At 39.1% G+C, this 111,231-nt stretch overlaps 2 protein-coding genes and 1 long non-coding RNA gene across 5 annotated transcripts; 2 read left to right on the forward strand and 1 right to left on the reverse strand.

The window, feature by feature from the left end:
- The first annotated feature begins 10,820 nt into the window (after window positions 1-10,820).
- ATP13A3 (ATPase 13A3) lies at window positions 10,821-88,721 on the forward strand. 3 transcript variants are annotated; one of them, XM_065943056.1, is made up of 33 exons: window positions 10,821-11,311; window positions 32,644-32,742; window positions 33,198-33,371; window positions 34,243-34,419; window positions 34,709-34,779; window positions 36,545-36,625; window positions 37,789-37,858; window positions 40,530-40,664; window positions 41,342-41,414; window positions 44,490-44,621; window positions 45,773-45,952; window positions 46,102-46,259; window positions 46,947-47,135; window positions 48,672-48,733; window positions 52,474-52,624; window positions 54,396-54,512; window positions 55,121-55,138; window positions 55,280-55,433; window positions 55,523-55,643; window positions 59,052-59,176; window positions 60,821-60,996; window positions 61,568-61,690; window positions 61,770-61,849; window positions 62,778-62,820; window positions 62,910-63,019; window positions 63,324-63,420; window positions 64,341-64,413; window positions 66,055-66,232; window positions 67,162-67,364; window positions 72,189-72,277; window positions 77,310-77,390; window positions 79,206-79,295; window positions 85,285-88,721. In XM_065943056.1, the coding sequence occupies exons 2-33, from the start codon at window positions 32,692-32,694 to the stop codon at window positions 85,480-85,482; spliced, it is 3,780 nt and encodes a 1,259-aa protein (XP_065799128.1). In that variant the 5' UTR covers window positions 10,821-11,311; window positions 32,644-32,691; the 3' UTR covers window positions 85,483-88,721. The 3 variants fall into 3 exon arrangements, with proteins under 3 accessions (XP_065799128.1, XP_065799130.1, XP_065799129.1); XM_065943058.1 differs by lacking the exon at window positions 79,206-79,295; XM_065943057.1 differs by lacking the exon at window positions 36,545-36,625.
- LOC136173431 (uncharacterized) lies at window positions 67,373-85,277 on the reverse strand. The gene is made up of 3 exons (XR_010664224.1): window positions 80,768-85,277; window positions 68,945-69,009; window positions 67,373-67,842 (listed from the first exon to the last, which is right to left on the reverse strand). It is a non-coding gene; the product is annotated as an uncharacterized lncRNA (long non-coding RNA).
- A 4,575-nt stretch (window positions 88,722-93,296) lies between the features above and the next one.
- GP5 (glycoprotein V platelet) lies at window positions 93,297-95,567 on the forward strand. Its single transcript, XM_065943060.1, has one exon. The coding sequence runs from the start codon at window positions 93,525-93,527 to the stop codon at window positions 95,247-95,249; it is 1,725 nt and encodes a 574-aa protein (XP_065799132.1). The 5' UTR covers window positions 93,297-93,524; the 3' UTR covers window positions 95,250-95,567.
- The last annotated feature ends 15,664 nt before the right edge of the window (window positions 95,568-111,231 follow it).

Genomic DNA, 111,231 nt, shown 5'->3' on the forward strand with positions numbered 1-111,231 from the left:
ACGTCCTTTGTTGACTTTCAGTAGGGAGGTTATCGAAGATGATCAATTTGTTGAATCAGTTGGAAGGTCTTAAGAGCAGGGCTGACTCCTGTCTGGAGAAGAAGAAATCCACCTGAGTGTTCCAGTCTACCTTTACTGATGGTCTGCCCTATGGATTTCAGCCTTGTCTAGTCAATCCCCATGATCGTGTAGGCCAATTCTTTGCACTAAATCTCTTAACAGATATCTTCTACTGATTCTACTTTTCTGGTTGATCACTGAGTTTTACAAGGAGGGCCAGATTTAATAAAATTTTTAAAAAGTTAAAAATTCTAAAACTTCTTCTACTACATTTATTAAGGCTGTAGGCTAATCTGCTCAAACTCTATTGAGAGTCTACCACCTAATGTTTACTCTTCTAGTTGCTTGGGTTATAGGAATGAACAAAATAGAGAAAGTTTCTGTCTTCGTGGAGGTTACATAGCAACAATAACAATATTGACCACCTGCTACTATAGTCACATGTGGGGGATAAAAAGGTGAATATGACTGTACCTTCTCTTTTGGAGCTTGCAATAAGTCTGTGAATATTTGAATTGGTATGAAGGAGAGTGAGACTGAGCAGGAATTTTAATTGTAGGAACACATAATTTCTAATGGAGAGATAAAATCAAGTGTTTCAGACACCCGAAGGAATATTCCCTTGAAGGAATATTTGAGATCTTTAAGATCCTGAGACTTCAACTTCATTTATATTTTAAAAATGAAATTAAGTTTATAAATGTATTTAAAGGTATCCTAAAGAAATCATACAAGGTTAAAAAATTATAAACGGAATTGTTAGTAAAACTCCAAGTGTTTTCACTTTGGTGTTCTTTGTGGGCAATGTAAACAATTTATATTTAAAGAATCCAGTGTCAAAAAGCAGTAAGGAAATAGTGAGATGTTTCTTGTGTTCTCCACCTTGATGCCTTGTTTTATTTCATTTTGTGCCTGCAGCTGCTGTGGAATTTGCAAAACCTTGAGCTGTTTGGACTCTGCTTTCTAGCCTGGATTAGGTTCCAGGTAAGCTCATGGTGGAGTTGTCTTTTGGATCAACTTACTTTTGAAATGCTCCTGAAAGAAATTCTTTGGTAATGGGACTTCCATACAGTAGCTCAATCAGTACAGCATTGTCTTAACTTGTCAATTTGGTACAGGTATTTTTTTCTTTTGAGAAAAGAAGAAAAAGAAGAAGAGCAAATGGGTTCTTTTTCTTTATAACTATAAAGAAGCAACTGTCTTCAGCACACAGACGATAATAAACAGCCTTCTAGTGATCTTGAGTTATGAACCCATAGTTTATAGCAGGATGAAAAGCTATCGACCTGAATGAGGCAATCATTCCCACCCAGCAGACTTATGCTGGTCCTTTCACCTTCACTGAACAATTTTTTTCTGCTGCCTGGAGTATAAAGGAAACAATCACCTGTAGCTGGACTTGTTCCTCGTTCGTTTTGGAAGCCAGAACTACCAGCTCTGAAAATAGGTCATGAGTGTAGTAGTCCCTGAGAGGCTCATAGGAAGTAGTTGCAAAGGCCGGGGAAGTTTTTAACGACTGTCCAAGGGGTCAGTGAATGACAGGTGTTCAGGAGTTTCTCTGCTTGGCATCTGAAACAGCCACATGGAGGAGCTGCCTTGGGGACAGAATGACAGGTGTGAGCCTGGCATCTGAGCCCCATAAACGTGGTGACTTTGCTCTGTTGTACAAGAAGCCATGACTACACATATTGGGAATCATCATGTAGGGCTCAAAGGATGATCATGGAGGATTTACAGCATTAACTTCAGAACCCAATACAATAGTTCCAGTAGAGAGTCAAGGTTGTGATGAACAATTTCTGAATTAATTCCAGTTCTGTGAGGTTGGGATCCCATGACATCAGGCATATGTTTCTACTAATAATTGTTATCACGGATCATTTGTTACTGAAGTTTACACCTTATTGTTATAGTACAAATGCCAGGGGACAGTGGCAAAATTGTTATGATACAAATGACAGGGTACAATTACAAACTTGACATTATTTTTCACTTGTCTTACTGACTCAGAAAACAATTTCAGAACCAGTTTGACCTTAGGAGTTACTAGGTTCTTAATGAAAATCATTGTCTCTCCCATACAAATAGGCAGGATACCATAGAGCAGGGATCAGTCAACCTTTTCAGTAAAGGGCCAGATACTATAAATATTTTGGGCTTTGTGGTCATATGGTCTCCATCACAACTACTCAATTCTGCTGTTGTAACACAAAAGCAGATTTATGTTTATTTATGTAAGTGTTTACATAAACAAAAATGTTTATTTATGTAAATAAACAGACGTGGTTGTATTCCAATAAAACTCTATTTATAAAATCAGGCAGCTGCTTTGACTTGGGGCCCTAAAGTGTAAGAGCACAGACTTTGGAGCCAGGTTCAAATCCTGGCACTATTGCTAGTTGTGTGACCTTTGAGACCTTAGTTAACTTCTCTGTGCTTTGGCCTTTCACATCTCTCAGTTGATACTAGTTGTTTTTGTTCAGTCGCTAAGTTGTGTCCACCTCTTTGTGACCCCATGGACTGCAGCAGGCCGGTCTGTCCTGTCCTTCACTGTCTCCCAGAGTTTGCTCAAATTCATGCCCACTGAATTGGTGGTGCTATCTAATCATCTTATCTTCTGTTGCCCTCTTCTCCTTTTGTCTTCTATCTTTCCCAGCTTCATGGTCTTTTCCAATGAGTCAGTTCTTTGCAACAAGTGGCCAAAGTATTGGAGCTTCAGCTTCAATATCAGTCCTTTCAACGAATATTCAGGGTTGATTTCCTTCAGGATTGATTGATCTCCCTGCTGTCCAAGGGACTCTCAAGAGTCTTTCTCCAGCACCACAATGTGAAAGCATCAGTTCTTTGGTGCTCAGCCTTCTTTATGGTCCAATTCTCACATCCATACATGACTACTGGAAAGACCATGCTGCTGCTGCTGCTAAATCGCTTCAGTCATGTCCGACTCCGTGTGACCCCATAGACCGCAGCCCACCAGGCTCCCGTCCCTGGGATTCTCCAGGCAAGAACACTGGAGTGGGCTGCCATTTCCTTCTCCAGTGCATGACAGTGAAAAGTGAAAGTGAAGTCGCTCAGTCGTGTCTGACTCTTCATGACCCCATGGACTGTAGCCCACCAGGCTCCTCCATCCATGGGGTTTTCCAGGCAAGAGCACTGGAGTGGGGTGCCATTGCCTTCTCCGGGAAAGACCATAGCTTTGATTATAAACTGTTGTTATGAAGATTAAATAAGTAAATGTGTAAGGTATTTAAATAGTGCTTAGCTGATAGTAAGTGCTTTATAAGTCTTCATTAGATAACCAAGTCCTATATAAGTGTTTGTTAGATAACCAACCATCCTGTGAAGTAGGTAATAATATTCCTATTAAAATTGAAATTTTAAGAAATAAATATGTTACTTCTAAGAAGGTTAAGATTAGAACCTAGTTTTCCCATCTCCAGTACAATTCTCTTTTTTTTTTTCATCAGAAGTGAAACCATTATATCTAAACACAGGGAAATTCATAGGAACAGTTAGCTTGTATTTCTTTTCTCCCCATCCATGCAAGGGGGGTACTATAAGCAGTATTGTGCTGGCACTGATTTGTGTTGGCTCATTAGAGCAGATTGCTACATTTTCAGGAATTTTCTGAACTGTGTCTACTGTTGGTAGCTGGAATATGGCTGTGGTGGGAATATTGACACCACGAAATTGGCAGGTGCTACAAATCAGGGCTTTTTTCCTCCAGGAGTACTGGTTTACCAGCACGTGATGGGCTACATGGCAGCAGTGAGCAGTCCTCCAAGCATGGGTCCTATGGTCTGAACAGTGAGTTTGTAAACCACATTCAGTGGCATGTGACCCACCAAATCCTAGGGCACCGTGGCCTGAGAAGAATGCATATCCCTGGCTTTCTGTCTTGTGGCAGAGACAGAGAAGATTACATGCTTTGCTTAGCAACAGAAACAAGTCTGTGGTGGCCTCTGGACCCTGATTTCTAGACATCTGACTCAAAGTTCTCCTTCTCTTCTTGTTCCAACACACAGACACACACACACACAGACACACACACACACACACAAACACAGAGGCATGTGTGGTTCAAGCTAAACAGGGACAAAACGACTTAGGAGGAACTAAAGGAAGTAGAAAGCTTGTTAGGCGAACACCATAAAGTACTTTAATGGTCACTTTTTATAGGAAAGGCAGTGAGTGCTATGGCATTTTTGCAATTTTTTTTTTTTTTTTTTTAGTTTTTCCTAAGGTGTAGTCCTTCCTCAAAACTGTCCTCTAGCCTTTTGTGGAAGCAGCAGAAGAAATAGCAAAGAGGTTGGAGTCAGTCAGTAGGACAGTAAGTCAAATTGCTTCCTCTTATGAAGTTGTGAACCTCATTTTTCTTCTTTATAAAATGGGAAACTTAGTCATTTCATTGTTAGTTTTGCATTGTGATTGTGAAAATCATTGAAAATTTGTTATTCATTTATTTAGCATATTTATTACTGAGTACCATCATGAACTGGGTCCTACATAGGTGCTAAGGATGGATGAGTCAGGTACCTGTTCATGAAAAGTCAGGGTCTGGGTGCCTAAACAGATAATCCAGAGGGTTTGGATCCGAGGCTAGATCCCTACAGCTTCATTTGGTTGTGCTGATCAAGAGTTTGACCCTGAAGCCAAGCTTCCTGTGTTGAATCCAGGCTGTGTGTTGTTTATTAGCTCTGTGACTTTAAGAGAGTTATTTATTAACAGTATATTTTCCTGCTCTGTAAAATGAAATTTTAAGCTTTCCTCAGTTTCATCTGTAAACACTGAGATGACGATAGTACCTACTTCCTGAATTATTCCAATGATTAAATGAAATAATACATGTAAAGCTTCCTCTGTTTCTTCATCTATAAAAAATGTAGATAATAGTAGCTACAGCTTTTAGTGTTGGTATTGCTGTAATGATCAAATAACATATGACAGTAGTTAGAATTATAAAAGCAAAAACATGAATACAACATAGAATAATGGAAGACAGACACTAAACAAGGTACTTATTCAAGATTGTAAGTGCAGTGGAAAAGATGAACAGAATAGGAATCCTTAGCCTGAGAGTCAGGAAAGGCATTTAACAGAGATGGTGTTTGAGACTGTAAATTCATTCATTCACATTTGACAACAAACATTTGACGGTCTACCATATGTCAGGCTTCATGAGAGTGTGCTCAGTTGCTTCAGTCATGTCCAACTCTCTGCAACCCTATGGACCATAGCCCGCCAGGCGCCTCTGTCCATGGATTCTCCAGGCAAGAACACTGGAGTGGGTTACCATGGCCTCCTCCAGCGGATCTTCCCAACTCAGGGATTGAACCTGTCTCTTATGTCTCTGTCATTGGCAGGCAGGTTCTTTACCACTAGGGGCAGGTGGTAATCGATCCCTGGGTTGGGAAGATCCCCTGGAGGAGGGCATGGAAACCCACTCCAGTATTCTTGCCTGGAGAGTCCCATGGACAGAGGAGCCAGACGGGCTACGGTCCTGAGGGTCACCAAAGTCAGACACCACTGAAGCGACTTAGCAGCAGCATGAGTGCCACCTGGGAAGCCCATGCAAGGCTTCATCCAGTGCTAGATGTGTAGTGATAAGCCAAACCAACTCAGCAGCACGAGGAGACGGCTTCTTGGGAGGGCAGGGGAAATGCTTTCTGTGTCCTTTCCCCTTAATTCCAAAACTCCTTTGCCCTTTACAAACATGGAAAACTGATACTTTTTCAGTCTTACATAAAGTGCCATGCAAACCTAGCCTCAAGACAAACCATCTCCTCTCTCAAAAAGACTACCACTTTTAAGCTCCTTCTAGAAAAATTCTGGCACCGTAATAAGTCCTCATCTTTACAGAGTTGAAATCTGGTGGGGGAGATAGTGTTAAATGCATACATAAACTCACAGGTAACTAAAATTGGGATGATGGTTATAAAGAAAATAAATGCAGGGCATCAGAAAATAAAGGAAAGAATGAATAGCTAGGGAAGCCCTTTATCAAGAACCAATGTACACATATTTAAGCCAAGAGCTGAATTGGCGAGGGTTAGCCAAGCAAGGAAACAAGGGAAAGAGAGAAATGGTTGTGCAAAGTCCCTGAGGGCAGGAAAGTGCAATGTATTTGAGGAACTGAAAAAAGGCTTGTGATTGGAATGAGGTGAAGTAGGGAAAAATCTAGGATGGGAAGAAGGTGAAAGACAGGAGTTCCAGTAAAGGTGCAATGTGGGGCAGGCCACATCCAACACTGGACTATGTAGGTCAAAGAAGTTCACATTTTATTTTCAGTGAAATAAGGAGCAATTCAAGATGTTTATCAGAAGCTAGGCTCCAAGTCACACATAGTAATTCACTTTGCTGTTGTGTAAGAATGGGATTGGAAATGGGTAAGGATGAAATGGTTTCTGGGAGGGCAGGCATTCCTGATGTGAAGAGCCAACTCATTGGAAAAGACCCTGACACTGGGAAAGACTGAAGGCAAGAGGAGAAGAGGATGGCAAAAGATGAGATGGTTAGATAGCATCATGGACCTCATGGACATAAATCTGAGCAAACTGTGGGAGATAGTGGAAGACAGGGAAGCTTGGCATGCTGCAGTCCATGGAGTCACAAAGAGTCAGACACAACTTGGTGACTGAACAACAACAAGGATGAAATTCGAAAAATCAGTAGGAGGGTAAGGCAGTAGTTCCAGGTAAGAGATGGAAGTGGCTTGAATTATTCTAGTGGAAGTAGAGATGGTGAGATATGAAAGGATTTGTAGTGAATTTGATAATGAATTGGAAAGAATGACCCCTAGGTTTCTGGTTTGTGGAGCTGAGTAGGTAACAGTGCCACCAGACCAGAAAGCCTGGGTGAATGTCTGGTTTGGAGAAGAAGGGCAAGAGTTGAGTTTTGGATGAGTGAATTCATGAGGTACTAGTGAGACATTATGTGATATATGGCTCATAGACATATGGCCCAGAGATTCTAAAGTGAGACCTGGGCTACAGATATATATATATAAAATTATGTTATAAATGTACATACAGATGATAGCTATCACCATGGTGTTTGATATCATTTGAGGGAGTAAATATGGATAAGTGCTCTTATCCTTTTGAGGGGTTCCAGAAGACTTTGAAAAGCTGATAGAAGCTATACTTCTTCCGTTAAAAGTATTTGTTTTCATTCAAGTTTAAGGAATTTACAGACCTCCCGAAGCCCATCCACAAGCTTTGTAAGGTCCATGGATGACAAAACCAAAGCAAACCAAAACAAAGACCAAAATCCAACAACAAACCCAAACAGACTGTACAAAAAGAAAAACGGGCCCTGGATTGAGCCTTGGGGAGCAGCACCATTTAGAGGTGAGACAGAGGCAGTAGCCACAAGTGTCTGAAATGATACACACAAAGAGGGAGGAGGAAATCCCAAAGAGACATCGAAACAGAGAAAAGTGTTTCAAGAATGGGAGATAAAAGTTGTTGAGAGGGCTGAGAGATAAAGACTGAAAAGTATCCACTGGAGTTGGCAATAGCAGTGACCTTTGGGAGGCCCAGGACTATACTTACAAAGGTTAGAGCTCTTAGAAGGAGGCACTGTCTGCCCCTCTGCAAAAAGGTGAGTGAGGGAGATACTCCATGCACGTGTGGGTTAATGCATAGATTTGTGGGTGTTCCCTCTTGATGGTCTACTTTTTTTTTTTTCAATGAACTAGAAAGGTAAGATGATGGTAAGAGGGGAAGACAATCGAGAATAAGGGTGGAAAGTGAGGTGAGAGCTTACCAAATGACTGAGTGACTAATCACATGCACACATGTAGGACTGTTACCTATTTGGAGTTGTGATTGAAGGTTGAGTCTCAAGGAATGAGGAGGATTAGAGGGAAGGGCTGGGCTCAGCATGAACAGAGGTCCAGGCCCAGAATTATCCTGGGCCAAGAACCAGTCAGCCTTCCAGAACATTTCAAGGCTCGCTCCACTCCCTTTCTCTTCATCTTTGGCTTCTCCTTTCCTGGCTTGTCTTTCCCCTTGACCTGTAAACATGCTCAAGCTTTTCCCAGTGACTCAGCGGCTCCTCCCATCAGTGTCCAAATTCTCTTCTTTCCATACCCAGAACATCTGTAACAGAAAACTGTTTGAAATATTCAATTGCCCTTTTTCTTCCTATAACTTTTTCTTGTTTGGTTGTGTGTTGCCTTACTTTGGGGACGTTGGCTGCTTCTTGAAGTCTGGACCTCTCTGTGGTCTTTTAAAGGCATGAGTGCATCGACAAGTTCCTTTTGGGTTCCTCTGAGATACATGCAACAGCAAGACACCAGGGGGAACTCCTGCAGGATTTTAGATACGTTTGTGTTTTAGATAGTTCACTCTGGAGGCTGAGTGGAGGATGAATTTGTCTGAAGAGAATATTAGCAGGTTACTGTAATAGTTCAGGCTGGAAAGGATGACTGGAATGTTTGCTAGTGGAAATGTGGGTAGAGATTTGAGGTTTATTAAGGAGGTGAAATAGAAATGACTAGATGATTGGATAAGACAAGGGGCTGAATCAATAATGACTTACACTTGAACTTTTCTAATGGTTCAGTGGGTAAGACTTTGCCTTCCACCGCAGGGGGAAGAAGTGGGATGGGTGGGCAGATTCCATCCCTGGTCAGGGAACTAAGATCCTGCATGCCCTGCTGCAAGGCCAAAATAAAATAAAAACACTCACATTCATTCTCAACTGTCTAATTCTGATGGCTGTGGATGCTGGTGCCAACAGCTGAGGGAGGGGCTGCTTTGAACGCAGAGGGCAAGTTTAGTTTTAGACAAGCTGAGTTTGAGGTGCCCCTATGATACCTAGATAGAACTTCCTGGCAGGCAGTTGGATATTTGGGTCTAACTCTTGTGGAAGAGGTCTGGGCTGCAACTGCTGATTGGGTAATTGCAACCGTGAGGTTGGAGGTCATCTCCTAAGAGTGGAATGTGAAGAGCTGTGGGTTCGGAGTCTTGCATATAAGGTGGAGATTCACAACTAGTGGCACATAAGGATGCCACCCAAGGAGGCAGAGGCCTTATTTACTGGGAAGTGAGAACTGGAAGAGTATACTCTTCTGCAAACCAAGAGAATATTGAGATTCCAGAAGGTGGGGGTCATCTGAATTGTCATATGTAGCAGAGGGACCCGGAAAGAGAATGCTTGCAGGGTGCCTACTAAGATTTGGGAGAATGAAAGGCAGGGATTCTCTTGCCCAGGCAGGGTGAGGAAGGGTGTGTGTTGGGGAGAAGAGGGGAAGCTAGAATGCCCAGTGCTGAGAAATGAGGAAGCGGAGACAGCAGAGAGACCACTGTTTAAGAGGTCACGAGAGGGAGAGAAGCCCTTGGAAGCTAACTGGAGAGGGCACTTAGAGCGGAGGTTGAGCACCATAGTTTTGATTTTAGGAGCTAAGCTTGTTTAAAGGCCAAGGGAAAACAGTGAGGATCCAAGCAGCTGCAAGAGATGAGGAAGGAAGGTTTACGGGCTCAACCCCACCAAGACAGCTTCTTATAGTATGCCCAGCAACTACCACACTCCTTATCTCATTTACTCATTTGAGGGAGGAAACAGACGGTGAGACTGATCCTATGGGCTGGAGAGAGGGCTGTAGATCCATCTGGGTACCGTGTGCGCCCACACCACGCGGTACGAGAAAGTGCGCGTAAACTGTCCCACTCCACGTCACGTAGGGGCCCAGGAGCAGCGTTTTCCTGGCTCCCCGTGAGGCGACATCGATGCTATGGGTGTGTGCTGTCTCAGAAGAGGTGTCACCACGTGCCGCGGATCAAGGGTAGCAACCCCCGACTTGTAGTATCATGTGCCAGGAACCAGAGCCTGAAAGCTCCCGAGGGCGGTGCACCAGAGGTCGGTAGTCTCTTCCTTACTTCCGCCCCTGCAGATGGGAGTTCTGTTGGCCGCGAGGTGAATGACACTAACAGTGATGGAGGGGCCTAAAAGGCGCGGGAGAGAGTCTCAGGGCGGAAAGATGGCCGGAGCCCGAGGCAGCAGGTGACTGAGCGCGCTCCTCGTGTGGGTTGCCCAAGGGACGTCGCGAAACCGAACTCGCCATTTGTTCACCCGGCCGGAAGATGGAAGATTAGTTCATCTCTGTGCCCCGAGATAAATCTTCTACTAGGGGAAGTATTTAATTTGCATCCAGCGCTGTCGGAAGAAAATCCCTACCCCTGGAGGAGGTGTAATGGGAGCGTGGGAGCTTTCTCTTGGGTACGCCTTCCAGTCATCTTCCCAAGGCTGGGCACCATTAAGCCGGTTGTTAAATGCGATCTATAGTTTTTGGTTTCTGCAAGGGCGAGTGTAATGTTAAGGAACTGCGAGCCGAGTCAGGATCTGACCTCCTTTCCATCATTGTTGTACAAGCTACCTCTGTGACCTTGACTCTGGGCAAGTCAGGCTAGGCCCCTCACTACAACTCGGTTTCCCTGTTCATAAAATGAGGATTTGGACTGTAATCTGGTCTTTGCACGGCGGCCAGGATGGCAAATACTACCCCCTCCCACCAAAAAAAAAAAAAAAAAAAAAGCCGTCCTGCGTTAGTAACACCTCCCCAACAGACAGCTCCTCTGCAGCGCTATTCCTCCCTCTTTCTTTTCGGCTCCAGACTGGGGAAGAGGGGCTCAAGGAGAAGATGTGGGCGGGGCCAGGCCATCGCCCCCGCCCACTCCGGCCCCGCCCCTCTCGACGTACCCTCTGCGCCCCTCCGCCCTCGGCGCTGGATGAGGCAAGCACGTGACCTCACATCCGGCGCGGGAGTCCCGAGCTAGCAGCGCGCGCTCCCCTGTCCGCCCGCTGGCTCTCCCCGCAGCGTGATCCAGGCGCCACCGCTGAGGGGAGGGGGGTTCGCTCCGTCGCTGGAGGCTAGAGGCAGTTTCGGAGTGCAGAACGCCCCCCTCCCCTGCCTACCTCCCCCTGTCGTCTGCCCTTGTTCTCGCCCTGCTCCGGCTGCACGCAGCCGCCGCGGACGCAGAGGAGGAGAGCGCGGACGCCCTAGCGCCCGGCTCGGCCCGGGCCCCGCCGCGGCGCCTCTCTCCCCTCACCCGGAGCCGCAGCGCGCGGCGGCGGCGGCTCCTCGAGCTCGAGAGATCCGCTGCCGCCGGCGCCGGCCGAGGGCGATGGGGCTGGGCTGAGGTGAAGCGGCGGCGGCGGCTACAGCGGCGAGCCCGGCCCCGGCCCCACACGGCCTTTTGGCAGCTCCGGACGGGAGGCCGCCCGGGAGACGGCGCGGGGGCGCCAGGTGAGTGGCCCTAGCTTCGCCGAGACGGCGGAGGGCAGGGTGAACGGGGCGTGGAGCGGGTGGTGGTGGTGGTGCTGTGGGAGGTTGGAAGAGGGGAGTGGTATTGTTGGGGGTGGCGGACACCAGGTGAGCTCGGGGTCGGCCTCCCCGGGCCGGAATTGGGCATCTTTTTTCGGGGAAGGTGTGTGTAGGGTGAGGAGGGGAGCGCTAAGACTGCTGATTGTCTGGGACAGGTGAGGCGAGAAGAAGGGCTCCACGTTGTGGGTGTGAAGGCCTGGTTGGGACACGCCGCTAGTTGGGGAGGCAAGTGTGTTGGGGTTTGGGAGTGAGATGGTGAGGTGGTCCAACGCTTGTAGAAAGTCCTGGAGATGGTGAGATCGAAGGTAGCAGTATTGGCAGGGAGCTTGATGGGTTTGCTCGTGTGCTCACTGAGGAATCTTGAGTTCGTTCTAAGCCACGGAGTAGTAGCCTTGCCAGTCACCGCATTAAGCCGAGTGAGGCCCAGAGAGGAAAAGTGACATAACAACTTGCCCAAGGCCTTTTCACTTCGATTCTAGAAACACCTAGGGCACTTTCCTCCAGTACTTCCGTGACCTCTATCTTTATAGCTTTTCCTTCTCCCCATGTCTTCCGAAAAGTTAGGTTCTGGTGGATGTGTGACCTGGTTTTTTCTTTTTCTTCTGCGGGCGTGGGCGAACCGAGGGAATCTGATTTTGTTGTGGTTGTTCAGTCACCAATTCGTGTCCGAGACTTTGCGACCCCATAGATTGCGGCACTCCGGGCCTCCGTGTCCTTCACCGTCTCGGAGTTTGCCCAAATTCATGTCCATTGTATGGGTGATGCCATCCAACCATCTCATCCTCTGTCGCCCTCTTCTTCTGCCTTCTATCCCAGCGTCAGGATCTTTCCCAATGAGTCGGCTCTTCACATCAGGTGACCAAACTATTGGAGCTTCTTCAGCATCGGTCCTTCTAATGAGTATTCAGGGTTGATTTCTTTTAGGATTGACTGGTTTGATCTCCTTGTTGTCCAAGGGACTTTCAAGAGTTTTCCGGCACCACCAGTGATTGGGGATTGACAATAATTCAGAGCTTCCGAATTTGGAAAGCTTTTGTAACAGGTGTTTATCGTTCCTTTTCTCATAGATCTGACACAAACATCCTTGGATCTTAGTGTCTGGACACAGATCTTGGTGTCTGGACACCATTAGATCAGGTGAGGGTGAGACAGCTAAGTGAGATTTTTGAACATTAGAACAACAAAGCCTGTTTTTGATCAGAGAATTGGGTAAGAAAAATGTTGATCCTGGTTGCTTTGAGTCGTAAGTAGTGCAGTTATAATAAAGATATTAAGTAGCAATTTTTTTTGAAAATATAGTTGACAGTGTTTGACTCTGTGTTCAATTATGTAGTAAGAGGGGTGAGTTCTTTGTCCAGGAAGTTTTATTTGGGGTAGCTCTGGTTATTAAAATTATCATACTGTTACTTTGCTTAACTTCCCTGTTCTTCTTTTTCCTTCTTTTTTTATTAACAAAGGAGAATACTAGTACTTACATCACAGTTTTGAGGACTAGCTGAGAGCGTATGTAAAGGAAATAGTAAATAGTTTTTCCCCCCCCCTTCCATTCCATATACTGCGTCTGGCTGTGCTTGTTTAGTATGGTGGTTTTGTAACCACTGTGAGTATAAAGTTTCAAGATGTGAATATACTTTATTGCTAAAATTGATGGCAATCCTAGGAAGTGGGCAGTAATGAGTGATATGGGGCATCCTGTGGAATTTTGTTTTTCTTTTGTAGCTTTTGCTACTGGTCTAGGTGATGGTGGAAATGGGAACTTCATGCCTGTGAATGACAGTGAGGGTTGTAATTTCTAAAATCTTAGGAGACAGAAATAGAATTTCGTAATGATATTGATTACTTGGTTCATTTAAAGCTGGTTTCTGTTCACTGGTATACTGAGTAACCTAAGTGGGAGACCTTGTGAATGCATCTTAAATTGAATAGGAGTTAGCAGCTTATCACTGACTGAAAACAACATTCTTAAAACAACTGTCAGTGGTATGCTAAAGGAACATAGTCTAATGTCTGAGATCTACTTGACACATATTCAGAAGGTTTGTTCCAGTGATGGAATGTGTTCTGAATGTGCTAGATAGCTCATCTGGTTCAGTCTGGATCTAAGAGTTAGCTGATGAGATTTAGTCTTTGGTTTTGGAACATAGTTTTTCTGTGTGAAATGAAGACCACTGGTTTCTTGGAGAGAGTAAATCTGTAGTTATCAAAACTGTATTCTGATTGACCTAGTTAACTAGTCCAGGTAATGTGCAAGGAAATGATAGCGTCTTTAATCTTCATTTGTTGAGAGTAGAGGAATAAGAGAGGATCAGAATTGGGCCACATGTTTTAACATTCAGGTTAAAAAATAAAAGGTTCTAGGCTTTTTAATCTGGGGAAAAGTCAGTATCATTTATAAGGTAGAATATGTTGAATTAATGGTGACCTGAAAGTCGTTCAGTTGTGTCCGACTCTTTGCGACCCCATGGACTGAATTCTCCAGGCCAGAATACTGCAGTGGTAGCCTTTCCCTTCTCCAGGGGGTCTTCCCAACCCAGGGATCGAATCCAGGTCTCTCACATCGCAGGCAGATTCTTTACCAGCTGAGCCACAAGGGAAATTAATGGTAACTAGTAATTATAAAATTGAGATAAAAACATTGTCTTAATAAGATTAAACATAGAGACAATGTGAAATGTCATGAATAAATGGTAATTGGAAGAAACGATCACTGTTACAATGGTGAGTTGAAATGATTTTTTGATCTTCAGTAAGAAAGGAAAAAAGTGGAATGAAGGAAAGGGAGAGTTGGCCAGGTGTCAAATGTCTGAGAGTGAGGAAAGTTGAGGATGAGGAATGCTGAAGAGTTTGCACAGACCAACTGTCCTGTTTCCTAACACCAGACCTCATGATACCTAAACTCAAAGGCTTGTATTGGGGCCTTTGCTAGATGAGATGGTAAGTCATTAACTCAAATAACAAACTTAGAGACTGTCCAAATTTAAAAAGGACTTATGTACCATAAGGTATCTCCACAAGGGAAGAGTTCTTACAGATTTATGAAAATTTAGCTGCGCAGAGGCACATGTCTTTGAAGTTACAGGTGACATGCATCTTTCACCCCTTCTGTCACCAAAGGCCACTAAAACTAGTATGAACTGAGAATGCAGGAAGGAGTAGTACTGTTTGAAGTCTTTTTTTTGCATGTGACCTGAGATGAGTGAGGTAAGTTGTAATCAATCTCTTAATCAAAATTTCTGTCTAGTTAACCCTTTCACTTACTTGCTATGGATCTTGCTTTTAAGCAGTCTGTTGAGGGAATTCCCTGGCAGTCCAGTGGTTAGGACTCTGTACTTCCACTGCCAGGGGCCTGGGTTCAGTCCCACAAGCCACGCCCCCCCGCAAACCCCCACCTCCCCCAGAAAAAAAAGCCATTGACAGTCAGATACTAGTTAGGTTAGAAATAAAATTTCCAAGAACAGTGAGTTAGAGTAGAATTTCATGATTACATGATGTGAAACTTGCTGATGTCTATATAATCTTTCTCAAAAATTTTAAATAAAAATATTTCTCACTGTTACTGGTAGCGAAGTGAAGAACTGTTCTACCTTAGCACACTTGATTAATTGATTCTTACTTAGTTTTTATTTTTTTCACAAAAGATTTATGAGTTGGACATTGAAATAAGGAGGTATGAGATTGGAAAATAATAATGTTGAACAGTCAAAGGTTATTTAAATTAGTCCCTTCTTTTTATAGAAAAGGAAACTGATGTCTGGAGAGGTAAGTGACCGCGTGTTGGTAAAGGAGAAGCTTTCTTTGGTTGGGTATTCTTTTCACCCTGTCTTTAGTTTGTACTGTGTAGTAATGGCACATCTCAAAGCTTGGTGAATGTTGGGGGTTTGTTTTTTCCCTCTGTTGAGAACCAGCTTTAAAGGATTGCCTTTGATCATTTGACAGACTTCTATTATCTTTTGTTTTTTTTAAAGTAAGTCATGGAACAGCTCTCACATGTGTTTAGTATGGCTTCTTTACAGCATCCTATTGCTCTCTTTTTCCCACTTGTGAAGTAGGACGAAAAATATGTTAGTAGCTTACTCTGCTATATAAAAGACAAGTGTTTTGGATCCTAATTCTTTCTGCTCTAAAGACCTGAGTAAAATGAAATCCAGTTTTATGTAGGAGCTTTGGACTTAAATTCTCATCTAAGGTAAAATCCTGTATAGTCAAAATTACTTTAGGAAGGCACCAGTTTGAAAACTGGTTAACCGATGTACTGTTTTTCAGTTCTCACAAGCTAGTGTTTTCCCCAGCTGTTAGTACAGGTGACTTTTTTTCTGGAGTCGTAATCTCGACGAGTGACTGGACTTTGGATCGACTGAGGAACAGCAGAGTCAGTCTCCATTGCCTGCTCACTCTGGGACGAGGGTGTGAGGGCAAGCATCCTACCACCGTTATTTAGAGTATTTTTCTCTCTTGTTTTTCTTTTTTTCTTGCAGCACAGATAATTGGATTGATGTAATTAAACCCATGTGTGATGTGATTCTACATTGTGAATAATACAGAAAGAAATAAGGTGTTTTAGAAAATCTATTTCCCTCGGGTTATACTGCGTGTTTTATACCACACACTAGCATAATTAAGGGCTAAGGAATAAAGTTGGGATTATTGGGGCACTGTTGGCACTTTTTGTAGTTTTAGGTGGATATTCAGCTGCTTTCAGTGTTTTTAAGAGTGAATGTCACCTTACTAGAAGCAAGATTTGCATTGTATTAAAACAACTATAAGTTGTTAATGTTTTCCATGAAACTTAAAAGTATTTGAACTTAATGTCACTCTGGGGGTAGCACAGTAAGAAGACCCCATTCTTTAAAGAAATGTCATGGTGTCTGAAGATTTAACAGTCATATGCCCCAGTAGAGGGCATGGTATATTGGTTAAAATGTGACCTCAGAACCTTACACACATAAGAGATTTTGAATTCCAGCCTCATCACTTAACTACCTCTGTAGTTAAGTAGTTTTTAGTTTCTTCATTTGCTGAATGGAGGTATTAAAACCTAGAGAGTTCTGAGGGTAAGAGGCCCAGTAATTGGTAAATTACTATTGTTAGTTTATTGACTTCCCTGGTGGCTTAGACGGTAAAGTGTCTGCCTACAATGTGAGAGACCCGGGTTCGATCCCTGGGTCAGGAAGATCCTCTGGAGAAGGAAATGGCAACCCACTCCAGTACTCTTGCCTGGAAAATCCCGTGGACGGAGGAGCCTGGTAGTCTACAATGCATAGGGTTGCAAAGAGTCTGACACTACTGAGTGATTAAACTTGCAACTTTCACTATTGTTAGTTTAATAATGTTTAACATAATCAAAACAAGTTGTACCGTGTGTGTCTCTGTGTGTGTCTGTGATGAGAGAGTGCGTGGATTGTGATTGAGGATTGCTTGTTTCCACTAGTGTAGCAGGCCATAATGACATACTGTTCAATTCAGGCTGTTAATAGGAAAAATACCATGATTTGGCATCTTTGGTAGCAACATCCTAAAAAGTGTTAATTTCATGTGTCTCTAGTATACATTTGATGTATATTGTTACTGGGTGTGTCTTCAGACTCATCCCTGCCCTGCCGCCCGCTCCACCCCCCCCCCCCCCATTCTCTGTATTACTGTTAACCTGTTGTTTCTCTCTCAGGCTACATTTGTAAAATTTATTTTATTCTATTTTTTTTTCTGGCTATGTTTATAAAATTTAAAAATATATTTAATTATGTTTTCTTAATAGGATTTTATGTTCCCTTATTTAGAAATTCTGATTAGTGAAATATGTCTTCATCTTTTCTTTAAAAAGAGGGCTTGACATTTGTTTCACTTCTGTGGCCTTTGGATTGATTTCTTTAAAATGTGAGTCACTGGTTCTTCTTGGACCAAATGTTTTTTCCTTACTATTTTTATTATATCCCCAAGCACCAGAGGTTGTTCTTACTTGTCTGCTAATTATCATAATATAATTCAGTTTACTAAGTAAAATGTAAAGTACTACCGGCAGGTGGCCTAAGTAGCACTTAATTACTTGAAAGACTAACCTAGCAAATTCTTAGTTAAAATAGATTTTTATCTATTTGTTATTTACTTATTTTTATTTATTTAATCTATTTTTATCTGACTTCTTTTGATGTGAAAATATACTTGTTATAATCCATAGGTGTTTTCAGTTCAGTTTTTAGTGAGAAGAATAGAAAAACTGCTTAGTTTTGTCAGGTTCAAAAGCATCTTAATGTGTTTTCCCCCAAATCCTTTTTCTGCCTCCCATAGTGAATGACCTTTCTGCGTGTTCTTTTAAAAGTTGTGGCAGTTATCAGTTACTGTAATGCACAAGAGTTGTGATTTTATAGGCAGTAAGGAAGGAGGCTGGGTTAGGGCTTCTTAGTTGAGCCCTGAGATTGTGTTAGCATATCTAATCGTTGGATACTTTGTTAGATCCTGTGGGTGCCCAGCACAGAACTGAAGGCTGGATATACACTGAGAAGTGAGTCTGCCTTCTTGGAGGTACACAGCCTAGCAAGGGAACTCAGAATGGGGTGCTGCGCCGCACCCCAGTCACATGGTACTCTTTTGGGAATGTGGGCCCCTCCTCGTGGCCTTGGGTCTCTTTCAGTTGAGAAAAGTTCAGAGGCTTCATTACATACAAGTTAATCCATAACTTTATCAAACAGGGTCTTTCATCATAATTTGATTCCGTGCCATCTTTTTCTTTTTTTTTTTAAATATTATTTTATTAGTTGGAGGCCAATCACTTCACAACATTTCAGTGGGTTTTGTCATACATTGACATGAATCAGCCATATAGTTACACGTATTCCCCATCCCGATCCCCCCTCCGACCTCCCTCTCCACCCGACTCCTCAGTGTCCTCCCAGTGCACCAGGCCCGAGCACCTGACTCATGCATCCCACCTGGGCTGGTGGTCTGTTTCACCATAGATAATATACATGCTGTTCTTTCGAAACATCCCACCCTCACGTTCTCCCCCAGAGTTCAAAAGTCTGTTCTGTACTCCTGTGTCTCTTTTTCTGTTTTGCATATAGGGTTATCGCTACCATCTATCTAAATTCCGTGCCATCTTTTAAAGCTCCGTTTCCAGCCGTTCCTCAGAGGCCGTCCTGAGCTCCAGCTAGTTCAGGCAACGTGTATTCCCTGACATTTTCTCAGATTTCGTACCTTAGCACTTCTGCATGTGGTAATTCCTCTACTTGGATTCCATCCCTCTCTGGTTTCCCGTCTTTGTACTGCTTGTTTGCCTGTTGAACTTCACCGTCAGGTCGTCAGATCTTGGATCGAGGGAGAGTTGGCCCTTTTCTGCAGACTCCTCTGTCCCCGCACACCTCTCCTCCCTCCCCGGGCCCCGCCTGCTCTCAGCGCGCCCGTGGTGCATACTTCACTGCAGTGTGCAGCCACTTTGTGTGACATGTTTGTTTGCTCACTTACTTGTCTAACCTAGATTTGGCTTCTTGAGGTAGAAATGTAATCTTTGTAATCTCCAGAATGTAGCACGTACTTGGCATGTGTGGACATAACATTCCAACAAATGCTTTTTTATGAAATAGAAAGTAGTGATCAACCATAATGATTCTTGCTGGAATGCTAATATAATATTATTAGATTTATTTTGAAATATTAGAGTACTTTGGCAAAATCTTGGTTTCCTCAATTTGCCTTTCCCTAAATCAAACAATTGGTCTGGGGTTAGGTTTCAAGATACTAATACTTGGTTAGGATAAAACGCCCTGTTTTAAGTTCATTGATGAACATGTTGGGAGACTCCCTGTCCATAATAATGAAAAATTGACCATCAGTGGTCTCTAGAACAGAAACAAAGCTTTTCAGTCCAAGAAGAATGGGTGATCCTTGGGCTTGCCACAGCACCAGCTCCATCTGCAGCTGCCGGCAGCACCCCTGCTGCTCCTGGGCAGGGGTGGATGAAATGACTGGGGAAACCCTGCAGGGAAACTCAGTCAGAAGTACTCTTAACTCTGACATGAGCCAGCCTCTCTGCTTACTAGGCTGCCCTGCCCGCTCCATACTTAAAAAAGAAAAATTTCATTACTTAGAGAGTCATCAAAGCTTCCTAGAGAAGGTTGTTGACCATGGTCTGGAAGGACTAGCAGGAGCTCTTCAGCCAGACTAAGGTAGGTAGGGGAGGGCATTCTTTGCAGAAGGAGCAACATGTATAAAGGAATGGAGTGAGGAATCAGTAGGGCTCTTAGAGGAACTGCAAGCTGTGTTCTGTGTAGATGGGATTAAGGTTTGTAGGAGGTGAATAATAACCATTGTTGACTGGAGGATGATGTTGACAGCTGGGCAGGGCCAGGTTCCGAAGGATTTTGTCTTCCAGTTAGTTGTGACTTTGTCCTGGAGCCCTGTCAGGCCTCTCTTCTGCTCCAGTTTCCCATGGAGGGCAAACACATGGTAGTATTGTGTGTTGTAAACTTTCCAAAATCTTGCTAGTAAAAAGGCTGCTTCACTTTAATTCAGCACTTTTCTTCAATTTATATGAGCAGGCAATGCCTTTACAATTTTGAAGGGACTTTTATCAATTGGGAAATGCTGCTGCAGACAGTAGGAAGCTCTGGAAATTTTAAACAAAGAGAAGTGATCCCATCTTGTTTTTCTATTGATTTGAATGAGGGAGACTGGCGAGGGCTCTGGACCCGAGCTGAGGCATGCGGGTGCAGATAGGGGAGGTGGGCATGAGAAAAGCAGAGATGAGAAGACAGAGCCCCGGTGGATATAGGTGTGGGATAGGTAGGAGTCTAGGATGGCTTTCAAATTCGTGGCATGGTTTTTGAGGCAAGGGCTATCTGTTAAAGAAGTAGAGGGAGCTGGTAGTAGTGGCAGCAAGTAGGAGAGCCAGTTTTTGGAAGATGAAACAAGCGTTTTGGGTGTTAGCAAAATGTGGTCAGTATATGTTTGAATCTGTGGGTCTGGGAGAGAGCAGTGCTGACAATACTGATTGGTGGTCGCCATGGTCGATGGGACAGTGGTATCACCCTTTACCCCTGACAGAAGCATAGAGGATATTAATGGCTAAGAAGTGGGCAGAAGAAGTGGAGGCTTGGGGAGTATTAATAGTTAAGAAGTGGGCAGAGGAAGTAGAGGCTTGGTCACCTGGCTACCTGCCCCATGACCCAGGCTAGTGTGATAGGAAGTAGAATTCAGCTGCATTGTGGTAGGTAAAAAGGTCATTTGTGCTCTGTCTTGGGAACTTAGTCACTGTTTTCTGTATAAAAGTATGTATTTCAAGTATGTGTTGCTTTCAGATGAATTTTTGGAAAATGGATGGTGTTATCTACATGACATCCCTTAATTTGTTGGTAAGGCTTTTCGATATAAAGTCATTCCATGCTTGGCTTTCTAGGGAAAGTGCAAAATGCTAATCTTAATTAAGTGAAGATTATTTTCCTTCAGTCTTTAAAAGACAATATTGATTGAAAGCTGGTAAATAAAGTAGATAATGCCAGTTAAAATATTTTGGACACTAAAAATCCTTCTACAAATGTTAGTCAATATTATTATAGTTGACGTAGTACCCAAACACATTGATTTTTTTTTCTTCAATCCTGAATAGTGGATTACAGAATGACCATAGGAAATGAGGAAGTTTAGATTTCTGTGATAGTTGTACCTTGAGTAAGGCTGTTATCCTCTCCAGCAGAAATTTAAAGTTCCATATTATTGAAGTGTTTGTTGAATGCAAATGTAAGGTCCTTCCCATGCTGAGTCAACGTGGGTAGGTTTCAAATTGGAGAAAAAAGAGTAAGGTGGGTTTTCCCACATTGACTTAATTGAAAAAAGCTGATCCAAGTGCCTATCAACTGTAATTGTGAATCTGCAGGATTGGGTTTTTTGTACAGAATGGTTTCCTGGTGATTTTGTGTTCTTTGGGGTTGAGTCTTTATAATGTTTGGAAGAATGAAATGTGAGCCATACTGAACTACTGAGTTAATGAAGAAAAAATTATTTGGAGTTTGTTGTTATAGGAAAAATGAACAAATCTGTAGTCCATTTGTGACTCCTTAACATACCGAAGATTTAGAAGTATAGTTCTCTGGAAAGTTTTCCTGTTCGCCCCTCTCTTTTTTTCCCCTCTACTCTTCCCTGTCCCCCTGCCCCCCACTATTTCTAATCCTGGTCCTTCCTTTCGCTCTGCTGCTGTATTTTGATACTTTTCTGTGCAAATGATCACTTTATGCTTTAATATTCAACTACATTGTAGTCTTTTGGAATACTTTTAATCATCAACTTACACTGAGCCTTGTAGTGCCGGTAACACACTTTACTCAGCTGAGATGACAGTGCTATAAACGCTGTCCTAGGAGCAGGCACTGATGGTTGCATCACTGGGGTTACTGTCAGCTGCAACAGTGACCTTTATTTAAGCTATAGCCCAGTAGTACCTATGCTAAAATGTGAAATATGGGTCTTAGAATTAATGTGTCTAGATTTCAAAGACCACCTTTTAAATTGCTGGTTGAAATGTCAAACAAGCTATTATGGATTTGGATTAATAGCATTACAGTTTAGAAGAAATAGTAATTTGCATTAAAACAGAAGAAACATTCATGAGATATTGCTTAACGAAAACCTTTACCGCACCTCTATAAAGTAACTTTTTAAAATTGACGTATAGTTGATGTACAATATAATGTAAGTTACATGTGTAAAATAATGGTGATTCACATTTTTAAAGATTAGGCTTCATTTATAGTTATTATAAAATATTGTATTCCCTATTTTGTACAATATATCCTTGTAAGTCACTCTATATGTAATAGTTTGTACCATTTAATCCCTTAACCCTAAAAGTCTAACTTTTAGTTTGGGGAATTCGGCTCAAACAATTTGATTTATTTCTATAGTTATTAGAACTCTTGATTTGTCAGTTCCTATTGTATTAAATGCCCATGCTATACAGTTTCTTCTGAGTTTAAAATACTATCATTTGTTTCAACTAGATTTTTTGTAAGTACCCATTCTCACTCCCAAAGGAAAAAAAAAATCCAAAACTTTTATATTCTGTTTCAGAAATCTAACAATGCAGAGAGGAATTTGAAGAAAGGGTTAGTGGTAACATACATGTATAGGTACATGTGTGATTTTTAATTGGGATTGTTGGATCAGAGTATGTAGGAGGTTTAAGTTTTCGTCTATAGTCAGTTGATTTGCCAAAAAGCAAGTATAGATTCACTCTTAGCAGTGTATAAAGGTGCTTTTTTTTGTTGCCAGTTTAATAGATAAGTAATGTTTTATCACATCATTTCATACTTTAACTTATCTTCTTCTCCAGTAGGATCATGTGCTCTTTAACTGTTACTGTTTTCCCTCCTCCCTGGTTCTACAACATTGTACCCTAAATTCTAGTTTTAGACGAGTGTGAATTTGGGAATGATCTGTATGAAGGGAATAATAATACATCTGCCTTCCCCTCCCCATTATCTTGTGTTTTATGTTTATTGCGATGTCTTGTTTTCCATTGAGATACATGAAACAGAAGTTTTATTATGAGCAGCTCCTACTTTGTCATATTAATATTTGCATTGGTACTAAAAAAATTTTGTATAAAATTTCTTACCTTTAATCATACTTAATCAGTGGTTGCCTTGTCCAAGTTGTGAAAACTGTCGGCCTTTCTTACCTGTGTTGGAGCACCACCTAACGGTGAAAGCGCGCAACAGCGGGCTGGATACACAGGCAACACTTCAGGGGGTCAAGAACTTTCATGGTTGGAATGAATCGTGATTTATTACAACTGTCTCATTTTAGTGAGAAATTGAAACCAAGCTGGGTGAAGGGACTTGCGAAATAGTTCATGGGGAATTAGTCGACATTTAAGAACAAGTTAGAGTTCTGTACTCTTCTTTCTGTTTTTGGTTTTTTTTTTTTTTTTTTGTATTTTGGGATAATGGTGTATATCTCTTACTGTTCCTAATATAGTAACGAACATGGCATATATGCTCACTTAAGATTTATATATTAATTAGTTTGATAAAATAATTTAGAATTTGCTGTTGCTTATGCTGTATCTCTGGTTAGTACTTTTCCTCAGTGGAGCCAAAATAGAGGAGGAAATAGAAAAATAAAATAATAAAAAAAATAAAAAGAACCAACTGTAGCTTTCTTGAAATAGATTTGTTAAGGGAACCTTCAAAATGGCTACTTTACCGTGTTTGGGGTAAAATAACAGTGTGAGAGAGTGCTATTCAGGCAGAGAGTGGAATGCTTTAATGAGACCATTTGGAGGTTCCCACAGGTTCAGACCCACAGGTGGCCATGTGTGGTAGAATTAGAATTCTGTACATATGCTCAGTCTTTCTTCTTTCTTTCCTTATCTACTTAAAAGCATTATTGCACATAGACGGTAGGAGCATTCAAAGAGTACTGAAGTCTCCTCCCTTCCCATCGTGACACCCTGTTGCCCCAGTAGCTATGTCACCAGTTTACAGGTCTGTTCAGCCTTTTGTTTTAGGGGTGGGTGCCAGTCTTCTTTTGAGGCCTTTTTGGTTCTGCCAGTTTTGAATATTCACTGTTTAGGACTGGTCTTAACCACAGTGAGTCTTTCTACTAGTAAGATTTTGAAATCAGTCTAGCAGTTATAGTACTTTCAAAACTTTCCTTGAGTAGGGAGTTTTAGAAGGTTGAATATATGAGGAAGATTTAAGGGGAAGTATAAAAGTTTTAAGATCAGAGTAACTTGAATAAATGAAAAAAACTCAAGTAGACAAACTTAATTATTTAATTATGTGAACTTAGTTATGTATGTAAATGATTAATTTTACTTATTTCCTTTGTAAATTAAAATGATAAAAATGAAGCATAGATGCCATTTGTCAGTTCAAAGGTGCCTTCTCCCAGTTTTTACTGATTAAGTGCTATACAGTTGATTGTAATATTCAAAGCCATTATGTTATGTAATGATAGTCTTACCATGTGGAGTTTCTCTTAATTAAAGGGTTTGTTTCTTTCTTTAAATAGTGTATATAATGAAAATGATTAAAATGTATGCATATATGCTATAGTGCAGGTTAAGTTAGAACTCTTAATGTTCTTAAATTGACCCTAAGACAGAAAATTGCATTACCTTTCCTAATTATAACTTATTTTGTTAAGCTATCACATTGTTTGTAACTTACAAAAAATAAATTATACAAAGACTGCACTTTGCAAATGTAAATACAGTTTTGGTTTGGTGTATATTGGATACAATGGTCTTCCTTAAGCCTAAACACAGAAACAAAAGCATGTATTATAAGAGAAAGTTCAAGATGGGAAGTGATAAAATGGGTATTGAGTAGAGCTTTGTTAAAATTTAGCTGGTATCCTTGTAAAATTTCCATGTATTCACTAAGTTATATTATGTCATTCTTATTGTTAGGAGCTGACTTGAGTGTTAAGTTTTACCCTTGTCATAATTTTGTTACTGCAGTTGGGAAATTGAGATTTTTTAATTCTTTTTACACAAATATTTGTACAGATATTAAAATTAAGGTTGTACAGTGAGTAAAGATTTCATGTTTGTTAGGGCACATTTTATTTCAGTTGACTGCTGCACATTTTATTTCAGTAGAACTGCTTTTGAATTGCAGAAGGTCATCTTAATTGCTGAGGATGCTACACATTTGACAATGAAATAATACTCAGAATGCTGGCTGTGCTGTTTATTCTTTAGGATTTTTATGACACCTTTTGCTTTGTGATCTTGAAAGATGTATTTATCAAATCTTTATTTAACATGAGTAGATTTGTTTAATTCTAAGGAAAAAAATCTAGAACTACAGAATAAAGTAGGATGATTCATTTTGTTTTTCAACAATACAAGGTAGCCCCAAAGTTGGGTGCAGTTTTAACTTTTAAGACTTCAAAAGTACATGTTTACAGACTTATGAAGCGTATCATTTGAGAATTTTTAACTCTTAATTTTGTGATCATTAAATAGTATGTTTTTATTTCTTTTAACTCCAGTCTCCCTGAAGTTGGCAAATACCAACTGAAGTAAACAATTAAAAATATTTTTTCAGAATATACTTTGCTTGAGGTTTTACTTGAGTGGCAGATCATTAATGAAATCACCTTGTAAAATTATCTACTTTAGAATTTTAGGCATGTACATATCCTCAAAGAAAACCTGCCACATATACTGTTATAATATTGTTACATACATATCCTATAGGCACATACATATCCTCAAAGAAAGCCCTCTACACATAGTCTTATAATATTGTTACAGCTCATGTGAAACTCAGGTTTGAAGCGAAGGTACCTGAAGTTTGGGGATTTCTGTTCTTGTTGAGGCCAACTCATTCTGTTTTAGGAAATAAGATCGGACTCTTATTCTAGATTTAATACTATACTTTATGTAATGTAGAAAAAAGTTAACTTTCACAAAAATTAGATTTAGTGAGATTTATTCCTGATAGCTTCCTTTTGTCCTGTGCTGCTGTTTTTACTCAACACAAAAAAAAATCAGGTTCATTGTAAATGCAAGGAAGGGTTTGGTTAAGCACAATAGCCTATAAGCTGCTTGCTGTTTAGATAACATCAAGGCTTGTCATGCACTGTGGAATTGGGACTTCAATACACTAGCTAGATGCGATTTATTCAAATATTAGGAGCTCTTCAGTGGCAGTCAGATGGCAGGAAGGTGTATCTTTTGAAAATCCACTTAAAATTGGTGCATTAAAAAATTCTGAATTTTAGTGTCTTAGTCATTTTGAAAACAGTTCAAAAAGAACTCAAACAAGTACGAGGCAGAAAATTCTCTTTTGAATGAATTTTTATGCTTAGTTTTATTTTGTTTTTTGTTAAGAGTTGGCTTTTGAAAGTTCTGCTAATATCACAGTTGGAAGGAATGATGATATATTGCTATTGGTAAGAAAATTTTCTTTGTTTTTTTTATGATCTAGAAATTGATTAAAAAACACATGCACTCAAACCACCAGAAGTTATACTTCTGTAAGTCAGTGGATTTTAGAAGTTTGATATTAAAGCTTTAAATATTTAATTGGATAATTAGTAGACTAGGTTTACCATGTATTTTCACCTTTATACGTAATTTATTTTGAAATGTTTATGTAGATTTTTATCTTCATAGATATGTCATAGAAAATGTTAAGGGATTTCTATTTATGTACATATTTTTAAAATTTAACTATACATTTTCAGCATGTTTATGTTCATTTGTAAGCTCTTGCAGTTGTCTCACTGGGTTTTACTAAAAGTTTATGTGAAAAGTGAAATCTTGGTAATTTCCTTTGAAGTATAATATGTCTAGGGAGGATAGTTATTGGTGACTTTTAGAGAAACTTTTTATTTGAATTACTTAAATTATTTTTACTGTTTCAACTTTGGTAAAACTTGGTAACACATAAGAACTTTGCCTTAAAAAGTAAGTTAAATTTCAGAGAAATAACACTTGTAAGATGAGTAAGGAGGTAATATGGTTAAGAATTATGTTTAAAAAAGTGTGAATTCAGATTGTTCTAGGCAGTGCATCATGTAATAGCTCATTTAAGTATTTTTACTGTGGTCGTATGAAATGAAAATGTAGTTATCTTGGACTAATGTGTACTCTCTCAAGAGATATTTTAAATAGTTATGAGTATAGGAAATTAATGAAAACATTGATTTTTTAATGGTAATTTATTTTTCTAAAATTATAAAAGCATGTTATTTATCTGCAAATATATTCTATGCTGAAAAATTAGAACTTACGCAAGTGAGGAAGTGCATCTATATTTGTAGGCAATGGATAAAAGATGAGAGTGAAGAAGGATTAGATTCAAAACCCAGGAGTAAGAGTTTATGGATAATACCTGATACATAATACGTTGAGTCAGTAGATTTGGGATTCAGAGGCAGAGTCCTCAAGATCTTATTCCTTGGTGCCGGGAATGACTGTTCTCTGAAAATTTTCTTCTGTTTTCTTCTCAGATGCGTGGCTTTTTAAAAAAAATTATTTTATTCAAGCATGATTGATTTACAATGTTGTGTTAATTTCTGCTGTATAGCAAAGTGATTCAGTTATTCACACACACACACACACACACACACACACACACACACACACATTCTTTTTCACATTCTTTTCCGTTATAATTTATCACAAGATACTGAATATAGTTCCCTGTGTTATACAGTAGGTCTTTGTTGTTTATCTGTTGTATATATAATAGTTTGTATCTTCTAATCCCAAACTCCCAATCCATCTTTTATACATATTAAAAAGTAGAAAGAATAGTATCATCTTTAAAGAGTAGAATAATTAGTATAATGAACTCTAATGGACCATCACTCAGCTTTTAAGTCAGTTTTAGCAGTTATCAACTCATGGCTATTCCCTGGTCCATAATGATTTTAAAAAAAAAATTTTTTTTTTTTTTTTTTTTTTTTGGAAGTAAGTTCAGACCTGCTGAAAAGTTGGTATGTTTGTATCAAGTTGCTTGTTGGTTCCTTGATTCTCCTTCTGATATCTGCATAATCTAAAGCAATGTCTTCTGCCGTAGTCCTAATATTGATAATTTGTACCCTCACCCCCACCCCCCAACTTCCTCGTGCAACTAGAAATGATAATTTTATTGATGTCAAAAAAACAGCTCTTTTTCTTTAATTTCATTTATTTCTTCTCTAAATTTTAGTCTTTCTCTTAATTGCTTATACTGGGTATTACTTGCCATTCATTTTCTGCTTTCTTTTTATTTATTTATTTATTTTAAAATTTTTTATTTTTCAGTGGGTTTTGTCATACATTGATATGAATCAGCCATAGAGTTACGCGTATTCCCCATCCCGGTCCCCCCCCCCAGCTTTCTTAAGAACCTTATAAGAGTGTGCTTTCATTTCTCAATGTTCTTTGTGCTGTTGTTGTGTATAATTACCCACATAGTTACAGTTTCTGGTATTCTTCAGACCTTTGTAGATATCTGTATTACCATCAGTTATCTTTTTTACCCCCTGTGTCTGAGGACTTCCTTTAACTTTTTATAGTGTAGGTTTGCTTTTTTTTTCTTTTCTTTTTAACCAACTTTTATATCTGTAAAAGACTTAGTTCACCTTTGCTTTTGGAAGATATTTTTTTGCTGGGTATAGAATTCTCATCATAGTTTCTTTTTCTTAATACTTCAAAGATCTTCCTCTGTTTTTACCTGCATTGTTTTTAGCAAGAAATTTAATGTCATTTTAAATTTATTTTCATCACAATTTTGAGCAGTTTGATGGTGATATGCCTTGATGTAATTTCTTAATGTTTTTGCTTAGTGTTGGTTGAACTTCTTGGATCTGTGGGTTTATAGTTTTTCATATAATCTGGAAATTTTGGGGCCATTATAGAGTTACATATTTTTTGTTCCTTTCTACCTTACATGTATATCAGAGTATTTGAGGTCGTTTCACAGCTTACTGATGCTGTTATGTTAGCTTTCTCCCCTCTCTTTAGTCTGTTTTTTCCTCTCAATTTTTAATTTTGGATATTTCTGTTACTTTGTCTTCAACTTCTTTGATTTTTTCCTGTAATATCCAATTTACTGTTAATTCCATCTAGTATATTTTTCATCTCACACATTATACTTTTTGTGTTCAGTTTGGTTATTTTTTTGTATCTTTCATGTGTCTGCTTCACATGATCAGTCTTTCCTCTTGTTTTTTGAGCATGTAGACTACAGTTACAGCAGTTATTTTAATGACCTTGTCTATCAATTCTGTTATCTCTGTCAGTTCTAGGTCCTCTTTTGTCCATTGATTTTTCTCATTATGGGATGTCTCCTTTTGGTTCTTTGTAAGACTTAAGTTTTAATTGGATAGCAGACATGGTAACTAGATAGTTTACATTCCTGTAAATCTCCTTGGATTGTATTCTGTGAAGCATTTACTTGGAAACAATTTTATTCTTTCAAGTCCTAGAAGTTTTGTTTGGCAGGACCAGAGTAGCTTTTGGTTTGGGGCTAGTTTGAACCTACTACTACTGAAGCAAAGTGGAAGTCGCTCAGTCATGTCTGACTCTTTGTGACCCCATGGAATTCTTCAGTCCAGAACACTGAAATGGGTAGCCTTTCCATTCTCCAGGGGATCTTCCCAGCCAAGGTCTCCCGCGTTGCAGCCAGGTTCTTTACAGCTGAGCCCACAAAGGAAGCCCAAGAATACTGGAGTGAGTAGCCTATCCTCCAGCAGATCTTCCCGATCGAGGAATTGAACCTGCATCTCCTGCATTGCAGGTGGATTCTTTACCAACTGAGCTACCAGGGAAGCCCACTGAAGCAAAACCCTCTGGGTCCTCCTGATTCCATGCAACTAATGAGGTTTCCCACTGTGGTTGATGGGAACAGGTACTCTCCCCCAAGTGAACCTGCTGCATTCTTCCCCTAAAAACTTTTGAATGGCTTTCCCTGGTCTTGGTAGTTTTCTCACACAGAAATGCCAATCAGTATTCAGTTGAAGACTTGAGAAGAGTCCCCGCTTTGGAAATTTTTAGTGTTCATTCTCTGTACACACCTCTTCTCTGGTAATCTGCCTTGCAAACCCAGTCACTTTGGTACTTCCTTAGACTCCCAGCTTCATCTCTTCAACTCAGGAAGATTGTTGGGCTCCCCCTGGGTTCCCTGTCCTACTTTTTTATTTATATTTTGGCATCCTGTAATTAGTTTGTAAACTGGGACAATTATAGTGCTCACCTAGGTACTTCCCATTTTTATATCAGTTTCTTCTGTTGAGTGAGACAGTTGTCAACAGTTGAAAGAAACAGTGACACAGTTGAAACAGTGACAGTGTTTTTTTCTTGGCTCCAAAATCACTGCAGACAGTGACTGCAGCCATGAAATAAAAGACGTTTGCTCCTTGGAAGAAAAGCTATGACAAACCTAGACAGCGTATTAAAAAGCAGAGACATTATTTTGCTGACAAAGGTCCATCTAGTCAAAGCTATGGTTTTCCCAGTAGTCATGTATGAATGTGAGAGTTGGACCATAAAGAAAGCTGAACTCTGAGGAATTGATGCTTTTTAACTGTGGTGTTGGAGAAGACTCTCGAGAGTCCCTTGGAGTGCAAGGAGATCCAACCATCCTAAAGAAAATCAACCCTGAATATTCATTGGAAGAACTGATGGCTGAAACTGAAGCTCCAGTACTTTGGCCACCTGATGAAAAGAGCTGACTCATTGGGAAAGACCCTGATGCTGGGAAAGATTGAAGGCGGGAGGAGAAGGGGACGACAGAGGATGAGACGGTTGGATGGCATCACCGACTCAATGGACGTGAGTTTGAGCAAGGTCCAGGAGATAGTGAGGAATAGGGAAGCCTGGTGTGCTGCAGTTCATGGGGTCGCAAAGAGTTGGACATGACTGAATGACTGGACAGCAATTTTGGTTGACGTCCAGTTCCTTGAAAACTATATAGTTTCAGATATTTTATTAATTTTGTTATTTTTTTGGGTTGGCGAAAGGTTCGTTTGGGTTTTCCCAAATGAACTTTCTGGCTAACCCAGTAGTTAGGATGGCTAGTCTGGTCTATGTTTGTATATCTTGGTTGGAAGCAGAACTCGCTTCCATTTAAGCATTTGAAGAAGTTCTTCTCAAGAAGCATATTTTAGGTGGTAGTGAGAAATGGGGGTCAGAATTATACATTTTGGTTGTTAAAAATGAGTGGGAAATCCTGAGCGAGATGACCCTGAGATTCAGGCCAGAATTTAAGGAAGGACCACAGATTAAAGGTTAAGAACCCCAGATTGGATTCTTTAGTGGGGACAGTGTCAGAGCAGAGTTCCTTTGCCTTACCCTTTGAAGACAGGCATATGCACATTTGAAACCTTGCAGGATTGGACTAAACCTTACAGGCTCAGGCAACAACAGCTGACCTTTTCTACACGGAAAGAGGTTGGATTTGCTCATTCTGCATGTAATCTATGGCATCAGGTGTATAGCCCTTGAGAACAACTGCTACCTCAGGTCATATTGATTTGATGGAACAGGCTTATATTGGTGGGATGACTCTAGTACTGTACTTTTTTATGGCTGCAACACACCCTAGTGTGTTGAAATTGTGAGAAGATTTTGTGAGAAGAAATTGTCACTAAATTACCTAAAAGATTTTTTATGATAATGTAACTTATTTTCCTCTGAAAAACAGGATAACTCTGAGGCTTCTTTTCCATGATGGCACCAAGTCAGAAGGTAGAGAAACTTTGAGTGCCCATTCAGGGACACATCAGTGTTTTTTATAGGTCATTTTCTTGATGATATAAATCAGGAAATTTCAGTAGTCTGATGTGGGGGATTAAGTTGAAATTCTGCAGTTGTTTTACTTTCCTATTAATTCATATCAGGTAGACATTATATAGCTAAATTCTTTATCAGGTCACTCAGGAAGTATTTTTTGAGTACCAGCCACGTGTCAGGATTGTGCTATCCACCAGGTAGATGAGTGGAGGCGTGGCATCTGAAATGAGGGAGGTAACATTCGCACTGTGTTCCGCAGAGGTCAGCCACGTCTAAAGCAGTGGCTCTCAAACACTCATCCATCTCAGTGCTCAGACCTTTTTACATTCTTGAAAATTATTGTGAACTCTAAGAAGATTTTGTTTATGTGGGTTATATCTATTATTGCCACATAGATCTTTAAGAATATTAACTTACTAAAGCAGTAGTAGATAAGTACATTTTCCCAAATATATATTTTCCAGAAACCAGAAAAAAAAAAAAAAGAAAGCAAGAAAATCTGCACTGTTTTCCATTTTGCAGCTCTCTTTAATGTTTGAATTTAATCTTTTTTAATACAGGAGAAATTTTTTTGTCAGTGAGTTCAATAAAGTTTCTGCTAGAAATGAGCATCATGGGTAGTCAGAAACAATATTACTCAGTGAACTTGAAATCATGGTGGTCTACAGTAGGGGTCCACCTGGATTAAAGATTCACCCTTGGCCAGGGATTGCCATACATGTGGTAGGTGCTCAGTGGATGAGTCTGGAGATTGAAAAAGGAAGATTCTGTAATTTCTCTTAGAATTTAAATGACTTTGCAGCAGGGCTAGTGCTAGTATAAATTAATTAGTGAAATATATCAAGTTTTATAATAGTAAATAATAATTCAGTTTCAAGAATTGGCACACCATTGAAAATGTCATGAGAATCAGTTACACTTTAGTGATTGCTTAAATATCAGTTAAACTTTAATCCAAACAAGAAGTCTGATAGTATGCAGTTGCTATACAGTATGCATCTTCTAAGATGTTTGTTCCTCTTTCCCTCAGTTATCCTCAACTGTTGTGAAGCACACTACCTTTCCAACCACTGTAGATATGGACAAAGAAGAAAGAAAGACTATCAACCAGGGTCAGGAAGATGAAATGGTAACCAGCTTTTACAATTTACTTGTGAAGTGTGAGTTTATTTTTCTAGGGAAGTAGAAAAGTACATTTAAAAAAACACTAAAATGAAACACAAAAAACAACAGCTAGGTCACTGTGGTCTTTTCCCTTCTGGCGGTGTTTTTGAATTGGGCTTATGTAATACCTCTGGTGTTAGTGTGGTTCTCCGACGGCTCCAGTGTGCTTCCTGTTTCACTTGTGAACTGTTAAAACTCAGAGGAAAGAGATGTTTTTTCATTTGATATAACTTATGTTAGCCAATGCTTATATATAGTCCTAAATGCAAAATTTCTAATTTTTCCTTTATAAGAAAGTTTAAAATCAACTTAATAAAACTCAGCTCTTTCTTCGTGGTGTGTATAGGGGAAAGATAGGGTTGTTACGTTGGAACTCTCATAACATCTGATATGTGGTTATTAATCACTGTGTCCTTGCAGGAGATTTATGGCTACAATTTGTGTCGCTGGAAGCTTGCCATCGTTTCTCTTGGAGTGGTGTGTACCGGCGGCTTTCTTCTCCTGCTCCTCTATTGGATGCCCGAGTGGCGGGTGAAGGTGACCTGTGTGAGAGCTGCAATCAAAGACTGTGAAGTGGTGCTGCTGAGGACTACTGTAAGTCCACATGATTACTTGTAGTGGATTATTTGTGGGGTAAAATGATATATTTATGTGTGTTTTGTTCAAAATAAAATATGATGAGAACATCATTGCTAGGATACAATGAGAAATACTAATCCTGGTATTTCTAAAGTATCTGTGTTCCAAGTGACTAATATCCCAGTGATTTGAGTTTAAAGGAATCTTGAAAGGGAAAAAAAAAGCAAAAATGTTAGTCACTCAGTCATGTCTGACCCCTTGTGAACCCGTGAACTGTAGCCCACTAGGCTCTCCTCTGTCCATGGAATTCTTCAGGCAAGAATACTGGGTGGGTAGCCATTCCCTTCTCCAGGAGATCTTCCCAACCCAGGAATGGAACCTTGCTCTCCTGCATTGCAGGCAGATTCTTTACTGTCTGAGCCACTCAAATCTACCCTCTCTTATAGCTCTTGATGCGCTGAGAGATTAGATAAATGGCTGGTCTGTCAAGGTTACCTGAAAGGACTGTATCCCAGATCTCTTCTATGCAATGTTGCAGCCCCCCAGGTTTTGTTTTGTAATCCTAATTGGAAGTATTTTATAAGAGGCTTTAATACCTAGCCTCAGTATGTAGATGGATTAAATCAAGAAATTACTCAATAATCTTTTATGACATCCTCTATCAGTAAAGAATGACGTATATAAAATGGTAAGTGATCAAGAACACTTTATGTTTGAATTTATGCATCTTCATGAAATGGTTTAACATTTAGTGAGTAGAAAGTGACACTTTCTCATTTAGAGGTTAGTATTAATAAATAGCATATCATGTAAAGAATGGAAACTGTATATATGGTTATATAATATGCATAATTGACTCTTTACCCTTACTCCTTTCTCTTTGAAGGATGAATTCAGAACATGGTTTTGTGCAAAAATTCGCTTCCTTTCTCTAGAAACTCCCCCATTTTCAAGTTCAAAATCTCTGGTTAATAAAAATGGCCATGCAGTTCACTTAACTGGAAATCTGGCTGAAGAGAATAGGCTTGAGATGAATAAATACTCACAGCCTCAGTCACAACAGGTATTGTTACCTTAGTCTCAGTGTTTCTTTAAAAACTGGAATTGTTACATTTTATGCTACTGTAGATAGCCTATAATTTTGTACTTATTTTTAAGATAAAACTATATGCATATAAAATACCTGTTTATCACTATATGTAAAGTTTAAATATTTACTAGAAGAAATGGATTATGTCACATGTGATTGCTTTAATTTTAATAGTTTTTATATGCTAAATTTGTGTTAGTAAACTTAATTATTAGCAAGTGATGATAATGCTTTTGATGTAACCTTTTTATATGTTCTACAGATTCGCTACTTCACCCACCATAGTGTGAAATATTTCTGGAATGATAGCCTTCACAATTTTGATTTCTTAAAGTAAGTATTCTTTTGTTTGGATTGTATGAGTGTATTGATTATGTTTTAGATAGAAAATAATTCATTTTAGTGTTATATAAGATGGAAGATTTCCCTTCACTTAATTTTAATAACTCCTTGGTGGTATTTGAATACTCAGCAATACTCAGTAACCAGTTTAGAATAAACCCCATCTGCAAGTTGTACCCTGGCAAAATTGACACAGAAGTTAGAAGCACCAAAAATCTGGTCTAAATCCTTTTCTTTTTGAGGATTCATCTCAGAGTAAATTTTGAGTATACCTCTTAGCCTTCCTGAGTATTTGAATTATCATCTCTCAATTTACTGATGGTTTCATCCATTTGTATTCAATACTTGAGGGATGGAGTGATAGACAAACATTAAATTTAACTTTCATATGTAGATAAAGATGAGACATGGTCAAATGTGTTAAGCCTTGGGTAGGACAAATTGGAATAATTCCTTAAAATTTGATTTTTATGGAGGCTTCAAGTTACTTCAGCACTGAATTTACTAGGATTTTATTTATTTATTTATTTTTGCCTGCGCCACATAACTTGTGAGGTCTCACTTCCCTCACCAAGGATTGAACCTGGGCCACAGCAGTGAAAGCCCAAAACCCTAACCACTAGGCCACCAGGGAACTCCTTTAGGATTCTGTTTTTATTGCTGTTAAAGTGATTATCATAAATACCCATTAAGTATCCTTGCTTGAGAGTGGCAAAGGAATTCTTAATATTAGCAGTAAGAAGAGAATCACCTTATGAACATTTAAAATATTCATGCTTGGACTTTTTTCCTCAGATGTTTCCTAAAGAATCATGTAATTCCTAAAGAATATTATTATATTCCTAAAGAATTGGAATATTATGGAATGGAGCAGGGCAGTTCCACCTGCCTAGTTCCGAAGACCATTCCTAGTTAAGAACCATTGCTTTTTTTTTTTAGAGAATACTGCCAGTAAACTGTCATTTTGTTCTTTAAAAAATTTTGACTTGGAGTTGATCCCTGCTACCCTGGGGGAAAATCGCAAACATGTTTGCTGTGGAGCCTTTGCCAACCATAGCAACTTGTAGGATTTAAACTTATTCCAATGATTGCAGTTAATTATGGAGCTTAGTTTTTTCTTTTGAAAAAAGTAGAAAAAGATTTGGAGTTAATTCTCTATAGAGTTTTTGTGAATAGTATCTCGGTTTAAATAAGCATAATTAAGACATTTGAGAGGAAAGTAGGTATGTTAGTCGAATCTCAGTTTTAATCATTACAGGTTTTAGACATTGTCTGTGACTTAGACGAATTCTGCACTTCTCCTTAGATGACAGGATTCAGATTGATGCTTTTGTAGAAAGAAAAACAAGTGAGTAGGACTTACTAGTGTGAAGCTTCAAAATTTAAGAAAGGAAACTCGATAAAAAGTAAAGTTTGAAACACTCGAGTTAGTCATACTTTACCTTTAATTTTTTTGGTTATTAAATGTTACAGCTTTGGCACAGACTTAAAGGATAATAATATTGTTATATAATCTTAACCTGTGATAGATACATTGGGTAGCTTAGAAGTTGCCACATTTGAGATTTAGGCCTTTTATTACTGTTTATCTTAGGAAGTGGATATTTAAAAATTCTCATCCATTGTCTCAATTTTTGTTAGGGTTTTCTGTTTGTAAGGAAATCACACTTTAAAATCAGGAATATAGAAAAATGAGGCATTAAGAAATTTGAATATTTTAAACTTTGTTTAAAGTAAAAACTTTGGATTTATTTAGGGGACTGGATGAAGGTGTTTCTTGTACGTCAATTTATGAAAAGCATAGTGCAGGACTGACAAAGGGGATGCATGCCTACAGGTAATCTTTATCCAACTAAAGTTAGATCTATTATCAAAATTCTGAAATAATGTAGTATATATAGTTTACCCTTTTACCATATAGTTGTAATATTAACAAGTATTTAAATATTATAACATAGTAATTGACAGCTTATTGATATTTTATTTGGGTGAGACTCTCTCAGTTTAAGAATTATAAGTGTTGAAGCTGATTTTGAAGTGAATATCCCTGAAAATATACTGTATTTCGTCATTTCTAAGGTGCACACTTTCCTACATTTTAACATCTCTAAAAGGAGGGTGTGTCATACAGTGGGTGGAGTGTCACCCTTTACTTGACAGCATTTTAATCTTTCTTGATAGTACATAAAATCATGGAATGTCTTACGATTGATAGCATCTTCGATTTACTGAAATATTGGGAATTGTAAGCATGAGCTCAGATTTACTAAAATGAAAATTTGTAAATTGGGAGACAATATCTTTTTTATAGTGTTATTCTTTGCTAAGGTATAAAAGTATACCAGTGTATTATGTATTGTAAATGCCGTTTTCAGATTAAATTAGGAATTTTCTTGTACTCCTCTAGCATGTTCTTTTAAAGGGTTGCAATATAAATTCATTCATTCAGACTTCTGCTTCGTAAAACATGAGAATTAATTTATCATCTAGAGAGTACTATTATAAAGAATTTAAGTGGAAGGTTTTAAGCAACTTTTCATAAGCATTAAAAAAAGGCACCAAATGTATACTGTTTTGAAATAAACATTTTTAGTGCAGTATTCTTATTGGAAAAATAGTACAGGACACCTCAAATTACTTATGTAGTCTCTTGAAAAAATTAATTGCAGTTCAGAATTATTGAGCTGTATTGTGTATATGGGTGGAAAAGAAAATCTTTTGCTGACATGGTTTATTGTAGATTAGTGGGAGAGGTACTTGTCACACAAAAGATAAAATAATAACAGTGTAGTTATCCAGTATTGACTATGTTGACTTAAATACTGTAGATGGAGAATTTAACTTGTAGAAGACAATTGTTTAGAAAAACAAATATTTTAAGTTCCAGAATTAAGGAGCAGTTGGTGTTTTGAGCCTTATCTAATGCAATGCCTTCCATAAATTGCACTGTTAAAATACAGTATAGTGTAATATTATTATTATTATATTTTCCTGTTATAGAAAATTGCTTTATGGAGTAAATGAAATTGCTGTGAAAGTGCCTTCAGTTTTTAAGCTCCTGGTTAAGGAGGTAAGACAACCTGTCTTAACATTTGTGATCAATAGGTTTGTCAATTGAAAAGAGCCAGGATTTAAGTAATAAGAAGATATTCTTGTTTTTTTGTTTCCTAACTTCTCTTTGCTTATTTTTTTTCTTGGAAGGTCAGAAAGATCTTTCTCCAGTAGATCAGTAATTTGGGGGCATGATTACTTTTTTATTTTGTCTGATTTCTTTGGTTTTCTTGTCTATAGATTTTTTCTTATTCTCAGGAAGTTGTGCATCTAAACCTTGCCCTATTTTGCAGATGTGTACCTCTGTCTCCCCCACCCCCAATTTTAAAAACAATTTATCATGTTTTCTTCATGTGGTACACTCTTAGGAACTAGGCATCATGCCAGATGTTTGGAATTAAAAACATACCATGATGAGTGATAGGAATTTGCACTTTAGCCTAGGGGGAATACAGGTCAGTAGTTACTGTAGTGACTTTAGTATGTAAGAGCCATAGAGGAGGCGTAAGTAAAGGCTTGTGGCATGTAAAGAAAGGGAGTAAGCGGCTTTGCCTAGGAGAGTTAGGCTCTCCCGTTTTCTTTCTGATTTTGGGCTAAAGATCAGAATTAGCTGTACTGGGTCAGTACTTTGAGTAGAAGTTAGATTGCCTTCCATCATTTCTCGAGAGTAGCTGTGTAATGGAGCCTTAGAGCACAGCAACGTGTAACGAGTCAGAATTAGAAAGACTGGCTTGAACATGACTCCATCGGTAACCAGCTCTGATCATTAGAAGCCCTTCTCCCTGCTGCTCTTGTATTGGTAAAATTGTAGTAAATCCTTTAATGGCCTCATTTGATTTTGAAGTAAAATAGGATTATATATGTGAAAGTGCTTTGAAAAGTACAGAAACATCAATTTTAAGACATTGGATATTAATGAAATTGATAAAATACTATAAAATTTGGGTAGTCAAAGTCCTTTAGGAAGACTCCTTTTTTTTTTTTTTTTTGGGGAAGTAAACCTGCCAATTGGTTTTTTATTGGCCAAATCAGATGCAGACATCTTTTAAATTTTTTTAGATTATGAAAGGATGATAACACATTTATAGGAGACTTGGAAAATGCAGAAGAAAGTTACATATAGTTCCACTATACATTACAGTTATTTTAAGTAAACTAAGGTTTTTAATTGGAGTTTCAATATCAAACTCTCAAAAATTAATAGAATAAATAGAAAAGTAGGAGGATGTAGTAGACCTAAAAAGCAGTATGAACCAATTCAACATAGTAATAATTAAGATTTATATAATTTTCACATAACCACAGGATACAATTTCTATACAAGTTCTCATAGGCTATAAACCAGAAGACACTGGAACATATCCAGGGACATAAAACAAGGTGGAAAAATTTCATGATCTAAAGGTATTGAAATCACACAGTCTATTCTTTTTACCACTGTGGAATTATGTTAGAAATCAGTATCAAAATATACTTGAAAATAACACACATACTTTCAAGTGCCATGTGACATTTACTGTTAGAGATCTTTGACTAAGCCATTAAAAGTCTCAGTAAAGTTAAAAGACTGAAAAAACACGGTGATTGCAGAGAAGAAAGGATTTAAGTGAGAAATTAATATCAAAGATACTTTAAAGGTCTCATGTATTTGGAAATTGAATGTCCATGTTTAAATGATGGGTGTATGTAAGAAGCCATAACAAGGAAGATTAGAAAATATTTTTAACAGAATAGAAATGAAAAGAAAATTTATCAGAATTAGTTGCATATGAAGTCTTGAATAAGGTATGCAAACAAAAGAATGGACAGCAGTGTAAAGTTTTGTGAAATCTGAACAAAATCTGTACTTCTGTATCACATGTTAATTTCCTGTGTGGGTTTTTTTTTTTTAGTGTTTCTTTATATTCTCAGAATTGGATTAGAAATTTCAAACCTCATTCAGATTTTTTTTTAAAGTCACTAAAATAATAAGTGGGGAAGTGCACACATGCACATGTTTTCATCCACCTAGCCAGCCTGTGTTTTTTGGTTGGTTCATTTAATTCATTTATATTTAAGGTAATTATCACTATATGTGATCCTGTTACTAATTGTTTTGGGTTTAATTTTTGTAGATCTTTTCCTTTTCTTGTTTTTAGCAGGACTCCTTATCTTGTTTCTTTTTTTTTTTTTCCCATTCAGGTTTTAAGCCTTATTTATTTCCTTAGAGAAAGCAAAGCAGTGTAACTTATCTCATATTTGTCTTCTCTTTGGACTTCAGTGAACCTTTGACTTACAAGTAAATTAGTGTTTCAGGTTCATAATAAGTAAATGTTTGTTCCATTTGGTTAAACATTTTGTACTCTTTTACAGCACAGTAATTATTGAAAGTAAATGTGCTTTTTTGCTAAGGCAAAATGAAGAACAGCTAAATTCACGCATTTTAGCTGTTTCTAGCTGAATCCATATTTGGGTTTGGTATCAATCTAACTGGATGCTCCCAGTTTAAATTAAGCTTATTTAGTCAAATTCTAGTAGTTTAATGATTGTTTTCTAAAAAGGTAGTATCTTGCTCTACTTTTTGGGTAGTTAGTTACATGTTGCCCTAGGGTACTATAGAGCTTATCCTGTTAATATCTTGTTAGTTATTTCTTAAATCTGTATGGTTTTAAATATCTCATTCAATTTGACTTGAAAATTTTGTTTTTTAGGTTCTCAACCCATTTTACATTTTCCAGTTGTTCAGTGTTATACTCTGGAGCACAGATGAATACTATTACTATGCTATAACCATTGTGATTATGTCTGTAGTATCAATTATAAGCTCCCTGTATGCCATTAGAAAGGTGAGTCCGATTTATTACGGTTTTCACAACTGTATTTGTACTTTATAATAACACATAAGATGTGCAGAATGATATTTGGCATAAAGCATGTTCTTGTTACAGTTTTTCTTTTAGTTATGTGAATATGTACTCCTTTGCCCTCTTTTTGAGGTAGAGGAACACAGATGCTTTTTAAAGTCAGAGTATCACGTGATTACTTTGGGGCTGTAGGGGTCTCTAGTTGCTTATCTTAGACTGGAATACTGGAGGGCTGAATCTCCTGTTTTTAGGGCTGTCTTGTTAAAGTGCTTCTTATTTTGTTTGGGGCTGAAACATTGAATGATCTTTGAATCTTTTGGTCTTGACTTTTTTAAAGGTAGAGTAATATGTGTTTATTATATTAGCTTGTGTGCTAAGTCACTTCAGTCACTTCTGACTCTTTGCGCCCCATGGACTGTAGCCCCCCAGACTCCTTTCCATGGGATCCTCTAGGCAAGAATACTAGAGTGGGTTGCCATTTCCTCCTCCAGGACATGTTCCCAACCCAGGGATAGAACCCAAGTCATGCATCTCCTGCATTGCAGGTGGATTCTTTACCACTAGCACTATATTAGCTTATTTTATATTACCCTTGCTTTCTAATAGACTGAAGAGAGAGTTTGTATTAATGAGTTCAAAATTTTTTTCCTCTGATTCAGCAATACATTATGTTACATGACATGGTGGCGGCTCACAGTACTGTGAGAGTTTCAGTTTGCAGAGTGAATGAAGGTGAGTGCTTCAGTTTACTCTTAGGAAAGTAAGTAGAAAAAGATATCCACTGTGCGCTAATGTGTGAAGCAAGCCCAATATATTATGCATATACATGCAGTTCCACAAGAAACAAAAATGTGTGTTTGGATTTATAGTCCTGTCTCTCTATCAAGTTCATTCATTTATGTGAAATTGTATTTTTCTTTTTCTGTACTGTGACAGGCACTATACTGGGCTCTCAGGATGGACATAGTCCTTGCCATCATTGAACTTCAGTCTAGTTGGAAAGACAGATGATAAACAAAACAATGAAGTGTGATAAATATTAGGGAGAGTTCAGGGAACTCAGATATTAGAGCTCATTTACTATAGGTGTCACGGATGGCTTCTTTGAACAGGTATATTTTAAGTGATTGAACTAGCCAGATAAAGTATAGGTGAGAAAGTGATAAGGCAGTGGTGAGAGAGGGAGATAAGAGGATTCTAGTGCCCAAAGGCCTGGAAATTAAAGAGAGTTTGTTCATTGTAATAACTGAAAGAAATTCAGTGTGGCAGATGCAGCAGTTAGAGGGTAGATAGTCTTTTAAGGCTTGTGAAGGAATTTGGACTTTCCCAAAAGGCAGTGGAAAGACATTGAAGGGTTTTAAGTAGGAGAGTGATATGATCCTATTACTTCATGGCAAATAGGTGGGGAAACAGTGGCTGACTTTATTTTTTTGGGCTCCACAATCACTGCAGATGGTGATTACAGCCTTGAAATTAAAAGACACTTACTCCTTGGGAGGAAAGTTATGACCAACCTAGACAGCATATTAAAAAGCAGAGCCATTACTTTGTCAACAAAGGTCCGTCTAGTCAAGGCTATGGTTTTTCCAGTAGTCATGTATGGATATGAGAGTTGGACTATAAAGAAAGCTGAGTGCTGAAGAATTGATGCTTGTGAACTGTGTTGTTGGAGAAGACTCTTGAGAGTCCCTTGGACTGCAAGGAGATCCAACCAGTCCATCCTAAAAGAGATCAGTCCTGGGTGTTCATTGGAAGGACTGATGTTGAAGCTGAAACTCCAGTATTTTGGCCACCTGATGCGAAGAGCTGACTCGTTTGAAAAGACCCTGATGTTGGGAAAGATTAAAGGCAGGAGGAGAAGGGGACGACAGAGGATGAGATGGTTAGATGGCATCACTGACTCAATGGACATGAGTTTAGGTGAACTCCGAGAGTTGGTGATGGACAGGGAGACCTGGCGTGCCTGCGGTTAATGGGGTCGCAAAGAGTCAGACACGACTGAGCAACTGAACTGATAGGATCGTATTTGCCTATTTGAAAAAATCCTTCCGATTGCCATGTTCAAACTTATTTAGAAGGAAGTAATATTGAAGGCATGAAATGAATCAGGGTGAAGGTTGTGGAGATGGAGGGTGGAGAGATGGCTTTGAAAGATACTTAAATGTGGGCACTGAACAAGATTTGGTGATAGAGTGGTGTCAGGCTGGCGGGGGATGGATGTTGGTGTCATTTAATTAAATAGGGAACACTGGAGGAGAAGCAGAATTGTAGGGAAGGATAACATTTTGGACACATGGGTTTGTCCGGTGATATATGGAATAGGTTAAGGATACAGGGGAGGCAGCTCAGCATCATAGGTCTTGGAGACAGCAGCCTCTGATTTATCAGGAAAACCAAATCAGTCTGCATTCTCTTCAACTCGGTATCCCACATCCAAGTGTGAACCGAAGTTGGCCTAGCAGGTTGTTTTCTTCCTTGTGCTTCTTGGTCACTTGCTACTTTAGCTGATTATATCGCCTTTCCTAGTTGCAGTCTTAAGATGTGTGGTTTATTGATACTCCTTCCCTTCCCGCTCTGCCACTACCAAAGATGCTGGGCATCTCTCAGTGTATTTCTTCCTTACCCCCTCAATAGTCCAGCAGATCATTGATACTTAGTTTCCCCGTATACCTAAGGGTTAGAATTTCAAGTGGTATGAGGGCATTGAGTCAAGTTTATATATTTTTTTCCTTTTATTTTTATTAGTTGGAGGCTAATTACTTTACAATATTGTAGTGGTTTTTGCCATACATTGACATGAATCAGCCATGGATTTACATGTGTTCCCCATCCCAATCCCCGCTCCCACCTCCCTCCCCATGAGTCAAGTTTTTAAAATAAAGGATCGTATTAAGAAATGAAGATTGTTACACTTACTACATGCTAAATAACTTTAGAATTCTTTGCTTTTAGCTTAGTAAACTACTTCTACTTTTTTTTTTTTTAAGAAACAAAAGAATATTTGTCCTAAGGGCCAACATCACAAACAATAGTTTTCTTCTCACCCATCTTTGCTTAGAAACTAGTGTAAGTCTCGCTTAAGCATAGTTTAATAAAATCTAGGGGTACAGGAAGAAAGAATGCCCAAATATAAGGCCACCTTTTACTTGAGAAGATCTTGAAAGAAGTGTTTGACTAACTTGAATATAATACATAAATTTCTAAAGAAGTAATGAACTAGATATGATAAGTTTTATTTTATACATTTATTTGAAATAATGTCTAAGATACTTTGGAACTGTTTTAGGAATACTGAGAAGACAATGAAACAATATGGATTATAAATAGTAGTCATAAGGAAAAGAATCCTGTTAGAAAGTGCTAAAATTTCAGTGCTTTTCTCTGTTTCCAGGGGATTATAGAAGTCTGAGGTTATGTACATATTGCAGGGGAGTGTCCTGGGTGGACTTACTGCTTGTTTATCTCACAGGGCTGATAGCTAAGATTGACCATCCACTGTTGAAATGAGTGTTGAAATCCACCCATCTGTTAGCTTAGAGGGGACTTGGCATTAACTGTGTGCACTTGGCGTACTATCCAGGGACAAACTAGCTGACACATTATAGACACTGCTCTGTTAGCTTAAAGAATAATAATTTTGTCAGAACTCTTCATCTATTGGGATTTTCTTATTTAAGTCCATTATATTTTTAATGTCTTACTGAGATCAGGTAAACTTTGGATAGATCTTTAGTTTCTTGTATTTTTATTACAAGTTAAAGAATACTCTTTCCAGACCTGTCTTTCTTTTTCTTTCCTTAAATTCAGAAATAGAAGAGATCTTTTCTACAGACCTTGTGCCGGGAGATGTCATGGTCATTCCATTAAATGGGACAGTCATGCCTTGTGATGCAGTGCTTATTAATGGTACTTGCATTGTAAATGAAAGCATGTTAACAGGTAAACTAAATTAAATGAGTAAAAACCAGCTGAGTTGCTTATAATGATAGGACTAAGTAGCTACTGATTAAGCTTGTATCGGTATTAACTATGCAGTTTGTATCCTTTATTTGCAAACATCATGTGATAGATATTGAAGTTTTGTTTTTTTTTTTTTGAGGGGACCAAATCCTGCATTATACTCAGCTGTAATACTAAAGTATAATGCTGGTGCTAACATCTCTTGTCCAGCTTCTGTTCATTCTTCTGACAGGAGGAAATGCTTTATAGAAGGGACTCGGAAAAAAGATCTTTCCCCACAGCATATTTACTGCTGTTCACTTTGATGTACAAAATGTAGGAATAAAAGAGTTGATATTTTTATTAAATTGGGGAGAAATAGACTTCAAAATAACTTCCCTTTGGAAATTCAGAATCTAGAGGTAGAGCTTTATTTCTTTTTATCATATGACTTTTTTAATTGTCATAGTCAATCTGGCAAGAAAGTGATTCTTATATAATACATTTTTGAACTATTAAAGAGTCTGTCTTAAAACACACTCATGCACATAAACATCCCTGCACACCTGTTGCCCTTGACATAAGAAGTGTGGATGCTACAGAGCATAACATTGTAGCAGTAAAATAATTTGTCTGTTTGTTACTGTTAGAGGATTACCATACTCCTCTTTTCTCAGATGTCTGTTCTCTTCATGCGTGTGTGTGTGTGTGTGTGTGTGTGTGTGTGTGTGTGTGTGTGCGCGCGCTGGGGGGTTGTTGGGAGGTGAGGGCGGTTAGGAGTGGATCTTCACATGTTGTGTGTTCTTGGGGTTGCAGAGTGCTTCCCAGGTTAGTTTTCAGGGGTACCAGAACAGGTGCTGTGGTGATGGCAACAACCTTGTCTTCTTATGAAACATGATGTAATTATTTCGAAGTGATTACCTTTGAGTCACAGATGACTTTCGAGAATTACTGTGGAAGACAAGATTTGCTGTTTCTGGGTAAGGAAATTGGAAGATAAAAGGCTGATTGATTAAGCTGTGTTATTCACATTTGAGAACTTTTAATAACTGTTGTCAACAGTTATTAACTCAAGTTATAAACACACCACTCAAAATTTGTGTGTTTGATACTGATTTCTATGCTTTTATTTATGAATTTTTTTTTTAAAGGAGAAAGTGTTCCAGTGACAAAAACTAATTTGCCAAATCCTTCAGTGGACATGAAAGGAACGAGAGATGAATTATATAGTCCAGAAACACATAGACGACACACTTTGTTTTGTGGAACAACTGTTATTCAGACTCGTTTCTACGCTGGAGAACTTGTCAAAGCCATAGTAGTTAGAACAGGTAGAAAATACTTAATCTTTTCTTGCATGGTTTAGCACATTTGATGCTTATTGCATGTTTAAAGAGAGATTCTATTTTGAGAGATAATTATCATTTTCTGATAGAGTTGCTATAGAATCATTTTCTTCTTTACTTTTTTTTTAAAAAAGGATTTAGTACTTCCAAAGGACAGCTTGTTCGCTCCATATTGTATCCCAAACCAACTGATTTTAAACTCTACAGAGATGCCTACTTATTTTTACTTTGTCTAGTGGCTGTGGCTGCAATTGGGTTTATCTACACTATTATCAATAACATTTTAAATGAGGTATGTACGTGGGAAACCTTTAATAGAGTTTGATTTTTAATTATCACATGTGGCTACTGAGGATTTGAGATGTGTCTAGCGAGACTGGAAAATTGAAATTTTAATTTAAATTAATTTAACTTAGAGCCATATGAGACTTGTAGCTATTATGTTAGAAAGTACAGATGTAGAAAATCATTATAGCAGAAAGTTTTTACCAGGTTTAGATGGTCTTTTATTTGCTTTCTTGTGACTTAAAAAAGGGAGGAGTGATCACATACTCCCCAAAAGTTTTATTCTTTTTTCTTTTTTTTAACCTCTGGTATATACAGCGTTAAAATTATTTGTGATTACTGAATTGAAGATATTTCTAAGGCACCTTGTCAGATTTCTTTTTTCTATTCCTTGTAGAGACTCTGATAGTGGTAAGAGTCAATATCTAGTAATGTTGTTTACTTTAAAGTATGTAGTGTATGAAGTATATGAGGCTATTAAAGTAGGAATTTTTTTTAAAAAAGCTCTCATTTCACAGCCCACTGACGATTCATTGAGCTTTCTATTTTGCAGCATCTCTAAAAGGGAAAAAAATTATTTATAATTAATAGGTGAATATATATGTGCTTTATATATAAAATTAAAGAAGTACTCATTGGATTAATAAATATTTAATATTGGGGGGCCTGATATTTATTTTTATGTTAACTGTAGGTTGAAGTTGCAGATATAATTATCGAGTCTCTTGATATCATTACAATTACTGTGCCGCCTGCACTTCCTGCTGCAATGACCGCTGGCATTGTGTATGCCCAAAGAAGACTGAAGAAAGTGGGTATTTTCTGTATCAGTCCCCAAAGGATCAACATCTGTGGACAACTGAATCTTATTTGCTTTGACAAGGTTGGTTCAGTTTCATAATCATTCTCAAAGGTCACTTTGTAGTTTTGTAAACCTAAAGTATTTAGAGTAATGGTTTCTGTGTTCTTTATCAACTAATTTGCATACATTTGAAAAGAAATGTTTTTCTAATTTTCCTTTTTTAAAACTTATTTGGCATCTGTATAATTTTTATTATTATTTTTTCAATTTTTATTACTTTGGATATTGCTTATTTGCCCAAATCTGCAATTGACCAGTCCTTCTAGAACTATACCTTGTAGTAGTAGTTAAATTTATTTGCTCTTTCGTGTTTTTAACAGAATAGACTTCATACAGATATGTTTCCTGGAATGTTATTGCTCTGAAGTATATACATTTAGTGTTTGCTCTATGATTTTATTGAATGTGTTATAAAATTACAAAGAACACTGATTATATAATTTCATGTGAAAAGGACAGATTTTTTTACTTGTTTGAAATACAGAGGGTTCTCCTTTCCTCATGTGGGATCAGTTTTTCTGAAAGTTCAGAGAACTAAATCTTGACCAGCTTCTTCCGGGTAACTGACATGATACACATTTGATTTTTGTGTGTCATCTTTATTATCAAGAAAAAAAAGTGAGGTGTATTTTATTAAGAAAAAAAGAAGGTTGTAACTTAATGACTGTTTCATATTAAATTAATCTGTTCAGAAAATTTTATCTATGTTTGAGCTTTTTTGGAAATGTTTGAAAAGTTTTTAAGCAGACCCAGAAATGGAAAAAAAGATGCAAGTGAAATAAGCCCTCATTTACCCATTATCCTACTTAAACTTTAGTTAACCAGCATTTTGTCAGTCTTACTTTATTGTCCACTCATTTTGAAGGTGGCAGCATCAGACATTATATTACTTTATCCATATACTACAGTATGTAGCTCTAGAAGATAAAGTAATGTTTTAAAAACACATTACCACAATACTATTATCACTGCTTACTACTACACTTAACAGAATTAACAGCCTCTGTATTACCTAATATCCAGTACATATTCAGGTTTCCCTGCTTTACAGTCTGTTTTCAATTGTAATCCAATACAGATTGCAGTGATTGCAGTTAATCGGTAACCATTGTTTTTCTTGCCTTTCTTTTCCAGTCATCTTATTGGAGAACCCAGCTTATTTATTTCCTGAATTTGGCTGATTACACTTCTTGATGTCATTTAACTTTGTTCTTCTTACCTATTTTGGCTCCATATGCCCTAATCTCTCCCTCCTGTGTTGGCATCCATTGTGATAGGTTGAGTGGTGCATTGTTCCACTGTTTAATAACACAAGCACATAAGTATACATTTCTACACATATCTCCCCCAACCCCACCCACATAGAGGAACTGTACCAAGGGAGTGTTCTACACCCTTGTCCTCAATTTTGTCTTGAAAGTTATTTTCTGTAAGCACACACACAGAGATCTTACTCATCTCCTTCCCCCTTGTATATCTGTATAGCACTCTATTTTGTAGACATAGCATAGTTTTTCATGATTTTGTAAATGTGTTTTTTTTTGTTTTTTTTTAAAGACTGGAACCCTTACTGAAGATGGTTTAGATCTTTGGGGGATTCAGCGAGTGGAAAATGCACGGTAATTATCAGCTAGATTTGACCATTAGTTGTTGTTGTTCAGTCGCTCAGTCACGTCTGACTTTTTTTGACCCCGTGAACTGCAGCATAGCAGGCTCCCCTGTCCTTCACTGTCTCCCAGAGTTTGCTTAAACTCATGTGCATTGAGTTAATGATGCCATCCAACCATTTCATCTTCTGTGTCCCCATTTCCCCCTCTCTTCAATCTTTCCCAGCATCAGGGTCTTTTATTAGTTTATTTTTAATAAATATATTAATATATGAAACATTTAGACATATAGAAAGTAATACAACAGATAACCCTGTACCCACTACTGAGATTAAACAGTTGACATTTTGCCATATTTGTTTCAGATCTCTGAAGCAGAAAGATTTTAAAAGATTTAAAACATTACAGATACTGCTGAAGTCTTATCCTATCCCTTTGTCTATCCTTGCCGTTGTTCTGAAGTTGTGTTTTTATCCTCACATGTTTTTATAGTTTACTTCCTGTATATCTACCCATAAACAGGATCTGTCCATAAAAGAGTATATATGACTGATATGTACTGTATGTGTTTTTGCCACCTTTTGGCCTTATAACATGTTTCCAAGATTCCTTCATGTTGATCTGTATAGATCCAAATTATTAATCTTAACTATTTTTTAGTATGCCATTGTGTGACTAAACCATAATATTTGTTCTTCAGCCAGAGGGCAGTTTCAATTTTTCTCTATTTTTCCTTCCACACTCATAAACAGTGTTGCAAATTAAAATTCTTAGTGTTACAACTCCTGTGAGTATGTGGTTGAGTTTGAGTAAACCAGTTTCTTCACAGTTTCAATACTGGATCATACAGCACATGTGTGGCCACAGCTCTAGTAGGTATTGTCTGCTTACTCTCCAAGCGATGGTGCAAACTCACTCTCCCTCAGTGTATGGCTGATTCTATTGCCCTGCATCCTTGCCAAACTTGGTATTGCCAGACTTCTAATTTTCCCAAATGAATAGCTATGAAATGTTATTTCATTGTGGCTTTGTTCGGAGTTTCTTCATTGCTTATAAAGCAGAACATTTTTTCAAATTTTTGGAAGGAGGATTATTTGGCATTCTGTGCATTGTCAGTTTATATCCTGATTTTTTTTTTTTTTAATGGTGTTGTTTGTCTTTATCTTATTCATTTGTTAGAAGTCCTTTGTATTTTCTGGGTGATAATTTTTTTCAGTACTATGTGTTACGAAAATATTTCTCCAGTCTCTGTTTTATATTTTTTTACTTTGTTATTGCTATCTTTTGATGCTTAGAAGTTTTACTACTATAGTTGTGTTTTTGCTGTTTTTTTTTTCCCCCTCTCTTGAAAGTATAGGATTTTAGTTTATACAGTTTGAGAGACTGTTGTTTGGTTCATGTAATGTCAGAGTTGGCACATCTTGGTAAATAGCATATCACATTGTGAACTCACTTAGCCCTAATGATGCCTGTTGCTTTTTAATTCTGTTTCATCGAATATTTGTGTGCTTACATACCAGCTTGCTCTTGCCTAATATATGCCTATGTATCTTTTTTCCATCTCTTTTCACTCTTTCTCTGCCATTGTGTTCACATTTATTGTGATTTCAGATATATTTGAAATTATTTCTACCACCGACTCTCTTACCCCAGTTCCCACACACAGTTTTCATATTTCTCTCATTTTTCAGAATTTATACATCCTAATCTTTATTACTTGTCTGTAAGTTACTAATATTCATATTTAGAGTCTAAAGTCTATGAATGTCTTTTTTTTTTTTTTTTAAGATTTTATTGCTTCTGTTCTAAATTTTGGTTTTTTGGCCGCAAAGCATGTTGGCTCTTAGATTCCTGAACAGGGGTTGAACCTGCACCTCCTGCATTGAAAAGTGAAATCTTAACCCTGGACCGCCAGGGAAGACCCTATGGGTGTCTTTATTAGTTTCTAACTCCATAAAACCTATGGACTGTAGACTACTTTTACTTTTACCTCCTTTTTTGTATGCACTTGTTGTATAGCATTTTATGATTTTTGTGATTTTGGTTTCATATGCAGTCTACATGCTAAGATGTACCTAGATTAATGGATGGGTTTCGTAACCATTGCTTCTTATATCCCATTCCTGTGGATTAAATTGCCATATTCGTAGATATGTTAGTCTTCTTTAGTAATTTTTTTTTCCCTCCTTTGTTGTTTAGAAAATACTTCTTTATGCTTGATTTCTGCAGTTTCACCACGATCTTTTTGTTTGTGTGGGACTAATTTTGCTTCTTGATTCCAAAGATTCATTCTTTTCATAAATTCTGGAAAGTATGCAGCTTCCTTTTATTCCCATTGTGGCTTTCCTCCCATTCTTTCTCTCCATCTGGGAATCCTAACCATATCCTGGATAATAAATTTCATTTGGTTTTTTTCAAATCTGGCTCTCTCCTTTCCCCACCATGGTGTCTTGTTCTTTTTCAAAGTCTATAATTTTGAAATGCCTTTGCATTCTTTCAGATTGCCATTCTATTATCTCCTGTTTATGGGACTCTAATTCTGTCTTTGTTGTGTCTGTTGAGTTGTGAGAATTCTTTCCTGGTTCATTTTTAAATTATGGATTCATCCTTAGTGGAATTTTTTGGTGAGACTCCTTTGTAGCTGTGTTGTGGGAGTGCCTCTCCAGAGAGTTTTGACCTTTCTTGGCCAAAAGTAGTGTCAGTGGTGCCAGGCAAACTTTAATGTTACTTTTATAACTTAGGGATTTCTGGACTGGACAGTAGCATATATATTCAAACCCAGATCCCATCCTGAGTAGCTTAATGGTTCAGACTTCAGGCCCTGACACCAGACCTCTTGTGTTTGAACCCTTGCTTTGCCACCTGTATACTGAGGCTTGGCAAGTCCGTTAAACCCTTCTGCTTCAGTTTCCTCATCTATAAAATGGTGATAATAAAACACCTTTTGGTGGTATAGGATGAGATGAGGCAAATAAATTTAAAGTTCTTTGAATAGTGCCCCATACATAGTGAATATTATATAGATATAACTATTTTCTTGAACTTTGAGTGGGGGAAAAGAGATAAGCTTGTTCTTACTTATGCATTTGAGTCTATGGGTGAATCTTTTCTTTTTCCAAGGTTGTAGTTCTTCAAGAGCATCTTGGTGAAAGGGATTCTCTCAGTTCCAACTTCCTACTTTGTATGTGGCCAGGGCTTTGTCTCTTGTTCCTGTGTAGTTTTTAAAACCGAAGGCCTTATGTGTACTGAGAGGGCTCCCTTCCCTTCTTCCTTCTCCCCCTGTAGTCACAGCGTTTGTTTAAGGTCACACCCCTTTGGTTGTCCTTTCCCTGTTTTTGGCACTTATAATTTTCCCTTTCTTTCTTACAAGCTCAGTTTTGTATTTGAAAGGTAGTGTGTTACATAGTCATTTTATGTTTTTGCAAGAGAGTGTTTGTGTCTTCTAATTTCCCATATGTTCATAGGCAAGATTTTTAATTATTATTTAGTATGTAATATTTTCTGTACTGGTACGTCTGGTCTAGTTATTCAGAATCTAAGATAACACTATATTTTACTCATGTATAATAATTTTCATGGAAGAAAATGTTTTTGAATGTCAAAATCTATAATGAAATTAATACATGCAATATGTGCATAAATGCAAACATTTTATTTCTACTTTTAAAAATAATAAAACCTGAAAAGTTCTGTTAAACTACTGTCTTCAGTCTTGGGGTTTATGAATCTAATTCAGTGTGTTTTCTGTATAGTTTTCTTTTGCCAGAAGAAAAGGTTTGCAGTGAGATGTTGGTAAAGTCTCAGTTTGTTGCTTGTATGGCTACTTGTCATTCACTTACAAAAATCGAAGGAGTGCTTTCTGGAGATCCACTTGATTTGAAAATGTTTGAAGCCATCGGATGGGTAAGTTCAATGTTTTAAAGTACAGTTAACTTCAGGAAAATAGTAAAAATTAACTTACAGAAGAATTATTTCTTCAACTTGTTTTGATTTTGGTCTGTCTCATACTATATAAGGAACTATGTAATTTCTAAAGATATGTCACCAGAGAGATATTTACAGTTGTGTAGAAATTCTGCTTTAGTTTAATTGACTCATTCAAACAACCTTTAATAGAGGAAGACCTGGACCTACTCAGGGCTCTGCTTTATGTTTACAGGAAAAAGCAGGATCAGTATCTTGAGGCAGTAGGTCTAAGCCGTAAGGTGATCGCAGTGACTCAGTTTGTTGGCCATAGGGAAAAAGTATAGTGATCATATGTCTTCAGTCCCCACATTCTACTTCCTGTGTCCTTTCTGTCTCTCTTCCTCAACACGCATGTGCACATACACATGCTCACAGAGGTTTCTGTTTGTTCACGTCTTTGTTTTGTCATTGATTATTTTAATTTCTGAGTGTTTGCTCTGGTTGTGAGTATTTTCCAGCCTCGAGTTCTTGTTTTACAGGTATTAGTTTGTATTTAAAGTTCCCTTCTTGCTTCTGAATTCTTCATTTTCTCTAGGTTCAGTGTTTCCCCCTTCCTGTATGTAATCTTCTCCTTTATACTTTTAAAAATAATTGAGGTGTCATGGACATCTCTCTGTTGATTTTCATTATATTTCTTCATCCTACTTTCATATTTAAGAATGAAGGTTTGATTTGATAGTCTGGGTAGCTGCTGTAACAAGGTTTTTATCCTTGCCCATATGTATGTTGGTCCTGAGAAGTATGTTGGTATGTTGGTTTTCCTGGGAAGGGTCTTCCCTGGATGCGAAGGCTGCCTGGGGGAGCCTGTTGTATTGGGGCCCCATCAGCAGGCCTTGAGCTCAGGAGAGAAGAAGTAGTCTTTTGGTTGCTTTCCCACCCTCTCCCACAGTGCTTGCACAGGCAGTACCCTGGAATACTGCCCCTCATTTTAGCAGCCCTTCCTCCTCTCAGGGATGTAGTTTATATCTATAGAGTATGACCTCTGTGACTTGTTTTTTCTTTTGCTTTGATCAGCTATTCTGACTGATAAGTTTGATCCCACCTCTCCTCTATGTCCTTTTGTGTTTATCCTGGGCTACTGTTTCCTTATTGCTGTATCCTGCCAATGCAGGAGAGTTCAATGCGAGTTCAATCTCTGGGTGAGGAATATGCCCTGGAGAAGGAAATGGCAACCCACTCCAGTATTCTTGCCTGGGAAATCCCATGACAGGAGCCTGGTGGGCCTACAGTCCCTCAGGTTGCAAAAGAGTCGGACATGACATAGCAACTAAACAATAACAACAACAAGCTGGAAATCTAAATTTACATCTTCCTACCTCAGTGAGCTCCTGACCCAGTGGTTCTCCTAACCATATCTGAACTCTGCATATTTTTAATCCTCTTCTGTTAGCAGCAAGGAATCTCTGGATGATAGACTAAAAATTTTTGGAACTGCAGGGACCTTCTGTATTTTGCAGAACTAGTCTCTAGACTTAACTGGTTATAGGAGCAATATTAGAAGTTTTTCTCTATTTCTTTACTAACCTTTACCTCCCCTCTCCCACAGGTTACTAGGACTTTAAAACTAGTTTTATTTATATTTTGTTTTACTTAAAAAAGAAAGAAAAAACCTTAACCGAAGATAGCCATAATGTTTTATTTTAAAATGGAACCAGTGAGTTGAATTTATGAGTTTCATGAATCAATGTGTTGATTATTTTCCTTTTAGATTTTGGAAGAAGCAACTGAAGAGGAAACAGCACTTCATAATCGAATTATGCCAACTGTGGTTCGTCCTCCAAAACAGCTGCTTCCTGAATCTGCACCTGCAGGAAACCAAGAAATGGTATAGAACTGCTTGATAATACTTTCGGTGCTCACATTTTCTCCTCATTTTAAAATATTGCTGGAAGATGGAATTACATGTCCTTTTAAAAACTCTAATGCAGATATGAATATCTTTACTGCATTTATCAGAAACTATGCCTGGTGTGATGCAGGCATTCCATGTAAAACATTGAGATTCAATTCTCAGTGCTGTTCCGTTCATTCCTACTTACCAAGTAGCTTAGAGCCTTGTGATTTAGATACATGGTGGTTAAGACTTTTGCATCTGTATTCCTAGGATTTAATAAAAAAATATGTGGAAGCTTTTATTTTTAGGTTAATTTTTAAATATATACCTCTTAGTTTAAGAACTTAATATGTTAATATTCCTAGGATAGCAGAGTGTTTTAAAATACTCAAGAATAAACTTTTTTTTTTTTTTTTTTTTTAAGAAATGGGAGCTGGTAGAGAAGCGGTCTTAAACCTGACTTTGAAATATTAAAAATTCCATGTTGTTTTCCAAATAATTTTTTGTGGATACGCAGTTAAATTTTTTTTTTTGTTTGAGTGTGTTAATTGGCTTAATCTGTACTTTTACTTTATTCTTTTTGTCTTGTTTATTTTTAGGAGCTGTTTGAACTTCCAGTAAGTGAAGAATGTTTACTCATTACCTAAGTATATCTTTAAAAAATTCTTTTTAATTGAGGTATAGTAAATATACTGGTGTATCTGTTTTAATTCTTTGAAAAATAATGAATGGTTTGTGCATCTTTCGAAATTCTGTAGGCTGTTTATGAGATAGGAATTGTCCGCCAGTTCCCATTTTCCTCTGCTTTGCAACGTATGTGTGTGGTGGCCAGGGTGCTCGGGGACAGAAAGATGGATGCCTACATGAAAGGGGCACCAGAGGTCATTGCTGGTCTTTGTAAGCCTGAAACAGGTAAGGAAGCAGCAAGGCTTTGAGTGAAATTCTGGTATTTGTGTAAGTCACAGTTCTAACAATGACCTTCGTTTTCTCTTTTTTAAAAGTTCCTGTTGATTTTGAAAAAGTTTTGGAAGATTACACCAAACAGGGCTTCCGTGTGATTGCTCTTGCACACAGAAAATTGGAGTCAAAACTGACGTGGCACAAAGTGCAGAATGTTGGCAGGTACACGTTGATGAGTGGTTTTACCTACAGTTTTTCCAATAAGGCATCATTTATGTTTATGAAAATCTTGTGCAATCATTTATACTCAATTTATTATTTATTAGGTAAATTATTATTGGATATGTGCAAATATATAACATAACTCAGTGTTTTAGGCAATTGAGATAAAAGTACAACTCCCTGGAACTATTTTTAATTTATTTTCTCAATGTTTATTGAGTGCTTGCTATGTGTTGGGCATGTTCGAGGAACATAGTTAAGTTTTTGGTAAACATAATTTTACAGAAATTTATTTTCCAATGATCTACAGTTATTCCTTGGTATCTATAGGGGATTGGCTCCTGGACCTGCTATGCAGATTCAACTGTGGATCTTGTAGTACTAATAGTATTTATTGAAAAAAATCCATGTGTGAGTGGGCCCACACAGTTCAAACTCATGTTATTCAAGGGTCACCCATACTTGCTTTTGCCTAGTAGTTGAAACCACGTGCTCATTTGATCAGAGTATCATGAATCACAATAAATACATCTTCCACCCTCACCACCAAAGGTCAGATGGCCATTATCAACATCACACTTACCTCCAGTTATAGCTATGTTTCACATTCAAAGATTGTCCTGTTACAGTAAGACTGATCTAGCCTGATCTTTTGAAAATAACACTTTTGGTTAGGAATATTTCATGGTGTACCTAGTATTTCAAAGCAAAAAGAAAGATTTGTTGGCTGTCCTGCTAATTCTGCCTATCTGATAGACTTTTCTTTTCCCATCCCCGCTGTCATTTTCTCTAATTCAGGGACTTAGCTCTTTTCTCCACTTTTTCTTTGTCTAATCTGTGTACACACTCTGTCCATTGAGAGGTCTTTAACATTCAAATCTAATACCAGTCTTCTACCTGGAATTCTTATAATAATTGGCTCCCCATCACCTTTCAGAGGAGTTCATGATCAAGAATATAAATCAGGAAAGAAACAACGAACACATACTTAATTTTTAAAAAAGGGTAAATGATACAGATAATTATCAGAAAAGGACATATAAATGGCTACTGAATACATGAAAATGATGAGACACTTCAGTTTTGGGGGAAATACAGAATTAAACCACAACCAGAGTTTTTTCTTCAAGTTTACTAAATTCAAAAGATTGATGCTATCTAGTGTTAGCGAGGGCTTGAGAAAACTTTAACCAAAGTATTGCTGCTGCATTATTGTAAATTCATAAAGAACTTGCATAATACTTATTAAAATCTAAATTTACTTATGCAATTTGATCCAGCGTGTACAGTTCAAGGAATTCAGCCGAAAGAAATATGCTATGTGAGATAAGATTCAAGTTTAAATAGTGTAAATATCATAAATATGATAGTGGTTAAATTATGAAGTATTAATACTTCTTTTAATTATTCTGAGCTCATTAAAGGAAAAGTGCAGTGTTTATAGTGCAATCCCATTTTTCTGGATGAAAATTAAGGGAGTGGAGTGGATAGCTAAATAATAACTGAAAGAAAAAGCAACTTTAGGAGTTCTACCCATTAAAACAGAATATTGGGGGGATTTGACCTAAGCAGGGACATAAAAAAAGCAGTAGTAATCAAATGGTTTGAGGCATACTTGTGATTAGGAGCCACACATGTAAAATACTGTATCCTGATTCCTATGAAGGGTACGTTAGAGTCACCTTTCTTTGCAGCTTTGCCTTTGGCCACTCCTCCTCCCTGACCTTAAAGACTGAGAATTGAGTTGCCTCTGGTTCTTGAGCCTGTCTTTCAGGCAACCTTCCAGCCTTGGACCAGCTGTTCCGTCTGCCCAGGATACCCTACCCTCCCTATCAACTTTTCTCTCTCTCTGCTTTCCTTCCTCATCTTTCAATCAAGATCTTCTCTGTGTTTCCATTCTACCTGTGGAAACAGGTTTTGGCATTTCTCTTATAGCTTGAACCTGAGTATTTTGAATTGATTATTGTACTCTTCATTAATTAGAGGGCAAGATTTCTATGACCAGTATCATTCATAGGAGAGTTAGGAAACCGGCTGCAGGCAGAAACCAGTACAGGAAGATGGTTACAGAGCTTTGACCCAGTAGTTTCACAGTGGTACAGCTTTGTGCTTTGAAATGCATTTTCTAGTTTCAAGACTTATTTCTCCTGTTACCTCCAGCAGTATCATTTGTATTAAGTTTTCTAACTATTCTCTAATATCTTTACCACCCATTGTATAAATTATATAATTTTAAAGATGTTTAGATTTAGTTGCTGTTTACTTAAGCACCCTTATAGTTTAATTTTGTGCAGAAAAACCACTTGGTTAATCCAAGTCTGAAATTTTGGTCCCTAATTTCAAACCATGCTTTCCCCATTGAAGAGAATATTTCTGTAGTAGGATTTCAATAGCTTTAGTTTAAGAATGCTGCTATCACTGAACAGACTTCTCTGTTATAGTACTGAAGCACATATTATTTTTGTGTGATCTCTTTGCTTGCATGTCTGTTTCCCCACAAAAGGTTCTTGAGAGGAGGTGGAGTAGTAGTGTTAGTCACTCAGTCGTGTCTGACTCTTTGCGACCCCATGGTTTGTAGCCTGCCAGGCTTCTCTGTCCATGGGATTCTCCAAGCAAGAATACTGGAGTGGGTTGTCATTGCCTTCTCTAGAGGATCCTCCTGACTGTGGGATTGAACCCAGGTCTGCATTGCAGGAGGATTCTTTACTGTCTGAGCTACAGGGAAGTTGAGAGTAGAGATCATGGCTTTTCATCTTTGACCTCCCAGTGACTTGTGTGTATTTAGTGCATAGTAGATAATTACCTCTTTGAAGGAAGAGCATCTTGATAACTACTGAAAATTAACATTGTAGAAGACCCATTTTTGGGTCCTGAATAGATCTCATTGTTGGACTGCTAATAGTTTTTGCATCGCACTTCCAAGATCAAGATTTTGATCAAGAGTTTTATAAAATTCCTCAAAGACTTGATAGTGAATTCAATATAACTGTTGAATGTGCCTGTGGTACAGTTTTTTCCTTTTCTCTTAACATTTAAATTAGGGTATGTTGTGTGGGAAGACAGTAAGGAATAGGTGTATTTTACGTTCATTCATTTTGTAGGTAAGATACAAGATGAATATTCCTTAGTACTAGAAGAGTTCTGTGTCTTACAAAGATATACATTTCCTAAGAATCTTTATATACCCATGTTTTAAAGGGTAAAATTTAATTTCAAAATGTATTTCTTGGGAATTACTTTTTCACATTTAAATTTTTTAAGGTTGAACTCATAAACTTATATATTTATTCAGCATATAAAATGTTTTTCGTTTATAATTGTTGGCTGTTTTAAATTGCCTTATCAACAAAGTGAACAAAAGCTTGTTCTCTTGACTAAGTCATTATGTTAAAATTTCTTTTTCTGCAGAGATGCCATTGAGAACAACATGGATTTTATGGGATTAATAATAATGCAGAACAAATTAAAGCGAGAAACCCCTGCAGTACTTGAAGATTTGCATAAAGCCAACATTCGCACTGTCATGGTCACAGGTTAGACTTTATAAAAGGACACACGAAAAAATTGCGTGTGACTCTTAGAGTTCATGTTATCCAATATTGAGGAATGATCAGTGCATTATGAAAGCCTACTTCTTATTATATAATTTCATCTAATACTGCATTATTATCTTATAAGTCAAGTAATTAAATTTATCATAGCGTAGCTCCATCCTATGTTGCCCTGTTTCAGCTCTGAATACTTTTCTAAGATAGAGGACAACTTCACAATACACTTTGGAAACCCTTTAGATCTGTTTATAATAAGTATAATAAACTAGCGAAGGACATACTATAAATATTCAGCTATGCTCTTTTTTGTTATCTCTCTTTAATCATGTTTCTTATAGCAGTTATTTTCCTTTGCTTGTGTTAGTTGTTTGTAGATTTGTTTTCTCTACTAGAATACAAGATTCTTGAGGATTAAGAATATGATTGACTTATTTTGGGATTGTCTATAATTTTTAGAACTGTGCCACCAGATACATGGGAAGTGATTGGTTAGAATTATATTTTTATATATAGAATAGTATATTTATTATTGTTTGAATGTGTAATAGTGAAAAGAGCCATTTTTTGGTTTCTTTCTTGACTGCTGCATTCAAAGGATTCTCTTGGTGTTAACACTGTTGATAATATCAGATAGTTACCATTTCTTAACTGTGTGAAATTGTGGCAGCTCTAAAGTTTTCTTTCTTAGCAAAGAATCAGATTTAAGGCATTCACTTTATAACATTTATGTGTTCAGTAAGAGACTTATAGAGAAGATCTGCATATGTTTTTATGTTTAGAAACTCTGAGGTCCGTCTGATACCAGATTGCTTAAGTAACCAAATTTATTAGCGTCCCAGCAATTCTTGGTTCTAGTGACTTTGCTTCAAAGCTCTTTCTGTCTGTATCGCTTGTCCTTGTTGTCCTGCCATGACAGAATATGGTATGTCCCAAGAGGGTCTGTCAGGTCACAGGAAGACATGCTTGGAAACAGTGGGTGGGATTAAGGGAAGAGGAAACAATGGTACCTTTGTTCTGGTAGCAGTGGTCTTCCCAAACCTTTGCCGTCTTCTGTACATTTGTATTTTCCTCCTTGATCTTGTCTTTACCAGTGTCCTTAATACTTTCCTCTCATGACTGAGAAGTTGTCTCTCTTGTTTCTCTTTATGTTTTATAAAAATTGTATACTTGTTACTTTGCTTTGGTGTGTGTGTTTGTGTGTAATCTTGCCTTTGTAATTCACTTTTTTCTTTATGTTGTGCTCATATTCTTGTACAGATTACCAGTCACTCCGTGGTTATTTCAACAATATTTATTGAGCACTGTCCCAAGCATTGAATGGGTACCCCTAGTGCAGGACTCACAAAGGTTGAGAATGTATTTGACTTTAACAGTTGTGGGTGAGAATGTTCTGACTATTTAGTATCTATCTTCTTTTGATTTGAGACTTCCTTTGATATATGTATGTTCTGATTAACTTTTAACTCCAAGATAACTTTTAAATTCCAAGAGTTAGGACTATACATTAACTTCATTTTGCCCAGCCCACTCATGGGGACTGTGGTAGATTTTCTGTAAGTACTTGTTATTTAATACATTTATGTTTTCATTTTAATGTTAATGTATTTTCAATGTTTTGAAAATTAGGTGACAACATGTTGACTGCCGTCTCTGTAGCCAGAGACTGTGGAATGATACTACCTCAGGATAAAGTTATTATTGCTGAAGCATTACCTCCAAAGGATGGGAAAGTTGCCAAGATAAATTGGCATTATGCAGACACCATGACACAGAGTAACAATTTATCAGCAATTGACCCGGAGGTAATGTCAAGTAGAGTTTTCTTTTTTGAAGCTTGCTTGTTTTAATTTATTCTAATAAAAAGTGGTGCATTAAAACTCAACAAAACAAAAAGTTAACAAAAACAGAAGCCTGAGCCGTCTCCTCAGAGAATTGGATTCACTAGAATGGGGTCAGATGCAATATCTCAGTGTTTAATTTTTGATGTTTTTAGCCAAAGTTAAGAAGCACAGTTATATACTATAAGAATCCCAATTATTTATTCTATTTATCCTATAATCCCAATTATCTATCCTGTTTTTATCCTATTTAAAAGTAGTGGTAAATGGTGCAGATGGTCCATAAATTTGGCTCATGGATCATTTCAAATTGAAGCTGATATTTAGACTTCCTTAAGTGTTATTCTTTAAATAAGCAATATAGATGGATTATCTTAAAGTTGAATTTTCTTTAACATTCAATAAATGTTTAACACAGCGTTTTATATAAAACATCAAATGAAAAAATTTAGTTTTGAATCAAATATATTCAAAATAGGATTTTTTTAAATTTGATCTGGCTGCCTGAATACTGTTCTGAATATCTTATACACAGGCTATTCCAATTAAATTGGTCCATGATAACTTAGAGGATCTTCAGGTGACTCGTTATCACTTTGCAATGAATGGAAAATCGTTTTCAGTGATTCTGGAGCATTTTCAAGACCTTGTTCCTAAGGTTAGTGATTTGGGTTATGTATGTTTTCATATGACTATATGGCAAACAGTATTTTAAAGAAATTTCATGTTTTTTCCAGTTGATGCTACATGGCACTGTATTTGCTCGTATGGCACCTGATCAGAAGACCCAGTTAGTAGAAGCATTGCAAAATGTAGAGTAAGTATTGGTGGGTCTTGTTTTTGTTTTGTTTTTGTTGGCCACACTGCATGGCATGCAGGATCTTAGTTCCCCGACTGGGGATCCAACTCGTGTTCCCTGCAGTGGAAGCTCTGAATCCTAATCACGGAACTTCAAGGGATTTTCTTTTCCTATTTTTGTTTTTTAATATTTATGAATTGTAGTTTTGTTTTCAAAACCAGAAAAGTAACTAATATTTCATGTATATAAATGTGTCAACTCAAAGACAGGTAATCCTCTTTAAAAGAGACTTCCTGGTGGCTCAGTGGTAAAGAATCCACCTCCAAAGCAGAAGACTGGGGTTCTCTCCCTGGGTCAGGAAGATTCCCTGGAGGAGGAAATGGCAACCCACTCTAGTATTCTTGCTTGAACAATTCCATGGACAGAGGAGCCTGGTGGGCTCTAGTCCATGGGGTCCCAGAAGAGTTGGACACGACTTAGTGACTAAGCAACCAACAAGTGCTTATTTATTTAAAGTACATATCCACCATTCCTCTTCTAGGTGATATCCATAAGGTAGAGTTCATTCACTCAGCTTGATAGAAGTAATGTTACAGTTTTAGTAAATAATGATGTTTTCAAGTTTTTAAAGGAGAAATTTTTACTGATTGTCTTAAAAGTAAGTACCGAAGACTAAGCTGGCCGGAGTCCTTTGTGCTAAAGATTAGGCAATTGAGATGTCCATGTGATAGAGATAGAGCAGTGACCCAAGTCATTTGAGTTGTAGGTTGGTGCTATTTTCGGAGTAACATGCCTGTGGTCATTATAATGAAAAGATTCATTAGTTAGCAGTAGGGGAATCTTAGTTTGTTAACTCTTCCTAGTACCATACTGGAGGAAATCTTAAATTAAAAGTTGTGTATTTCAAGAAATTAATAAAAATCTTAACGTAACTTTTGTTTCTTAGTTACTATGTTGGGATGTGCGGTGACGGTGCAAATGATTGTGGTGTAAGTATAGACTTTGTGATTTACAGTTCTTTCTCTGGCTAAGTCAAGTACCCAAAACTCAGAAGAATTTTCTTCTTTAATCCATTTAGGCTCTGAAGAGGGCACATGGAGGCATTTCTTTATCAGAGCTCGAGGCTTCAGTGGCATCTCCCTTTACCTCCAAAACTCCTAGTATTTCCTGTGTGCCAAACCTTATCAGGTAGTATACATTAGAAATCTTCCTATTATCTTTTTGTAGCTTGGTCTATTAATATAGAAAAAAAGGTCATAGAAAGTAACATGAATTTGTTTTAATGGTATGTTAGTGTACTTGATCTGTGATGCTTTGGAGTAGATTGATTGCTACTCCTCACTTCTTCCAGTTCTGCTTTGGCTTAGTTCTTTTTGGCAAAAAAGTGCATTGTTGTAACTTGAATGTTGATGTTCATCTGTCAAGATATAATTGTGGTTTGGAGGAGGCATTTAGAATACTTCTGTTCACATGCCAACATTTTTTTTCACAGGGAAGGCCGTGCAGCTTTAATGACTTCCTTCTGTGTGTTTAAATTTATGGCTTTGTACAGCATTATACAGTACTTCAGTGTTACTCTGCTGTATTCTGTGAGTACTGACATTGCCAACAGAGATGGTACTTAGTGTTAAGACATTTAAATTAAAAATATTGGGCATATATGTTTCAGTTTGAATATATTCATTAATTGTGAAACTTAAATAACTCGCACCTATAAATTTTCCTTTGGTTTACTGAATTTTGAGTAGCAAATTGAAAATCTCGTTAATCTGGAATAGCATTTTCTTTAAGGCCAGCAGCTGTGGCTTCAGCCTTGTGAATTAAAGATAACTGTATTCTTTTTTTGCCTTTAGCACAGATTGGACTTCTTTTTTTTTTTCAGAACTCTTCAAAATGTCAAGCTGTGACATATTTTAGAATTGCAGTTAACTTTGCTATACATTTATAAGGAAAGGCCAGAATGAGAGAAGATGTTTCACCTGTACTTTTAGGCCTTGTGTAAACAAGTGATGTCCCTAGGTAGTCCGTGGATTTTGTGGTTGAAGTGATCTCACTTTAGATTTTTCTCTGAGTGAACATTGGTGAGATGCCAAGGAGTCTTTGTGAAACTATCCCTTTTTACCATGTGTGGGAAATATCAGGAGGGATGGTGTTGGATATTAAGGAAGGGTCAAGATACTAATTTTCAAGAATGTTAAATATTGTGGGTAGAAGTCTGTGCTTTCTTTTTGCCAAAAAACTTTTTAAAGGTTTTTATTGAATGGATTTTTAGAAGCTACCTTTTATACTAATATATTAAATTGTAAATATGTTCTGTTTCACTAATCTAAAAGCAAATGTGTTTAATTTTTAAGCAGGCCAAGTGTCATTTTGAAGTCGTCATTATTGGGGGAAAAAATTAAAACCAACGAGGAAAAAGTTAATAAAAGCAGGGGGAAAATAGTATAAAAGTGGTACTGTAAGAATAGTTCCTGAACTCTATTTAAAAAAAAAAAAATCCTTTCTCTAGATCTTAAGTAACCTGGGAGACTTCCAGTTTCTCTTCATTGATCTGGCAATCATTTTGGTAGTAGTATTTACAAGTAAGTATTTTGTTTTGTTACCGTTTTTAAAGCATAGGAAATTCTGATGTGGCTTATTAAACTTTGGTGAATTTTCATGAACAATTATAACACAGTGCACATCTTTCCATTTTCTGTGTAAGGTTCTTTTATTTCCGGTTGTTTATATTTTGCCCCATTTGTTTTATTCTTTCTCCATTTGTTTCTGAAATATTTGAGACTATGTTTACATTATCATGCCCCTTTGCCACTGAATGTTTTAGTATATATTGTCCCAAAGTCATTCTCTTACCTAGCTAAACAACAGTTATAAAGACCAAGAAATTTAACATTGATACAATATTACCTAATCCATACCTGTATTGGAGTCTTGTTGTGTGTCCCAAAAATAACCTTATACCCATTTTTTCCCCCTAGTCTCTTGGCCCAAGATCTAGTCCAAACTCTCAAACTTCATTTAGTTATCATATCTATTTTGTCATCTTTAATTCAGAATACTACATTCAGCCTTTTGGGGAGGCTTCTTGATGTTGACTTTTATGAAAGATAATCAGTTATATGGGTTTGTCTGATGTATGCTCATTAGACTCAGGCTATGCATTCTTGGCAGGAATATCAAAGAAGTGATGCTGTGTCCTCCTGAGTACATCATATAAGGAGACAAGGTGTTGGTTTGTTTCAGTATTGGTGATGTTAACATCAAAGTAAATAATGATGGTAATGAGATATGATCTGTTTAATCGTATGAAAATTCACAAGTCCATACTGGAAATAAGTAATTGGGAGAGAAGGGAAAGCTCTTCCTTATAGTAGAATGCTAACTAACAATATAGAAGGAATGATTGGCTTATACAGTGGAAAGACCCTCATCTTATTGACATTTTAGAATAATTTTTTGTTGTGGGGGTACTATTCTGTGTTTCAGGTTGCTTACCAGTATCTCTGACCTCTACTCACTTGATGCCAGTAGCACTCTCCCATTTGTGACATCCAAAAATATCTTCAGACATTGTGAAATGTTCTCTGGGGGTCATACTCAATTTGGTTGCGAACCACTGAATTTGAGTCTTTAGTGAATGCTGAAACTAGTGAATGGAAGTCAATAAGAAACAGGATTTTTTACACAGTCTTAGCATCCTTCTACAAGTTACTTATTAATTACAAAGAGAAAAATAGAAATATTATGGTGGAGAAACTTGGCAGCCCCCACATTAATAAGTGATCAAAGTCTTTTTTTAATGTTACTGTTATGTTTATATAGTTTCAAACCTTTGTTAATGTCTTCTTAAGAGGAAGAAATATGTATTATTTTAACTGTAGGTTTACAATTAAAGATTCAGAAATAAATTCCTAGTTAAACATATAAGGGTGGTGATGATATGTGCTTATATTTAGTATGCTTTTTACTTGTACTGGTGTTTACTTTGACTTTTAGTAGACTAAAAAGTACTCCTGAGCCATTTCTTGAAAAAGCCTAAATTGTTCACTTTTACAGATTACATAAACATGTATGGCATCTGGGTTGGTTTTTGGAGATTTTTCATGTTAAAGATTTGTTAGAGAAAAACAGTTTTTTTAAGTTCCTAAGTGAATCTGAATATGTATTTTATAATAACAAATTAATTTAGATACAAACCTTTCCTCTCTTTCTTCTCAATGTAGTGAGTTTAAATCCAGCCTGGAAGGAACTTGTGGCACAAAGACCACCTTCAGGTCTTATATCTGGAGCCCTTCTCTTCTCCGTTTTGTCTCAGATTATCATTTCCATTGGATTTCAGTCTTTGGGGTTTTTTTGGGTCAAGCAGCAGACTTGGTATAAAGAATCACATCCGTATTCAGAGTAAGTTGGTCAATCCATTAAAAAGAAAGTGTAGAGTATATGGGGTTGCAAAGAGTCGGAGATGACTCAGCTAACGACTGAACAACAACAGCAATGTATGTGCATGTAATAATATGTTTAAATTTATGTAAAAATTGCATGCAGCTTGATTACACATTTAAATAATTTGACTTGCATTTGACTTTATCTCTTGGAAGATGGTCAGGCCAGGTCCTAATAATCATGACCCAGATGGAAGCACTGGACCAGTTTCTTAAGTTGCTACTGAGCCTTGCTTTCCTTATGTGTAAAATGAGAGAAGTGAAATGAATTACTAGGGTCTCTTCTAAACTCAGAATGTCTATGTGTCTAAATTTTCTACCCTCACTTTGGGAAATGATATTTTGAAACTTAAAAAATTTGAGTAAAAGTATTAAGTGGACCTTTTATTTGTTTATGAGCTGAATGTTTTCCAGTTCACAAATTATAACATTTTTAAAATTAATTACACATAGGTAAACTTAAAGTCTCTCTACCTTTACTATGCTGAAAGTGCGTGCTCAGTTGCTCAGTTGTGTCCAACGCTTTGGGACCCTGTGGACTGTAGCCTGCCAAGCTCTCTGTTCATGGAATTCTCCAGGCAAGAATATTGGAGTGGGTTGCCACTTTATCCTCCAGAACATCTTCCTAACCCAGGGATCAAACCTGCTTCTCCTGCATTGGCAGGCGGATTCTTCACCACTAGCGCCCCTGGGGAAGCCCCTTGCTAGAAGTACTCTGCAAATTAAGAGTGGGGAAAGGGTTTATTAAAAATGAGGGGCTTATTAATTAATGAAGTTTCTTTCGTCTAATTTTTTAAATTGACTGGAATGTGACTAGAAAGAAAAATTGGTTTCCTTTGGACATAGATACTATGTTTACTAATACAAGGGTTTTTTTGTGTGTTGTAGTGCTTTTAATACAACAGGAATTAATACAACAGGAAGCCTAGATGGGAACTCTTCACATTTGAATGATGAAACCAATCCTGATAAACATAACATAGAAAATTATGAAAATACCACAGTATTTTTTATCTCCAGTTTTCAGTACCTCATAGTGGCAATTGCCTTTTCAAAAGGAAAACCCTTCAGGCAACCTTGCTACAAGAATTGTAAGTCTGGTATTTACTGTGATTTCCATCTTGCTTCCCTTCTTCAAAAGTAATGCAGGAGTATAGTTAAAACTGTCCTTTCAAAACAAATAGATCTTCACAAATAGAATGAACCTAGCGATTTAGATGTTTACTCTCTTGTTTTATTCTCATGATAGCTGCTACCCTAGGTTTAAAATTAAAGTCAGCAGTTCTAAATATTCCTGGTTTTCACATCCTATTCCTCTGACTCCAACTTTTATTTTTACAGCCCATTGCAAAGTTAGAATTAGAAGCAAGAACAGAGGCTCCTCACTTGGAACAGTGGGTATTATACTTTCCTCCCGGGTGGTCTGCATAGCACCAGCTCTTTCCTCATTTTTGACACCGTTTCAGCCAGTATTCACCTCGAGCTCTCCATTTCTGTTACCTTTACATCTGCCACAGAAGGGGCCAGTAGAATGAAGGCTTGTGCCTATGAAAACTTGTTTGCCTGTGGCTGTAAGAGACAGCATTTTGATTGATCACAGTTAGGGTTTTGGGGGAAAAAAACCATTCACCTTATGTAAGTTGCTGGTTTTAAGAAATTGAAACTGCAGTAATTAATATACCAAACAACGTTAATTTTTTATTTTTTTTTCATATAGGACTTTAGACTTTTGCAGTGTCTTGGGGTGAATAGTAGTTATTCTCTTGCTGTAAGGAAGTCCCAGTGTTCTGGTTGGCGCAGTGTTAGGTCTCAGCTTTTGGTGTCTCATAGGAGGGATTACTATGCACATCTCTGTCTCATGTAGCGTTTACAAAGCATATTCACATACATTGTCTTATTTAGTCTTTACTTCTACCCTCTGGTTCGTAGGGCAGGCTTTATTTATATTTTAAGCAGGTAAGACTGTTCAAAAATTTAAATGCCAGTAATAATTGAAATTTGTTTTTACTTTTTTTCTTAAAAAGTGGACTGATATTTCTCATCTTAACCAATGAAGACTATATTATTGAAAATCATATTAAAACCATTGAGGACAAAAGGCCTTGCATAGAAGATGTATCACTGTACTTTTTAAGAGAACTTCATAACTAAAGTTACATTATTGTAAGATGAACTTGTCAAACTTACGGTTGATATATTTTATCTTTAGTTGAGTATCTTAAAATTTCAAGGAAGTACTGAGCATGCCCAAGGGCAGCTAAAACATCTATCAAAGAGCAAAACTAGTTGGTAATAAGCAAGATAGTCACACCAGGAAAGTTCATTTTAGAGATCTAAGTAAGTCCACCCTATTAGATATTAGATGCCTATTTTCAAATGCATCTTTTCTATTATTATGGGAAACTTCAAAAAAAATTAAAGGCTTAAATGTTTTGTATTCCCATTTAACTTCAAATTGATTTAAATAAACTCAATTGTTGATGGCCATACTTTTTTTTTTTAATGTATGTTAAAAATTATATTTTAGTAGAAATGTAGACACAAAACCTTTGTCCTTACTATTAGCAGCTTGTGCGTTTCTGTCAGTAGTTACAGAAGTGCATACTGTCATAAAACATGCCTCCTGGAAAATGTAATAGAAACAAGAAAGTCAACATATATTAATACATACTTTGCTGATTTTCACATCTTGTCTGTCTGTGATTGAAGTCCCCTGATCTTGGAATGTAGTTGATACTGGTAAGTAAAGAAAAGTAGAGAAGAAAGTAAGAAATGACAGAAATAAAGTATTACTGTATAAAGTGATATACAATGTAAACTGTAAATATAGATGGAGAAGAGTAGGGGAAAGGTTAAGGCTTTCCTAGAGTGGACATTAGCCTTTCCTTTTCTAGAATACAGAAAACAGGTCTTCACTGGGGCCTGCTACTTGCTGTTCTCGATATCTAAATAGTATAATATATTCAGTCTATCTTGAAGTGGTTTTCTTCAAGAATTAACCTTAATCTTAGGCATGTAAGGCTTTATAGAGTTTTTTGCTCACTTCTAGTGGTTCAGTTTGATTCTAAGTAAAACCTAATTTCAGTCTGGTTACTTATTTTTGATGTTAGCTCAGCCTAGTTATAGTTTCGTGTTTGACTATGCTGTCATTTCAAGGACCATGATCACACGGATGTAGTTCTAACACTCTCTTTTAACTAGATGTGATTTCTTGGGATCTGGCTTCAATTTTTGCTACACTTTTAAAAATTTGATCCCTATAATTTACTGCTTCTGAAATCCAGTTCTTTTTCAGTTTTTGAAGGCATTATTACTGACTTGCCAGTGTGTCTCCTGTTCAGGCCTGTGTGTTTTTTCCTTGCCTGAATTGGTTGGAGCAGATTCCTAGGGGCTCTGAAGGATAAGGTGGCCTTTTAAAGACAAGTAACTGGGTAAGGAAGGAAGGATTAGGAATAAAAAGACTTGAAATTTGTGGTTATAGGTCAGACAATCCTGGTTGGTATTTTTGAAGAAGGAGCAAGAGGTATATGTCAGAGCCATGGACAAGTATTTTGGATCTATTTACTCTATATAGGTTTTTATTTTTGAGTTACTTACTAAGGTAAATATGAAGGAAATCCTTTATGGTTCCTTATTTTGATGCCGTATTCCATCAAAAGGAACTGATACTAACAACAGTTCCGTGATGCCAAGGCTGGGACATATGAATAATAAATCTACTCTTTCCTATAAGAACCTCACCATATCCCCATTTTATAGCTAAAAATTTAACTATGAATGACTTGCTGATGTTCACATAGCCTTGTGGCAGTATCTGAAACAGAATCTAAACCTTTAACTTGTGGAATATTCTCTCAGCTACCGATTACCACCAATACAGAGTTTGATAGCTGTCTTCTAGTGAAGTGTATTCCTTGCACTTTGTAGGATTTACTAAGGAATCACTGACCGTGCCAGGAGATGCCAGGAGCTGAGAGCACAGTCTCCTAGAAACTCATACCTCTACAAAATGAACGCCTGATTTTTCCATTCTTGGTTGAAATTTGTATTCATTTTTCCATTTAGGTTATTACACAGATCTGCCAGCCATCTGCCACCCCTGTCAAATTCCTTTGAACAGTGCCTCTTTTTCTCCCCTGGCTAAACAAAGGAAGGATTCAATTATTTATTTTCTCCTTCAGATGGAAATCTTGGCAGATTTTTAGAGGTGTGATCAAGGGTAGTGGTTATAGGAGAAAGAAAGATGAGAATTTGAGAATATTGTTGAAGTAGATGTAAGAAGTTTTTTCAGCTTGAGTAAAAAAAAATTTTTTTTTTCTGGTAATGTGTGAGAACTAGATTGAAAATCTGTTTTTGCGTATCATTGTAAAAATGCAGTAGGATTTGAAAAAGATTAATTATGGGCTGTTTCTGTGTCTCTCTCTGGCATTTATATTCGGACCTTTTTTTCTCCCCAGTTCTCTTTCTGATTTAGTCTGTGTTTTTGTATATGTTCATGTACTCAACAGCTGGCAACTTTCCAAACACTTTTTCTTTAACTGACTATATAAATATTTGAATGGCTGTGTAACATGTATTACTTTTGTTGCTACATTTATTGAATAGAATGTTGTATTTCCTGTTTGGAATTTAGTAGAAGTTTGGTTAAAAAAAATCTAGAAAAAATTCCTTCTTTTATCTTAAATGGGTTCCAAATTTTTCACCCTGTTGGTCAGAGCCTTCTAGCGAAAAGATTCCTCACTTATGGCATGATTGGTAACACAACTTTCAACCTAAGTGCTAGAACAGTAAATAAATATTTATATATTTACAGCAAGAAACTATGTATAAAACAGAATTGTTTCTATAGAATAAGTTGCCTATAGTTTTCAACTGACATTAACAAATTTCATGTTTACAAATGTCTCCCACATTTAAAAATATTGAATCCCCCCCTCATTTACAGTCTGTAAATAGGATATTAAACTTCTTTACTCAATCTGAAGACTTCAAAATAAGATTTTGATTATATGTGGTCATAGTAAAGTTTGAGTTTGAAGGTGACCTCAAATAGGAACTTAGAAATAAATATCCAGACCAAGGAAAAACGGAGGGAAAGGTTGGAATCTGCCAATATAATTGAGATTATCTCTGAACCCGCTCCTAGCTTGTTACATAAGGGTGTGCTTTTATGTGCATGTGAAAGTATGTATGTATAGTTAACAAAACTGTCATAAGCAGAGAGTTTTTTGTTTTTGAGTTAGGAAAGTGATACAGAGTGCTGATGGATGAAATTTACCATCTCTGCCTACAACAGCAAGCCACAGGGTTAGCCCGCACTTAAAGTAGCAGATCAAGCAATTCCTGGGTTTTGGCTAGTGTTTTCTGTGGAAGTATTTTCATGGAGGAGATTAATGAAAAAGTGGGATTCACTTAAGTATAGAGTATAGAAATGTAAGTATAGATATAGAAATATACTTACATTCAATTTAGAATGCTTCTATTTAGGATTATAATTAATACTGATGATAAATATTACCAGCATTTTTACAGTCAACAATAATTGTCTTTGCATATAGTTTTAAATAATAATCTCATTTTGCCCTAAACAGTCTGGTCTCCTGTTTGTGAATTATAGATTGGCTTGATTATCTTATAAAGTGGCTATCTGTGATAAATACAAATAAATGTCCGTAAAGGTTCATCCCTTATTTTTTTTTTTATAAATCTTGATTATTTTCACATTACATAAATAAATCCTTTGGGCCTGTATAATCTATCTATTCTAGGAAATATATAGCACACATTTTATATACTTCATCCACTTAAATAGAAGTATTCAAATCAAATTTAGGATTGACACTATACCAGTTGTTATTATATGCCTTTTTACTTAAAAGAGCTCCCTAATTTAATTGTTTTACTTTCTTTTCCAGATTTTTTTGTTGTGTCTGTGGTTATGTTGTATGCTTTCATATTATTCATCATGTTGCATCCAGTTGACTCTATTGACCAGGTTCTTCAGGTAAGGTTTAAGCGCATCAGTTATTACTGGTTGTCTGAAAAATGATAAGATCTGGGATAGCAGTGGTTAATAAGATGGTAGGGGAAGATGACACATTATTGTTACACAGCAGATGAGAGTGCTGGGTGATTGCTAGGGCTTAAGATTTATCCCCCTCCGTCGCGCTTATGTTACTGGGGAGAGAGACTAAACTGGCTGTGTTTATTTCTTCTGGTGTGCTCTAGGATAATTTTGAGCATGCCCTCTTCAGCTTTCTAAAGTCCCAGTTGCTTTTCAAAGTGTTTGTACCACTGTTTGAGAGCTTTTGTCCCACATCATTGCCAACATTTGTCTAATGGGTATAAAGATGTCATGTGACTTTGTAAGTAATTTTGATACATGGTTGGGTAGGATCTGTATCCTCACCTCACATTGTTGTTCATCATGATCTTTTTGGCTGTTCCTGGGCTTTTCTTCCTCCATATAAATTTTAAGTGTAGTTTGTCAAGTACCAGGAAAAGCCCTTTTGGAATTTTTATTAGAATTACACTGGGTTTATCAAAAATTGAGGGGAGGCCCTCCCTTACTTCTTCAGAATATCTTTTTCTATAAAGGTTTTTATACAAGTTTTTATTAGATTTATTCATGTAGTATTACGGGGTTTGTTCCTCTGATACGTATCTGTTTAAAATTACATTGTGCGATCCTTTTATGCTGGTGAATCAGTGCAGTTATTTAGACATTCATCTCATATCTGTCAGCTTTGTCAGATTTTATTCTTGTATTTTTAGATTCTCTTGGATTTTGTTTTAGACACTTATCATTTATAAATAGTGACTTTTTTTTGTTTCTCACATTTCAGTCCTTATGTCTTCTATGTATTTTTCATGTTCGTTAACAACATGAATGTTGGTGTGATAGTAATGTCCTTATTTCTATGGGGAGCGTTCCTAGTATTTCACCGTTGGATATATTATGGGCTATAGGTTTCTGGTATATACTTTTTACCAGGTTGAGGAAGCTTACTTGTATGGTGTTGGTGACATAAATATTTAATTTTATCTAATGCTTGTTCTACAGCTATTGAAATGATCACATAGTGTTTCTCCCAGAAGAATGGGAATTACAGTTGACTGATATTCAAATGTTGAACCAGTACTGCATTTGTAGAATAACCCCAGTTTGGTCATGATGTATTCTTTTTTATATCTGCTCAATTTAGTTTATTACAATTTTCTTCAGGATTTTTGCTTTTGGTTGCATGAGTGAAATCAGACTTAGTTTTCTTTTCTTGATGTTATTGACAGGTTTGGATATAAAACTTAAATGAACTTTATGGATGAGCTTTATTTCATTGACTTTTCTATATTTTAACTAATTCCTTTAGTGGATATTTAGGTTGTCTCTGCTGTTTTGCTATTATAAACAGTGCCGTATTTGCAGATTCTTGCATACTTCTACTTCATTAAGAAAGACATATTTAGAAGTCAATGTCAGTGGTAGAATTTCTTGGTCAAAGGATGGCAAGGATATCTAGGATCTGAATTTTTATAAACATTACTGGACTCTGGATAATTTGGCAGTTTATAGTCTTACTGACAAAACATGGTCCGCTGGAGAGGGAATGGCAAACCACTTCAGTATTTTTGCCTTGAGAACCCCATGAACAGTATGAAAAGGCAAAAAGATATGATACTGAAAGATGAACTCCCCAGGTCGGTAGGTACCCAGTATGCTACTGGAGAAGAGTGGAGAAATTAGCTCCAGAAAGAAAGAAGAGACGGATCCAAAGCAAAAACAACGTCCAGTTGTGCATGTGACTGGTGATGGAAGTAAAGTCTGATGCTATAAAGGAACAATATTGCATATGTTAGATCCATGAATCAAGGTAAATTGGAAGTGATTAAATAGGAGATGGTAAGAGTGAACATCAGCATTTTAGGAATCAGTGAACTGAAATGGACTGGAATGGGTGAATTTAATTCATTTGACCATTATATCTACTACTATGGGCAAGAAGGCCTTGGAAGAATTGGAGTAGCCGTCATAGTCAACCAAAGAGTCCAAAATGCAGTACTTAGTGCAATCTCAAAAATGACAGAATGATCTCTGTTCGTTTCCAGGGCAAACCATTTAGTATCAGAATAATCCAAGTCCATGCCCCAACCGCTAATGCTGAAGAAACTGAAGTTAAACGGTTCTTTGAAGACATACAAGACCGTCTAGAACTAACACCAAAAAAAAGATGTCCTTTTCATCATAGGGGACTGGAATGCAGAAGAAGGGAGTCAAGAGATACCTGGAGTAACAGACAAGTTTGGCCTTGGAGTGTAAAATGAAGTAGGGCAAAGGCTAACAGAGTTTTGCCAAGAGATCAGACTGGTCATTGCAGATACCCTCTTCCAGCAACACAAGAGACAACTGTACACATGAACATCACGTGTTGGCCAACACCGAAATCAGATTGATTCTGTTCTTTGCAGCCGAAAATGGAGCAGCTCTATACAGTCAGCAAAAACAAGACGGGGAGCTCCTTATTGCCAAATTCAGACCTAAATTGAAGAAAGGGGAGCTCCTTATTGCCAAATTCAGACCTAAATTGAAGAAAGTAGGGAAAACCACTAGACCATTCAGGTATGACCTAAATCAGATCCCTTACGATTTTACAGGGGAAGTGACAAATAGATTCAAGGGATTAGATCTGATCGAGTGCCTGAAGAACTATGGACAGAGGTTCATGCCATTGTGCAGGAAGCAGTGGTCAAAACCATCCCCAAGAAAAAGAAATGTAAAAAGGCAAAACGCTATTTGTGAGGAAAGAAGAGAAGTGAAATGCGAAAGAGAAAAGGAAAGATACATCTATCTGAATGCAGAATTCCAAACAACAGCAAGGAGAGATAAGAAAGCCTTCCTCAGTGATCAGTGCAAAGAGAGAGGAAAGCAATAGAATGGAAAAGACTAGAGATCTCTTCAAGAAAATTAGAGATACCCAGGGAACATTTCGTGCAAAGATGGGCACAATAAAGGACAGAAATGGTATGGACCTAACAGAAGCAGAAGAGATTAAGAAGAGGTGACAAGAATACATAGAAGAACTATGCAAAAAAGATCTTGATGACCGATATAACCACGATGGTGTGATCACTCACCTAGAGCCAACATTCTGGAATGTGATGTCAAGTGGGCCTTAGGAAGTATCACTACAAACAAAGCTAGTGGAGGTGCTGGAGTTCCAGTTGAGTTATTTCAGATCTTAAAAGATGATACTGTGAAAGTGCTGCAGTTAATATGCCAGCAAATTTGGAAAACTCAGCAGTGGCCACAGGACTGGAAAAGATCAGTTTTCATTCCAGTCCCAAAGAAAGGCAATGCCGAAGAATGTTCAAACTACCACATAATTGCACTCATCTCACACTCTAGTAAAGTAATGCTCAAAATTCTCCAAGCCAGGCTTCAACAGTACTTGAAACAAGAACTTCCAGATGTTCAAGCTGGATTTAGAAAAGGCAGAGGAACCAGAGGTCAAATTGCCAACATCTGTTGGAGCATAGAAAAAGCAAGAGAATTCCAGAAAACATTTACTTCTGCTTTATTGACAACACCAAAGCCTTAGATTGTGTGGATCACAACTAACTGTGGAAAATTCTTAAAGAGATGGGAATACCATAACACCTTACCTGTCTCCTGAGAAATCTGTATGCAGGTCAAGAAGCAATAGTTAGAACCAGACAGGGAACAACAGACTGGTTCCAAATCAGGAAAGGAATATGTCAAGGCTGTATATTGTCACCCTGCTTCTTTAACTTACATACAGAGTACATCATGTGAAATGCCAGGCTGAATGAAGCACAAGCTGGAATCAAGATTGCAGGGAGAAATATCAATAACCTCAGGTATGCAGATGACAACCACCCTTATGTCAGAAAGCGAAGAGGAACTAAAGAGCCTCTTGATGAAAGTGAAAGAGGTGAGTGAAAAAGCTGACTTAAAAGTCAACATTCAAAAAACAAAGATCATGGCATTTGGTCCCATCACTTCATGGCAAGTAGATAGGGAAACAATGGAAACAGTGAAAGATTTTATTTTCTTGGGCTTCAAAGTCAGTGCAGATGGTGACTGCAGCCTTGAAATTAAAAGACACTTGCTCCTTGGAAGAAAAGCTATGACAAACTTAGACAGCATGTTAAAAAGCAGAGACACTACTTTACCAACAAAGGTCTATCTAGTCAAAGCTATGGTTTTTCCATTAGTCATGTATGGATGTCAGAATTGGACTATAAAGAGAGCTGAGTGCCGAAGAATTGATGCTTTTGAACTGTGGTGTTGGAGAAGACTCTTGAGAGGCCCTAGGACAGGAAGCAGATTGAATCAGTCAATCCTAAAGGAAATCAGTCCTGAATATTCATTGGAAGCACCGATGCTGAAGCTGAAGCTCCAATATTTTGGCCACCTGATGTGAAGAACTGAGTCTTTAGAAAAGACCCTGATGGCAGGAAAGATTGAAGGCAGGGGGAGAAGGGGACGACAGAGGGTGAGATGGTTAGATGGCATCAGCAAGTCAATGAGCATGAGTTTGAGCAAGCTCCTGGAGTTGGTGATGGACAGCGAAGCCTGGTGTGCTACAGTCTGTGGGGTCACAGAGTCAAACACGACTGAGCGACTGAACTGAACTGATAGTTCTTTTTTATGAATTTGCTTTAAACAGTATAGAGTTTGAGTATTACCTCATTGTTAGATCAGTGTCTACTTCACTGTTTAAAGATAGGATTTTTTTAAAAAAATAAGGACATGTTAGAATTTCATAATCTAGTAGAATTTGAATAGGAATTGTCTCAAGTTCAGCTGTTTAATGTATATATTAAGCATTTAGTTACTTCACTTTACATGTTATCAACTGAAAAGTGGATGTAGTATCTGCCTTGTGGCGTTGTTGAGGATTGAGTAGATAGTATATGTGAAAGTATTTGGTATATAAGAGGAATTAAACAAATTTGGAAATTATGATATAATGTTATTATATCAACTACACACTATATTGACTTTTGTCTTACAGATAGTGTGTGTGCCATATCCGTGGCGTATAACTATGCTCATCATCGTTCTTGTCAATGCCTTTGTTTCCATCGCAGTAGAGGTAAGTAGCACTTCACATAATCAAATGGCTACCTTGCTTTGCGATTCTCGGTGATTTAATGGTAATGCAGGAAAAGGATAGGTAACATTATGGAGATCCACAAAGAGTTTGTTTCACTCTAGTTAAATTCTTTTAGCCTTCTTGTCTCACTTTTTCTATGAGCTAATAATAGTCATATTAAGAGATATGAGGGAATTCCCTAGTGGTCCAGTGATTAGGACTCCACACTTTTACTGTGGAGGACACAGGTTTGATCCCTAGTCGAGGAACTAGGATCCTGAAAGCCATGCAGTGTGGCCCCCAAAAAAGAGAGATATGACTTAGGTACAGTCATAAATAAGCAGTTAGAAATAAAAAATTAGTGATTGAGAAGATTGGTGCTCTTTTGGCTCATAAACTGGTAAACCGAGGCCATGAGCTCAGAGTACCACCCGAGTCCTGTGATGTACAGTAAAGCCTCTCATTCGAGGGAGGAGAGGGACAGGGCTGTCTCCTTGAAGTATAGTAAACATGAATAGTAAGAGAGTTTACTGAAAATATAAAATAATGACTGTTATAAACTTATTCAATTGCTGGAACTTCTGCCTTGGTATTTACTTTTAAGTTTCCCTAGGAGGAGGAAGTCTTAGGTATTCTTTGATCCATTGTATACCATCTGGTTATTCTCTAGGATTGCCTTTAGGTCAGCTTTTCTAAAAGGAGCTAGTAAGTTCTCATTTGCTGCTTATTAATAAAATTTGGTCTCTTCTCAGAACTATTGTTATAATTCACTCAGAGTAGAAGTATATCAAATGAAGAAGGAGATACAGTTGTGATTTTTTTTTAAAATTTATTTCTGGCCATGCTGGGTCTTTATTGTTGCACGTGGGCTTTTTCTAGTTGTGGTGCATGTGCTTCTGATTGTGATAGCTTCTCTTGCTCCAAAGCACAGGTTCTAGAACCTGCAGGCTTCAGTAGTTGAGGTACATGGGCTTAGATCTTCCCAGACCAGGGACTGAACTTGTGTCCTCTCCATTGGCAGACAGATTCTTAACCACTGGACCACCAGGGAAGTTCCAGTTGTGATTTTTTAAGTTAAGGGTTTCATAGAGTAGGCTTTTGAATTAAAATTAGGTATTTGTGGAAAATATGTATATTTTAGAGATAATAGTTGTAGACTTAGAAATTATGTTTAATTTGTTATCTTTCTAAAAAATGACTTGGTATTAAAATTGGGGCCATAGTGGGTAGCCTGGTAATATTATGGTACTGATCTTTTTAGGTTGCCCAGTTTAATGTATTTTTGCTATTTTATGGAAAGCACATCTAAGATAATGTATATTAAATGCTTTCCTTTTTCTGTAGTTTATCTTTTCATGTAAATGTTATTTAAGATAAAATATTTTTAAAAAACAGATTTCGGGGGAATCCTTTCTAATCTCCATTGATTTATTCTTGCTCACTATCAAAAGAATTATTTTTCATCATGCTCACATAGTTATATTTAAATATAAATAATTCATTGTTACAAAAACTAATTCAGATTATAAAGCATTATTTTAATATGAGAAAGGCCTGAGGATTCATATAAAAGCCATATTCTGTAGAAAATTTAGAGACCCCATTTTACCAAGAATTTTGTGATGATTTATATTTGTTACAAAAGTCCTGTTGTTATTCTTTATCCTTTTTCAATATTAACTGAAATTCTCTGTGTGAAAACCAAATCATGTTTTTCACTAATGTTTCTGCATTGTGTGAGCTTTTTTAAATGTGTGCATTAATAAAGAATGATGTAGTTGTTTTTAATGCTTAACTCACTGGACTGTCTCTCAGAATTTCTTCCTTGACATGGTCCTTTGGAAAGTTGTGTTCAGTCGAGACAAACAAGGAGAATATCGCTTCACCACCACACAGCCACCACAGGTTGGAAATCAGCCCTTACTCAGTTCTTCATGTCAGTTGTGTACTCTGCATTGTGTAGGATGGCATTCTGTTGTGTGTTGCTCAACCTTTCCCTCTGTGCCTGGAATTTCATTTTTTTGTAAGACATCCTAGAAAATTCATGGCAAGCATTTGTTACAGATGTTTGAGGACTTCAGAAATTTCTAAATCTCTTTTCCATTCTGATCTCTTTCGTGTCAGTGTGCGAAGGTCTTGTCCTCAGTGGTAAAAGTTAATTTTTTCATTTCTGTCTAGCTTTCATTTTGTTTCTGGTTTTTATGAAGAATCCCATTAGAAGCTAAATGAGATGGATGTAAATAAAGTTATGAAATGGAGATTGTTTCTTCCTGGATGAGTGTTCAAAAGTCAGAATTCTGAGGAATTATTTCTGATTCTTTGTTAGTTACTATACCTTAATTTTGGGTTTCCCCAATCTCTCATCATTCAGAAAAATTTTCAGAGAGAGTGCTCATTTTTATGCAAACCATGGTTTAGGACTTTTTACTGTTTTTATGGTAAAAAGGAAAGAGAAACAGAAGAATAAAACCAATTTTTTTTGGTGTTAGGATGTTGAAATTCTTGATAGAAAATATAGGTTAGTCTTATTTTTTAAACCAGTACCATTGAATCACAGCACTGAGCCAGCTTTCTGAATGCAGAGAACTTGACAACATAAAGCCTCACTCTCTCATTTTGCCCGTTGCTATTTGTAGGTACGGTTTATACACATGAGTTCTAAACCTTTCACTCATCCCAAGCCACACAGACACTTTCCGAATTCAAGAGGATTCCCTGGCATGGGTCACTCACTATTTTTAGCCTTCTTTTACCTGAGCAGCTGTGTTCTGCACTTTGCTGTGGTAATTCATTAGGCTTGATGCCTAGAATAGTATCACAGGATCACTTTGTAAGAGGTCCTATAGAGCACCCTTTTCTCTTCCCATGCTCGATGATGGGTAGGGATAGTTTTGTATGATGTGAGGAATCTGGAATCTGCTTTCACTTCTTTTTCTCAATACAGTGTGATACCCAGTGGTCCCCGGTAGTGTGCCCAGCGCTGTATTAGAGACTCAAGTCCTGAGCAAGACCTCCTCTGTCCTGGTCATCTCACTGCATTACTTCAGAGGGTTAAGTCTGTGTCATGTCATCAGTCCTCGTATAAAATGTCTGTACTGTCAAAGCCTTGGCCAAGGAAAACATTTCTGTTGAGTTTTTAGTTTTTCCAAAGAGATCTCCAACTATTAATCTAAACAGGAAATGCAGATTCTGAAGAGGAACTATACCCTGATTAAGTCAAAAGTGGGTATCATAAAGCTCCTTTAAACCATTTGAATTGGAAAGCCCTCCTCACTTTTCAATCAAAATTAAGTGGCAGAAAATTCTATCATTTATTATATCTGTTTTCTAAAAATTATAAGTGAGTAGGTGTCCTCGTCGTTTGTAGGAGTTCATACCTCTCATGTGAAGCTGTGCCTCAAGCGCTGTGGGGCAGAGTGGAGGTAGCAGAGTGGTCTGGAGCAGGCGGCTCCAGCGGGCCCCCGTGTTCACCAGTTCTGAGCATCACTGAGCAGACAGACGTTTTGGCCTTCATTATCTAGGGTCATGATTTAAGGAAGCATTTTTAAAATTACTGGCTTTAGTAAAGAGAGTTCTTAGAAACTTAGCACAGAATGCTGTGCTTACATCTTCTGACACTTCCATTTGTAGTTTACTCTCACTGTTCATATTTGTAACCCTTGGAGACCCATCAGTTAGTCAGATTACTGTGAGACTCAATGAGGAATAATTACAGCCCCCCCCCACCCCCCGACACACACACAAATCCTTCCAATCTTAAGGTATTTCTAACTTCATTAATACATAAAGAGCATTCAGTCAGCTTGCCATGGTTATGCAGCTTATGAGAGTGGCAGAGCTGGGAGTTGAAGCCAGGGTTTCCAATTTCAAGAGGAATGTCTTTTCCACTGTGCCACACTGCCTCACGTTATGGGGCTGTAGAGATGCAAACTAACATAGCAGTCAAGTGACAAAATGGAGATAAGCAATAGCTACTGTTTCAGTACCTACTTTTTATGGTAGACACTGGGAAGTATTTTGTGTAAATTCTAATTGTTACAGTCACCTAAGAGATTAGGATAGAGAAATTAAAGATATTCCTGTCTTCACAGATGAAGAAATGTTGTTAGAACTGGAATTCAAATTCAGTTTTATCTGGGTCCAGGACCATAATATTCCTGTAACATAAAGGCTCCAGAGGCTTGAAAATTCTTGAAAAACCAAATAAGCTTTTAGGTGTCATTTAATAGTAGATGTTTTAGATATATATATATTTTTTTTCCCACTGAACATTCATGCAGCTAACCTAATTTAGATACAGGTAAGGTTTTTATATAATAGTCATTTATTTCCCATATTTTTATTGCTAATAAAATATTAATAAGTTTTTTTCTTATTAACGCTCAGTGGCCTCAGTAAATGTCTGTTAAATCAAATTGAATCAAATGGTTAAGTAAGCCATTTGTAAATAATCAAAGTTAAAAACGTTAATGTAACTAAGTATTTTTTTTCCTACAATGATCTTTCGTGGCCCCAGATATTAATACTTATTCTCTGACCAAAAAGAAAAAGAAAGGAAAAAAGATTCTTAAAATGGCAGTGCTTTTCAAGCAAGGACATTCACAAAATGCCTGAGCTCCACCTTTCATCTGCTGATAATGCCTGAGAATTTGTCCTGATTTTGTTTTCCTTTTAGAGGGAAAATAATCCAGATGTCAGCCATAGTCTTTATGCCACTTAGGATATTATTCGAGCTTATTTAGATAGAATGCTAATTCTGATTGTCTTTGTTTTATATTCAGGATTGGTATGAAAAAAGACTTACATGAATACCACAGTACCATTACAACATTTTCCCCATAGCATAGCTTTATGTTTTACTTTCTACCCCTGAAAACATTTCCTAAAAGACACTGCTAGGAGTAAGCTGGCATTGGGGGTCTGGAATGAGCAACTTGGACTGGTCTTCTAAGAAGCAGGAGAATTTTAACTTTTTGAAAGTTCTTTGTGGTTTCTCTGCTGGGCTGCAGTAGCTGCTTTCCCTTCTCTCAGGGATACACTTGGTTATTTAACCTTTCCTTTCAGCAGCAAGTCACAGGATCCTGTTACTGGGGCTCCTGTGTTCTGCTTTAGAGACTTGGCCTTGATGTTTAGAGAGGCCTGGTGCATACTCAGCCCTGGGACACAGCTCTCCCCTCCTTGCACAGTGCTTGCCTTTGTCCTCTCGCCACCATCTTCTCTCCCTTGATTTAGTTCTCATTTTGGAATGCCTGTAGCACCTTTTATTTTCTCCACTAATGAATTACATTGTTTGAGGATATCTGTGGTATGCTTGTGTTTGTAAACTAACAAGTCTGTGCTTGCTTATGGTGTATTTTTGTGTATAATGTTTAGGGGAGGTGAGAGTTCAAGAACAAAATATGAATCTAATGTGCGGGTGGGGGGGGGGAATCCCTATTGTTCCATGGGACTTAATTTATTATAACAAGTATATGCTGCTTTTAATAGGGACATGGGGATTTTTTTTAAAAAAACATACACTTTAATGTAAAAAGAATACTATTCAGTTGTGATTCTGTTTGCAATGAAATTTGTTTAAAATGGTATTGCTTGCCTTACTTTACTGGTGGGGAGTGATGGATTTAATTTAATTTGTGTGTGTGTGTGTTATATGTGTGTGTATCTTACATTTGAATACACCTGACTGTGACTTTCCTTAATTCAGCCTGTTATGCATTGCTTTCAGCCTAGCTGGATCATCTGGCAACAATGGCTATATGTTTCTGGTCCCCCCCCTCTTCCTTCATCATCTGCCCTTGTCTGTGATCCTTTAACAATGTCATTTGCTGTAAAGTAAAAAGTGACAGCTTTCACATTGATTTAGGAACAGTGATTTTTTATTTTTTCTGCAGTTAGATTGAAGAATTTGAACAAATCTTGGGGAAAAGATAGGTCCAAGTGGTGAACCATAATTTTAGATTAAATATGTCGTGCATATGCCTGTACTGGAAAGGAATTATTTGTTCTTTGGATCAACTGAAGAATCCTCTGTCTAGTCTCTTCTGTATTCTAAAGCAGATGCTTTCCTGTGGATTTCCTTTAAGGTGATAATAACTCTATTTTTAGCTATGATAGGCTACTAGATAAATAATCCTCAAATCTATATCCCCAGTAACCCACCCCACCACTTATTTAATATAGCTTACCCGTGACAGGTCACAGTTTTTGCCTTTAAACTCTTGGTAATGGTGCAGTTTACTATGTTTTGTTGACAGAGTAAACTAGAAAGCCTTTACAAGCACGTCGTTATGGTGTCTGTATATTTCATGGGGTTGCAGAGTCAGACACAACTGAGTGGCTTTCACTTCTCTTGTGGTGTCTTATGTGCTTGGCGCTCTGCCACGTGCCCATCCCCAGTTTTGAAGGAGGAGAGAGTGGTAGGTCCTAGAGACCTACCGAGTAAAAGCATGAAGAAATTTTTAAAAGGTTTTCATTTAAAGTATTTCTGCTGTTCTCCATTGTTTCAGGATCTGTGTTACATCAAATTTGTCTTTCTCGATCATGAAACTATTTTGAGAGTTAACATTAGAATGTCTTTGTCAGTTAGGTTGTGTTTCCATTCTGTGAGATTACAGGTGATTCTTGAATATGGCAAGGATTAGGGTTGCTGACCCTCCCCGCAGCCAAAAATCTGCCATGATTTATATAATTTATAATTTATAGAACCCCCAGATAATGGGGCTCCTCCATACCTTCAGAGTCACCGCATCATGGATCACATAGTACTGTACTCACATGTAAGTGGACCTGCGCAGGTTCAAGCCCATGTTGCTCAAGGGTCATCTTTACTTCAGTTGAGATTACACCTGGTTGTAGCCTGGGTTATATGTTGATGGCAAAACAAAGCAACCTAGGGTTTAAATTTTCTTTGTAGAAGAAACAGTCAAAGTAATTTAAGAATTGACTGTTCTTCAGAGATGAATGTAACTACATATCTCAGTATAGTTATTTGGTTTTATTTCCAGTTTCAATTAAGACAAATTCTGAGGACCTGTATTGAATTTACATTTTTTTGTACAGTAACCAGGAACTCTGCTTTCTTATTCTCCAAGAACTATCTAAGATCACATTCAGTAAAACATTAGGATTGATCAGAAGGATTTCTGTGACAGCAGAGCTTTTTATAGTGATATAATACTAAGAAATAGTACTTGCTTTATACCTCTTTCCAGTTGTGGAATACCAAGGGTGTTCACTATAAAATAAATTTGTTTTATGTTAATGAGAATGTGGTTTTAAAAGAAGTGAGAGACATTAAACATAATCTAAGCTCTGATTTTGACCTAACAATATTTAAATAATACTTTGAAAGGTGATACTAACAGTAGCAGTGGTATCTTTACACCGTTTTCTTCCAAAAATGATCAGGTGGTTAAGTTGCTAGAAGCAATTGCACCAAAAGATAGTTTGGGGCTTTCATATTAACAATCTTTTCTCTTGCTGAATAGTTTAAAGTTATTCTCAATACATTAGATGTTTTGTGTAATGGAATCATAGGCTCCAGATATACAAGTTATTTTTAAAATGTGTATGCATAAAAGAGGAGATAGGAACATAGAACTAAATAAAATGAAGTAAATTACATAGATAATTTTAAAAATATACTCTTAACTCTATGGCTGATTCATATCAATGTATGACAGAACCCACTGGAAAAAAAAATACTCTTAAAAAAATAATGTTCCTAATTAATTGAAAGCTGACTTTTTTGAGTGTATTTTTTTTCATGTATTTCTTGTACTGAGAAGTCATTTCCTCTTATTTTTCTGTGGTGATGAACTATGCTTTAACAAAATTGTTAAAAAGAGCAGCTCTTAATTTGCTGGGTGTCCCTTTTTTTTGTTTATCTTCTTAGGAGTCACTGGATTGGTGGGGGAAATGCTGCTTGTCTTGGGCCCTGAACTGTAGGAAGAAGATGCCAAAGGCCAAGTACATGTATCTGGCTCAGGAGCTCTTGGTTGACCCGGAATGGCCACCTAAACCTCAAACAACAACAGAAGCTAAAGCTTTAGTAAAGGAGAATGGGTCATGTCAGATCATCACCATAACCTAGCAGTGAATCAGTCTCAGTGGTATTCTAGTAGCAGTATTGAGGAGAGTGTAAATGTAGGACTTTATCTGATCCTGTGCGTCAGAATGGCACCCTTTCAATTTGTACCCCTTCCAATATAGTAGCTGATTTGAGAGCTTTTTAAAAGAAAAAAAAACAAACTCAAAACCAAAAAGAAATTGACCTGCCAGTTAAATAATTATCTATAAAGTCCTATACCTTCATTCAGTAACTCTAAATATTATATTTCCAGAACTTGCTTCTTTGTTACCCTCAATGATACTCTATATTGTAGAGAAGAAAGTTGGTATCTGAAAGGTGTTTAGATATTATTTTCTAAGACTTATTAGTTTATGCCTTTAAATTTATTTTCACAGCCCCCTTTTTGGAAAAAGTCATCATTTATATACAGTCCCTAAATTTGTGATTGATAAATGAGTGTTAATTAGCCTCCAAATGAAAATAGGTTAAAAGCCTGTTTTCATTTGATTTCAGTATTTCTCCCAAAGAAAACTTTGTATATATACACCAGTTCTCTTTGGTAACCTAGAGTTAGGAGTGAGTTTAGGGTGTTGCTTATAGAACAACTCAGGTAATTCCCATTTGTGGTTTTATACTTTCTGTACAGACTGCCTGGGTTTTATTTTTCTATCAGCAAGGTGCTTCACTGCCTTCTTGAGATGTCCCTCAAAGCTATTAAGTGCATCTTGGGCTACGTCTGGTGTCAGTAGTGTAATTTGCTTTAGTTATATGTTGTTAGATATTTTTCAGTAGGAAGAAAGCTTATTTCTTTTGGCAGTAGATGTAGATCTATCTTTCTAATATCCCTTCATACCTGTTTTTTCCCCCTCTCAGGTTTTATATTATTTTAAATGCCTTTTTATTTTCATTTACATCTCATTACCTAAAGACATAGGATAATTGTCTTTTGGTTTTTTATGTTTTAGTTTTTTGAGTTAGAATTTTCCCTCTTAAAATTTTAAAGGTTTGATGTAGGTCTCTCCTGCCAATAATGAGGCTTATAAAACGAGCGGCTTTGAATGACTGCTAGTTTTTCAAACCAGTATGAACCTGGTGAGTGTGTTTTATGCCATTAGGTGGCGCCAGAGGTCAGAGCATACCTATTTTGGATTGGGTGTTTGCAAATGAACATATTGGGTTGTGGAAATTTCTGGGAGAAAAAAAATGAAGTTTAAAAAAAAAAAACATTCATTGAGCCAAAAGAAATGTGGAACATGTTTTTCACCTTTCTGTTTTTTCTGGTTAGTGTTTAAATTCTAAACAAAATTAAGGTGATTTAAAAATGTCTTTATAGGTAAGATCCAGTAGTTTGGCAAAGTCCAGAGTTCTGATAAACAGGAAAACTGATACTGCTGTAAAGTAGCTACTAAACTACTAAGACTGTATGATCTTATCCTCTGTTCTTCCTTGACCAATAGCATGCTTGTGCTTTCTGCTTCTAGCTGATCATTCTCTTCCTGATACGTATTTACCAATTTGATCACATGTTACCCAGAACCGTAGAACCACATGGTTCTCATTTTTTATGCTGCAGAGACCTGATGATGTTTGGTAACTGTAGAAAAATGTAAGTTACACTCAGGATCACTGTTACTGCTATGGCCACTGATGATTCTTACAAAAATATAATTGAAGTTTTCCATCAAAAAGTATGATACTATATTAATACACATTAGATGATAAGAACAGTTGTTCCATGAATGATTCTATGAAGCTATGCATCTTAGACCTCTTGAGCTGTGAATTAGCACTTTTTTCTATAGTTACTCTCTTAATCATTTTATAATTTCCACATTCAATTCACTTTCAATACATATGAGTGTATCCTTTGATTTAAATACTGAAGCATATAATTAATTGCTAAGTAGCAGCTTAAAATCCAATTATTAGATTGTATTTAACATCCTTAAGAGCATGATCATAAAAGAGCTATATTTTTGACACCCTCCCCCCTTTTTTAACTTTTAGATTTTATAAGGGTTTTATATCACATCTTCCCATATTGTTTTCAGAGGAATGAGGTTTTTAGGTAGGTAGACAAAGCATTTGTAGGAGGTTAGATTTGAATATAGACAAGGTGGGTTGTCCAGGTTGTTATTTGATGGCTTCCAGAATGTGATTTGAAGAATGTCTGTGAGTTCAGGTGTGGGTCCTGCTCAGTGCCATAGATAGTCTTCCTCTCTCTGTAGGTCACCATTACATAGTAATTTCGATTCTGAATTTCACATTAAATTATTTGAGTGTATACAGATCTAAATTTTAAAATCTGTACATATATTATTTTGATGTATTAAGATTAATAAATATTGCTGATTTAAATTTTATTTATGCACATACTTAAAGGACAGAAATGTCCAGAAAAGTAATTGTTAAATAATATGTAACTTTTTAACTTTTTAAATAAATAACAAGATTTTTAATGTGTGTCTCCCTCAGGGTTGTTTAAAGTTTTTTTTCCCCTCCCTCAAATATAAATAGTGGTAACTATATGTTTTGTAACTTTTAGCACCAACTGCTGTAAAGCAATGCTGCAAATAATGCTTGAATAAAAAGTGGCTAAGCCAACAATAAAATAAAATTTTTTATATTAGTTTTGTAATCCCTACATTGGAAAGCTTTCCAAATTCTACTTGCATTTAAATAAAACTGTTGCAGTTTTTACTATTTATTTTGTTTCCCATGTTTAAGAAAATAACTGCACAGTTTCAAAGGCATGGAAAGAAAGTTATATTAGCGTTTATGTACTCTGTTCCCATAATGGCTATGGATCCAGTCTGCAGAGAAGAGCAGAATTCCAGCTTTAGAAAACACTCTAAGATTTCACGCATGCAGTTTTGACATATCTGAAAATAGACTTTTGTATATTTATGGTGGGAGGTGGTTGGGAACTTTTAACAAAATGTTAATTTTTGTACAGTCTGTGGGCATTTACACATATTTTTAATGCATTAAGATTTGGTAATTATGTGCACATTAAATTAATAGTTACTTTCTGTTATGATTTGTGAATTCCCTAAGACTTTGGATTTTTTTAAGTAACTTTATATCAGAAATGATACTGCATCTTTATATTTTTAAAATTGTATTGCTGCTCAAGAATGGTACCCTGATGTCAAAAAAGCATACATTCAAATTGTACATTCAGCACTGTAAATAACTTTATGAATTTTTTTTTGATTGAAGCTGATCAAAATAAAGATTTAAATGAATGCTATAACATTTCTTTTTTTCTGTGTCTATATACATCTGTTTGCTCTTCAGTTACATGAATACTGCCCACTCTGGATTTATTTTCCTGGATTTAATATTTCCCCCGTTTCTTTTTTTTAACTTTGAATTTTTCAAGAAAACAATGCAGCTTTCCACATATCACATGTCTGTGACTAGCCCATGGTAACCCATCAGTCAGATGCATTGTAGAGCCAAATGTTAGTATCAGGAGATCTGAGGGAAATGGTGAAATAGAAGACTAGGGACTCAGAATTTATTAGTAGTTAGGAAGATTAAACTAAAAGCTAATGCCATGTAAGCCATGGAAAGCTTGAGGTGAAGCGGCACCCATGAATGTGAAAAGAGCACTCCATGGAGTGGGAAACCTTGGAACTAAGTACTGACCATAGGAATCCCAGAGAGGGCAGGATGTACCTGGCCTTGTGTTCGGGTAGGAGGGCTTTCCTTGTATCATAGGTTCTGCAGGAGCTGTGTGTCTGCTGTGAGCCGTGCGGATGGTTGCCTGGTGTAAGACCTAGTTTGAGCCCAAGTTCCTTCCATTCAGTGTGGGTTGGTCCTGTCCCTTGCACCACAGGCTGCTGGTGGTGGCACAGTTGAGCTGGTCTCTCCATCCTCTTCCCCCTCCATCAGTTCCAGGTGCCTTACTCTGGTGTATACTGCAGGGGAGGACAGAGGGAGTCCCAGGAGTTTGAATGAGATTGTCCCTGTGCCAAGTTGGGGTTGTAGTTACTCCCCAAGCACAGGGAGATTCCTGCTGTCCCCTAGCCTTGGAATCTCCCCGTGTGGAGGAAGAAAAGCATATCTCATTCAGGTGGATAATGTGCTTTTGAATGGCCAAACCCTGTAAGCCAGGGTTCTGGGACTTTGATCCAGAAGCTGCCACTTCCTGCTTGTTTCATGAATTCAAAATCCAAAGGACTGGAAACGAGTGCTGTCATTACTCCAGTGCTCAAAGTTCTCAGTAGCTCATCAGTTTGTCCATGAGTGAACTCAGTGTTCCTCCACTGTCTGCAACTTCTGTGCCCAGTGTTCCCTCCTTGGGTAATTATGATGTCCTCTCTGCAAAATGAAACTTGGAGATAATTCTTGGAAATCTTCCTGGGGAAACAGGCCAAGGAAGTTTCTCCTGAGTTTGACTTGAAGTTGTGCTTTGGTGCACAGCACCTCTTCCAGGGCTGGCTCCTGGCATTTGATGGGCAAGGGGCCTTTCACTTGGTGTGGCCGGGTATGTGCATGACAGATACCCGGCCAGCTTGGGGAGCTGGTTTGGGCTCTGGAGTTGCTTCCCTTGATTTGAGTGGGAAGACTGGCCTCCCACAACACCTGGCACAGGCAGTGGCTTTCCCTGTGGTTTAGGACTATATGCCGTAAAAGGTGATTTCAGTCAGTTTAGCATTTAATGGGCTTTGCCTGCATTGGACTACATCAAAGGCTGAATGATTTCAGTTCCTTTTATGTTACACTTGCCAGTGTCGGTTCTCCTGGTTTTCCCAACCAGGATAAAAGAAAGACCATTTCTGCAGTACCACTTCAGTCAATAATTCTAGAAGTTAATGTTTATTCTTTTGCAGTTCAGGCACTGGCTTTTCCCAGTATTTTTAAATACCTATGTTCTTTCCTTTTTTTCTTAAATAATGCTATTTTCCCTTCCATATTACTTTATATTTGCATTAAAAAAAATTAACAGTAACATTAAGCACATTTGATAAAATTTCAACCTCATAGGTATGTAAGGAAGTCGCCTTTTTCCTAGTTTCTCTCCCAAAGGGGGAATACTAAAGTTTCTTGGGTGTATTCTAGAAAAAATATATATATATGCTCATGTTTTTAAAAATCCTACATGTTTGTGTAGAATCCCATGTTATATGCTACACAGCCCTTGTTTTACATCATTCAGTGTATTTTAGAAAGTTATGTTAGTAGTTGCAGCTCAGATCCGTTGTTTTCAAAGTCTGTAAGGCATCCTATTGCATGGATGTATGTACTGTAATTTAAATGACTACTTCCCTATTGATGGCCATTTAGGCTTTTTTTCCCCTATTACAATCCTGCAAATAAGTTTTTGTGTAGATGTCTTTAATGAGCATTTTCATAGCGTGTATTTTTAGTAATGGAACTATTGGACAAAGAATATGTATATTTAAAATTTGGCTGATACAACTAAGTTTTCCTCCCCAAAGTTTGCTATTATTTATATTCCCACCAATGTATGAGAATGTCTACTTCTTCACACTTGATAAAACACTGGATATTTTCAGGCTTTATATTTCAGTGTGGTGTTGGCACAGGGATTATCAAATAGCCCAGAACACAGACCACACATTCATCCAATGATGATCTGTGACAGTGCTGACATTGTAGCTCTGAGGGAAGAAAGGATATATATATATGTATATATATACATATATATATGACAACTGATCCCTTAGTGGAGAAAAAGCAATTGTACTTACATCATATACAAAAATCAGTTCTAGATGAAATAAAGACCTAAATGCAAAAGACAATATTCTAAAATGTAATAAGTTATTATAGGAGAAGTTTTTTGGTTTGCGAGAAGAGGAAGAATTATTTTGATAGACACAAAAATCATAAAGATTAATAATTACCTATATTAAGACGTCTGTCCAATAAAAGACATAAAGGGGGTAAAAAGGCAAAGCACATATTAGATGAAGATATCTGCAACAAACACCTACAACCCACAAAGGACTAATATCTAGAATATATAAAGAATGCCTACAATTCAGTTTTTAAATGACATAATCATTTATTTTTCCATATAGAAAAATGGTCAAAAGAACCCAAATTTCTCAGAAGATTGGCCTTTAAAAAGAGGAAAAATGCTCAAGTTTGTCATTCAGTAGGGAAATGAAAAACTAAAACTACACTGAGACAACTATTTCATATGAATGGCAAAAATTAAAATTAAAAAAAGTTTCAAGGCATGGGTGGAGATGAAGGACAGGACCTGTCATACATGGTAGGTGACAACATATATTAGTACAACTACTTTGCAAAGCAGCTGGACATTCCTATGTTCAGTTGAACATGTGGACACCCTCAACCCAGCAAGGCCATTATGGAACACACTTGAAGATACTTTTAAAAGGTGAGTGGAGCACTTCAGAATGTCCTTAACCTTATTATTCCTAAAAGGGGCAGAGGGGAGCCTGAGTAGAATTGGAGTGAAGTAGCAGATAAAGGAAGGTCTGAAGGAAGTGTAGACCAGGGATATATGGCTGCTGCAGTGGTCCTTCCATGTGACACTAGACACACATCACCAGGTCTTACTGTGCCACTTATGAAGAAACTGCGCCCCTCTTGCTCATCTTTAGGCTTTGGCAGCAGGACTTAGGTTACAAACCGTCTCTTTCAAAGTTTGAAGATAGTTGTCATTTATTTGTCATTAAAAAACCAGAATATGCCCTCTGCGATAGGGCTCTTTCCGTGACTTTTGTTCTGGGGAAGTCTTTATCTTCAGGATGCAAAGATACTCCCCTCTTCCTTTGGAAAGTGCCGAATCACATGCAAAGCTCTAAACCATTCAGTTGCTTTGGGGTGCAGTGCCATTTCAGGTAAGGCCAAATATTCTAAAATATTCTAAAAATTAAATGTGGGTAACTGGAGGGCTTGGCTAGTCTGTACAAATAACAAGTAAAATTTAGTACAAGATGCAGTTTATTTGAAATTACACGTGGCAAACATTGTTTGGGCAGATTAGTATTACTGTGTGTGTTTCACGGATAATTCAGTGCCTTGAGTACTAATTTTTAATTAGGCATCTTAGAAATGATAGTTCCTTATTTATGGCACAATCAGAAGTACTTTCAAATTCTAGCTCTGTGACCCTGGTTAAGTTACTTAACCTTTCTGCGCCTGCAGTTGCATCATCCTTTAATTGTGGATAACCTAACTCACATGGCTCAGACTGCAGTGAGTCCGCCTGCAATGTGGGAGACCTGCGTTGGATTCCTGGGTCAGGAAGATCCCCTGGAGAAGGGACCGGCTACCCACTCCAGTGTTCTTGCCTGGAGAATTCCATGCAGAGGAGCCTGGCCTGCTATGGTCCATGGGGTCGGAGAGTCAGACAGGATTGAGCGACTTTCACTTTCACAGGGTTACTGTAAGGAGTAAATGCATTAATTTAAATACAGTGCTGACAGCAGTGTGCGGCATAAAGTGATGAAGTACTGTTAACCTACTTGTCTCAGTGTGGCTGAGACTATTCATTATTTTGAGCCGGTCCTGTATTAGTGGAGTAAGAAGGCACTGCAGATACAGCGTGATAGTGAGTAAAAGAATCAGGCAGTGGTTGCTTTTGTTTTGTCAGACTTCGCTGTTCCCTTCAGGGCTGTAGGTCATAGGCACCCCTGGCTAAATTATAAATAAAAAAAATTTTTTAAGGTGAATCCAAAAAAATAATAAAGTCAAGAGCAGGGTTACTTTCACAACGTGATACCTCCAAGCTTGATCGTGAGAAAGATTATTTTAGTTAGTTCTTGCTATGTACAGATTTAAAGGTATTCCCTTTTCCATACCTTGCAAATGCTTTAATTTTACCGATTTGAATTGAGTGGAAAATCAGTGAAACAAGAGGATGAGACCTCGGAGTGCAGAATGAATGTCTTTTCACCACCCAGGAAAAATCAGCACTGCTGAGAGGGAGACGTAGCGTGGATCCGCATAACATTTAAAGTCAATGATAATCCGGGTGAAAGGATCATGCAGGATTACGAGCGTTTGCCCTTTTGCTTGTAGCCCACAGATCTGCCGCGGACGCCGTCGCAGACATGCTGAGGAGCGCTCTGCTGGTCGCGGCGCTCTGGCTCCTGCGCGCGCAGCCGTTTCCCTGCCCACCCTCCTGCAGGTGCGCCTTCCGCGACGCCGCGCACTGCTCGCGCGGCACGGTGGCCGGCATCGCCGCGCTCGGCCTGCCCACCAACCTCACGCATATCTTGCTCTTCCAAATGGGCCGCGGCACCTTGCAGAACAACAGCTTCAGTGGCATGACCGTCCTGCAGCGCCTGTTGCTGTCTGACAGCCACATTTCCGCCATTGCCCCGGGCACATTCAACGACCTGATAAAACTTAAAACCCTGAGGTTATCGCGCAACAAGATCACTCATCTCCCAGGCGCACTGTTGGATAACCTGGTGCTCCTGGAACAGTTGTTTCTGGACGGCAATGAACTAAAGAGCCTTGACCAAAACCTGTTTCAGAAACTGGTTCACCTGCAGGAGCTCTTTCTGAACCAAAACCAACTCGCTTTCCTGCCTGCTAGCCTCTTCACACACCTGGGGAACCTGAAATTGTTGGATTTATCGGGAAACAATTTGACCCACCTGCCGGAGGGGTTGTTTGGGGTCCAGGTTAAGCTGGAGAAGCTTCTGCTTCACTCGAACCGGCTGGTCTCTTTGGGGTCGGGGCTGTTGGACAGCCTGCGCGCCCTGAAGGAGCTGCAGCTCCACACCAATCACCTCCGTTCCATCGTCCCCGGCGCCTTCGACCGGCTGCGAAGCCTGAGCTCCTTGACCCTTTCCAGAAACCGCCTCGAGTTCCTGCCCTCCGCCCTCTTTCTTCATTCGCACAATCTGACCTTCCTGACCCTGTTCGAGAACCCGCTGGAGGAACTCCCCAAGGTGCTCTTCGGGGAGATAGGCGGCCTGCGGGAGCTGAGGCTGACAGGCACCCAGCTGCGCACCCTGCCCGCCGCCGCCTTCCGCAACCTCACCGGCCTGCGGGTCCTGGAGGTGTCGCTGAGCCCCGGGCTGAGCGCGCTCCCGGAGGACGCCTTCCGAGGCCTCGGCGAGCTGCAGGTGCTCGCCCTGCGCTCCACAGGCCTGGCCTCGCTCCCCGCCGGCCTGCTCCGCGGCCTCGGCCGACTTCGCCACGTGTGGCTGCGCAGCAACCGGCTGCGCGCCGTGCCCAGCGCTCTTTTCCGCAACCTCAGCAGCCTGGAGGAGGTCCAGCTCGACCACAACCAGCTGGAGACCCTGCCGGGCGACGCGTTTGAGGCTCTGCCCCGGCTGGCGGAGGTCCTGCTGGGACACAATCCCTGGCGCTGCGACTGTGGCCTGGGGCCGTTCCTGGCGTGGCTGCGGCGGCACGCGGACCTCGTGGGTCGAGCCGAGCCCCCGCAGTGTCACGGGCCCGGGTCGCACGCCGGCCGACTGCTCTGGACCCTGCAGGCCGGCGACCTCGGCTGCCCGCGCCCCCGGAGCCCGCCTCCCAGCCGCCTGGAGGCGGGCTACTCCGAAGGCCCCCCGCAGCCCACCCTGCCCGCCGCCCCTGCCCGCGATAACTTGGGACCCAGGAGCTCCGAGTCGTGGACCCGGCAGGTGGCTGAGGACCAAAGTCAGGACCATAGCCTGTTCTGGGGTCTTTATTTTCTGCTTTTAGCCGCTCAGGCCCTAATTACCGGGATCATTGTGTTTGCGATGATTAAACTCGGCAGGCTCTTTCGGAAATTAATCACAGAGCTCTGGTTCGAGGCGATGAGAAAACCTTGCAATTAATTAAAACGTGACCGGAGTATTGTCTGACGCGGCTCCGGGGAGAGTCCAGACCAGCTGACGCTATCTTCCTCTCCCTTCTTCCTCCTCTGCCATCCCCTCCCTCTCTCCTCCCCGCTCAGTGACACTTCTCCCTCTGAGCCCCCGTACCATTTACAGTGGTAAACCCTGACTGTCTGTTGTACCTGCCTTCCCATTCGCAGCGTGCTCCTGGCAGCGCGGACCGCGACGGCCCCTCCCTGTGCCCACAGTCGGGGGTGGGTGGGCGAGGTGCCGAAAGGGGGTCTCTGCAGTGTGAACTGAGGGAGGGTGCAAGGAAGACAGCCAACTCAGGCCAGGGCCTGCCTCCTGCACCTGGTAGATGGCTGCAGATGTTAAAATGAATAAGTAGAATGCGTGGGATCCGGCGACGGTAGCTTTTCCTAGGGGAGAAGATGGGTTGCTCTCTTTCCCTTTATCTGAAAAGCAGAACTCTTTCACAGTTCTTTTCGTCCCGTTTTTTCTCACAATGCGTATGTCTGACCTGTGGGATTTGGGAGAAAGCGCTGAACTCCATCCACGCAAGAGTGTAGACAGGCTTGTGTGGCTGACGATGGGCTGAGAGAGACAACCCAGCCCTTCCCCCAGGAGCTCGGTGCCCAGCGCGGAGCCCTCACCGCGGCGTGCGGGCTGAGTGCCGACGAGCTGGAGAAGGGCGGCACCAGGGCGGGTGGGACCGGGCTTGGGGGAGGAGCGGGGACGTTCCCGGGGCTCCGGGGTGCTGCTGGGAGACGCTGTTGATCCCGACTGTCCCCGGCTGCGTGCCCGCGGAGCCCTGCTCCGCTTGTTCACGTGAGCTGTGAGTTCCTACTTGATCACTACCAGGGTGAAGTCTGTCATTTCGACACTGGGTTGGTTTTCATTTCCTGGAACCAAACGCTACCTCATTTCACAAGCATTTACGGAACGCCTGACAGTGACAGGTGTTCATGAATGTAATGATAAGCTTGGGTTCTAGTTTATTATGCTCAGATCACGTTCTCATTTATTCCAATTGAAGGCAGTAAAACCCTCCTTTCTTTAATTGGGTGTCTGCTTGGGAGAAGCAGTGGTTAAAGCATGGGCTGGAGAAGAGTCAGAAACCGGTGGGTTGGGATCCCAGCTCCACCTACGAACTGCATAGGTCTGTGGGGGACACTCCTGAAATCTCCAAGCCTTGGTTTCCTTATCCCTGGAAACGGATAAATAGTACCTGCCTCTTAGAGTTGTTGTGAGAACTAAAGACAAGCTTTTGATGACTTAGCCCAGTGCCCTGCATACAGTAAATGCTCAATAAATGGTAGCTCTTATTATTAAAGGGCAAGCAATTATTACTGCTGTCGCAATTTTAAAAGAGCTTCGAGCTGGTAGTTTTTTTTTTTTTAATCTGTTGTATTTAAAGGTGAGACCAAACATCCTGAAATGGGTGATTACATTCAAGTTAGTCTGTCTTCACTTGTGGGTGGTCTCAGCCCTGTGTGGCCAGGCTCTCTGCTCAGGGTCTAGAGAAATAGATCCTCCATCAACAACCACTGGATATGGAGCAGGAAGAGCTGGCATTTGTAGATGCACTTTATTTTCAAGATCAAGTTCAGATGTCTCCTCCTGGTGAGGTCTTCCTGACTGCCCTGGCAGACTAGAAGTGTCCCCTTCTGTGAGTCTACTTCTCAGGCTATCAGGCATTGGGCATGCTCACCACTCCATCTGGCCCGCTCACCTTGCACTCTAGGGGAATGTGTGTGTATGTGTATGTGTCTCCTTGTCTTATTTATTTCCACTCCTCCACACTTTGAAACTACCTACAGCATAAAACTCAGACTTTTTTTTTAATGGACTATGGACTCTACTCCTAAGCGCCATGCTTTCTTGCAAGGATGAAATAATCCAGGCCAATGCATATGGGGCTTGATAGAAGTTGGCTATTACTGTGATTTGCTCTTTTAGAACACAGCATGTTCTAGCATGTCTCAATGCCTTTGCATACATTTATTTATTCAGCAATTATTTATTGACTACCTCCTCTGTACCAGGCACTCTTCTAAGTGGAAGGATAAAGTAGCAAATAAAAAAGCAAATAAAACAAAATGTTTACATTTTGGTGTCCCCTTCAACTAAAACATCTCCCCCGAACTCCTGGTCATTATCTTCAAACATTCAGAAAGGTGTGGAGAACATCTTTGGACACTGTAACCAGCTGTGTCAAATCTTGATACTTTGCTTTATTTGCTTCAAATATTTTTTTAACCCAATAAAATGCAACAGATAAATTTGAAGTCTCCTGTCTCCATCTTTACCCTGTTCTCATTCCTCTCCTTAGAGGTAACCGCATTAATAAATTTAATCTTTCACATCCCTAGGTGTCTTTTAATACTCTTACTATATGTGCCCACACTCTCTAAGCAAGTGGAATCCGTTGCCTATTTTCAAGATTGTATATAAATGCTACTTTGCATATAGTATTCAAATTTTTTCCTGGGCTCGCATTTTTGAGATTTATCCACATGAAATATTTGGCTCTAGTTCATTTTAATAGCTATATAATAGTGAATGAATATATCACAACTTATCTGTTCTCTTGTTGATGGACATTTACTCCCAGTGTTTTTTTCTTTTCTTTTTATGCCCCGTTACTCTACAATTTCACCAACTCTCGATAGCATCAAAATTTTAAATTTCTGTCAGTCTGAAAAGTAGGAAATGATATCTCATAGCTATTTTATATTTGCCTGATAACTAGTGAGCTTGAACTTATTTTTAAATGTTTATTGAAGGTTTAGATCCTTCTTGGAATTATCTGTGCATATACATCAACCAATTCATGATGGGACATTTTGTCTTTTCATTATTACTGATTTGTAAGAACTCTCTACATATCCTGGACACTAATGTTCTGTAAATTATATGCTTTGCAAGTATTTTTTTTCACTATGTGACTTTCTTAAAAAATAATTTTATTTATTTATCTGGCTGTTCCAGGTCTTTGTTGCAGTGTGAGCTTCTCCCGAGTTGCAGAGGTCAGGGGCTACTTTTTGTTGTGGTGCTCGGGCTTCTCATTGCAGTGGCTTCTCTTGTCGTGGAGCATGGGCTCTAGAGCACAGATTGAATAGTTATGGTGCATGGGCTTAGTTCATCCACAGCATGTGGGATCTTCCTGGACCAGGGATCAAACCTGTGTCTTCTCCACTGGCAGGTGGATTCTTTACCAGTGAGCCACCAGGACTGAAGCAATTTAGCACTCATTGACTTTTGCTTTATGGATGCAGACTCTTGGATTTCTCTTAGGATACTAGAATTTAAAATTTTGTAATTTTTTTAAAACTTTTTATTTTATATTGGGGTATAGCCAATTGACAAGTAGTGTTGTGATAGTTTCAGGTGAACGGTAAAGGGACTCAGTCATACATATACATGTGTTCATTCCCTCCCATCCAGGCTGCCGCATGAGCAGAGTTCCACGTGCTATACAGTAGGTCCTTGTTGGTCATCCAAAATCCACGTGCTATACAGTAGGTCCTTGCTGGTTATCCAAAATTTTGAGGTTTTAAAGGCTTCCTTTCTGAGCTGTATCTATTTCCTCTGTGATTTGTTGTTGTTGTTTGCTTCCCTTAAGTGCTTAGTTATTGGCTCATACTTGAAAAGTGAGGCAATAAAAATCACCGACTCTGAGGGCTTTGTGCACATGGGCAAGCTTCATGTTAAGGGTGCTGGAGCAGCAGGCTGAGTATTAGCCTGGGGATCTCGACAGGCCAGAATATTTGTGGAGGGTTGTTTTCTCCAGCACAGTGTAATTTTAAAAACTAATTTGTTTGTTTTCCTAGGGACAGAAGCAGAGGCAACTGTCCCATATAGTAGCTTTCAAACAGCCCCCTGGATTTTAATCCCATATCTCACACCCATCTGTCCGGCACTGAGTGGGTGAAAGTCACTCAGTTGTGTCCAACTTTTTGTGACCCCGTGGACTGCAGTCCATGGGATTCTCCGGGCCAGAATACTGGAGTGGGTAGCTTTCCCCTTCTCCAGGGGATCTTCCCAACCCAGGGTTTGAACTCAGGTCTCCCACATTGCACAAGAATTCTTTACTAACTGAGCTCTCAGGGAAGCCTGAAAACTGTCCTGCATTGTTCCTGGTATAATCAATTTTCAAGCCTCTCTGGAGCTCTGTTAAGGAAATGGGATCTCTCTGCTCAGCTACCTTCAACTGTTCTGTTCCATAAATGTGCTGAAATCTCTAGTCCATTGATAATCTTTTTCCATTCCCTGTGTTGTAGTGGGTTTATCATTTCAGTTCCTTTGCTCCTATCTAAGTGGGGTCCCTGGAGGGAGAGGAGATAAATGGGGACAATCAATTTGCATGTTTAACTGCAAGTCCATTCGTGTCTATTCCCCAAGTTTCCAATCCCCCTTCCCCACAGCGTGTTGTAATTGGCTTCTCTTTCTGGAATGACTGAAAGTCAGACTCTGAATCTCTGCTTACGTTGGGACTGACCAAGTCTGTTTTGGGAGAAGTCACTCTGGGCTTCCCAGCTTTTAAAAATCTCCATTACTACCAGGGCGTGCCGAAGGCAGGGAGATTCCGGGACTCACTGCCCAGTTGCACACACCCTCATTAGGCATCTGGAATGTTACAAGATGATTTCCTCACCATCATAAAGAGACAAGCATTAATTGAATTCAGTGGCTGGATCCGGAGTACTGGGAGCCTGAAATGCCCCCGGGTGGGGAAACAATAAACAGCCCCTCCCCAGTGACACTCTTCCTCCACCCCCTTCCACCTCTCTGTTGATGCTTCTAGGTGCTTCTTGACTTTTATTACCCCAGTACAGATATTGATATTTTCAAGTCCACTGCTTGGGAGGGTTCTGTGTTCCAGCATCTGCCGCATTCAACCAAGCTTTATTAAACATCTAATACATGCTTAGTACCATGAAATCAATTTTCCTAACCCTCAAACTGCCCTGAGAGGTAGTTGTTATTATCCCACTTTATTGATGAGAAAACTGAGGTCCAGAGTGGAGCAGTAATGTACCTAAGGTTATGATTGGCAGAGCTGTCTGTGAGCTCTAGTCTCCTGGCTTCTGACCTAGACTAGTCCAAGCCCCCAGTGCTTCTCCTGGTATGGACAGGTCACCTGCTCAACCCGGGACATGATGATTATGGGAGGCAAGCACCAGGGGGACATTCTTTTGTGGTTGTAGACATCCTGACATAAGAGTTCTAGTCCCTTAAGCCTACTGGGAGCTCCCTGAGAGCTGAGAGTTATTTGGGGGGCTTTGGTTGCTGAGAAGGAGGAAAGAAGCGAGGATAAAGAGAGAGGAATAGGAAAGAAAAAAGGGTGGGAGAGAAGTAGTTGAGAGGAGAAAGAAACAAGAGAAAGGAAGTAGAAATCTAAGTGCAGGCCATTCTGACAGTGGCTGCAAGGGTGGCCTCGACCCAGCAGTCACTGTCAAGAGCCCACGGGAGGCCCTGTTGTGTGGCGGGAGTGGCAGAGGGTTGGTCTCAGCTGTGGGTCTCAGCAATGCCACTGACTGCCTGCCCCCCTCCTCTTGGGGGTATTATCAGAGTCAAAGAAAGGGACTTCCCTAACAGCCCATTGGTTAAAGCTCCCCTGCGGGGTGAGCAGTTTCCATCCCTGGTCAGGGAACTACGATCCCACATGTCGCATGTAGCCAAAAAAAATCGCTTCTGAGAAGATCATGGTGTAAAAGTGTGTTGTAAACCAGAGTTCTGTTCAGCAGGGAATGCTCTCCTCGTTGGCAGCACACCATGAGGGCCGGGTGGTTTTTGATCCACGGCCTCCGCATCTCAGAGCGTAACGCAGGACAGTCCTGCTCAATACAAAGAAGACCCAGGATTGAAAAAAATCAGCAGAGGATGCAAAGGTACGACAGGGACACAGGGTGTGTCTTCTGCACAAGCCTTTCCCGTGGTCCTGTCCTCCCTCCACAGGCCCTGCAGCCCAGCGCACTCACATTCCCCTTGACCACCATAGCGGGGGCTGACAGACAGAACCCCAGTAGAACCCCAGAGAGCTGGGGGTTGACAGAGCTGGGAGCTTGTCTGGGTTTTTGTCTCTGCCTTGACAGAAGGCAGAAAGCTGGGCCTCCTTCCTGGCTCCAAACCCCTAGCAATTCAGATCCTCAGTGACATCAAAAGAGAAACAGAAAATGTCAGTATTTCCGTGTTTGTGCCCCCTTCAAACTCAAAGTCAGCCTCAGTTTAAATTCTTTTCGGTTAATTTGTAGGGCAGGGGCAGAGGAGAGGACTGCAGTGAAACCCTGCAGGCCACCCAGCTTTGGGGATGCTAGTGTTCTAATGAGTTATTGGCCTCGGGTCTCCAGCATTGGCAGGCATGTTCTTTCCCACTAGCACCACCCGGGAAGCCCCCTGCATACAACTACAATGCCTTAAAAAATCTACTAAGCCACAAGCAATTAGTTATTCCCTGTGGAACATAATGGCCAAAATAATGGCCACCAAAGATGTCCGGGTTTTAGTCCCCAAACCTATGAATGTATAAATAGTTTACTTTACAAGGCAAAAGGGGTTTTGCTGAAGGGATTAGGTTTAGGATCTTGAGTTGAGAAGATTATCCAGGTGAACCCAATCACAAGGGTTCTCATAAGTGAAGGGAGGCAGAAGCTGGAGAGAGAATTGAAGATGTGACAACAATGCTATTGGCTTTGAAGATGGAGACGGGGGCATGGGTCAAGGAATGCAGGCAGCCTATAGCAGCTGGAAAAGGCAAGGATGTGGATCCTCTCCTGGTACTTCCTGAAGGCGCCCAGCCCAACTGAGAGCTTGATTTTAGACCAGGTAGACACATGTTGGGTTGGTGGCCATTCATTATTACATACATCACTAGGAAACTAACTTTTCCCATTTCCATGCCTCGATCACAGCATCTAGCAATGTTTACTGTAATTCTGCATGTATGGATCTCTTTAACTGGGCTCCTTGGAATAAAAGATATATATTAAGTAGCCTTCTGCCATGGTGCTCCTGGGTCTAATAGGTGCTCAGAGCTTGCTCTCCTAAATGAATATTCCTTACCTAATTTGAACTCCAGAATCAGACCTGACAGAGGTCAGCTACCACACAGATGTCCTGCCTTTTAAAGAATTAAATATTCTTCCTTTTTAAGGTTTTGGAAAATCGGGATTTACCACGCATGTAATTATGAGCACCGGTCCACATAAGTGTTTTCTGAGAAACCGTGGCCTTTGTGTGTGTGTCTGAAGCTTAGAGAAGAGACGGCAGGAAGGAGAAGGGGCCTGTGGATAAGATGCCCCCTTAGGTCTCTAGGAGGGTGATTTGCGATGTTGGCCTTCACCTTGAATGTTATGTGGAACCAGGATTAGTAATTAATCTAGTGGAGGCAGTGTAGTAGGCAATGATTAGGGTGAAGGGTGGGAGGGGGAGCTGGTGAAAGACTAGCACCCAGGTATATGGAAACCGGTTGAGAGAAGCAGGGGTGTTTAGTCTGGGAAGGAGAGGATTTGAGGGGCTGGTCTCTGTGTTTAGGGCTTCCCAGGTGGCACTCGTGTTAAAGAATCCACTTGCCAGTGTAGGAAACACAAGAGACTGGGGTTCAATCCCTGGGTCGGGAAGATCCCCTGGAGGAGGGCATGGCAACCCACTCCAGTATTCCAGCCTGGAGAATCCCGTGGACAGAGGAGCCTGGCGGGCTACAGTCCACGGGGTCGCAAAGAGTCGGACATGACTGAGCACACATACATCACTGTGTTTAACCAGTTCAGGTTGCTATGGGAAAGGGAGAGGGACTTGTTTCATGGGGGCTCAAGGGACAGAACGAGGACCACTTGGCAGGAAGCACACGGTGGGTGGTGGGGGAGACGCTTGGCCCAAGGATTGGAGTGGCCGTCACGTGGGGGCATGAGCTGTCTCTGCGAACTGCTCAAGCTGCAGCTGAGCCACCCGGAGATGGAAGGAGTTCCAGTGTTTGATGGAAACAGGTGTGAGGCTGGAACCTGCCCTTTAAGATCCCTTCTCCCTCACACGGCCTGTGATTACTCTTACCTTGCCCTGGGTTTACCTGGGCAAATATGGGTATAACCCACTGCCCAGACTCGGGCCTCCGGAGACACTGGCCATGGCCTTGTTGAGCTGCTTTGAACAGAAAGGAAGAGCAATTTGCTGACCCCGTGTTGGTGTGGGTGCCTAATGCCCTGGGGTCAGTCACGTCCTCAGACATAAACCCTGCTGTTCCAACAGCAGGATTTTTGCAGCTTGCTCTTTTTGGGGAGGAGGCCTGTCACTGGCCAGCAGGGCTTCCCAGGGGTTTCTATTCCAGATTGCTTTGGAAAAGCTCAGTCCTAGGTTCCCACAGTCCTTCGAGGGCTGGCCCCTAGCCAAAGGGTGTGTTTGCTTTCTCCTCACTTCCTGTGCCTTCCTCTAGATACCCGCTCCCCCAGCTCCTCCACTCTGCCCCCCAGGGATCAGATCCTGACTCTGATACTGACCAGCTTCGTGACTCTGAATGAGTTCTTTCCCTTCCCTGGGCCTCGGTGTCCCCATTGGTAAAGTAGGGGTCTGGATCCGAAGGCCGCTCCCACTCTGATGCTACCGGGGCCCAGAGTCTAGACCCTGAAAAAAACACTTCCCTCCTTTGTCCATCTGCCTCTGTCCTTTCAAAGACATCCCTGCCACCTGTCTCCCCACCCTAGGCTGCCCTTGAATAGTTGAGGGTCTCATCTCCTTCCTAACACTTAAGCAGCTACAGAAAGGGCCCCTTTGCAGTCTGAGTCTGTCCAAGTGTCTCTGTCCCCATATGCACTCCTACCATCTTTGCAGAAACGCATTTTAGCATTATTCTCATGACTCCTGGTTGGAGGGCACCTCGGGGAGGTCCCCTCTGAGCCGTGGGTTCAGTTGGTGCTGTGGCTGGGCCCAAGGCTCCCTGCTAAGTGGGAACACAGCCTGCCTGCCCTGCAGCAGATGCCCGCTGCCTCGTCCCTGCCATCCTCTGGCAGTCCTGGAATCTCGCTCATCCCAGTGTAACGGCAAGAGTTCTCTGGGTAATCATGGCCCTGCTCTCTCCCCGCACTGATGGCTGGACACAGGCGTTCTTGGAACAATCATGGTGAGACCTGGGTGAGGAAGTGTTTTGTGAGCAGCAGAGTTCTGTGTGAGGAATGACCACATCTGGGAGGTCCACTGGGATAGTCAGGCAGGGCCTCCCTTGACTGGGCCGTCCCTGGTAGCATCGGGGGAGGCATGTTAGGTCAACTGGTGCTACTGTGCTTAGACATGTGGAGTCAGATGCTTCCTGGAGAGAGAGAAAGAGCAAGACAGAGACAGAACGAGAGAAAGATTGCGTGTGGACTCCATCTTGGCCATGCCCCTCACTGCAGGGCCCTCGGTCAGTTCTCCGTCTCTGTGAACTCAGTTCCCTCAACTGCAAATCGAGAAATTTGCTCTCAATGTCAGACCACCACAAGTCCCTGCTATCAGTGAGGCTCTGTGAACTCAAGGCTCTTCTCTGCCTCCCTGGGACGCCTGAGTTGTCACCAAGGTTGAGGCAGCAGGGACCAGAGTGGTCTGGGCAGAGGAGGGAGCCAGTGGGGCCGTGGAGACCCCTACTTGGGCCATACCCCCACGGCCCTCCCGCCCCGAGGAGGAGCCTGGGGGAGAAGTGGGGCGGGTTTCCAGGGGTCCACTTCTGTCACGGATGACACGGCTTCCCGGGCACGTCAGCCTCCTGACGGGCCTGCAGTGCCAGCCTCTTAATCAGAGCCCTGCCCTTTCGACGTGGTTTATAGACTGAGTTATGGAATGTCACTTAAACACCCAGTGGAAAACCAGTTCCCACATCTTTGTTTCTTCCTGAGGAATACCTGCTTCTGCTCAGGTTAACCAGGTGGTCCTTTTTTGGGCATTTAAAGAGTCTCCCTTTTAAAAACACTAGATTTTATAAGAGGTCAGCTCCAGCATGGGTGGGTCTGGATTTCTGGGGAGAAGCCCTGTACTTTGACACTTGGTCTAGACAGCAGAATTGGCCTTATGGCCACATGATGTTCTTTCAAATCTCAGGTGAGTAGAGCAATATTTAGCGCAAGTTGCTGGAAAGAGAAGACACGGAAAGTGGTTCAGGCACTCCCCCAGGCCCCCTAGAAGATGTCCCTGAGACAAACAAGCAGTGTAGAGAGCTGTGAACGGGTTTTTTAAATTCCCACCCATAAACCCATACAGAAAAGTATATAAATCACATGTGTGCCACTGGATGAGTGATCACAAAATGAAGTTTGAAGTGTTCACTTTGAGTCTCGTTTTTGAGACTTTAGTGCTTCACTTTTGTTTTTCCTCCTTCTTTCCTTCTTCCTTTTAACTTAGATTTTTGTTTATAAATGTTTTGTTACATTTTATTTTGTTGTTATTCAGTCGCTGAATCGTATCTGACTCTTTGTGACCCCATGGACTGCAACACCTCAGGCTTCCCTGTCCTTCACCATCTCCCAGAGTTTGAGATGACACCTTTGAGTCGGTGATGCCATCCAACCATCTCATCCTCTGTCATCCTCTTCTCCTCCTGCTTTCAATCTTTCCTAGAATCAGGGTCTTTTCCGAAGAACTGGCTTGTCACACCTGGTGGCCAAAGTATTGGAGTTTCAGCTTCAGCATCAGTCCTTTCAGTGAAAATTCAGGGTTGACCTCCTTTAGGATTGGCTGGTTTGATCTCCTTGCTGTCCAATGGACTCTTGAGTCTTCTCCAGAATCATGATCTGAAAGCATCAATTCTTTGGTTCTAAGCCTTTATGGTCCAACTCACATCCATACATAACTACTGGAAAAACCATAGCTTTGACTAAACGGACATCATGACTATATGGACCTTTTATTTGAGCTACCTCAAATCCTTTCTGGAACTGGAGGGATGAGAGTAAATATGCAAAAAGACGAATGAGTGTCTGGATAAATACACAGTTCTCTGAGAGGCCTGGGAAGCTGGTCCACTCAAAGTAACTAGTCCTGAGGACCATGACTCCTTCCTAGACATGAGGAAAGGCTTCCCAGGAGGGATGGGTGATTAGAGCAGGAGAAAGCCAGGGGGGGATCCTTGTTCAGTCCTGACACCAGCTCTGACACCAGCCCTCTCCTCGGCACTTGTCACCTGGGTCTCCACTCAGCCTGTTAACCACTTGCCACCTCCTTCTAGTTTCCAGTTGTAATAAGCTCCATCACTGCACTTCTGTCTTCAAAATCCTCTGCTGTCAGGAGCAAAGCTTAGTTATATCTCTTAATTTGTCACCAGGGAAATGACTGGTGCCAGAGAAGACAGCCTGTCATTCTAAGGACTCAGGTGACAGCTCTGACGATGGAACCCAGTCACCACTGTCATTTAGCCTTGTTTTCTCCTCCGAGCAATAACCACAGCTTCATTAATGAGGAGCAGCATCTTGTTCAGCTGCCTTATTTCTTATGCAAAAGCTGACCAGAAAGCATTCTTAAGAATAGAAAGGTGTGGGGGTAACAGAAAATGCAGGATTCTAATCTCAATCTCTGACCAAGACTTCTCTGGAATTCAGTTTCCTTTTCTAGAATAGTGTAGATTTAAACTAGATGAGGTCTAGGGTCCTTTCCAGATCTTGGCTTCCCCCTTGGTTAATACCCCTAATACCTCCCCAAAAGCATGTGATTTGGGTGGGTAGTATTGTGAGGACCCTGACCAATTTTAAGTGACAAAAAATGGTTGTGGATAATAACACATGTATAAGCAATTGTTTGAACAAAAGAAGAAACCCCAAATCTTTCTGAAACTGATTTTATTTGAAAAAAATTTATAGACTTATTTCTTTTTTGCACAAGTCCTTACAAGAAGGAATGGGAACCTTGCTATAAAAATGTCTCAGCTTCTGAACAGTAGCTGCCACAACCTTTCAAGGGACAGGATTGAATGGATGGCCTAAAAACACAAGTTGGGAGTTTTTGGAAGCAAACTAGGAGCAGAATTACAGAGGCCTCAGCTCAGGCATGGAGAAGGTAATGGCACCCCACTCCAGTGTTCTTGCTTGGAGAATCCCAGGGACAGGGGAGCCTGGTGGGCTGCCACCTATGGGGTTGCACAGAGTCGGACATGACTGAAGCGACTTAGCAGCAGCAGCAGCTCAGGCAAGCCATCTGAAGGGGCTCCAATTTGAAATGCTCTTTTTAGGTCCTACTATGAAACTGAGTTGCTGAAGGCTCCAAGTGCAATGAAATCTCTGAAGAGCTAACTATGTATGACAGTCTGTTATTCTGTGAGAAAATCTGGGTCTGGGACTTATCCAGACCCAGCCCAGCAGACTCCCACCCTGCAAGAGCCGCCACTCCCCCAGCCAAGTCTAGGAGGAGCCTGGTTCCCTCTATGCACTTGTGTGGTAAGAGAAGGCCTTCTCTGCTCTTGTTTACCATTTATATATAATAAATAACAATAACAATAAATAAAGCTGGAAGCTGTCGAGTCTGGGTACTATGTATGTGGTGCACAGTACGGAGTCAAAAGGGTCTGAAATTAGTCAAAGTTAAGGTGTTACTCACTCAATCATGTCCAGCTCTCTGCAACTCCATGGACTGTAGTCTGCGAGGCTCCTCTGTCCATGAAATTCTCCAGGCAAGAATACTGGAGTGGGTAGCCAATCCCTTCTCCAGGGGATCTTCCTGACCCAGGGATTGAACCCGGATTTCCTATATTACAGGCAGATTCTTCACCATCTGAGCCACCAGGGAAGCCTGAAATGAGTCAAGACAAATGCAAATATAAACTGTGAACAAAAATTTCCCACCTTCTTCCATCCCTTCTCTCCTCTCTCCCTCCTTTCTTTCTTCTCCTTTATCAGATGGAATGTGATGAAAATTTATGATTTTTTCACAGAAAAACAGACTGTTATCAATAGTTAGCTTGCATAATGTCCCCACTTTATGGATGGGAAAACTGATACCCCAAAGGGGACATGACTTACTAAGGTCCAGATTCTGGGCTCCTGGCCGTCCCTGACTGTCTTGAACATGGTGGTCTAGCTAAAAGCATCTTCTTGCTCCTTTTTGGGTTGTACACAGAGAGGTATTTGTAATGGGAGTGATGAGCCAGGCAGATTTCTCAAAGTGGGGATCAAGGGAAGAATGGAGCTCCTCAGATTGAGCCCACATGCCTCTGGGTTCTTGTGCAAACTTCAGTCACGTAGGGCATTCAAAACAGACCTGTTCGTGTCATAATTAAGGAAAACACAGCTACTCTCCCCGCGCTCATCTCTGACCTTTAATTAGGTGTGGTGACGCGCTGGAGGCTGCTCTAGCCATGAGGACCACGAACTTGCTAGCTTAATCATTTCAAAGGCTGCTCTGTTTTACTGTGGCAGAAAATTCGGAAGTCTCACATTAAAATGTACAATTAAATGTAACTCGAATAAATTGCTTTAGGCCAAAGAGAACTTTTCCCTTCTTCTTCTAGCTCTGTCCCCTTCCCACCCCTGTCTGTTAACTATTTTCAAACTCCCTGAATCACTTTGAGGAAAATAGAGGATGGGGCTCTTTGAAAAGCAGTGTTTAAAAAGACATTTGGCAGGCTTGCTGGAGTCAGTCTGTAGGTTCAGAGACAGCTACTGGTTAGGCTCACACTGTCCTCCCGGCATGACCTGAGGCTGCCAAGACAACAAAGCAGACTCTGAGGCCTCATGGTCCAGGTGGGCTAGTCTCCCGATACAGTAAATGAAACCATAGCCACCACCAACCACGCTCCTGGTTTACAGTCAGCTATGGAAGCCCAAATCTCTCAGCCAGACATACAAAGGCTTCACAATCGACAACCAGCACCCTTCAAACAGTACACTTTCTTGCCTTTGATCACCCCATGGCCCTGCTCTGGAATGCTTCCTCACCCCTTTCAACGCATTCAGAACCCCATTCACCCTCCAAAGCCTGCAACCTCCCTGCCATGGCTTCCTTGATCTGTCTTGACTGGTGAACCTTGCCCTCTTCTGTCCTTTCCGGACACTCTGCTTGCATGAGATCAGGACCTGTTTTAGTTTGAGTTGCTTTATGGTGGCAGGCCCCTGAGACTGACCTCTCTGGATGCGGCCTTGAAGGTCATTCCAGTTTGTCTCGCAGACAGTTTTTCCCTATGAGTGCTACCAGAAGCCCAGTTGATGGCCACAAAGGTTTGCTGGGATGTCTGTTCATCTGGCCGTGAGCCTAACCTATCCCTGTGGTCCTACCTGCATGACTCACTTAGCAAAAGAGCGTTTCACTTGAGGGCTGGTCCTGAACAGTGGGGGTCCCTCCTGAGAAATACTGAGCCCTCAATCACAGAGGCCAGCATGGAGGATGGGGCCTTTAAAATGCGGGGAATTTAAAGAATGTTTTCTTCAGTGTAAAAGTCATCAAATCAATTACAGAAAATGTGGAAAAATTACAAAAGACAAAATTATAGGGGAGGGAAAGATGGCTCATATGCTCATCACCCAGAGGCAGGCCAGTCTCTCTCAAAGGCTCAGACATGTCTGCTGGGTGAAGTGAGCTGAGTTCTGGCCAGAGCAGAAGGGTGAGTTCTATGACCTGTCCACATTTGTCTGAACCAGGAACCAGCTTCCTTAGACTGGGTCTCTGTTTATCTTTGATAATGTTTTTAGAAAGGCCTAATTTTTAATTGCATAGAAAAATATCTCACCAGTTAAACAATGATCATCAATTCTGTCTAGCATAATTCAGTACTAGAATTGTTCATACATATGTATTATATACATATATGTATCTCATACATATATATACATATATATGTATGAGATAGATATATAGTTGTTGTTATTCAGTTGTTAAGTCATGTTGGACTCTTTGCAACCCCATGGACTGCAGCACGCCAGGCTTCCCTGTCCCTCACCCTGTCCCAGAGCTTGTTCAAACTCATGTCCATTGAGTCGATGATGCCACCCAACCATCTCATCCTCTGTTGTCTCCTTTTCCTTCTGCCTTCAGTCTTTCCCAGCATTAGGGTCTATTCCAATGAGTTGGCTCTTTGCATCAGGTGACCAAAGTATTGGAGCTTCAGCTTCAGCATCAGTCCTTCTAATGAATATTCAGGGTTGATTTCCTTTCTAATTGACTGGCTTGACCTCCTAGCCGTCTAAGAGACTCTCAAGAGTCTTCTCCATCACCACATTTCAAAAGCATCAATTCTTTGGCTTTCAGCCTTCTTTATGGCCCAACTCTCACATCCATACATGACTACTGGAAAAACTATAGCTTTGACTAAATGGACCTTTGTCAGCAAAATGATATCTCTGCTTTTTAATACGCTGTCTAGGTTTGTTATAGATTTCTTTCAAGGAGCAAGTGTCTCTTAATTTCATGACTGAAGTCATCAACCTCATTGATTTCGGAGCCCAAGAAAATGAAGTCTGTCAGTGTTTCATTTTTTCCCCATCTATTTGCCATGAAGTGATGCCATGATCTTAGTTTTTTGAATGCTGAGTTAAAAGTCAGCATTTTCACTCTCCTCTTACACCTTCATCAAGAGGCTCTTTAGTTCCTCTTCACTTTCTACTATGCATATCTCTAAATGACTTGAAAGATAAGTGTACACCCATGTTAATTGCAGCATTATTCATAATAGCCAAAAGGGAGAAGCAACCCAAATATCCAAAAGGACAAATGCTGTATGATAGAACTTATATGAAGTGCCTAAGCCTTCATATTCATTAAGGTAGAAAGTAGAATGGTGGTTCCCAGGGGTTAAGAGAGGGAGGAATGGGGAGCCAATGCTTCATGGGTGCAGAGTCTCAGTTTGGGGCATTTCAAAATCTTAGAGATGGATCGTGATGATGGTTGCACAATAATATGAATATGCTTAATGCCACTGAACTGTACCCCTTAAAATGGTGAAAATGCTGTTTTATGTTATATGTATTTTAAACACACAAAAAGCAATTCTCATATCGAATTGTGTGGGACAGAGTTGAAGATCCTTGTTTAAGTGGTG

The sequence above is a fragment of the Muntiacus reevesi genome, chromosome 8 (genome assembly GCF_963930625.1).
Source record: "Muntiacus reevesi chromosome 8, mMunRee1.1, whole genome shotgun sequence".
Lineage (NCBI taxonomy): Eukaryota > Metazoa > Chordata > Mammalia > Artiodactyla > Cervidae > Muntiacus > Muntiacus reevesi.

What these genes read in the sequence shown, in the direction of transcription:
- ATP13A3 (XM_065943056.1), top strand. Translation starts at nt 32,692, where the DNA reads ATGGACAAAGAAGAAAGAAAGACTATCAACCAGGGTCAGGAAGATGAA. An exon ending in AAGGGGATGCATGCCTACAG is followed by an intron (nt 36,626 to 37,788) that starts GTAATCTTTATC and finishes TTCCTGTTATAG; the next exon opens with AAAATTGCTTTATGGAGTAA. An exon ending in TTAAGCTCCTGGTTAAGGAG is followed by an intron (nt 37,859 to 40,529) that starts GTAAGACAACCT and finishes TTTGTTTTTTAG; the next exon opens with GTTCTCAACCCATTTTACAT.
- GP5 (XM_065943060.1), top strand. Translation starts at nt 93,525, where the DNA reads ATGCTGAGGAGCGCTCTGCTGGTCGCGGCGCTCTGGCTCCTGCGCGCG.